This window comes from Columba livia, chromosome 25, assembly GCF_036013475.1.
Source record: "Columba livia isolate bColLiv1 breed racing homer chromosome 25, bColLiv1.pat.W.v2, whole genome shotgun sequence".
Classification (NCBI taxonomy): domain Eukaryota; kingdom Metazoa; phylum Chordata; class Aves; order Columbiformes; family Columbidae; genus Columba; species Columba livia.
In genome coordinates this window covers 5542093-5681089 of record NC_088626.1, presented here as the reverse complement: position 1 = coordinate 5681089, position 138997 = coordinate 5542093, and the positions used below count along the sequence as shown (strand labels likewise).

General features: G+C 51.7%; 7 protein-coding genes and 1 long non-coding RNA gene across 23 annotated transcripts; 4 read left to right on the top strand and 4 right to left on the bottom strand.

Moving 5' to 3' along the window:
• Positions 1-18053: 18053 nt before the first annotated feature.
• LOC102096226 (olfactory receptor 14J1) lies at positions 18054-35745 on the top strand. 3 transcript variants are annotated; one of them, XM_065040708.1, is made up of 3 exons: positions 18479-18558; positions 31031-31155; positions 32075-35745. In XM_065040708.1, exon 3 carries the CDS (start codon positions 32099-32101, stop codon positions 33029-33031), a length of 933 nt encoding a protein of 310 aa, XP_064896780.1. In that variant the 5' UTR covers positions 18479-18558; positions 31031-31155; positions 32075-32098; the 3' UTR covers positions 33032-35745. The 3 variants fall into 3 exon arrangements, 2 of the variants coding, with proteins under 2 accessions (XP_064896779.1, XP_064896780.1); XR_010467970.1 differs by lacking the exons at positions 31031-31155; positions 32075-35745 and adding an exon at positions 19701-25829 and having other exon boundaries at positions 18054-18558; XM_065040707.1 differs by lacking the exon at positions 31031-31155 and having other exon boundaries at positions 18054-18558.
• Positions 35746-37945: 2200 nt separating this feature from the next.
• Positions 37946-42504, bottom strand: PRF1 (perforin 1). The gene is made up of 3 exons (XM_065041204.1): positions 42412-42504; positions 40599-41122; positions 37946-39617 (listed from the first exon to the last, which is right to left on the bottom strand). The coding sequence occupies exons 2-3, from the start codon at positions 41117-41119 to the stop codon at positions 38312-38314; spliced, it is 1827 nt and encodes a 608-aa protein (XP_064897276.1). The 5' UTR covers positions 41120-41122; positions 42412-42504; the 3' UTR covers positions 37946-38311.
• Positions 42505-48594: 6090 nt separating this feature from the next.
• LOC135576316 (uncharacterized) lies at positions 48595-54573 on the top strand. Of its 13 annotated transcripts, XR_010467977.1 has the most exons (7): positions 48632-48853; positions 50964-51092; positions 51757-51829; positions 52581-53376; positions 53480-53535; positions 53884-53982; positions 54313-54573. XR_010467977.1 is itself a non-coding variant. In XM_065040719.1 (5 exons), the coding sequence occupies exons 1-5, from the start codon at positions 48788-48790 to the stop codon at positions 52589-52591; spliced, it is 378 nt and encodes a 125-aa protein (XP_064896791.1). In that variant the 5' UTR covers positions 48595-48787; the 3' UTR covers positions 52592-54573. The 13 variants fall into 13 exon arrangements, 3 of the variants coding, with proteins under 3 accessions (XP_064896791.1, XP_064896789.1, XP_064896792.1); XR_010467971.1 differs by adding exons at positions 51170-51379; positions 51566-51667 and having other exon boundaries at positions 48596-48853; positions 52581-54573; XR_010467973.1 differs by having other exon boundaries at positions 48628-48853; positions 52581-53535.
• Positions 54574-56658: 2085 nt separating this feature from the next.
• Positions 56659-57363, bottom strand: LOC135576317 (uncharacterized). The gene is made up of 3 exons (XR_010467981.1): positions 57255-57363; positions 56937-56999; positions 56659-56848 (listed from the first exon to the last, which is right to left on the bottom strand). It is a non-coding gene; the product is annotated as an uncharacterized LOC135576317 (long non-coding RNA).
• Positions 57364-57411: 48 nt separating this feature from the next.
• On the bottom strand, positions 57412-59224 carry LOC135576390 (uncharacterized). The gene is made up of 5 exons (XM_065041231.1): positions 59003-59224; positions 58626-58802; positions 58002-58157; positions 57725-57826; positions 57412-57495 (listed from the first exon to the last, which is right to left on the bottom strand). Exons 1-5 carry the CDS (start codon positions 59138-59140, stop codon positions 57412-57414), a joined length of 657 nt encoding a protein of 218 aa, XP_064897303.1. The 5' UTR covers positions 59141-59224.
• Positions 59225-73289: 14065 nt separating this feature from the next.
• LOC135575277 (cytochrome P450 2G1-like) lies at positions 73290-78361 on the bottom strand. Of its 2 annotated transcripts, none has more exons than XM_065041202.1 (9): positions 77717-78361; positions 77006-77168; positions 76631-76780; positions 76123-76283; positions 75338-75514; positions 74812-74953; positions 74538-74725; positions 73719-73860; positions 73290-73649 (listed from the first exon to the last, which is right to left on the bottom strand). In XM_065041202.1, the coding sequence occupies exons 1-9, from the start codon at positions 77894-77896 to the stop codon at positions 73468-73470; spliced, it is 1485 nt and encodes a 494-aa protein (XP_064897274.1). In that variant the 5' UTR covers positions 77897-78361; the 3' UTR covers positions 73290-73467. The 2 variants fall into 2 exon arrangements, with proteins under 2 accessions (XP_064897274.1, XP_064897275.1); XM_065041203.1 differs by lacking the exon at positions 77717-78361 and adding an exon at positions 77403-77448.
• A 2448-nt stretch (positions 78362-80809) lies between these two features.
• Positions 80810-102029, top strand: LOC102092433 (cytochrome P450 2C15). The gene is made up of 10 exons (XM_065041230.1): positions 80810-81064; positions 95405-95567; positions 95661-95921; positions 96269-96429; positions 96933-97173; positions 100313-100365; positions 100750-100891; positions 100978-101168; positions 101466-101607; positions 101677-102029. The coding sequence occupies exons 1-10, from the start codon at positions 80810-80812 to the stop codon at positions 101856-101858; spliced, it is 1791 nt and encodes a 596-aa protein (XP_064897302.1). The 3' UTR covers positions 101859-102029.
• Positions 102030-117492: 15463 nt separating this feature from the next.
• On the top strand, positions 117493-118662 carry LOC110366241 (olfactory receptor 14J1-like). The gene has a single exon (XM_065040738.1). The coding sequence runs from the start codon at positions 117493-117495 to the stop codon at positions 118465-118467; it is 975 nt and encodes a 324-aa protein (XP_064896810.1). The 3' UTR covers positions 118468-118662.
• Positions 118663-138997: the final 20335 nt, after the last annotated feature.

Sequence of the window (138997 nt, the reverse complement as noted above, 5' to 3'; positions counted from 1 at the left end):
ATTCAGACACTGGCCTTTCCCCTTATGAAATGTTGTATGGCATGCTGTTTACTCAGTGGATGCCAACACCCCCTCCTGAAATTGAAGATTTGTCTTTCCAACACTATGTGATCACGGTAAACAAAAATCAAAATGAACTAAGAGAGAAAGGGATTTTAAATCAGACTCCGCCTTCAGGGTTTCCGATTCATAAAATACAACCTGGGGAAAAAGTACTAATTAAAACCTGGAAAGAAGATAGTCTAACTCCACGATGGGAGGGGCCTTTTCTTGCTTTGTTAACTACAGAAACAGCAGTTCGGACTGCAGAGAAAGGATGGACACACGCCTCTCGAGTTAAAGGACCCCTGACGGAAGAAAGAACTTGGAAAGTAACTCAAGGACCGGGGGAATTGAAATTGAAATTAACACGGGATCGGTGATGTAACTACTATCAGTATTGTTCATATGAATGTCCAGCATAAATGAAAATGAGAATGTTTTAATAGTTAAGCATGTTGAACTAAGTTGTATATGTAATCCTCTTATCTGTATTGGACGTTTAGGTTGTAATGAACTGTGGTATAAGCATATCCACAAAGGGAAATTACCAACAGGATTGTGTAATAAGCATTTAAGAATAGAAGATAAGGAAACCAAAGCTAGGTTGAGAATTCTAACAGTCACTGGAAGAATACAAAAAGAATAGTGAAAAATGATGGAAGGCATTTACTAAAGGGGTGTATGGGAATTTAAAGAGTCCACCAGTGATAGGAAGAATAGAGTGTAAAAAGAGAAATCAAATTTCGTGTCGCCCTGTTGCTCCTGGGAAGTGAAGGCCGAGAGTTTGCAATACGATAAAAAGTCATCACCTAACGGCAAAAATAGGAAAGGCGGGGACACTACCCTTGCTGCCGAGAAGATGATGAACTTGGCTGCCAGCTGCAACCTGGTAGGCCAGAGAGGCAGAGGGTGTAGAAACCTGGACCTGATCCTCTTGCTAGGGGTGGTGACTTACTGTTCCCAACTTAGCCTGGCCAATCCCTGTACCAAGTGCTATGAGCGCGTGAGAATAGGACGACTGACACAATATGTTCTCAATTATCACACTCATGTTAATTCTGGTTGTTATGATAGAACAAAATTGGAAAAATGTGAAATCCAAGGGCAGAAGTTATGGGTAGCAATTAATCTAGGGAAAGGTGGACTCGGTGTAGGCTCTGTCTCCTGCCCCAGGGGAGAACAGAGTATCTGTTTTTCACAAACTGGTATGTGGGGCTATTCAGATGGAGGGGGGGTGCAGGATCAGTATAAGGAGGAGTTAGTTAAGAGTGCTACTCAGGAATTGAAAAGAAGGCAAGAGAAACAGAAAGTGGTACAGAAAAGCAGTGATTGGTATGAAGAAATAAGGCAAAAAGACAAGGGATTACAATTACCAACAGTAGGGAAAAACCTGTTTATAGACGTTATGGAAAAGATAGCCCGGGAATTAAATGTCACATCATGCTGGATATGTGGGGGGTCTCAAATGGCAGAACATTAAGAAGGGTGATTGTAATAGGAAATTCCCTTCTGAAAGGAACAGAGGGCCCAATATGCAGAGTTGACCCTCATCTTAGGGAAGTTTGTAGTCTACCTGGAGCCCGGATCAAGGATATTGCTAGAGAGCTCCCCAAACTGGTGCACCCGACAGACTACTACCCGCTGCTGGTCTTCCAGACAGATGGGGAGGAAGCTGCTTCCCGTAGTCTGAGGGGAATGAAGAACGATTTCAAGGTCTTGGGAAGGATGGTGAAAGACTCAGGGGCTCAAGTGATCTTCTCTTCACTCCTTCCGTCTTCTAGTGACGATTTGGGATGGAATAGGAAAATTCAGTCTCTAAATGGTTGGCTCCAAGACTGGTGCTACAGGCAGGGCTTTGGATTTTTTGATAATGATCGGTTTTATAAGACACCAGTCCGGACAGTGTCACGCGGGAAAGGTTTATCTCACAGGGGCAAAAGGATGCTGGGGCAGGAATTAGCTGGGCTCATCTGGAGAGCTTTAAACTAGGCTCGAAGGGGGATGGGGTTGTAGCTGGGCTTGTCCCGGTAGGGCAGCATTCTAAAACTGATGAGGACCGGGTGGCCTCCTATGCCCCTAGGGAGAAATTGGTCTGCTCTGCTCGCTCCCTGAAATGCCTGCACACCAATGCGCGCAGCATGGGGAATAAGCAGGAGGAGTTAGAATCCTGTGTTCGATCGGGAGATTATGATCTGGTGGCAATTACGGAAACATGGTGGGACAGTTCATATGACTGGAATGTGGTCATGGATGGCTATGCCCTTTTCAGGAAAGACAGGCCAGCCAGGCGTGGTGGTGGAGTTGCTCTCTATGTGAGAGAGCAACTACCATGTACTAAACTCTGCCCAGGAGCGGATGAGGAGCGAGTTGAGAGTGTATGGGTCAGGATCAAGGGGCAGGCTGGCAGGGGTGACACTGTTGTGGGTGTCTGTTACAGGCCACCAGATCAGGCTGAGGAAGTTGATGAGTCCTTCTATGGGCAGCTGAGAGCAGCCTCACAATCACAGGCCCTGGTTGTTGTGGGTGATTTTCACTTCCCTGATGTTTGCTGGAAGGACCATTCAGCCAGCCAGCCACAGTCCAGGAGGTTCCTCCAGTGCATTGATGAGAACTGCCTCATGCAGATGGTGGAGGAGCCGACTAGGAGAGGTGCACTGCTGGATCTCATCCTCACTAGCAAGGAGGGTCTGGTCGAAGCAGTAAAGGTTGAGGGCTGCCTGGGCTGCAGTGACCACGAGATGGTGGAGTTCAGCGTCTTGTGTGGCAGGAACAGAAGAGCAAGTACAATTGCAACCCTGGACTTTAGCAGGGCTAACTTTGGCCTTTTCAAGCAATTGCTGGGGGAAATCCCATGGGCAAGACTGCTTGAAGGAAAAGGGGCCCAAGATAGCTGGATTGCATTCAGAGATTGCTTCTTCCACGCTCAGGATCAGAGCATCCCCACACGAAGGAAGTCAAGGAAGGGAGCCAGGAGGCCTGCGTGGTTGAATAGGGATCTGTTGGGTATGCTCAAGCAGAAGAGGAGAGTTTACAGGTTGTGGAAGCAGGGGCTGGCCACTTGGGAACAATATAAGGCTGCTGTTAGAGGATGTAGGAAGGCAGCTAGGATAGCCAAGGCCTCCTTAGAATTACAGCTGGTGAGAGGGGTCAAGGACAGCAAAAAGAACTTTTACAAATACATAGCAGATAAAACTAATACCAGAGGCAATGTAGGCCCACTAATGAACGGGGTGGGTGCCCTGGTGGCAGAAGATACAGAGAAGGCAGAATCACTGAATGCTTCTTTGTCTCTGTCTACTCTGCCGGAGGCTGTCCTGGGGAGCCCTGTACCCCTGAGACCCCAGATGAAGCCAGGTCAATGGAGCAGTTTGCTTTAGTCGATGAGGACTGGGTTAGGGAGCAATTAAATAGTCTGGACATCCATAAATCCATGGGTCCGGATGGGATGCACCCGCGGGTGCTGAGGGAGCTGGCTGAAGTCATTGCTGGACCGCTCTCCATCATCTTTGCCAAGTCTTGGGAAACGGGAGAGGTGCCAGAGGATTGGAGGAAAGCAAATGTCACTCCAGTCTTCAAAAAGGTCAAGAAGGAGGACCCGGGTAATTATAGACCGGTCAGCCTCACCTCTGTCCCTGGGAAAGTAATGGAACAGCTAATCCTTGGTGCCATCTCAAGGCATATCAAGGATGAGAGGGTTATTAGGGGCAGTCAGCATGGCTTTACCAAGGGTAGGTCATGCTTGACCAACCTCACAGCCTTTTATGAGAATGTAACAAGGTGGATGGATGATGGCAGAGCGGTGGATGTGGTCTACCTTGACTTCAGTAAAGCCTTTGACACAGTCTCCCACAGCATCCTCACAGCTAAGTTGACGAGGTGTGGTCTAGACAATAGAGTAGTGAGGTGGGTTGCAAACTGGCTTAAGGAGAGAAGCCAGAGAGTAGTAGTCAATGGTGCGGAGTCTAGTTGGAGGCCAGTATCTAGTGGAGTGCCTCAGGGGGCAGTGCTGGGGCCAATATTATTCAATATATTCATTAACAATTTAGACGAGGGAATAGAGTGTACTATCAGCAAGTTTGCTGATGACACTAAGCTGGGAGGAGTGGCTGACACACCAGAAGGCTGTGCTGCCATCCAGCGGGACCTGGACAGGCTGGAGAGTTGGGCGGGGAATAACCTGATGAAATTTGACAAGGGAAAGTGTAGAGTCCTGCATCTGGGCAGGAACAACACCAGGTTCCAGTATAGGGTGGGAAATTACATATTAGAGAGCAGTGTAGGGGAAAGGGACCTGAGGGTCCTGGTGGACAACAGGATGACCATGAGCCAGCACTGGGCCCTTGTGGCCAGGAAGGCCAATGGCATCCTGGGGTGTATTAGAAGGGGGTGGTCAGTAGGTCAGAGAGGTTCTCCTTCCCCTCTACTCCGCCCTGGTGAGACCACATCTGGAATATTGTGTCCAGCTGTGGCCCCTCAGTTCCAGCAGGACAGGGAACTGCTGGAGAGGGTCCAGCGTAGGGCAACGAAGATGATTAAGGGAGTGGAGCACCTCCCTTATGAAGAAAGGCTGAGGGAGCTGGGTCTCTTTAGTCTGGAGAAGAGGAGACTAAGGGGGGACCTTATCAATGTTTATAAATATATAAAGGGTGAGTGCCATGAGGATGGAGCCAGGCTCTTCTCGGTGGCAAACAATGATAGGACAAGGGGTAATGGGATCAAGCTGGAACACAAGAGGTTCCACTTAAATATGAGAAGAAACTTCTTCATGGTGAGGGTGGCAGAGCCTGGCCCAGGCTGCCCAGGGAGGTTGTGGAGTCTCCTTCTCTGCAGACATTCAAAACCCGCCTGGACATGTTCCTGTGCGACCTCACCTGGGCGTTCCTGCTCCAGCAGGGGGATTGGACTGGATGAGCTTTTGAGGTCCCTTCCAATCCCAAACATACTGTGATACTGTGAACAGTGGCCTTGGAGAGGAGAGAGTGTAAGCCCAGAAGGATTACTGGTATGGAACAGAACTCATGTAACTCGAGAAAAAAGACCAGAAGGATGGGTATTAAGTCACTTAATAATAGGGCAGATACGCATATCAAGGGATGATGGTAAACGAGATTTTACTGAATACGTTGGACAAACCCCTTGTAAGTTAGTGTTGCGGGCAAATTCATCAAATACTTCTATTCCTCCCACTTGGTGGCCAGGTCCACCTAATGGATATTGGTCTCGAAATTGTAGCCTGGGAAATGAAACAATATGCTGGAAGAATCAAAGCAAAGCAAACCCCTTTGAGGAAATTGGGGATTTAAGGAGATATTGGCAGAATCCTGGCTCTACCGATATAAACGAAACATGGAAAGCCCCTGATGGGTTATTTTGGATATGTGGGAATAGAGCTTATAATGAGTTAATGCCTAGGTGGAGAGGGTCCTGTACAATAGGGATAATTCAACCAGCATTTTTCCTTCTACCAAAGGAAAAATGGAGTCATCTGGGGAAACCTCTGTACGAAACTTTAAATAGAGAGAAGAGGGGTTTAAAAAATGCTCCCATAGGAGAAACGCAAACTTGGAAAGATGATGAATGGCCTGCGAAAAGGATAATTGAATACTATGATCCAGCCACTTGGGCCCAAGATGGAAGTTGGGGATACCGTACCCCAATATATATGCTAAACCGAATTATCCGGTTGCAAGCAGTGGTTGAAATAATAAGCAACCGGACAGCTGAGGCACTGAATCTTATAGCAAGACAATTGTCTCAGACCAGGGCTGCAGTGTACCAAAATCGGGTAGCCTTAGATTATCTTTTAGCTGAAGAGGGGGGCGTCTGTGGGAAATGGAATACTTCTGAGTGTTGTTTGGAAATAGATGACAATGGGGAAGCTATAATGAAAATAGCAGAGGAGATAAAACGAGTTGCGCATGTACCAGTACAGAAATGGAATTCTATACTTACTAGCCATTGGTGCGATGACTTATTTGGGGGAGCCTGGTGGAAGAAAATAGGGTTCATGATAGTATGTGCATTTCTGGGTTTACTGTTTGTACCATGTATGATCCCGTGCTTTATTCGGTTAATACGTTCAGTAGTCCAAGGCATGCAAATCTCAGCTATGCCTATAGATCCTGAAACGGCAACAAAAGGAAAGGGGCATAAACTGATGATTTTAAAAGATAACACCAAACTGGACCTAGCCGCCGCTAGGCAGGTGCTGGCTAACTTTGAGGCCAAAGCACGAATCAATGGGATAAAAAGAAAAAGGGGGAATTGTGAAAAATGCAGTTGTGATTCATGCTAAGATGTTTAATGTTTAAAGGTATAACCAAATGAGGCACGGACCCTGAACTTGGAAAAGGAAAAGGTGGTTAAGTTCTATGTAAAAAGTCATGAAACTTGTTTAGGAAGTTATATTGATAGAGCGAACTAAAATTCTAAGGGTTAAGCAACTATATAATAAGGGCCTACTAACAAGCTAACATTTTAAACCACACAATTAATGTCTAGTTTAGAGCTGTATGTAACTAATTGTGCTAAAAAAAAAAAAAAAAGAAAAAAGTAGGACTTCATTAAATGCCGAGATCAGAAGTTTTACAGCACCAGCTGCAACCTTGAGGAGACAAGACAGCCAAGATTTACAGCAAAAAGGAGGCACCAGTCTGGTTCCAGTCGGTTTGGCAGCTTGGATTCCAGCCAGTTCCTCCTAATGAGCCAAAGGTAAAAAGGCCACTGTGACGAAGCTGAAGGAGCCTTCATGCAAAGAGCCCTAAAGACCCTTCCTCAAATTCACCAAGTGACACTGCGCAGGCGCAACAGGGGAGGGTCAAGGAGGGGAATATGTTAAAGGTTATCTGTGACTCATTTTAATAAAAATCGGGAAAGGTTATGAATATGTACAGGCGTTCCTGGGGTCATTATGAATATGTAACACTGTACTGTATTTAAGCACACTTCTTATTGTTAAAGGTGTGCGTGTTGGGCGGAGTGAATCCCCCGCGCACCCAGCGCTGTTTTGCTTATGCTCTAATGAACACGTGTTTAAAGAACACAATTAGGGAATTGGATTAAACGTTGTTTATCCATAGAAAAAGCGTAAGTTATTTATTTCAATTGGTGACCCCGACGTGATAACCTTGGATAGCTCTGTTACCTCAGGTTCAAGGGAGGCGCCCCACTTCAATAGTGGCCCTTGGACTCGGGTGTGCGGAGAGCTACCAACATTATTCAAAATCAAAGCATAAGCAAAAGAATTGAGCTCCCGGAGAATTACTGCAGTACACCCGTAATTCAACGTGCACGAAGACCCCAGCAGGAACAGCGGACTGTGAGTACTGCCGGGTCGGGTGGTGTTATTGGTGCTTGTGTGCTGAATGTGTGAGACGTAACGTAGTTACGAAGCGAGTGCGGAGTCCTTCTAAGTGCGTTTCCAATTTCCCGCGAGGGACTTGGACACTGAAGGGACGAAGCGAAAGCACAAAAGAGTGAAAGAAGCACCATTTGGGATGGGCCAGGGAAAAAGTAAGTCCCTAGGTTCTCGGGATCCCAGGGGAGGGAGGCCCAAGAGGTTGAAAGGGAGCAACCTACCAGAAATACCCCCAGACAGTCCCTTGGGGGTTATGCTAGAATTTTGGGATGAGGAGAAGTTTACTCAATGTAAGAGTAAAGAGAAAATGATTCAGTATTGCATGGTAGAATGGACTAAGGAGGAAATTAGACCTGATGACATATACTGGCCTATTTTTGGAACTTTTGATGATTGGATGTGTCAGGTTCTAAATTTATATGTAAATGGTAAAGAACCTTTTTGTCAGGAGGAAATGGATTATGCTGCCTGCTGGAGAGGTAGTTCAAAAATGATAGGATTGTATGCTCTCAAGAAAAAAGAGGATGAGAAAAGTTCCTGGGATCCGTTAGAGGCTTTACCTCCACCGTATCACGGGCAACCCCCATCTCCTGCTGAAAATATCTTTACCGCTCCTACAGCTCCAGCCCCTCCTACCTCCCCCCCTTCAAGCAGGACAAGGAGTAAAACTATGAGTCAGGAGGAGCTAGAGGGTGAGAGTGAAGCAAAATTATACCCTCTTAGAGAAGTGCCTATGGGGGGTAATGTAGGGGGCATAGGGTTTGTAACGGCACCCTTAAACACTGGAGATGTCAGGAATCTCAAAAAGGATATGGGGAAATTATTAGATGATCCAACAGGTGTGTCAGAAGGGCTGGACCAATTTTTAGGCCCCAATATATATACCTGGGAGGAACTTCAGTCTGTTATGAGTATTTTATTTACTGCAGAAGAAAGGGAAATGATTCGAGTGGCAGGTATGAGAGATTGGGAAAGAAGACACCAACAAGGACCCCAGGGGGACCTAAAATGGCCAACCCAGAGACCTAATTGGAATTCCCAGGACCCACAGGGGAGACAAAATATGATAGATTTAAGGGAAATGGTTATACAAGGTATCCGAGAGGCAGTCCCTCAAGGACAAAATATTAATAAAGCCTTTAACGAGTACCAAAGGCAGGATGAATCCCCCACAGATTGGCTGGAACGACTTAGAAAGAGTATACAGATGTACTCGGGATTAGATCCCGAATCCCCTGTGGGTGCCACATTATTGAAAACTCAGTTTGTAGCTAAATCTTGGGGGGACATAAGAAAGAAATTAGAAAAGATAGATGATTGGCAAGACAGGGGATTACAGGAGCTTCTGAGGGAAGCACAGAAGGTGTATGTGAGAAGGGATGAGGAAAAGCAGAGGGCAAAAGCAAAAGTCTTAGTAGCTGCAGTGAGGGAGTGCCAGAAAAAGGAAGATAACCTGCCACTTAGGGAAGAACAGAATTCACAGAGAGGGAGAGCAGCCCCAATAAACTGGATGCCTAGGAACAGACCACCGGGAAGGTCAGCTCCAGTAAACAGCGTATCAGTTAACACAGGTCAACAGGAAAGCATTCCTACTTGTTATTATTGTGGGAAAAAGGGGCATATACAGTGGGTGTGTCTAAAAAGGGAGAAAGATGAGAAAATGTTTAAAGAAGATGAATAGGGGTGTCAGGGGCTCTATTTGTTAGGGGCCAAAGTGACTAACGAGCCCTTGATAAAACTTAAAATAGGTCCCTATCATGAAGAAATAACATTTTTAGTAGATACGGGAGCAGAAAGATCCACGGTACAGCAGCTTCCTAAAGGATGCTCATTAAGTAGAAAAACCGCTTTTGTAGTTGGGGCAAAGGGAGAACCCTTCAAGGTCCCTGTTTTATGTGATGTAGAAATAGAATCAGAAAATCAAATTTGCCTTAATGATTTGTTGTTAGTTTCTGAAGCTGAGAATAATTTGCTGGGGAGGGACTTGATTGTAGCTTTAGGGCTGACCATAGGGGTCGAGCATGGGGAGTTGAAAGTAAAGATTTATACCTTAACCTCGAATGATGAAACAGAGATCAATCCTGCTGTGTGGTCAGCTCCTGAAACCATGGGAAAATTAGAAATAGAACCTATAAGGATAGAAGTAATAGACCCGGACACTCCAATTCGAGTGCGCCAATATCCTATTCCCCTGGAAGGAAGAAAGGGATTAAAACCTGTAATAGAAAGGTTGCTAAAACATGGCACCTTAGAGCCGTGTATGTCTTCTCATAATACCCCAATCCTGCCAATCCAAAAGGCAGACGGGACATACAGACTTGTTCAAGATTTAAGAGCAGTAAACCAGCGAACTAAAACCCGATTTCCCATAATGGCGAACCCGTATATGTTATTAAATCAAATATCTCCCAAAAATATTTGGTATAGTGTAGTGGACCTAAAGGTGCGTTCTGGGCTTGTCCTCTAGATGAAAATAGTAGAAATCATTTTGCATTTGAGTGGGAGGACCCTGACACGGGGAGAAAGCAACAGTTAGGGTGGACTGTGCTGCCCCAGGGATTCACTGAATCTCCCAACCTGTTTGGACAAGCACTGGAAAAATCATTGTTATAATTTGAATCAACTTTGGGGGTGAAACTCATACAATATGTAGACCATTTATTAGTTGCTGGAAAGGAAGAAGAAGCAGTGCAAACAGGGACTATTAGATTACTCAATTTTTGGGGGTAAAAAGGACTGAGGGTTTCAAAAAGCAAGTTGCAGTTTGTGGAGCCAGAAGTAAAGTATTTAGGACACTGGCTAGTAAAAGGGCAGAAGAAGTTAGACCCAGACTGAGTGTCAGGGATTATAGCCTTGCCTGCACCAAAAAGTAAGCGAGAAGTCAGGCAATTGCTGGGATTATTAGGATATTGTAGACAGTGGATAGAAGGCTATAGCGAGAAAGTAAAATTTTTATATGAGAAACTAGTAATGAACTCACTCAAATGGAGTGACAAAGATGAAGAACGTTTGAGAATATTAAAAAACTCTCTGATGACAGCCCCTGTTTTAAGTTTACCTGATGTAGGGAGACCACTTCAGCTTTTTGTAGAAACAACTAACCAAACTGCATATGGAGTACTGACCCAAGATTGGGCAGGGAGCAAGAAACCTATAGGGTATTACTCGAAATTATTAGATCCTGTAAGCCGAGGATGGCCCACATGCTTACAAGCTTTAGTGGCAGCAGCTTTGTTGGTGGAGGAAGCTAAGAAAGTAACATTTGGGGGGGAATTAACTGTTTATACCCCACATGATGTAAGAGGGATCTTACAACAGGAAGCAGAGAAATGGTTAACAGCAGGATGCTGAAATATGAAACCATTCTCCTGAGCCCCCCTCGCTTAGAGCTGAAAACAACGGGAGCTAGGAATCCAGCACAATTCCTATTTGGAAATGTAGCTGAATCTTCTAAACATGATTGTGTGCAAGTGATAGAATTACAAACTAAAATCAGACCCGATTTAGAAGAAGAGGAATTAACAAAAGGAGAAAAGTATTTTATTGATGGGTCTTCAAGAGTGGTAGACGGGAAACGAAAATCGGGATACGCGATAGTAAATGGAAAAACTATGAGCGTTCTCGAGTCAGGATCTTTAAGCCCTGCATGGTCGGCGCAGGCTTGTGAACTTTTTGCTCTATATCAAGCATTAAAACTTTTAAGAGGGAAAGAAGGTACCATATATACAGATTCCAAATATGCTTACGGAGTGGTGCACACATTTGGAAAGCTTTGGGAAGAGAGAGGGCTTGTTAACACTCAAGGAAAGGGGCTAGTACACCAAGTGTTAATAATCAGAGTGTTGCAAGCCCTGAGGGAGCCCTCAGCTATAGCAGTGGTTCATGTAAGGGGGCATCAGAGAGGAACAGGGTTAAGAATTAGAGGGAATAATTTGGCTGACCAAGAAGCCAGGAAAGCAGCAGTGTTACCTTTAAAACCAGTTGTTTTACAGCCTCTGAAAGAAGGATCAGAAAGTACGGGAGGGAAGTCATTCACTCCAAAAGAAATGCAAGAATTAGAAAAGATAGGAGCACAACTTAAAAATAATAAGTGGATATTACCAGATAATAGAGAAATGGTTCCAAAAAGTTATGCTAGGGTAATTTTACACCAGTTGCATCAGAGAACTCATTGGGGAACCCGAGCATTGGGTGATCAATTTCTTAAGTATTTTGGGTGTTTTGGGATATATGAACTAGCGAAACAAATCACCCACGGGTGCATGACTTGTCAAAAGATAAATAAAGGAAACATGAGGAGGGCCCAAGCAGGGGGAAGAAAAACTGCATATAGACCTTTTGAAAAGATCCAAGTAGATTATACAGAACTTCCAAAAGTGGGACGGCACAAATATCTGCTAGTTATAGTGGATCAACTAACACACTGGATTGAAGCCTTTCCAGCAGCGAGAGCTAATGCTCTGTTTGTGGCCAAGATATTGTTAGAACAAATCATCCCCTGGTTTGGGATGATTTTGGCCATTGATTCAGATCAGGGAACGCATTTTACATCTAAAATACTAAAGGTTGTAGTATGTGCTTTAGGCATAGCCTGGGAATATCATACTCCACGGCATCCCCAGAGTTCCGGAAGGGTAAAAAGAATGAATCAGACTCTGAAACAACAACTATCTAAGCTGATGATTGAAACTCGATTATCTTGGATAAAGTGCTTGCCTTTAGCTTTACTGAACATAAGGACAATGCCCAATTCAGACACTGGCCTTTCCCCTTATGAAATGTTGTATGGCATGCCGTTTACTCAGTGGATGCCAACACCCCCTCCTGAAATTGAAGATTTATCTTTCCAACACTATGTGATCACGGTAAACAAAAATCAAAATGAACTAAGAGAGAAAGGGATTTTAAATCAGACTCCGCCTTTAGGGTTTCCGATTCATAAAATACAACCTGGGGATAAAGTACTAATTAAAACCTGGAAAGAAGATAGTCTAACTCCACGATGGGAGGGGCCTTTTCTTGCTTTGTTAACTACAGAAACAGCAGTTCGGACTGCAGAGAAAGGATGGACACACGCCTCTCGAGTTAAAGGACCCCTGACGGAAGAAAGAACTTGGAAAGTAACTCAAGGACCGGGAGAATTGAAATTGAAATTAACACGGGATCGGTGATGTAACTACTATCAGTATTGTTCATATGAATGTCCAGCATAAATGAAAATGAGAATGTTTTAATAGTTAAGCATGTTGAACTAAGTTGTATATGTAATCCTCTTATCTGTATTGGACGTTTAGGTTGTAATGAACTGTGGTATAAGCATATCCACAAAGGGAAATTACCAACAGGATTGTGTAATAAGCATTTAAGAATAGAAGATAAGGAAACCAAAGCTAGTTTGAGAATTCTAACAGTCACTGGAAGAATACAAAAAGAATAGTGAAAAATGATGGAAGGCATTTACTAAAGGGGTGTATGGGAATTTAAAGAGTCCACCAGTGATAGGAAGAATAGAGTGTAAAAAGAGAAATCAAATTTCGTGTCGCCCTCTTGCTCCTGGGAAGTGAAGGCCAAGAGTTTGCAATATGATAAAAAGTCATCACCTAACGGCAAAAATAGGAAAGGCGGGGACACTACCCTTGCTGCTGAGAAGATGATGAACTCGGCTGCCAGCTGCAACCTGGTCGGCCAGAGAGGCAGAGGGTGTAGAAACCTGGACCTGATCCTCTTGCTAGGGGTGGTGACTTACTGTTCCCAACTTAGCCTGGCCAATCCCTGTACCAAGTGCTATGAGCGCGTGAGAATAGGACGACTGACACAATATGTTCTCAATTATCACACTCATGTTAATTCTGGATGTTATGATAGAACAAAATTGGAAAAATGTGAAATCCAAGGGCAGAAGTTATGGGTAGCAATTAATCTAGGGAAAGGTGGACTCGGTGTAGGCTCTGTCTCCTGCCCCAGGGGAGAACAGAGTATCTGTTTTTCACAAACTGTTATGTGGGGCTATTCAGATGGAGGGGGGGTGCAGGATCAGTATAAGGAGGAGTTAGTTAAGAGTGCTACTCAGGAATTGAAAAGAAGGCAAGAGAAACAGAAAGTGGTACAGAAAAGCAGTGATTGGTATGAAGAAATAAGGCAAAAAGACAAGGGATTACAATTACCAACAGTAGGGAAAAACCTGTTTATAGACGTTATGGAAAAGATAGCCCGGGAATTAAATGTCACATCATGCTGGATATGTGGGGGGTCTCAAATGGCAGAACATTAAGAAGGGTGATTGTAATAGGAAATTCCCTTCTGAAAGGAACAGAGGGCCCAATATGCAGAGTTGACCCTCATCTTAGGGAAGTTTGTAGTCTACCTGGAGCCCGGATCAAGGATATTGCTAGAGAGCTCCCCAGACTGGTGCACCCAACAGACTACTACCCACTGCTGGTCTTCCAGACAGATGGGGAGGAAGCTGCTTCCCGTAGTCTGAGGGGAATGAAGAACGATTTCAAGGTCTTGGGAAGGATGGTGAAAGACTCAGGGGCTCAAGTGATCTTCTCTTCACTCCTTCCGTCTTCTAGTGACGATTTGAGATGGAATAGGAAAATTCAGTCTCTAAATGGTTGGCTCCAAGACTGGTGCTACAGGCAGGGCTTTGGATTTTTTGATAATGGTTGGTTTTATAAGACACCAGTCCAGACAGTGTCACGCAGGAAAGGTTTATCTCACAAGGGCAAAAGGATGCTGGGGCAGGAATTAGCTGGGCTCATCTGGAGAGCTTTAAACTAGGCTCGAAGGGGGATGGGGTTGTAGCTGGGCTTGTCCCAGTGGGGCAGTGTTCTAAAACTGATGAGGACCGGGTGGCCTCCTATGCCCCCAGGGATAAATTGGTCTGCTCTGCTCGCTCCCTGAAATGCCTGCACACCAATGCGCGCAGCATGGGGAATAAGCAGGAGGAGTTAGAATCCTGTGTTCGGTCGCGAGATTATGATCTGGTGGCAATTACAGAAACATGGTGGGACAGTTCACATGACTGGAACGTGGTCATGGATGGCTATGCCCTTTTCAGGAAAGACAGGCCAGCCAGGCGTGGTGGTGGAGTTGCTCTCTATGTGAGAGAGCAACTACCATGTACTAAACTCTGCCCAGGAGCGGATGAGGAGCGAGTTGAGAGTGTATGGGTCAGGATCAAGGGGCAGGCTGGCAGGGGTGACACTGTTGTGGGTGTCTGTTACAGGCCACCAGATCAGGCTGAGGAAGTTGATGAGGCCTTCTATGGGCAGCTGAGAGTGGCCTCACAATCACAGGCCCTGGTTGTTGTGGGGGATTTTAACTTCCCTGGTGTTTGCTGGAAGGACCATTCAGCCAGCCAGCTACAGTCCAGGAGGTTCCTCCAGTGCATTGATGAGAACTGCCTCATGCAGATGGTGGAGGAGCCGACTAGGAGAAGTGCACTGCTGGATCTCATCCTCACTAACAAGGAGGGTCTGGTCGAAGCAGTAAAGGTTGAGGGCTGCCTGGGTTGCAGTGACCACGAGATGGTGGAGTTCAGCGTCTTGTGTGGCAGGAACAGAAGAGCAAGTACAATTGCAACCCTGGACTTTAGCAGGGCTAACTTTGGCCTTTTCAAGCAATTGCTGGGGGAAATCCCATGGGCAAGACTGCTTGAAGGAAAAGGGGCCCAAGATAGCTGGATTGCATTCAGAGATTGCTTCTTCCACGCTCAGGATCAGAGCATCCCCACACGAAGGAAGTCAAGGAAGGGAGCCAGGAGGCCTGCGTGGTTGAATAGGGATCTGTTGGGTATGCTCAAGCAGAAAAGGAGAGTTTACAGGTTGTGGAAGCAGGGGCTGGCCACTTGGGAGGAATATAAGGCTGCTGTTAGAGGATGTAGGAAGGCAGCTAGGATAGCCAAGGCCTCCTTAGAATTACAGCTGGCGAGAGGGGTCAAGGACAGCAAAAAGAACTTTTACAAATACATAGCTGATAAAATTAATACCAGAGGCAATGTAGGCCCACTAATGAACGGGGTGGGTGCTCTGGTGGCAGAAGATACAGAGAAGGCAGAATCACTGAATGCTTCTTTGTCTCTGTCTACTCTGCCGGAGGCTGTCCTGGGGAGCCCTGTACCCCTGAGACCCCAGATGAAGCCAGGTCAATGGAGGAGTTTGCTTTAGTCGATGAGGACTGGGTTAGGGAGCAATTAAATAGTCTGGACATCCATAAATCCATGGGTCCGGATGGGATGCATCCGCGGGTGATGAGGGAGCTGGCTGAAGTCATTGCTGGACCGCTCTCCATCATCTTTGCCAAGTCTTGGGAAACGGGAGAGGTGCCAGAGGATTGGAGGAAAGCAAATGTCACTGCAGTCTTCAAAAAGGGCAAGAAGGAGGACCCGGGTAATTATAGACCGGTCAGCCTCACCTCTGTCCCTGGGAAAGTAATGGAACAGCTAATCCTTGGTGCCATCTCAAGGCATATCAAGGATAAGAGGGCTATTAGGGGCAGTCAGCATGGCTTTACCAAGGGTAGGTCATGCTTGACCAACCTCACAGCCTTTTATGAGAATGTAACAAGGTGGATGGATGATGGCAGAGCGGTGGATGTGGTCTACCTTGACTTCAGTAAAGCCTTTGACACAGTCTCCCACAGCATCCTCACAGCTAAGTTGAGGAGGTGCGGTCTAGACAATAGAGTAGTGAGGTGGGTTGCAAACTGGCTTAAGGAGAGAAGCCAGAGAGTAGTAGTCAATGGTGCGGAGTCTAGTTGGAGGCCAGTATCTAGTGCAGTGCCTCAGGGGTCAGTACTGGGGCCAATATTATTCAATATATTCATTAACGATTTAGACGAGGGAATTGAGTGTACTATCAGCAAGTTTGCTGATGACACCAAGCTGTGAGGAGTGGCTGACACACCAGAAGGCTGTGCTGCCATCCAGCGGGACCTGGACAGGCTGGAGAGTTGGGCGGGGAATAACCTGATGAAATTTGACAAGGGAAAGTGTAGAGTCCTGCATCTGGGCAGGAACAAGCCCAGGTTCCAGTATAGGTTGGGAAATTACATATTAGAGAGCAGTGTAGGGGAAAGGGACCTGGGGGTCCTGGTGGACAACAGGATGACCATGAGCCGGCACTGTGCCCTTGTGGCCAGGAAGGCCAATGGCATCCTGGGGTGTATTAGAAGGGGGTGGTTAGTAGATCGAGAGAGGTTCTCCTTTCCCTCTACTCCGCCCTGGTGAGACCACATCTGGAATATTGTGTCCAGTTGTGGCCCCTCAGTTCCAGCAGGACAGGGAACTGCTGGAGAGAGTCCAGCGCAGCCACCAAGATGCTGAAGGGAGTGGAGCATCTCCCGGGTGAGGAAAGGCTGAGGGAGCTGGGGCTCCCTGAACTTGGAAAAGGAAAAGGTGGTTAAGTTCTATGTAAAAAGTCATGAAACTTGTTTAGGAAGTTATATTGATAGAGCGAACTAAAATTCTAAGGGTTAAGCAACTATATAATAAGGGCCTACTAACAAGCTAACATTTTAAACCACACAATTAATATCTAGTTTAGAGCTGTATGTAACTAATTGTGCTAAAAAAAAAAAGAAAAAAGTAGGACTTCATTAAATGCCGAGATAAGAAGTTTTACAGCACCAGCTGCAACCTTGAGGAGACAAGACAGCCAAGATTTACAGCAAAAAGGAGGCACCAGTCTGGTTCCAGTCGGTTTGGCAGCTTGGATTCCAGCCAGTTCCTCCTAATGAGCCAAAGGTAAAAAGGCCACTGTGACGAAGCTGAAGGAGCCTTCATGCAAAGAGCCCTAAAGACCCTTCCTCAAATTCACCAAGTGACACTGCGCAGGCGCAACAGGGGAGGGTCAAGGAGGGGAATATGGAAATGGTTCTCTGAGACTCATTTTAATAAAAATCGGGAAAGGTTATGAATATGTACAGGCGTTCCTGGGGTCATTATGAATATGTAACACCTTACTGTATTTAAGCACACTTCTTATTGTTAAAGGTGTGCGTGTTGGGCGGAGTGAATCCCCTGCGCACCCAGCGCTGTTTTGCTTATGCTCTAATGAACACGTGTTTAAAGAATACAATTAGGGAATTGGATTAAACGTTGTTTATCCATAGAAAAAGCCTAAGTTGTTTATTTCAAAGCCCAAGTCTCTTTTGCCTTGTGTTCCCCTGAGCGGCCCCCAGCCTGGACTTTGCTGTACCTTTTAAGCTGTTTTTTATATTATAATTAAAGTATCTTTTTAAAGCACAAACGTCCGAGACTCTGAGACAGGGAACCTGGGGTCAAGAACATTTCTGTGACAGTTGTGCCCATGAATCCGCGTGTGGCGCTGCTTTGCTGATGGAGCTGGGAGGGAAATACTCGTCCTTCTGGAGCCGAAAAGCCACACGCGGTGGCTGGAGAAACGGCCAGTTTGACCTGGAAGGATGAAGCCAGAACTGAGGGCAGAAATGAGTTGCCCCAGGTCCTTGGGTCTGGAGGTTGTTCCGGGATGTTCTTCTGGTTTTCAAAGGCCATGTTCAGCACACAACGGTCCCCAGGGCGGTGTCCAGGCTGGTTCCTCCCCGTGCGTGCCCTGGGTGATCTGCCCTGTGACCCTGCGGGAGCAGGGGCTGCACTGGGGCTCTGCAGAGGTCCCTTCAGCCCCACCAGGCTGGGATGCTGTGACTCTGTGACCCTGCACTGCGGGTCCCAGCACCCCCAGGATGTTCCACAGGAACTGCAGCTTGTCCTTTTCGGGCCGATTTCTGAAAAACCCCTGGCTCTTGTGCCGGGCTGCACCTCCCGTCCGGGTACCCCGGGCTGACAGCGGGGCCGCTCCGGTCCCTCCCGCGGGCTCTGCCCGCTCGGAGCAGCAAGGCCGGCGATGGGGAGGGGTTCCCGGGGGGCAGAGCCCGTCCCGCGGGGCTGCGGGGGCGTTTCTAGGCAGGCTCCGCGCTCAACAGCCCCGTCGCTGGGGCAGCGGGCATTCCCAGCCCGGCGCTGCGGCAGACAGCCCTGTTGCTACGGCTGCGGGGCCTTCCAGGCCGGACCCCGCGCGGCGCGGCCCCTGTCGCCATGGTAACGGGCCCTTCCGGTGCGGGCGGCGCGCAGCATGGCGGTGCCGCTGCCGAGCGCGGCGCTGTGCGGCGTCCGGAGCGGGCGGCGATCGGCACGGCCGGTGAGTCCCGGGCCGGGAGCCCCGGTTCCCCGGGCGGGCAGCGGGAGCCGCTTGGGGCGTGCGGGGAGAGCGCTCGGGCGGCGGAATTGCTGGCGTGGCCGGCTCGGGGGGGCGGGGGCGGCTCCGGCTCTTCGCGGGCTCTCTCGGCCCCGTCTCTTGCGCTCTGGAGAAAGCGGGAACTCTCTGGAAACGGGGAGATGGACTGAGCAGCAGAGGCAATGCTGCTGTTGGGCGGCATTCTTTATTTCATCAGCGCTGGGCAGCACTGGTAGAGTCTTGCACCTGGGCAGGAACAAGCCCAGGTTCCAGTCTAAGGTGGGGAAGGACCTGTTGGAGAGCAGCATAGGGGAAAGGGACCTGGGGGTCCTGGGGACAGCAGGGTGACCATGAGCCAGCACTGGCCCTTGTGGCCAGGAAGCCAATGGTACCTGGGGTGGGTTAGAAGGGGGTGGTCAGTAGGTCAGAGAGGTTCTCCTGCCCCTCTGCTCTGCCCTGGGGAGACCACACCTGGAATATTGTGTCCAGCTGTGGCCCCTCAGTTCCAGCAGGACAGGGAACTGCTGGAGAGAGTCCAGCGCAGCCACCAAGATGCTGAAGGGAGTGGAGCATCTCCCGTGTGAGGAAAGGCTGAGGGAGCTGGGGCTCTGGAGCTGGACAAGAGGAGACTGAGGGGTGACTCATTCATGTTTACAGATATCTAAAGGGGGAGTGTCAGGAGGATGGAGCCAGGCTCTTCTGGGTGACAACCGGTGACAGGACAAGGGGTAATGGGTTCAAATTGGAACACAAAAGGTTCAACTTAAATTTGAGAAGAAATTTGTTCCTGGTGAGGGTGGCAGAGCCTGGCCCAGGCTGCCCAGGGGGGTTGTGGAGTCTCCTTCTGTGCAGACATTCCAACCCGCCTGGACACCTTCCTGTGTAACCTCATCTGGGTGTTCCTGCTCCATGGGGGATTGCACTGGGTGAGATTTTGAGGTCCCTCACGATCCCTGACATTCTGTGATTCTGTGAATCATCCTCCCCTCGTTTTGCAGGTGCTCAGAAAGCATTTACCATGTCCTTGGTTAACGATGGGTGCGTCTGTTGTAAGTGAATCACAGTGTACATGAATTGAGCAGCTTCTCTCCACTCTCCATTCCCAGCTGTGCTCTCTCAGGGCAGCCCCGCTGGGGCCGATGCCCAATGAGGATCTTGATGTCGGCAACTTAGAAGCGCTGGAAAAACCCCGCAGTCGCAGTCGGTGCTTGAGGCTGGCGGAGAAGGAGCAGGGAGCCGGCTGGGGCAGACGGCCCGGCAGCACAGCAGCCCCAGCCGGGTCCTCGCCCAGGGGGCTGCGCTGTGCGGGGTTTGGAGGTCAAGAAAGCTGTTGCTGGAGCTGCATTTTGCCCCAATCTGCGCCCTGGAAAGAGCTGATGAGGGGCTTTGGCACAAGGTTGGCCCTTTTCTGATGTGGAAGCTTGCAGAGTGCAAATGTTTCAGGGAAGCTGATGGCAGTTTTCTGGGAGGAGGGAGGCAGGCCAGGACCCGCCAAGAGACATGGGATTTAGGGATAGGAATTAGGATTAGGGTAAGGGTTGGATTAGTTTTAAGTTTAGGGGCTAGGCAGTAGTGTTAGAAGAGGTGGTTAGGTTTAGGTTTCATAATTCTGTTGGAGATGGGGATTCGGGTTGATGGTTAGGGAGTAATGTTGTTGTAAATCGTTAAGATTAGCATAAGAGATTAGGTTTAGGGGTGAGGCTAGAGTTAGGGTTAGGATTCTGTTTAGAGGTTGGGTTAGGGTTAGATTTCAGGTTAGAGTTAGGGTTGGGGTTGGGTTAGGTTGGTTTAAAGCTTATGGTTAGAGTTAGGTTAGTGATAGGGTTCTGGTTAGGTTAAGGTTAGGGTTTAGGTTTAGTGTTAGGATTAGGGTTCAAGTTAGGGTTAGAGTTAGTATTAGGGTTTAGGCTTACCATGAAGGTTATAGTTAGTGTTAGTGGTCAGCATTAGGGTTACCATAAGTGCTGGGTTTGTGTTAGGGAGTAGTGTTAAGGTTACTGGAACTAGGGGTTAGTTTCAGGGTTTAGGGGTTATTGCTAGAGTTAGGGCGAGGTTTAGAATGATGATTACTGGCTAGGGTTAGGGTTAAGGTTTAGGGCTGAGCTTTAGAGTCAGCTTTAGGGGGTTGGTGTTAGGGTTGGGTATTAGGGAGAAGAATTAGGGTTAGATGTAAGGATAAGATTATGGCTAGGATAAGTGGTTAGGATTTAGGGTTAGGGTTATAGTTCCTTTTAGGGTTAGATTAGAGTTAGTGATCGGGTAGCGTTACCAGTTGGAGGAAAGGTTAGATTTTGGGTTTGATGTTAGAGTTAGATTTTGGGTTGGGGGTATTGTTAGTTTAGGGTTTGGATTTCTACTTATGTTATGTTACTCTTACGGTTAGAGTTAGGGGTTTGTCTTAAATTTTAGGATTAGATTTAGGATTAGTATTTGGGTTTACATTTAGGCTTAAGTTTTAGGATTTGGTTTAGGGTAATGGTTGGATTAGGGTTAGTGTTAGAGGTTCTGGAGTTTTGTTAAGGGTAGAGTTAAGTTTTGGGGTTAGATTTATGGTTAGATCAGGGTTAGGGCATTGAATTAGTTTAGAGTTAGGGTTAGAGGTTGGTCTTAGATTTAGCCTTTGCTTTAGGATTACAGTAAGTGATTGGACTAACATTAGAGAGTTAGGTTTAGGGATAGTTGTTAGGGGTAGGGTTAGGGTTATTATTAGAGTTTGATTAGGATTGGGTTTCGGGTTTATGGGTAGGGATGTGGTTAGTGGTAAGGGTTAGTATTAGGGTTAGTGTTAGAGGTAAGGATTAAGGTTAGGGGTTAGGGAATAGTGTTAGTATAAGCAGTTAGACTTCAGGTTTAGGGGGAAAGGGTAGGATATGGTTAAGGTTAGCACTATTTGTAGGTATTACAGTTAGGGTTAGGTTTAGGTTAGGGGTTAGTGTTAGGGGTCAGAGTAAGAATTAGGGTTAGGGGTTAGGGTTAGAGGTCAGGTTAGGGTTACCATTACATTTTTTATTAAATTTAGGGTTAGAATTAGGCTTAGAATTTAGATTTAGAGTTAAGATTTGAGTTAAGGATAGGGATTAGGATTAGGGTTAGGGTAAGGCTTGGATTGGAGTTAGATGTGGGGGTTAGGGATTTGTGTTATTTGAATGGTTAGGTTTAGGTTTTAGATTTATATTGAAGGGTTAGGGACAGGACACTGGGTTAGGCTTAGAGGTAGTGTTAATGTTATTTTCGGGATAGGGCTTTAGACTTAAAGTTAGTCTTAGAATTATGGGTTAGGATTTAGCATTAGATTAGAGATAGGTTTAGGTTAGGGTTTAGGGTTAGGCTTAGAGGTTGAGTTAATGGTTTGGGTTAGATATTAGGGTTGGGTTAGTGTTAATTTTAGTATAAGTGCTCAGGGTTGGTGTCTGGGTTCATGGGCTAGGGATAGAAATGAGGCTAGGATTAGATTAGAGTTAGGTTTAGGTTTAAGGTTTGTTTTAGAGGTGAATTTAGGGGTTAGGCATAGATTTCAGGTTAGAGTTAGGATTAGTGTTGGGTCTGGGTTAGGGTTAGGTTAGTTTAGGGTTACCATTGAGGTTAGGTTAGTGATAGGATTAGTGTTAGGTTAGGGTTAGAGTTTAGGATTGGGGTTAGAGTTTAAGGTTACTGTTAGGGTTAGAGTCAGGGTTAGGGCTCAGTTTTTGATTTATGGTTATGGTTAGTGGTAGGGGTTAGGATTAAGGTTGAGGTAAGGGTTGGAATAGTGTTAGGTTTTGGGGTTAGGGTCAGTGGAAGTGGTTAGGCTTAGAGGTTAGATTTATGGGTCAGGGACAGGGATAGGGTTAGGGTTATGTTTAGATTTAGGTTTATGGTTTAAGTCAGAGGTAGGGTTAGGGTTTGAGTTTGGACTTAGACTCAGGCTTTAATTTAAGATTAGAGTGAGGGTATGGGTTAAGCATTATGGTTAGTTTTTTTTAGGGATAGATGTTAGGCTTACAGTTAGAGTTAGGTTTTGAATAGGGTTAGGGTTTGCGGGTGGGAGTAGAGATTAGGTTAGGGTTAGAGTTACTGTTAGGGGTTAGGATCAGGGTTGAGGTTTAGCAAGTAGCATTAATGTAAGTAGTTAGGGTTTAGTTGTAGGGGTTAGGGGTAGTGATTAGAGAGAAGAGTTAGGATTATAGTTAAGGATAGGGTTAGGGTTAGCAGTTATGACTTAGGGTTAGGGTTTCAGCTAGGGTTAGATGATGGTTAGGGTTAGAGTTGGCTTTACCAGTTGGGGGAAGGGTTAGAGTTAGGGTCTGGTGTTGCGGTCTTGGTTAGGGCTAGAGTTAGCGTTAGATTTTAGGGTTAGACTTGGAGTTAGGGCTAGGAATTACAGTTAAGGTTAGTGTTAGGGTTAAAGTTAGGGCTTAGTTTAAGGGTTAAGTTAGGTTTAAGAGTTAGGATTGCATTTAGAGTTAGGGTTAGCATTAGGGTTATGATTTGGATAAGGGTTAGTGTTAGATAAGGTTTGGGGTTAGGTTTAGATTAGGGTTAGGGAATAGAGTTAGAGTCAGGGCAGGATTAGAGTTCAGGTTAGGTTTAGGGGTAAGGGCGTATGGTTAGTATTTGAGGTTAGGCATTTGAGTTAGGGTTAGGGGTTAGTTTTCAGGTTAGGGTTAGGCTTACTGTCAGGGTTAGGTTTAGGATTAGGAGTTTCGGTTAGGCTTAGGGTTAGAATTGGGGTAAGGGCTTGGGGTTATGATTAGATTAGTTTTAGGTTAGTGTTAGGGTTGGTGGTAGGGGTTTAGTTAGGGTTAGGAGTTAGGGAGTAGTGTTATTGTAAGTGGTTAGGATTAGTGTAAGGGGGTAGGGTTAGGGGTGGGGATAGGGTTAAGGTTAGAATGATGGGTTAGGGTTGCAGTTAGGATTTGGGATTAGGGGTTAGAGTTAGGTTTTGGGACAGGGGTTTGGGGTTCAGGTTAGAGTAAGGGTTAGGATTGAGGATAAGGGTTAGGCTTTGGGTAAGTGTTGGGTTAGTGTTAAGGGTTGGGGTTAGGGAGTAGTGGAAGTGGTTAGGAGTAGGTTTAGGTATTAGGGTTAGATTTCAGGTTAGGGTTTGGATTTACATTTAGGGTTAGGTTAGTGTTCAGGTTAAAATTAGGGTTAGTGGTTAGTTTTGGATTTACAGGTAGGGTTAGGTTTAGGGGTCAGGGTGTTGTGTCAGTGGAAGTGGTTAAGGTTAGGGGTAGTTTTAGGATTTAGGGTTTGAGTTAGGGTTAAGTTTTAGGTTAGATTAGAGTTAGGGGATGGTGTTTACAGTTAGACTTATGGTTAGGGGTTTGGACGAGGTTTACAGTTAGGATTAGATTTTGGTTTTACACTTGGTCTTTTTTTAGGATTACAGTAAGTGTCTGGACTAAGTGTTAGGGTGAGTGTTAGGGGTCGGTGTTAGGGGGTAGGGTTAGGGTAGTATTAGGGTTTGATTAGGGTTACAGTTGGGTATTAGTAGGTAGAGATATGGATAGGGGTTAGTGGCACAGGATAGAGTAAGAGTTAGTGTTAAGGGCTAGGATTAGGGTTTATGGAGTAGTGTTGAGGTTAGTGTTAGGGCTAAGGATTAGTCTTTGGAGTTAGGGAATAGTATTAGTATAAGCAGTTAGGGTTAGGTTTTAATATTATGGGTAAAAAGGGTAGGACTAGGGTTAGGGTTAGAGTTAGGATTATGGCTAAGTATTAGAGTTAGATTAGGTTTAGAAAAAGGTTAGAGTTTAGGGTTGGAGTTAGCATTAGGGGTTAGTTTTACGGTTTGGGTTAGAGTTAGGATTATGTTTTAGCTTTAGATTTAGGTTAGAGTTAGGGATGGGGTTAGGATTAGGGTTAGGGTTAGTGTTAGGCAGTAGTGTTAGTGGAATGGTCAGAGTTAGGTTAGGGGTTAGGATTAGGGTCAGAGTTAGGGTTAGAATTGGGGTAAGGGCTTGGGGTTACAGTTAGATTAGTTTTAGGTTAGTGTTAGGGTTGGGGGTAGGGGTTTAGTTAGGGTTAGAGGTTAGGGAGTAGTGTTATTGTAAGTGGTTAGGATTAGTGTAAGGGGGTAGGGTTAGGGGTGGGGATAGGGTTAAGGTTAGAATGATGGGTTAGGGTTGCAGTTAGGGTTTGTGACTAGGGCGTAGAGTTAGGTTTTGGGACAGGGGTTTAGCTCAGGGTCCCAGGGGGATTTTGAGGTACCAAGGCCTGGATGAAGAGCTCCCTTCTTGGTCGCACACATCCCAAAAGACAGGGACACGTCTGTGCCTGATCTGCCTGGCGCTGTCCCACCAGCAGTGGCAGATGCGTCCTGGAGAGGAGTGGAGCTGCCAGGCACTGTCAGAGGATCTCCCTGAGGTGCCACTCGCTGCCCACCCAGACTCACACCCTGTCCCTGGCTGTGACAGATACAGCAGCTACGAGCTCTGGACACAGGACACAACAGTCCAACAGCAAAGACCATCTCTCCTGTCCTGAAAGACTCTTATGACCCCTGGAGCCCAAAGCCACGGACCACATGAACTCATTGGACATTTCAGAGGCGTGGCCTATAGACTGAGGAATGAGATCTGTGTGTATATCCAGAGATAGGAAAAGTGCTGTTGATTAACTGGAATGTATTGGAGAGTGTGGGACCCGGGCACAACACAGATGGTACAGAATAAGGGGGGGCACTGTCCTGGTTTCAGCTGGGAGAGAGTTAATTTTCTTCCTAGTAGCTGGTAGAGTGCGGTGTGTTGGATTTAATCTGAGAAGAATGTTGATAGCACAGGGATGTTTTGGTTGTTGCTAAGCCATGTTTATCCCAAACCAAGGACTTTTCAGCAAGGAGGCTGGAGATGCACAAGAAGCTGGGAGGGGCACAGGCAGGACAGCTGGCCCAAGTGGCCAAAGGGATGTTCCACACCATATGATGTCATGCTTGGTGTGTAAACTAGAGAAGAGTTATCTGGGGGACCGCTGTTTGGGATCTGGCTGCGTGTCGCTCGATGGGTTGTGAGCAATTGCATTGTGCGTGACTTGGTTTATATCTCCTCTTATTATTACCATTTTTGCAATTACTACTATTACTACTGCCATTGTTATTATTATAATTACTATTACTATAATTATTTTATTTATTATCACTATTATATTTATTGTAGCTATTGTAGCTGTTGTAGCAATGTAGCTATTGTAGCTATTGTTACTATTGTTATTGTTTTCCCTTTCTGTCTCATTAAACTGTCTTCATTTTAACCCAAGATGTTTCTTTCTTCCCTGATTCCCTCTCCCATCCCACGGGGCTGGAGGGAGTAAGAGAAGGGCTGTGTGTGATGTTCAGCTGCCTGCTGGGTTCAACAAAACAGTCCTGGTAAAAGGAGTGATCATGCAAGGTGTCCCAGAGGAAGAGGTGAACCTGAGGAGGGCACAGGGTAACAAGGGCCCTTCAATGCCAGGACAGGCTGTGAGGAGCCAGGATGCCAAAAGATGTCAGACTGGAGGATGTTTCAGGACACCATCTTGGTTCAGCCCTCCCCTGCCCTTGGTGCCGTGAGAGACACCCCATGGTCCTGCCCAGCCTTGTCCTGGGCTCCTGAGCCAGCTGGGAGGATGGCAAGGGCTCAGCAGCAGTGATCCTCATCCAGCTGGCTCTGTTTCCCAGCCCAACCAGCGTGGCCAGAGCAGAGTCAGCCCATGGCCCCAGGGCACCGCAGCCCCTCGCTCTGCAGAGCAGCATCGCCAGCTCAGGGCCCTGTGGGGAGCACAGGGAGGGAACCAGGACCAGCCGGCCAGGCCAGGCTGGACACCCTCCCCTGGGGAAAGGGATGTCCCTGGAGAAGAGCAAGGGAGCATTTCTGTGCCTGCAGGGAGGAATCCAGGAGGAAGAGAAACCTCTTTCTGCAGACACTCCTTTGGGTCAGGCTGCTCTTGCTGGAGCAGGACTCTTGTTCTGGTCTGAGGAGAGGGGCTGGCACTGATGGACACAGCTCATCTGCGCTGGGGATCTGCTGGAGTTGAATCTGCTTTTCCTGTCTGTCCACACCTCCTCAGGAGACACTCTGCATCGGTATCCATGGGGGAATTCTTCTATCATATTTTCAAAGTGCTCACTGCCGAAACAGTGTCATCCTCACCAACTTCTCTGTCATCCTCACACAAGATAAATCAACCCATGTCATTGAGCAGCTCCATATATCTGAGCTAATCGTTCACACAGGGGGATCCCTCTGTCCTACCCTCCCTGAGACTCTCTCCAGCAGACCCTGTATCCTTCAGCTGAAACACCACAGCTCAGCAAGCTGTCCCACCTCACCTCATATCATCCAAAAATGTCACAGTGCTTTGACAAGACATGGGGCACCTCCTGGCAGTGGATGTTCGGAAGCTTGTTCAGTGCTACACCACCTGGGTTTCCACCATCCAGAGGGACACAGATTGCCTCTGTGATAGCCCTCTTGTAGAGCCAGACCTAATGAACAGCATTTTAAACAATACCTCAGAGTCTGAGTGCATTTCTTTCTGGGTTCATACCAGACCAGCATCAACTGGGAAAAACACTCTCCCAGCACTCTTGGATGCAAACCCTCTGGTCCCAAGGGCTGGTAAGGCTGCAGTTTGCTCATGAAACCCTTGGACTGATCCCCATCCACCACAGTTGTTGCCCTCCAGAGTCCTGCCTGAAAGCACAAAGGCCTGGAAGACTTTGCTGGTGACATCTGATGCAAAGACACAGAGACATCTCAGGTCTACCTACACCTTGTCTTACTAAATTCAGTAGTAGTCTCACAGTATTTAGGATTCTCCTTTAGTTGTTTTTGAAGTAGCAACAGCTTATCTTGATGACCTTCAATTCCTTTCAGAGTTTTAATTGTGTTTTGATATGAACCGTTGCTGTGCCTGGAGGACGCTGTCCTTGAAAACAAGATGTATCCAGGCATATTGTGAAAGTATTTGGTCTTTTTGTTGATTGTATCATCAAGAGACTGAGTGAAGATCCCTGTGTGATGTGCTGCTCTTCCATGCAATGCCTGCCGCTGTTGGGTAGAGAAGAGACCAACCTTGCTTTTCTGATGACATCTGATGACTGATACCTTGGACTGATTGTATCAGTCAACGGTACACAGGCAACAAATCACATTCTGCAATGCTGTCTGGGGCAGCTGTGATGCACCTGCCCTGAATGGGAATGGATTTCCTGTAGGTCCTGTGTGCTCCATGTCAGCCTTGGCATCTCACGTGGGCCTGGATTGGAACATGAAATGGAACACCTACCCTGTGTTCTGTCAGGCAATGTGGGGATGACCATGGGACAACTGCCAGTGTAGTCACTGGAGAGCTTGTAAATTCAGCTGATGGACACGAGAGAGAACGAGCTGTCCCTATGGTGCAGGACTGCAACCATTCCTATGAATACCAATATAAACTGCCATAACAATAGTGAGTAGGAAAAGGGTCTTTTGGCCTTTATTTGGACATGAGCTGTCATTTCACTTGGCCAAGGGACTTTCCCACCAGGCTCACGTATGATCCCCCAGATGTCACCCTGTCTCTATGAACTTGTCCGTTAGACCTTGCAGTTACCTGCAATGTATCTGGTACCACCTCTGGAAACACAAATGTCACCAGTTATTTGCAGCTGAACATCTCATTCCTGCCTCTGTCTCCTTTAATTAGCACAGGAGTTGAGAAAAGAGGCTGACACGCTTATTTTATGTGTCTGTTTTGAGAGCTCATAACCAAAGGCAAGAGGAATCCCACCTCCTGTAGGTGTGTGGAAGGGATGGCGGAGAGCTGAGTGTCCTTCAAGTGCTGGGAATAGAAATGCAGGAGGAAAAGCCTCCACCGACCCAGCTGAATCCCTTCCTTCCGCACGGGGAAAGAAGATCCCTCCCTCTCACTCTATGGGTGTCCTGTTGCCGCGATTGAGAGGCGGGATGCATCTTGATGCAAGCAAAATGTTGACTTCATTGTTGTACTTCACATACATTTATACTTATCAACGTGTTTTGAGCTAATTGGTGTTTCTGATATCGTGCTACAGGCTGATTGGTCTACACCGTACACTAGACATTCACAGATTGGCTAATGCTAAGGCATTTTCTTAACCAGCTACTACCTTAACTCAAGCAATCTTGTGGGGGACTACGGTGGGTCCGTGGATTCCCTGACGGAGGGCACGGGAACAGAAATCACCCTTGAAGATACCAAGGCCTACCTGTGAGAAAGATGGGAGTAAAGGAGTGTCTGGAGGTGTTAAGGATGTACCCGTGAGAGAGAAGGGAGTAGAAGAGTAACACTGATGAGAGCAAAAATAGCCAATGAGATGTTAGTGCTGTAACTTGTAACCAATAGTGAAGAGACACATGAATTGGTAAAACTGTATAAAAATGCATTTGTGGCAATAAATGGCATCTACTACTTTCATCCTGGAAGAACTTGGTCTATGTCATTTGTCCGTCTCAACCACGGCACAATCTTCCTTGTGCAAGAACAATAGTTCCTTTTTAACAGGACGATTGTTTTACAACCTTACGAACTCGTGATCCTCGTCTAAACGTAGGGTCAGCACTCTCTATACCTTCTAGGTAAGGTTCTTGCCTTTGTCCTTCCCATGACCTGTGACCAACAAGTTCCAGCACATCTCTTTTTACCAATTGACAAGTGCTGGGAGTTTTGCTGAGGCCAGCAAATCCTGTCCCACATCCTGTCTAATAATAAGACAAAAAAAGAAAAGAGAGAGACGATAATTAGATATAACTTTGCCTCTGAGAGGGAAAATACACTGCTGGGCTACTTAGGGCTCTATGGGGCTCCTTGGGGCTCCATGGGCCCCTACGGGTCCCTATGGGTCCCTGTAGGGCTCTATGGATCTCTATGGAACCCCCAGGGTCCTAAAACCCTCCCGGGTAACCCCCAGGGTCCTGAAACCCTCCCGGGGAACGCCCAGGGTCCTAGAACCCGCCCACTCCATGCAGACCCCTTGGCTGGGACCTGGCAGCTTCCAAACTACTGTGTCCAGGCCACATGCAACACCCCTCAAGGACCAGATGGACAAACATGAGGCCTCTCAGGGCCTTCTGACCAGGACACCTCTCACACACACAAAAGAAAACCCACACTAAGGTGGGAGTATGGAGCACCAGGGCAAAAAATGATCATCCATACAGGCAGAGAGAGGTTAAAGACAACGCGGGGTGGGAGGATGCTGAGAGCTCACTGAGGGACAAATCTTCACAGCCCTTACAAGAGTAAGCCTCTGGCTATCGCCAGTTCAACTACAGTTCCTGGAGAGTTGCTAAAGCTGGGACATTCCACAACCTGTGGCATCTGTCAGGAGGGACGTTGCAGTTCCTTTAGTGTAGAGAAAACACGAGGTGAGTTTCTCTGCTGCACCTTCAGAGGGACATTTCTAATGGGCTTTTTCCAAGGAGAAGGTAAAGGCAGGGATTACAGTAAAGCTAAGGAGCTTTCACAAGTCCTTATTTTCAATTTGTTTCTCTTGGGGAATTTGAGAGGAGAAATGGAAAAGGAGCTCTCATGCTTGAACAAGTCACTGAGAACACTCAGCTGTAACTTCAAGCAGTCAGTAGGTCTGATAGAAGCTTCCTGACTTTTCTTCAGTCACTCCTCTGCCCATGGAAAGATGCAGCATCGCCTTTGCTGGACACCTTACACTTAGTCTGACCTGTCCTGTTTTCCAGCCTGCAAACAGGAAGATGCCCCCAGGCAGTGCCTTGTGAACAGGCAGGATCTGTAGGGCCAGGGGGAGGGCACAGAGGGTGGGATGGTCTGTGAGCACTGACAGGGAAGAGACATGGACAGGGAAACACCTCCCAGGGGGAGAATCTCCAGGCAGCAGGGAAATGATCAGAAATGAGAGGAAACCAAACCCGGAATTGTTATGGGAGGGAGAACAGAGAAAAGTCCCTGTGATCCCCTGCAGGTCAGATCCCTCCTGTGAGCAGCCCCCTGGCCTCCTGTCCCACCCAGCAAAGCCTCTGCCCTCAGGGCCAGGGGCTCCAAGGCATGAAGCAGCTCCTGTGCAGCCAGAGCTCCAGTTCCTCTGCAGAGCACAGGGGCTGAGAGCAGCTGCCCGGCAGTGTTGGAGTCTGGGAGGTGGCTGCACAGCTGGGGAAGGGTGACGCTGTCTGAGTGCCCGGCTGCCTCTGCCCTGGCCTCTCTCACACCCACCCTCACCGCATTTTCCTTCTTGCTCCCCTGCTCTGGGTCACTGCTGCTGGGATCTTGTTCTTGCTGTCAGGCTCTCTGGGGATGGCAGGTTCAGCTGCAGAGTCACAGCCTGATCTTGTGGCTCCTTTCCTGCAGGTGTGTCCATGGGCACACGTGTCCCAGCTTTGCTCTGACCTGTGGGCTGTGGGCAATGCAGTCTGTGGGGCTGGGGAATGAGCTGAGTGTCCCTGAATCAAATGCCATCATTAGAACTCTTGTCTGTCTCCTTGAGGTTTCCTTCCAAGCTGTGAGCTTCCCTCCAGGATGCAAACCTGTCCTAGAGCATCCTCCTCTATCTGAAAGACCCACGGAGAAGTGCAGAGATGCTGCAACTGAGAAAATGCTTTTTTGGAAAGGGTGAGACATGTTGTGGTTCCATCTGACAAAGCTGAGCCCCAGGACTGTCCCTTGAGCACATCCCATCTTCAGCAGCCCTGGCTCTGCTCTGCCTGTCCTGCTGGGCTCACGAGCTGCCCCCAGAAAGGCCCAGCTCTGCTGTAGGATCCCAGGGGTGCTGAGCCTTTCCTTGGGGTCCTCACTCCCCTCTCCTTGCTTCTCTTGGTGAGGGGTTGTGTCCTGCTCTCCCCATCACATCTCCACCTCTGGGCTGGGGCAGAGAAGAGTTTGCAGATCTGCCCTGTCTAAAAGGGCTCTCCTGCTCCAGTGTGGATCCAGTTGTTTGGATTAATTTGATTAATTTGTGTCTGAAGTAATTTTCAAGGCAGCAAAAGCTGAAGCACAGGACAGATGAGTAAAGTCCTGATGGACACTTCTGCTGTCTGATTCTGCACTGAGCCAGCGAAAGCTGAGCCTTTTGGCCTCTCCCGTCTCAAGACTCTTCACATTTTCAGTCACAGAAATGAGGATTTCTACCCCTAAAAAAACCTGCTCACCTGATGTGGTGGTGGAAAATGAAAAAAAAGAAACAACAAGATAAAATATTTAAAAAGACAGGGTAATTGTCTCCTCTGCAGCCCAAACCCTTGACAGTCATGAGCACAGATATTAAACTTTTTCAGTGAAGCTGGGTTACATCTGCCGTTCCATGTGAACATCGGAGCGGTCACAAACCAGCTCCCGTGTCCCCACTGCAGCAGAGCAGAACTGGCTGCTTGGCAGCACACGGGCAGGGGTCGTGCTGGTCACAGCACCCTCAGCCAGCACACAGCAGAGGAAGGAAATGCATTTCAATTGGGGTGATGTCTATGAAAAAAGGTGTGGCTTTGCTAAGAGGAGTCTGTCCTAATTTTAAGATGCTTTTTCTGTTTTTGAACAGAGCCCATATGCCAACAAACAGCAGATGTCCAACAGCAGCTCCATCACCCAGTTTCTCCTCCTGCCGTTCACAGACACACGGGAGCTGCGGCTCTTGCACTTCTGGCTCTTCCTGGGCATCTACCTGGCTGCCCTCCTGGGCAACGGCCTCATCATCACCACCATAGCCTGGGACCAGCACCTCCACACCCCCATGTACTTCTTCCTGCTCAACCTCGCCCTCCTCGACCTGGGCTCCATCTCCACCATTGTCCCCAAATCCATGGCCAATTCCTTCTGGGGCACCAGGGCCATCTCCTATGCAGGATGTGCTGCACAGCTCTTTTGGTTTTTGTTCTTTGTAAGAGCAGAATATTCTCTTCTCACCATCATGTCGTACGACCGCTACGTTGCCATCTGCAAACCCCTGCACTACGGGACCCTCCTGGGCAGCAGAGCTTGTGTCCACATGGCAGCAGCTGCCTGGGCCACTGGGTTTCTCAATGCTCTGCTGCACACGGCCAATACATTTTCAGTGCCCCTGTGCAAGAGCAATGCCCTGGACCAGTTCTTCTGTGAAATCCCCCAGATCCTCAAGCTTTCCTGTTCACTATCCTACCTCAGGGAAATTTGGCTTCTTGCTTTCAGTGTTTTTCTGGTTTGGGGATGTTTTGTGTTCATTGTACTGTCCTATGTGCAGATCTTCAGGGCCGTGCTGAGGATCCCCTCTGAGCAGGGACGGCACAAAGCCTTTTCCACATGCCTCCCTCACCTGGTAGTTGTCTCCTTGTTTACCAGCAAAGGTGCATTTGCCTACCTGAAGCCCCCCTCTGTCTCCTCCCCATTCCTGGACCTACTGGTGTCTGTTCTGTACTCGCTGGTCCCTCCGACACTGAACCCCCTCATTTGCAGCATGAGGAACCAGGAGCTCAAGAGTGCTCTGAGGAAGCTGATTACTGGATGTTTTCAGCATCCATAGGCTGCCTACTTTGCTCTGCGAAGGGCTCCAATCTACATAATGACAGGCCAAGTTTGTTTTTCTTACTCTACTTTTTTTTTTCCCTTTTCCCCATGTGATGTCATCTTCAAAGTCATGTCACTATTCATCCCATTAAGTATCCTCACAGTTTGTGTGACTGAGACACTTTGTGTAAATGGGGAGTTTCTCATTGTATTTAAGTGAAATAAATGAACCTACAACAGCTTTTTTTCTTGTTTTCAGTCTGAGATCCATCCTCAGCATAGTTAGAATGAATGGGAAATGAAAACAGCTCCCTGGCAGCACCAGCTTTGGGAAGGCTGCTCTGTGCCTGGAGCAGTAAGAGCTCTTGAGGACCTCAAGGGCCAGGGTTTTTGTGCTGGCCTGGGTTGACGGGATGGCATGGAGGGGCTGCAGACCTCCAAGGATCTGCTGGAGAGGAGAGCAAAGGACACACAGGTGCCTCCTATTCCTATTGCTGTGCATGTTCACCCACCTCTGGGGTGACCCCTCTCTTAGCCCCAGGAGCTGCTGTGCCCTTCAGAGGGGCAGAGGCTGTGGGGTGACTGCCCAGAGCACCTGCAATGGGCACTGCTGTGGGACCAGCCCAAACCGGGCTTTGCTGGGGAGAGGGCATTAGGGGTAGAGAGAGGGCAGGGGAGGTGGGAGAGACTCGAGGAGCTGGGCTGGGCTGGAAAGGACCTGGGAGAGAAAAACATCAGCGTGTATCTTGTGCTGCATGGCCATGCAGGGTGAAGACTCACACCAGGGGTTGTGGTGCAGAGACAGGGCTTGTGTGAGGGATCAAAGACATGCAGGTGCAGGAGAGAGGAGGCTGCTCTGTGCCCTTGGTGGTTTGGACAGACCAGGGAGGTGGCCCAGGGTCTTTGTCACTCCCCAACCACTCACCATCTCTCATGGGCCATGTCCAGCACTGGCCGCTCAGCCCAGGTTTACAGGTGAGGTTCCCTGTGAGGCCATCTCCATCCTCCTGCTGGGCTCAGGGCCTGTCTCAGGGAACGGCCAGCCCTGCCCAGCCTCTCTCCTGGCGCAGACCCTGGCAGAGCCTGGAGCAGGGCTGTCTGTGACCCCACAGCTGACACGGCCTTGCCAGGAGCTTGGAGAGGCTGCACAACAGGAAGGCCGTGGGGTGATAAGGCACCTTGGACTGATGTGGGCATCACATCAGGAGACCGTTCCCCATCCCGAATGCACCCTGTCCTGTGCTGAGTTTGCATCGTGGGGCTGTGGGAACATCTGTGGGGCAGCAGGGCTGGGCTGTCACAGCACAAGGTGCAGACAGGGGCCACAAAGCATCTGCCTGGGGTGACAGCAAGGACAGGTGCAGACAAGGAGTTCATGTGCATCACCTTTGCTGTGCAGGGATGGCTTTGGTAAGGGCAAAGCTCACCTGGAGTTGGTGGCTGCAGGAAAAATCCAGAGCGAAATGAAGAGTTTCAACGTCTGCATCAGAAACAAAAGTTGAACAAGGAAAATGCGGGGCTGGTCACACTCTTCCTCATGCACCCAGGTGCCATTGGTCTTCTTGCCCACAAGGGCACATTGTTGACTTATGGTCAACTTGTTGTTGACCAGAACTCCCAGGTGCTTCTCTGCAGAGCTACTTTCCAGCAGGTCCGCCCCAACCTGTAGTGGTGCCTGGGGTTATTTCTCCCCAGGTGCAGGACCCTGCACTTGCCCTTGTTAAACTTCATCAGGTTCTTCTCTGCCCAGTCCAGCCTGTCCAGGTCTCACTGAATGGCAGCGCAGCCTCTGGTGTCTCAGCCCTTCCTCCTGGTTTGGTGTCATCAGCAAACTTGCTGAGGGCGCACTCAGTCTCTTCATCCAGGTCATCGATGAAGGGGGTTGAACAAGACTGGACCCAACACTGACCCCTGGGGAACCCCACTAACTACAGACCTCCAAACAGACTCTGCACCGTTGATCACAACCCTCTGAGCTCTGCCATCCAGCCAGTTCACAACCCATCTCACCGTGCACTCATCCAGCCCACACATCCTGAGCTTGCCTATATGGAGGTTGTGAGAGACGGTGTCAAAGGCCTTGCTGAAGTCAAGGTAGACAATGTCCACTGCTCTTCCCTCGTCTACCCAGCCATTCATATCATCATAGAAGGCTGTTAGGTTGGTCAAACATGATTTTCCTTTGGTGAACCCGTGCTGACTACTCCTGATAACCTTCTTTTCCTCCACATGCAGGGAGATGGCGTCCAGAACGAGATGGAGGGAAGGGATTGTCTGGAATGCTACATCCAGATCTCAGGTCCCAATTCAGGAAGGATATTGGCAAGCTGGAGTGGGTTGAGCAAAGGACCCTCAGGACAGCCAGGGACTGGAGCACGTGGCCTGTGGGGAGAGGCTGAGGGAGCTGGGCTTGTCCAGCCCAGAGAAGGGGAGGCTGACAGGGACCTCATCACAGCCTGTCAGTATCAGCAAGGAGGTGATGGAGAACACACAGACAGGCTCTTCACCATGGCGTGTGGAAGAAGGACAAAAGAGAATGGGTGGAAGGTGAGAGAGGTTCAGTTAGGACATAAGGAAAAGCTTTTTCCCCAGGAGCTCAGCCAAGTGCTGTCTCAGGTCACCCAGAGAGGCTGCACAGTCTCTGTCCTTGCAGGTTTCCAATCTCTGATTGAATCCAGGCTTGAACACCTTGGTGTGACCCAGCTTGTGACAGGCTGGACTGCAGAATCCTGAGGTCCCTTCAACCTCAGTTCTCTTATGATCTATCCTGGTTTTGTTAAAAACCAGTTTCTCTTTTAGTGAATTTGCCTGTCAGCTAAAGCTTCATATGAGTTGTGTTTTCCTGGAGAACCAGATACATGTTTTGGTAAACACAGCAATGGAATGTGAAGGTATTGATAAGCATGGATGGACATCTCACAAGAGGACAAAAGAGAAATGGGTGACCAAGAAACTGACCAACTGTGTATAACATCCCACTCACGGGAATACTTCATAGAAAAGTGGGAGATCACGAGGATCTCAGCCCTTTTCCCTATGGCGACATTAGGAGAGGACCTTGCTAGTTGTCCCTGCGAGCTGAGGCCAGTGACAGCCTGAATCCAGCTCCGGTTGGCTGCAGAGTCCAGTCCAGGACTTTGGTTGCCGGCTCTGCAGTTGCTGAGACTTTCAAGATTGGTTTTGTATATTTTGTATTATTTTCTCTATTCTTATTAGCAGCATTAGTAAAACATTGTTAATTTTTCCAGCTCTCTTCTCTCTGTCCTTCTTTCCCTCCCGATCGCCTGTCCTGAGTGGGAAGAGGGGAGAGGGAGGGGCACAAAGGGGGAAGTGGGGGGGGAGAGGGGGTTAACAATACATCTGCCAGGGTTTTATTGTCACCCTGCAATTTAAACCTCAACAGCCCCCCAAGTCCCCCCAGCACCCTTGGGTGCCCCATAACCCCCATGGGACCCCCCCATGTCCCTCTTGGGCCCCCCAGCACCCTTGGGTAACTGTCCTGGTTTTGTTAAAAACAAGTTTCTCTTTTAGTGAATTTGCCTGTCAGCTAAAGCCTTCATATTAACTGCATTTTCCTGGAGAACCAGACACATGTTTTGGTAAACCTAGCAATGGAATGCAAACTTATTGATAAGCACGGATGGACATCTCGCGAGAGGGGCGACGAGAAACAAGTGACCAAGAAACTGACCAACTGTGTATAACATCCCATTCACGTGAATACTTCATATAAAAGTGGGAGATCACGAGGATCTCATCCCTTTTTGCCCTTTTGCCTTCGCTTTTTCCCTTCTGCTTATGGCCGACATTAGGAGAGGACCTTGCTAGTCATCCCTGCGAACTGAGGCCTAGTGACAGACTGAATCCAGCTCCGATTGGCTGCAGAGTCCAGTCCAGGACTTTGGGTGTTGGCTTGTGAACTGAGGCCAGTGACAGACTGAATCCAGCTCCGATTGGCTGCAGAGTCCAGTCCAGGACTTTGGTTGCCAGCTCTGCAGTTGCTGAGACTTTCAAGATTGGTTTTGTATATTTTGTATTATTTTCTCTATTCTTATTAGCAGCATTAGTAAAACATTGTTAATTTTTCCAACTCTCTTCTCTCTGTCCTTCTTTCCCTCCCGATCGCCTGTCCTGAGTGGGAAGGGGGGAGAGGGAGGGGCACAAAGGGGGAAGTGGGGGGGGAGAGGGGGTTAGCAATATATCTGCCAGGGTTTTATTGTCACCCCGCAATCTAAACCCTGGACAGTGCCCCATAACGCCCATGAGAGCCCCAAGTCTCTCTTGGGCCCCACAGCACCTATGGGACCCCCAAGTCCCCCTTGATCCCCCCAGGTCCTTCCTGAGATCCCCAAGTCCCCCCAGCACCCTTGGGTGCCCCATAACCCCCATGGCTGCCCCACAGCAACCATTGGACCCACAGCACCCACAGGACCCCCAAGTCCTTCCTGAGCCCCCCAAGTCCCCATAACCCCCATGGCTGCCCCACAACACCCATGGCTGCCCCATAACCCCCTATGCGTCCCCCTGGTACCTGTGGGACCACGGCCATTCGCGCGGGAACCAGGACAGGAAGTGGTGAGTGGGGCAGGAAACTCCGCCCAGGGCAGGACCCGCCCCCCCCCCGCCTTCCCCCGCCCCCCCCCACCCCACATCCGGGACCCGAATTGGGGACAAAACGGTGGTTTCAAGGAGCCCCATAGATTTTGGGAGACCCCATTGGTTTCAAGGAGCCCCATAGATTTGGGCAGAAAACAGCGGTTTCCAGGGACCCACAGACCCTCGGTCCTGATTGGTGGTTCCAGGGGCTCCTGAGGCTCCTGATTGGCCCTTTCAGGACTCAGTCCTCATTGGTCGCTTCAGGGCAGCCCAGAGTTCCTGATTGGCTGGTTCCTCCCCACCCAGTGCCCCCAGTGTCCCCCAGACCCACAAGTGCAGCGAGAAGCTCTTTATTCCCATCATCCCTTGCGACACCAGTGGTGCCACCTGGAGGCCGGGAGGGGTTGGATACAACTTATGGGTCTGGGTACAATTTATGGGTCTGGGTACAGCTCATGGGTCTGGGTGCAACTTATGGGACTGGATACAACCTATGGGTCCACATAAAACTTATGGGTCCAGGTACAACTTACAGGTCTGGATATACCTTATGGGTCCAGGTACAACTTATGGGTCTGGGAACAACTTATGGATCTGGATACACCTTATGGGTCCAGGTACAACTTATGGGTCTGGGAACAACTTATGGATCTGGATACAACTTATGGGTCTGGGTACAACTTATGGATCTGGATACAACTTATGGGTCTGGATGCCTCTCCCAGGGCCCCATAAATGTCTCCGGGAGCTCCCCGAATGCATCCGTGGGGTCTCCCATGTCCCCATCGTCCCTGGGGACTTGAGGGTCGCCCCCTGATTCATTAACCCCTGGCGGCCACCAGGGGGCGCTGGGGAGGGGATTCCCGGAGCCATCTTGGTCATTATGGGGGTCATTATGGGGGTCGTTACGGGGGTCGTTGGACCAATAGGAGGTGCCCTGGACCCCCCCGATGTCTCCGGGGGGTTGTGGGACATAATCATGACAATATGGCCCCCCCAAAGCGGGTCCACACGTCACCCCATAACCAAACTCCAACCGCCCCCCACCGGGGAAACAGATGACGTCACGCTCGCCTCCCCCCTCGGCCGATAGTGGCTCCTTGCACACCCCCAACAAGTCATCATCCCATTGGTTGTCCTCATCCCAAACCTCCACCTTCAACATGGCGCCGGGTGCCAGTGTCACCGTCCCCAAATCCAAGATGGCCGCCCAGCGTGGGTGCTGGTTGTTCCATAGGGTGCGCGTCCGTGCTTCCCGCCCCCCATAATACACCCGGACGTAAGCGTCCGTCCCCGATAAATAGTCCCCGCGCCACCCCCCGCCCGCTTTCACTGTCACCCGCAACCGCGCCAACCCGCGGTGCTGCGAGCAGCACGTGGTGGCCATATCAGCTGAGCACGCGCAACAAGGCCCGGCGGCGCCAAGATGGCCCCCGCAGCTGCAGTTGACCCGCAATGCATTGCGGGCAATGTAGTCGATGACGGCGGCGCGTAGGGCAGCGCGATGTGGGTCCCGCGGCGCCAGGACGGTGTGCAGCGGCCGCACGTCGGCGCCCACCAGCCCCGGATGTGTGGGGAGGCCACGTAGCCATGTTGGGAAGGCGTTGGGGTCACCGTAGAGGAGGTCGCCATCTTGGCGGCCGCCGTCCACCTCCACCAGGCGCTCGGCGTAGAGCTCGTGGAAGGTGGCGTTGGCGTCGTTGGTGGCGCGAGCCCGGTGGCACGCGGTGACCATGGCAGCGGAGCGGCCCGCAGCCGAGACTTCGGCCCCCAGGCAATCGGCCACTTCTTGTAGGCTGGAGCCTGTCATGGCTGCCCGGCAGGTGCGGATGGAGGTGACGGCGTCCAGGCGGCCGCCCAGGCGAGCGCCGCGGATGCTGTGGGTCCCGTAGGCTGCGATGAGGGCGGCGTAGTCGGCAGCGGTGGCTGCGGTGAAGTTGGGAGGCAGGGAGCGGAGGGCATGGAGGAAGTGGGGGGAGGGGCGGGCGCGGGGGGAGACAGACGTCCTGGGGGGGAAAAATGGGGGTCAGTTATGGGGAGGATGAGGAAGGAGGATGAAGATTAAGATGATGAAGAGAAGATGAAGATGAAGATGAAGATGAAGATGAAGATGAAGATGAAGATGATAAGGTTGAAGAAGAAGAAGAAGAAAAAGATGAAGATGAAGATGAAGATGAAGATGAAGATGAAGATGAAGATGATAAGGTTGAAGAAGAAGAAGAAGAAAAAGATGAAGATGAAGATGAAGAAGATGAAGATGATAAGGATGAAGATGAAGAAGAGAAGATGAAGAAGATGAAGATGAAGATGAAGATGAAGATGAAGATGAAGATGAAGATGAAGATGAAGATGAAGATGAACATGAAGAGAAGATAAGATGAAGATGAGGATGAGAATGAGAATGAAGCAGCAGATGATGAAGATGAAGATGCAGATGAAGAAGCAGATGAAGAAGCAGATTCAGATTCAGATGAAGACGGAGATGAAAATGATGAAGATTCAGACAAGGATGAATATTCAGATTCAAACTCAGATTCAGATGAAGATTAAGATGAAGATGAGGATGAAGAATCTGATGAAGGTGAAGACAAAGATGAAGATGAGGATGAGGATGAAGAAGATGAAGAAGCAGATGAAGATGAAGATGAGGACGAGTACGAAGATGAAAACGAAGCAGCAGATGAAGAAGCAGATTCAGATTCAGATTCAGATAAAGATGCAGACAAAGATGAAGATGCAGATTCAGGTGAAGAGGAGGATGAAGATGAAGAAGCAGATGATGAAGTTGAAGATGCAGATTCAGATTCAGATGAAGATGAGGATGAGAATGAAGCAGCAGATGATGAAGATGAAGATGCAGATGAAGAAGTAGATGAAGAAGCAGATTCAGATTCAGATGAAGACGAAGATGAAGATGAGGATGAAGATGCAGGTTCAGAGGAAGAAGAGGATGAGGATGAAGATGCTGAAGATGCCGCCGCACTCACCAGTAGAGCGTGCACTGCGCCCGCATCCTGACGAACGCCACCGCGTCCTCGCGCCACCGGCCCAGGGCGAACTCGGCCGCCCGTGACCTGGACCCGGCCACGCCCACCGACCCTCTTGCCCCCTCCAGCCCCACGCGCCACCCCACGGCCACCCCCGCCCTGCCCCCCGCCACCCCCGCCAGCGCCCCCGCCCCCCGCAGCACCAGCGTTCCCTGCTGGCAGCGCCGCCCCGCGCGCCACCCCCCGACCCCCCGCGGCAGCCGGAAGCGCCGCCCCCCGACCAACGGGTTGGGGCACAGCACGCAAGTGACGTCATCGGTGATGTCATCATCGTCATCGACGTCGAGGACTCGGCCAGTGGCGGGGGCCAAGGTGGTGACGTCCAGGCCCCAGCCCAGGATGGAGGCGCCGGGGACGTGGGGGGCGGCACAGGCGGCGCCACGAGCGCGGTGACATCGGGGGGCGGCGGAGGGACAGAGGGACAGGACGGACGAGAGGAGGAGGAGGAGCGGGGGCGGCATGGCCTGGGGGGACAATGGGGGGTGATGGGGCTGTGGGGGGATGGGGGGATGGGATTGTGGGGTAATGGGGACAATGGGACAATGGGGATAATTAATGGGATAACGGGGACAATGGGACAATGGGGATAATGGGATAATGGAGACAATGGGGACAATGGGATAAGGGGATAATGGGGATAATGAAATAATGGGGACAATGGGATAATGGGACAATGGGAATAATTAATGGGATAATGAGGGTAACGGGATAATGGGGGTAATGGGATAATGGGCATAATGGAGATAATGGGGACAATGGAGACTATGGGGATAACGGGATAATGGGGCAATGGGGACAATGGGAGCAATGGGATAAGTGGATAATGGGGGTAATTCATGGGATAATGGGGATAATGGGATAATGGAGATAATTAATGGGATAATGGGGACAATGGGGACAATGGGGATAATGGGGATAATGGAGATAATGGGATTATGGGGACAATGGAGATGATGGAGACAATGGGGACAATGGGGATAATGGAGATAATGAGGGTAATGGGGATAATGGGACAACGGGGATAATGGGGATAATTAATGGGAGAATGGGGGTAATGGGGACAATGGAGACAATGGGGACAATGGTGGTAATGGGGATAATGGGATAAGGGGATAATGGGGACAATGGGGATAATGGGACAATGGGCACAATGGGGATAATGGGATAATGGGACAATGGGGATAACTGGGACAACGGGAACTATGGGGATAATGGAACAATGGGGTAATGGAGATAATGGGGATAATGGTCATAATGGGGACAAAGGGGTTAATATGGACATGGGGACATGAGGGGCAATGGCGGCACACGGGGACGTTGTGGGATGGAGGGACATGGGGACGCTGTGGGGCCATTGGGGATATGGGGACAGGAGGACATGGGGGGACATGGGGGCAATGTGGGGCCATTGGGGATATGGGGACAGGAGGACATGGGGGGACATGGGGACAATGTGGGGGTGGGGACATGAGGACTTTGTGGGGACATCATGAGGACACTGGGGGACATTGGAACATGAAGGGACAGGGGGACAGGGGGACAGGGGGACATTGGGGACATGGGGGACATGGGGACATGGGGAACATGGGGACATGGGGGTTATGGGGACATTGGGGGCATGGGGGATATTGGGACAAGAACACGTGGCTGGGGAGGGGACACACAGACACGGGAGGGGACACACGGACACAGAGGAAAGGGGACAAGGGGGGACCCCAAAACCCCCCGGACGCCTGGGTCCCTCCGTACTCACCAGCGGTAGCGACACGAATGGGGACACTGAGGCGAGGAACCGTCACATCCTCCCCCACCCTGCGGCTTCACACCCCCCACGCCCGGATGCCTGTGTCCCCGCCCCTCTCCCACCCAGAAGGGACCCGGGTGTCTGGGCCCTTCCCCCCAAAAAACCCCAGACACAGGATGTGGGGCAGCAATGTGGCTGGGAGGGTGGGGGTTTGGGTGAACCCAGGCGTCCGGGAAGCAAAATCCACTCAGGGACCCAAAATGCACCCACGGGACCCAAAATTCAAGACATGAAGTGCAAAATTCAGACGCTTTATTGCCCAAAAAAAAGGTGTTTTTTGGGGGGACACACAGAAGTTTTGGGGACCCAGGCGTTCGGGGGGGACCCAGGAATTCGGGATGGGAGACAGCAATGGGGGGAACCTGGGTAGACCTGGTGGCCCTGGGCGGGTCTTGGGTAGACCTGGTGGCTCTGAGGGGACCCCGAGGTTTTTGGGGGGTCCCGGGGCTTTTGGGGGGTCTCTCAGGTTTTGGGGGGACCCAGAAGTTCAGGAGGGAACCCAGAAATACGGAGGGACGCAGGAGTTCGGGGGGGGGGGGAAGCAAAGGAGGCGACACTGATGAGGGATTCTAGGTAGACCTGGTGGCCCTGAGGGGACTCGGAGGTTTTTAGGGGGTCCCCGGTCTTTTGGGGGATCCCCCAGGTTTTTGGGGGACCCAGAAGTTCATGAGGGGACCAGGAATCCGGAAGAACGCAGGAGTTGGGGGGGGGGGAAAGGAGGGGACACTGAAGCCTATGAGGAATTCCAAGATAGACCCGGTGGCCCTGGGGAGACCCCTAGCTATTTGAGGAGTCACGGGGTTTTGGGGAGTCCCCCAGCCTTTTAGGGGACCCAGAAGTTCATGAGGGGACCCAGGAAGCCGGAGGGACCCGGGAGTTGGAAAGGAGGGGGAAAGGGGGGGGAAAGGAGGGGACATTGAAACCAATAGGGCATTCAAGGTAGACCTCGTGGCCCTGGGGAGACCACCAGGTTTTTGGATACTCCCCGCAGTTTTGGGGGGTCACCCAGGTTTTTGGGGAACCCAGAAGTTCAGGAAGAGACCCAGGAATCCGGAGGGACCCAGGAATTCGGGGCGGGGGGGTGGCCAAAGGAGGGGACACTGAAACCAACGAGGGATTTCAGGTAGACCTGGTGGCCCTGGGGGGCTCCTAGGTACACAGGTCCCAGAGGAGCCCGACACAGCCTGCCAATGTCACACAGTCTTCCCCAGGCCTTGTCAGACCCTGTCATGCTCAGTCCACCTGTCAAGCTCTCCTGGATTCTGTAGGGCTTTGGAGGGCTCTGATCAACCCTGTCGGGCTCTGTCGACCTCTGCTGAGCCCTGTCGGGACCTCTCCGTCCTTCTTGGGCTCTCTTGGGCCTTGTCGAGCTTTTTCAGATTCTGTGGAGCTAAGTTGGCCTCAGTTACTTCCTATCAGATTCTATTTGGCTCTTTCTAGTACTGTCTGGCCCTCTCAAGCTCTGTGGAGATCTCTAAGGCTCTGCTAAGCCCTCTTAGGTCCTGGCAGGCTCTGAAATGCTATCTTGAGTTCTGTTTGCATACGGCGCACTTTGTCAAACTCTGTTAGGTCCTGCTGTGCTCTGTCAGGCTCTGTCTGGTTTTGTCATGCTCCATAAGTGCTCCAAAGACTGGACGCACTTGCCGTGCTTGTATTCACGGAATTATTGCATGTTCATTACAATTTGGGGGAACTTGTAACATACAACGCAGCTAGAGTAAGAAAGAATTGCATATACCTAGGGTTAGCCTGTTGTCAATTATTTCACGGTCTTTGCTGACAGCTAGCATCTTTTGAGAGCATGCACTAGAATACACATTTGGTGGGTACCGGCAGACGTGTGCCTGTTCCTGGATGGCCCTGTGAGTGAAAGCATTTGTGCCTAGAAATGCTTGTCTGTCCACATGTGTGTGCCTTCATGTGGGCTCCATTCATGCTTAAGTTTGATTGCGTGTACCGCTGTGCTCTTTGTTGGAAAAGTTTTGCATTTATCTAGTTGCACAGTCCTGCATTTCTCATGCGGACTGCGAGGGCGAAAACTCATGGACTCCACACAATCCAATATGAATTCAAGTGAAGCCGTTTATTACAGAAACAAGCCTCCTTATATATGCAGTTATTTCCTGATCACACGTCCATGCTCCAAGCATGCATTAGCTGATTGAGTATTGTCCATGTTCACGAGCTGTCCACGTGCCCAAGTGTCACTGCTGTTTTTCAGCCTTCGGGCTGGCCTTGAGATTCCTTTGGCTTGTTCAGAAATAAATCTCTATCTAATAGAAACCCATCCACACAACAATCTCAAGAAAATCCCTCAGATCTCCCACTTGGACAGATGCAAGGGATCTCTGCTACTACAGGAACAAAGACAGTCGTAGGCAGTACCGAATGCTGCTCCACGGTACTTGTCTGCCGTGGCAAATGCTTCACAGTGGCCCAAGGAAAGAGGCTTAGCAATTGCTCTACAAGAGAAAGGAATCAGACCATGCCATAACGTGAAAGAACAGCAGGGAATCTCTTCACAAGCTTGTCCCTGATATAGAAGCTGAGGACAAACGCTTGTGTGCTTGTGTGAGAGCAAGTGTCTTTCCTGTAAGTGCCTGATAGTTTGGCACAGTTACATGTGGTGGGGTCGACTCTCCACGTCTAGGATACCTGCAGACTGGACCCTGTTGGTGTCGGACACTGTGCCTGAAAGTCTGTGTTCGTTAGCGACTGTGGGATCTATCTGTCGCTCCACACACCTGTGAGCACGTCTTTCCCTCCACAAGCGCGTGTGTTGATTTTGTTGCACATGAGCATCTGCGCTGGCGTTGAGCTCAGCTGAGTGTGTCTGGTGACACGAGGTAATCGAAGCTAAACCTTTGTCTTCTGGGACTTCTGCCCGGACACCTGCACACACACGAGCTGTAGAATTTTCCAAAGAGAAGAAGATTAATATTTGGACAGTTTCCAAATATGCTTTGGGAGTGGTGCATGCCATGGAGCATTTGAAAAGGGCCACGTTTATTAACAGCACAAGGAGAACAGATTAAATGTGATACTCCAATTGTCAGAAGCTGTGCTGTTACTAGAAAAGTTGCCATCATGCATTTCAAGGAGCATCAAAAAGGAGACACTGATCAGGAAACTGGAAATAAATTGGCAGCTGATACTGCAAGACGAGCTGCTGAAAAGACAGAGAGAGAGATGAGAGTGATGTCTCCGAGCCCGGATGGCTGCCTCCTCGAACCAGCATCAGTAAACTCTACCTTGCAGTGTGTTAACAGAGACCTGCGAGGTTCTGGGCTCTGGAGGAGCACGGGGAGGGGTCCCCTTTGCGAGCGGCGGAGGAACAAGCTAGGCCAACCCAATGTGAGTGATAACGCATTGTTCAACTTTATTGCCGTTAGCGACACATATTTATACAGGTTACAGTAATTATGCATACTTGTCACCTGCTGATGGGCTTAGATCCAAAGGTTACTTTTGCCTTGCCCCTCCTACCTGCGGCTCGCCGGCCCCCTGAGTTTCGCGCCTTTTTAACTCCCCCCTCCCTGGAGTTGTTCACAAGACTTGTCAAGGTCACAGTGTCCTTGCTGTGCCCTCATGACCAGCAGTCCCTGCTGAGGCCTATTGAGGCACTGAGGCCTGGTTATGCTAAAACATGTCAAACCATTAACACAACTCTTATTAGAACAAACATTAGAACACAACTCTTATTAGAACAAACTCTGATCGTGCAACTGCTCCATAGATTCATGTCCTTTATCTTTAAGCCTCTCCCTAACACCCCTTCATGGGGACAGGGCACGAGGGAGGCTTTGGGATGCTTCTCTCGCTGGTGAGCAACACCTGGACTGTGACCCTGTTTCTGCGGCACTTTCTGGGATCATTCCCACGCATCCTTCCCCTCTTCTCAGGGGGATGATTACTTAGAAAAGGAGAAGATCTTCTTGGAGTCCCTGAAGAAAGCGCCATACAACACCTCACGTCTGTCAGCATCCCGTCCGTCCTTCTGCCCTTCTCTGGACTGTAATAAACAATTCTAAGAGTTAGAGATGTTTGTTCATTAAAGGTTCTTAAAAGGAAACGCTATGGGGTTATTGAGTTAGAGATGTTTGTTCATTAAAGGTTCTTAAAAGGAAACGCTATGGGGTTATTGAGTTAGAGATGTTTGTTCATTAACACTTCTCAAAAGGAAACGCTCAGGGGTTATTGAGTTAGAGATGTTTGTTCATTAACACTTCTCAAAAGGAAACGCTCGGGGGTTATTGTGCAACATGGGAAGCCCCTGCCCTTTGTTATGCAATTGCCTTAAATGTTCGGTCCTCTAAAGGTGGGAGGGGGGCAGGGGTGGGTGAGAAGAAGGAGATTAACTGCCTGACAACAGAGGACACGTCCGCAGAAAGAACGAGTGGCGTGGCGCTCTGAGCAACGAACCCGGGACCCTAGAAAAAGGCTGGAAGAAAAAGGCCATTGGAGAAGCCAATCTCATGGCCGCCCAGCGCTGTCTTTGCTTATTGCGTTGAAATCCATCGGGAATAAATTTGTGTTATTCAAGTTAATTTCGAGTCTAAATTTATTACATAATTTAAGTATCATTTAAATCGCAAATGTCTGAGTCTCCGATACAGGGAACCTGGGGTCAAGAACATTTCTGTGACAGTTGTGCCCATGAATCTGTGTGTGGCGCTGCTTTGCTGATGGAGCTGGGAGGGAAATACTCGTCCTTCTGGAGCCGAAAAGCCACACGCGGTGGCTGGAGAAACGGCCAGTTTGACCTGGAAGGATGAAGCCAGAACTGAGGGCAGAAATGAGTTGCCCCAGGTCCTTGGGTCTGGAGGTTGTGCTGGGATCACAGTATCACAGTATCACAGTATGTTTGGGATTGGAAGGGACCTCAAAAGCTCATCCAGTCCAATCCCCCTGCTGGAGCAGGAACGCCCAGGTGAGGTCACACAGGAACATGTCCAGGCGGGTTTTGAATGTCTGCAGAGAAGGAGACTCCACAACCTCCCTGGGCAGCCTGTTCAGTGCTCTGTCACCCTCACTGAGAGAAGGTTTTTCTCAAATTTAAGTGGAACCTCTTGTGTTCCAGCTTGATCCCATTACCCCTTGTCCTATCATTGTTTGCCACCGAGAAGAGCCTGGCTCCATCCTCATGGCACTCACCCTTTATATATTTATAAACATTGATAAGGTCCCCCCTTAGTCTCCTCTTCTCCAAACTAAAGAGCCCCAGCTCCCTCAGCCTTTCCTCACACGGGAGATGCTCCACTCCCTCCAGCATCTTTGTTGCCCTGTGCTGGACTCTCTCCAGCAGTTCCCTGTCCTGCTGGAACTGAGGGGCCACAACTGGACACAATATTCCAGGTGTGGTCTCCCCAGGGCAGAGCAGAGGGGCAGGAGAACCTCTCTGACCTACTGACCACCCCCTTCTAACCCACCCCAGGTACCATTGGCTTCCTGGCCACAAGGGCCCAGTGCTGGCTCATGGTCACCCTGCTGTCCCCAGGACCCCCAGGTCCCTTTCCCCTACACTGCTCTCTAATATGTAATTTCCCAACCTATACTGGAACCTGGGCTTGTTCCTGCCCAGATGCAGGACTCTACACTTTCCTTTGTTAAATTTCATCAGGTTATTCCCCGCCCAACTCTCCAGCCTGTCCAGGTCTCTGATGGCAGCACAGCCTCTGGCGTGTCAGACACTCCTCCCAGCTTGGTGTCATCAGCAAACTTGATGTTCTTCTGGTTTTCAAAGGCCATGTCCAGCACACAACGGTCCCCAGTGCGGTGTCCAGGCTGGTTCCTCCCCGTGCGTGCCCTGGGTGATCTGCCCTGTGACCCTGCGGGAGCAGGGGCTGCACTGGGGCTCTGCAGAGGTCCCTTCAGCCCCACCAGGCTGGGATTGGGTGACTCTGTGACCCTGCACTGCGGGTCCCAGCACCCCCAGGATGTTCCACAGGAACTGCAGCTTGTCCTTTTCGGGCCGATTTCTGAAAAACCCCTGGCTCTTGTGCCGGGCTGCACCTCCCGTCCGGGTACCCCGGGCTGACAGCGGGGCCGCTCCGGTCCCTCCCGCGGGCTCTGCCCGCTCGGAGCAGCAAGGCCGGCGATGGGGAGGGGTTCCCGGGGGGCAGAGCCCGTCCCGCGGGGCTGCGGGGGCGTTTCTAGGCAGGCTCCGCGCTCAACAGCCCCGTTGCTGGGGCAGCGGGCATTCCCAGCCCGGCGCTGCGGCAGACAGCCCCGTTGCTACGGCTGCGGGGCCTTCCAGGCCGGACCCCGCGCGGCGCGGCCCCTGTCGCCATGGTAACGGGCCCTTCCGGTGCGGGCGGCGCGCAGCATGGCGGTGCCGCTGCCGAGCGCGGCGCTGTGCGGCGTCCGGAGCGGGCGGCGATCGGCACGGCCGGTGAGTCCCGGGCCGGGAGCCCCGGTTCCCCGGGCGGGCAGCGGGAGCCGCTTGGGGCGTGCGGGGAGAGCGCTCGGGCGGCGGAATTGCTGGCGTGGCCGGCTCGGGGGGGCGGGGGCGGCTCCGGCTCTTCGCGGGCTCTCTCGGCCCCGTCTCTTGCGCTCTGGAGAAAGCGGGAACTCTCTGGAAGCGGAGAGATGGACTGAGCAGCAGAGGCAATGCTGCTGTTGGGCGGCATTCTTTATTTCATCAGCGCTGGGCGGCACTGGTAGAGTCTTGCACCTGGGCAGGAACAAGCCCAGGTTCCAGTCTAAGGTGGGGAAGGACCTGTTGGAGAGCAGCATAGGGGAAAGGGACCTGGGGGTCCTGGGGACAGCAGGGTGACCATGAGCCAGCACTGGGCCCTTGTGGCCAGGAAGCCAATGGTACCTGGGGTGGGTTAGAAGGGGGTGGTCAGTAGGTCAGAGAGGTTCTCCTGCCCCTCTGCTCTGCCCTGGGGAGACCACACCTGGAATATTGTGTCCAGCTGTGGCCCCTCAGTTCCAGCAGGACAGGGAACTGCTGGAGAGAGTCCAGCGCAGCCACCAAGATGCTGAAGGGAGTGGAGCATCTCCCGGGTGAGGAAAGGCTGAGGGAGCTGGGGCTCTGGAGCTGGACAAGAGGACACTGAGGGGGGACTCATTCATGTTTACAGATATCTAAAGGGGGAGTGTCAGGAGGATGGAGCCAGGCTCTTCTGGTGACAACCAGTGACAGGACAAGGGGCAATGGGTGCAAACTGGAACACAGGAGGTTCGGCTGAAATGTGAGAAGAAACTTGCTGGGGGTGAGGGTGGCAGAGCCTGGCCCAGGCTGCCCAGGGAGGTTGTGGAGTCTCCTTCTGTGCAGACATTCCAACCCGCCTGGACACCTTCCTGTGTAACCTCATCTGGGTGTTCCTGCTCCATGGGGGATTGCACTGGGTGAGATTTTGAGGTCCCTCACGATCCCTGACATTCTGTGATTCTGTGAATCATCCTCCCCTCGTTTTGCAGGTGCTCAGAAAGCATTTACCATGTCCTTGGTTAACGATGGGTGCGTCTTTTGTAAGTTAATCACAGTATACATGAATTGAGCAGCTTCTCTCCACTCTCCATTCCCAGCTGTGCTCTCTCAGGGCAGCCCCGCTGGGGCCGATGCCCAATGAGGATCTTGATGTCGGCAACTTAGAAGCGCTGGAAAAACCCCGCAGTCGCAGTGGGTGCTTGAGGCTGGCGGAGAAGGAGCAGGGAGCCGGCTGGGGCAGACGGCCCGGCAGCACAGCAGCCCCAGCCGGGTCCTCGCCCAAGGGGCTGCGCTGTGCGGGGTTTGGAGGTCAAGAAAGCTGTTGCTGGAGCTGCATTTTGCCCCAAACTGTGCTCTGCAGAGAGCTGATGAGGGGCTTTGGCACAAGGTTGGCCCTTTTCTGATGGGGAAGTTTGCAGAGTGCAAATGTTTCAGGGAAGCTGATGGCAGTTTTCTGGGAGGAGGGAGGCAGGCCAGGACCCGCCAAGAGACGTGGAACAGAGTAGAGGAGTGATTCCGTGGAATCACAGCATCATTTGGTTGGAAAAGACCCTCAAGACCATTGGGTCCAACCATAACCCACCCCCAGCACTGCCCCATGTCCTGAGAACCTCATGTCCGTCTGTCCAGCCCTCCAGGGCTGGTGACTCCAGCACTGCCCTGGGCAGCCTGTTCAATGCCCCACAGCCCTTTGGGGAAGAAATTGTTCCCAGATCCAACCTCAGTCTCCGCTGGTGCAACTTGAGGCCGTTTCATCTTGTCCTAAGCCCAGTAGTGTCAGAGGAACCAGAGCAGGAACCAGAGCTGTAGAGCACCTGCAGCAAATAACCCAGTTTGGCTGCAGAGAGCAGAGCTGCTCCTGGGCTGGGAAACCGCGATGAGCTGGGGAGGAGGCGGCAGACGCGTGCAGGTGCCGAGGGAGGCAGAGGTGGTAGATTCGAGTCTCTGCTGGCTTGGAGTTTGCGTCTCTTTCACAGCCTCCCTAACGCTCTGCAGGCGTTTTGCGTTTGGGTATTTTGGGTGTTGGAATTTATCATGTATGTGACTTTTTCACCCCTGTCTGAAGAGCCAAAGCCCGACATCAGCCTGCCGCGTGAGAAGCTGCTGCGGGCAAAGGAGATCAAGGCAAGAAAGAAGACCCCGAGGGAGACGCGCCAGAATGCCGAGCTGGAAAGGGCAGCGTGGCTCCGGACAGGTGTGTGCCCCGCCACCTCCTCCCTGCCCCGCGCTGGGTCCCCCGGTGTCACCTCCAGCGTTTCCCTCTCCTCGCAGCGCTGATCCCCCTCGACGAGGTCAGAGCTGAGCGGGAGAAGAGCAGCGGCCCGTTCCACAAGCAGCGCATGGCCGAGCACTGCGCGGTGTTTCGTGACTTGTTCCGAGGGGCCACGTTCCCCCTGGGTCACCTTGAGGGTGGCGTACAGCCAGGAAGACGAGCATGCCGTGCCGGTCTGCTATGGGAACATGGTGACTCCGTCAGAGGAGGTGGGGGGAGCGGGGCTCAGCCTTGGCCCCACGGGAAGCCTCTGTGGTTTCCTCAGACGCTCCCGATGGGCATTGTCTGCCCCGGGGGATTTTGTTTAGAAGGGTATTTGCTCTGTGATGATCCAAACTTGTTTCTTGGACGTGATAAAGACAGAGCGTTGCAACAGGATGGCTGTCTGTCAGCAGGCTGATGTTTCTGAAGGCTCTGGGGGCTCTCCGGTGGAGCTGGATGACTTGGTGTCGCAGCCATGCCTGGTCTGTGCTGGGTCCTGGCCGTGCCCGTGCCCGGTTCGTGTTCTTTGCCTTGGAAATCATGACCTGATCTTAATGGAACGTGTTGTTTCAGTGACAGACATTCTGTTTTGTGGCTCATTTAGGCTTCCAGTCCTCCGGCAGCGTCATCCAAGGCAGATAAAGGCTCCCTGCGGACTGTGCTGCTCACAAACCCAGGTGAGTAGTGGGTTCTTTACAAAGAACATGTTTAAACATGTTAAACTCTGCTCTTGTTTGCTGCTGTTTCCTTTGGCTGCACGTGCAGAGACGATGCCGTGTCATCTGAGTAGGGGTGTGTTACATACGCAGGAAAGATTGTAGCCTCCCCAAAGCTCTAGCAGTTGAGAGATGAGACAGGACCGGTGTCGCAGTGTAGTGGAAGCAATTCCCTGACTCCCATCTTCTGTTTCCCCCAACTCCTCTCCCTCAGCAGTCTGCCTGGCAGGTGCGTTAGCTGCCACTGCTCGCTCTGGGAAACTGAGGCACAGTGAAGCAGCTGACCGAGAAGTCCCTTTAATCTTGGAATGACCTCTGTCGAGTTCTCATTTGAAGCTCAGTCCTATGAGTTCCTCTTCTGCTAGGAAAGGATTGCTGGGCGGTCTTGAGCTGCCCCGTTGGTTCAAAGTGGGTCTGGGGGTTCTCACTTTGGGGTTGATGCAAACACCGGCCTCAATTGTGCCAGGGGAGGTTCAGATTGGATAGTAGGAAACATTTCTTCCTGGAAATGGCTGTAGAGTACTGGAACAGGCTGCGCAGGGCAGTGGTGGAGTCACCATCCTGGGAGGAGTTTAAAAGACGTGTAGATGAGGTTCTTGTGGACATGGGTTAGTGCCAGAGCTGGGTTATGGTTGGGCTCAATGATCTTGAGGGTCTCTTCCAACCCAAACGATTCTGTGATCCTGTCAGAAGTCGCCTTTCTCTGTTGCAGAAGGACGTTGAAGGGACGCGCACTCGGAGCACCCGCGCTGGCTGGAGTGAGTACCGCACGGCAGAGCCGCGCTGCTGGGCTCGGGGAAAGCCCCGGCGGAGCGCCAGAAACTCCTTCAACAGCGCCCGGGAATAAGGATTTGCTGAGACAGTTCTGTGGTTCTCTGGTGCTCCTGCCAGTGCTGCTTCAGGCCCATGTTCTGGGTCCTGCTGACGATGCAGGAGTTCAGGTGTTGCTGCTGTTTGGCTTTCAAAACGCTGAGTGTGATGTTTTTTCCCAGTGAAAGCAGCCTCTGCTGTCTGTTTGCTTGTCAAACAGGGCGTAGGTTACGTCACAACGGAGCCCAGAGTGATGTGTGATCCTGGGGGAATCTGCTGGCCCTAAGGGAGGGAAATGAACGGATATATAGTGCAGTAAACTTGTGTGTGTTCAGGACGAACATCCCAGGCAACGACATGCAGTCGGGTAAGGAGATCTGCCGTCACCTGCCCCCCTTCCCCGCCATGGGCGCTGGCTGCCATCGCTTCATCTTCTGCCCTTCAAGGCGGAACCGCCCATCGACTCCAGCGAGGATGTTGGCGCAGGCCCTGGTCACTGAGGCTGCTGCTGGGCGGTTCACGCTCTCTTGGCCAGGCTGTTCTTGCGTGTTCTGATGACAAGGTCGTGACTGCTGGAGGAGAGCAAGTTCCTTGGAGTCTGCAGGGTTGTTCAGGGCTGCTCTGAGTTTGTGTGTCGCCTGAAGGCGCAATCCCAGCCCTGCAAGCACTGTGCTGTCCTGTTGCTTTAAACCAGGCCGGTAAGAAAGTGGGTTTTTTCCTGCCTGGAGCAGGAATGTGCAGAGGGCTGGGGAAGCAGGGAGAAGTTTCAATGTGCCTTCCTTTTCCACCTCTGTTTCACAGACTCGGGGGTGCTGTGGGGAAGTAGTTGCCAGCCAGAGTGCTGCAAGAGGCAGAGGGTCAGTGAACGAGCTGTGCCCGTGGGCTCCTGCTTGGTCCCGGCACTGGTCTGGGAGCTGTTACAGCACAGACTGGGCACTTATGGAGCCGTCGTCCCCCAAAGTAACAGCAGTCTGAGGAAACAACCTCTTAAAAGCCCATTTTGAATGAGTATTTTAAAATAACACCGAGAGCCTTCACCAGGGCTGCTCGACCAGGCCTGGTCGGTGTGGGGGCCCTTGTTAGCGGCGGGGAGGGCCTGGGGTTCGGATCTGCGCCGTCTCGCTATCGCTCTGTGTCACCCCTTTACAGACAGGAGAGAGCTTGTGTTTGAATTTGTGCGCCCGCCCATTTACCATCCTCCCCAGGTGAAGTTCCCGCGACAGCAGCCCCTGAGGTACCCGACAGACAGCGAGACACCAAGGAGCCCACGTGCGGCATTTCCTAGGGCCGGGCCTGCCCTCGAGGTGCTCTGCTCTGCGCTGGCGGGAAGGGCTGGGCTGATCCTTCCCGCATTTTGACTCTGGGGACTGTGGCCCCCGCAGGGTGGCGGGACAGGGGGACCCCACTTGTCCCCTCAGCAATGGGACTGTGTCCCCCAACCTGTGTCCTCTCAGCCATGTCCCTGCTTCCCCTCACTGGTGCCCCTGTCCCCTCCCTCCATGTCTCTCATCGCTGGCCCTGTCCCCCCAGCCTGTCCCCACAACCTCCCACGGCCCCCCCTCCATGTCTCCCCTTCACCACATGCCCCTGCCCCCCCATGCCATCCCCCTCTCACTACATCCCTGTCCCCGCAGGTGACCCAAGGTGGGGAGGCCGCCAAACAGGTGACAGTGGCCACCGCAGCCACCAGCCATGTCCTCCCACTGCCTGACCTCCTGCTGCTGGCGTGGCCAGTGCCACTGTCACCCCCCGACCCCGTGCACCTCTGGCCCTGGGCGGGGAGGGCATCACAGGGAGTGCTGCGCCCCCAAAATGGAGCCCCCATAATTAATGCCCCCTAATAAAGCACCCCATAATTTAACACTCCCCAATAAAACACAGCACCTCCCATTGAATACAGCTCCCTAATTAAACCTACACCCCCCAATTGACCTCCCCAATTAAACACACATCTGCAGAATTAGACACCCCCAATATTAAACAAGCCCCAAATTAAACTCCCTCCAATATTAAGTCCACCCCCCAAATTAAACACACACCCCAAAGCTAGACATACAACCGCCCAAAAAGCACAGCCCCTAATTAAGCACACCCCAAACTACCCCACCAATTAAGCCCTCCAATTAACCCTTCCCAGAGCCCCCAAGGTCTCCAGAAATCGTGCCCCCCCTGCCCTGTCCTACTTCACTATCACCTTCCCTGGGGCACTGTGCAGGGAGAGGCACATGTTGAGGGGCTGCCACTGCCCCCCCCATATCCCAGGGATCCCCAAACCCCAGGGTGCCCCCCAAGATCTCAGGCACCTCCCTCAGGTATTGGGGACCCCCCTGCACCCCGGATCTCCAGCCAGCACTCAGTCAGCACCTCCCCAGCTCGGTGACTGCCCAGCAGCCGTAGGTGCCCCCGTCCCTGGTTTGCAGGTCTGGGGGGTCAGGACTCCCTGGCTGTGCCGGGCCAGGAGCCCAATGGTCCTCCCCGATGGCCACCTGGTTCTTCAGCCACACTCCCTGGGGCTGGGGGGGCAGAGAGTTGGGGCATCCCAAATTGACCACCTCGTGACAAGGGGTGTCCCTCTGGGGTCCGCAGGGGGGTCAGTACCGGTTAATACCTATATCAATGACACAGACAGTGGGATCGAGCTCACCCTCAGCCAGTCTGTGGATGACACCAAGCTGAGTGCCGCAGGTGACACATCTGAGGGACAGGGGCCATCTGGAGGAACCTGGACAAGCTTGAGAAGTGGTTCTGTGCAAACCTCACGAGGTTCTACAAGGCCAAGTGCGAGGTCCTGCACCTGGGTCGGGGCAGGCGCGGGTACCAGTCCAGGCTGGGGATGAAGGGGTTGAGAGCAGCCGCGTGGAGAAGGACTTTGGGGTGCTGGGGAATGAAAGACGGGCCATGAGCTGGCAATGCACACTTGCAGTCCAGAAGGCCAATCGTATCTTTGGCTACATCAAAAGGAGCGTGGCCAGCAGGTCTCCTCTCTGGTGAGACCCCACCTGGCATCCTGTGTCAAGCTCTGGAGCCCTAAGAACAGGACAGACATGGATCTGCCGGAGAGGGACCAGAGGAGCCACAGCAATGATCTGGGGCTGGACCAGCTCTGCTGGGAGGACAGGCTGAGGGAGTTGGGGTGTTCAGCCGAGGAAGAGAAGCTCTGGGGAGACCTTAGTGCAGCCTTTCCATACTTGAAAGGGGCCAGTAAGAAAGATGGGGAGAGAGTTTTTAGCAGTGCCCGTTGAGACAGGACAAGGGGTGATGATTTGAATTAAAAGAGGGGAAATGGAGGCCAGACAGGAGGAAGGAATTGTTGGCCCTGAGGGTGGTGAGAGCCTGGCCCAGGTTGCCCGGAGAGGTGGTGGATGAACCATCCCTGGAGACATCCCAGGCCAGGCTGGACGGGGCTCTGAGCAACCTGAGCTGGTGAAGATGTCCCTGCTCATGGCAGGGGTGGCACTGGATGAGCTTTGAAGGTGCCTTCAACACAAACCGTCCTGTGACTCTCAGATCCCGCACTGCCCCGGCTCAGCCCGGCAGTGCCGCTGGGAAAGCGGCTCCAGGACAGGGTGAAAGCGCCGGGCGGCAGCTGCTGGCGAGGAGGGGAGGGCAGCGTGAGAGACGAGGCCGGGCAGCCCGGAGCAGAGGGTCTCGCTGAAACGGCGCTGTGGAAACCCTCGGGGCATGGCGGGAGCTGAGGGCAAACCAGTGGGAAACAGCTCCTGAGGCGCTGGGACCAGCCCTGCGTATCTTTGCTGCCCCCGTGCCTGCCGTGCCCGCACGGCCTTCTGCCTCCCCCTGCAGGGCAGAGCCTGGGGGCCAGCGAGCGCCCGCCCGCCGGCACCGTAACTGCGCCTGGAACCAGGCTGTGCTGAGGGACAGACGTCCTGCGGCAGCGGAAGAGCCCAGGAACGACACCGTCTGCTCAGCACGCTCAGGGCGCTGCACATCTGAAGGACACCAGGGCTTTGGCATTCTCCTCCAGCTTTATTAAACTCCAGCCCTCCTCCCGAGAAGAGCTGCACCTCCGCCGGGCTTAGCGGGGCCAGCAGCACAGGGCTCGCAGGGTCCATCGCGATCTCGGCTGCTCCCTTGGGTTGCCCAGGATGTGGATGGTCTGAGCTGCCAGGGAGCAGATGGAGGGTTCACTATCCTGCTCCAAGGGCTGAAGGGCTGCAAGGGAAAGAAGCAGAACCCAGGTGAGCTCCCACGTCTGCAGAGACCCCCGGGGCATCCCCTCCCGACCACGCTCCCTACTCACCGCTGCAGATCTCAGCCAGCTCCTCCTCCTCCCTTCGGTCCCTCAGGGGCCGCGCAGCCAGCCCTGGGCACAGAGCTCCATCAGCCCCTGCTCCCTCCCCTCATCAGGGCTGAGCCCAGGGGAGAGCAGGAGCCGAGATGGTGGCACCGGGCAAGGCGGCCACCAAGGCCACCTGCGTGGGCAGGGCTGGGAGGGCAGGCCAAGGCCCTGCCCGGGGCAGCCGGGGCTCTGGCAGCCACAGGGCTGCTCCTTGTGCCAGGGCAGAGGCGGGGACTGGGGCCAGGCTGCTGAAAGAGGGACCCGGGGGCTGTGACTCACCGATGAACCTCACGGCCGCCTCTCGCAAGCTGGCCTGAGCATCCCTCAGGTACGGCAGGCTCTGACTCAAGAGCTCTTGAGCTCTGCTCCTGTCCCGCTCCAGCTGGAGAGAGCACAAGGGCATGGGCATATCACTGTCCCTCCCCACTTGGCTGGATCAGTCTCTCCTCCCATGAACCCACGCTCCCATGAACCCTTCCCCTCCGGCCATTCCCGTGTTCCAGCCAGGAGCCCCGTGGGGCTGAGAGAGCGACACAGGCCGAGGGGTCCCAGGGGTGCTGAGAGCCCTCCCTCCCGCTGGCTGCGGGGCAGAGGGAAGAGCCCTGGGGACTCTGTTCTTGAGCACAGGGAACAAGGATGCAGCTCGGGGCTGCAGCAGGACAGGGGAGGCACATCTGCAGAGCCCACAGCACAGACATGTGGGGCAGCCCCATCCAGCCTGGGCCCTGGGCCTTGGGGGTTGTCCTCACCAAGCTCTCTCCAATCCGCCATGTCTGCTGTGTCTGCACCAGGTGTTCAAGCTGTTTCCACCTGAGCAGCTCTGCGGCACCGAGGAGGGCTTCCCCAGCGGCCTGTGGAACAGGAGAAGCTGGGAGATGGCACCACGGTTGGGGCAGGAGACCTGGCGTCACCCTCCTCTGGGCTCCGTTCCTGGGGTGATTCTGCCCTTAGGGAGTGGTGACATGCCCTGGCCCAAACGCCCAGGGGTCTCTTCCCTGCATCGCTGCTCGGCTTTGAAATCTGTACCTTGGCCACGCTCTGCACTTGGTCACTCATGCGGAAGAAGAGAGGGAGCAGGCCACGTCGCACCGTGTTCTTCATCTCCCTCTTGTCGTTCCGCACCACCATCTTCATCAGGTCTCTGAAGAGGCTGATGGAGATCTCTCTCAGCTGGCTCAGCTCCTGGGAGGGAGCAGCACAGTAGGACCTGAGCACCAGCAGCTCTCTGCCCACGGGGAGCAGAAGCTCCTGCATGGCTGATGGGAGGGGAGACGCTCCAGGGCGGCATTGTGCACACTGCAGTTGTGGCCAGATCTGCGGCCCTGGGTCCATGAAAGGCCACTCGTGAGACTTGCTCAGGCAGTGCCTGTGCCTCAAAGTGCTCTCCCAGCCAGCCAGCACCCCCAGCAGCCTCAGCAGCCATGGTGGGGAGGAGCTGTGGGAGCAGCGGGCAGGGAGAAGCTGGGCTGGGCTGCAGAACACAGAAACCATCCCACAAGAGCCCCGGGGAGAAAGCAGAGGAGAAGCCCCTGCTTTGAGTGGCTGGGCTGAAGGGCTGCTGTCATTGTCCAGTGCCCACCCACGGGGCTCAGGCTTACACATCAGCCTTATACATCAGCCTTATACATCAGCCTTACACATCAGCCTTACGTCATCAAAGAGGGGCAGGAGAAATCCTGCCAGCGTCACGGCGATGGGGCTGGCCTCCTCCCTCTGCAGCTGAGCCATCACGGTTCTGAAGATGGCCAGAGCCTTGATCTTGATGGCCTTGTTGCCGCACTGCAGGACCCACATCAGGTCTGGCAGCATGACCTTCATTTTCCTTGCCTGTATGAAAAAGAGAGTTGCCCTTTTGGGACCAGGTCCATGTCTGGAGAGCTCCCCAGGCAGCCACCAGGCCCCACCATGGCAGGGAGGGCCTTTGGAGCAGTCACCCCAGCGCCTGACTGCCAGCCAAGGCCAAGCCTGAACCCACTGCCCCAGCTCTGGGCTGCCAACACGGCTCCCCTTGGTGACACCCTGCTTACCATCTCGTCTGTCTGTGACAGCGTCATGATGCCCCTGAGCACCAGGGAGAGCATGGCCGGCCTTTCTTCCTTCAGAAACCTGAAGGCCGTGTAGATCAGAGCAAACTCCTGATCTCCCAGATCACTGCTGGCCAGCATCTGAAAGCAAGCCAGCAGTGAGCGACCGGCAGAGCTGCTGGGGCTCCTGGCACCGTGCAGCTCCTGGTTCCCAGGGCAGCCCAGGCCAAGGGCACCAGGGCGTTTTTCCGGTCACTCACAGCCAAGCTAACGAGGCAGTGGTCCTCCAGGTACGTGCAGAAGGGCCTGTTCTTTGGGTCCTGGAGTTGGATGAGCAGCTCCTTCAAAACGCTCCGCAGGGTCTGGGGCACGGAGAACATCACCTCCCACAGTGCCAGGGCAGTGCTGCAAGAGAGCGCTCTGTCAGCAGGGCAGCCTGGCCCACAGCAGCGTGTCCGGCTCCGCGCTGCAGGACGCTTGGGATGCCCTGGGCAGCAGCAGAGGCTGAGCTGCTGCTCCCGTGGGGCTGGCAGGAGTGCAGTGGGGGGCTCTGGGCTGGCTTGCTCAGCTGTGGCTGCTGCGGGCCTGGCTGACCCCCAGCGCTGGAAAGCGTGGTGGGATGGAGGATCCTGCTCCTCGGGGGTGTCCTGCAGGATTCCTTGGCGCTGGCAGCCAGAGCATCTCTGGGCCCCTCTCCCCACAGGGAACAAGCCCTCATGGCTTTTGGAGCCAGTACCTGTCTCCTGGTGGTGCAATTGTCAGCAGCGTAGACACCACCTCCCCAGGGCACTTGTCAGCCATCCAGACAATTAGAGACTCCACGCTCTGTTGGGCTGGTGCCGTGTTGATGCACCGCAGGGCTTTGTGGATGCAGCTTGTGATCTTTGGCACCTGGAGGAGACACAGGTGAGGATGGTGCTGCCATTGGAGTGCAGCCCTTTCCTCAGATGTCCTTCCCATCCCTCTCTGCCGCCTTCAGGTGGCTTCAGGTGTCCGAGACACCAGGATTTGAGAGGAAGAGATTGTTGGAGGGAGGAACAAGGTCTGACAGGGCCGAAGGGCAGGACAATCCAGCCAAAGGCCACTTACATCCACCAGCCAGAAATCGCAGTTTCCCTTGACCATGCCCAGCATGTTTCTGGCTGCCTCCTTGTCAAAGGTGCTGGAGTCGCTCATCGCCTCGATGAACACCAGGACCATGTCTGTCCTCTCGGGAGGCTGGAGGTATTCTGCAAAGAGCTAAGGGAGGAACTGAGTCAGCGAAGCAAAGTCACACCGAGTGCCCCGGTGCTGCTGCGTAGCCGGGCAGTGCCAGCAGCCCTGCAGAGACGCCCGGCGGTGCTGCGGCAGTGCCCGCAGCAAAGCTGGCAGCAGGGGCGGCAGTGACTGCATGGGAAGATGAGAAGAGAGGTCCGGGGAGAGGGAGGAGGGTTGGGGTCCTGGGCACAGGCTGCTGGTCCTGCCGTGAACCAGGGCTTGCTGGTGGCCAGCAGGACTGGGGCTGCTGCTGGGACACTGGAGAGCAGCCCTCGCATCGTCCCTGCTCGGGGACAGCAGGAACCCTCTCAGCAGGGACGTGCCAGCCCCCTGATTGTGGAGGCCTTTGCTCACACAAGTCCCCTGCTGATGCCACCAACAAGAGTGCCAGCAGGAGCTCTTTACCATGATGTCGGGTTTTAGCCAGTCCTCAGAGGAGCTGTCGGGATCTTCCAAGTGGGGCTGTCGTGCTTGATTCCTCCTGTCTAAACAGCGGGGAAACATAGAGAACTCAGCAAAGCACAGCAGCTTTGTCAGCAAGCTTCCCAAAGCACCCCGAGATCTGCCCTCGTGATGGCAGGGCATAAGTGGTCAAGGAGGATTCTGGAGGGAATCAGGAACAGCTTCTTGCTACAAGCACTGGAAGCTCTAGCCAGGAGGACTCAGAGGTAGACCTGCTCTTCACTGGCAGGACAACCATGGCTTTGGGTCATGGCAATCAGCCGTATGTTTGGGTCTGGGAACCACAGAACAGCAGGCTTCAGGATCCCGAAAGGAGGGAGGAAGGAGAGCAGCAGAGAACAGATCCCAGACTTTGGGAGAGCGCTCAGCTGCTGCAGCAAAATGGCAGCTGGGATGCTACGGGAAGCAGCTGGGAAGGACAAAGGAGGTGAGGAACAGGAGCAGACCCATCGGGAGATGTCTGTGTGTAGAGGGATCAAGCCCAGCACAACTTCTCTTACTGTTTTGTCCAGCCAAGAAGACAGCGAGGTGCTGCACTGCATCTCGAGCCAGAGTTTTTGCCTCTTCCCAGGAATGTTGGAAAAGGAGGAGATGCCCCAGCAGCTGTCCCAGCTCTGGGATCTGGATGTCTCTATAGCTGACAGGACCGTGTATGTCTGTCCTAGAGCGGCACCAGGCCTGGGCGAGGGAGACAGAACAGCAGGAGGGTTGAGGGCAGGCGGCTGTGCCAAAGCCCTGAACCCAAGTGTGTGTCCAGGGCTCGGTGGGCAGGCAGGACTGTCCAGGGCCGTGCTGGTCACAGCTCCCAAAGCAGCTGGGTGGGCAACAGCCCCGCGTGGGGAGAGCTGCAGGCTGCTCTGGGGTGCAGGGATGGGCAGACGCTCTGGCCGGAGGAGGCCTGGCTCCTTACCTCCAGTGTGGGATTCTCAGCCAACATGAAGCTCAGCCCCTCAATCCTCCCCATGGCCCTCAGCCGCACATGTTCTCTATCGGAGCTGCTCAGAGTCAAGAGCATCTGGGGAGAGAGAAGCTGCTGGTGAGCCCTGGGAGCAGCCACCGCTACAGCAGAAGCAGCACCGCTCAACTCCTGGGCTGGACTGGCCCGCTCCATTAAGGGTTCCCCAGGACTCGACCAAAGCCTGTAGCGAGGCTCTTGCCCTGGGGTCCCTGGCAGGCTTGGGGCACATGCCCCAGGCCAGCCCCATGGCCAGGCAGGAAGGCAGATGCCACCCTCTGCGGCCACTGTGCTGCGGAAGAGCCTGGAGGGCAGCCCCTGGTTCCTCAGGGAGGTGGGCACCCTCCCGGCAGCGCTCTCTGCACGGCACGGGGTGGGACTGTCACCTCCAGAGTGGACACCCCGTCCCCAGGGTGAGGAACAGCCCTTGCGAAGCCCAAACTTCGCACACCCAGACCTGGAAGATATTCTGCAGCAGGTCGCTGACTCTGGAGGCACGAGAGTTGAGGAGCAACGCCTGCAGCATGTTGTCCATGGACCGCATGGTCTGCAAGAACACAACAGGTTGTGGTCGTGTTTCCTGCCACCCCTCTCACTCCCAGGGGACTGATGTGAACTCCCAGCACCGAGGGACGACTCCCGCGCTGCTGCGCTGTGCCTGGGAGAGACCCAGGGGCAAATAACCTGCTATGGGCAGAGCAGCCTGCGAAACTGGACGTGGCCGGGCTCACAGGCAGAGGGCGAAGGGATGAGGGTGGGACAGCAGAGCTGAGACCCTGCCCTGCCTTGGATCTCTGGTTATATCACGGCACGGGGTGGTTGGGGAGCAGACAGAGGGACTGGGGGCTCCTGTAGCTCACGCAGCACTTACTTCTAAGTAGAGGTAACGGTCCATGTCCTCCACTTCTGGTGGAAGCGAGAAGACACTGGAGAAGCAGGCTTGGAGCAGCCTTGTCTCCTTGCCCTCCAGCACCCTCTCCACTGCGCTGCAGAGAGAGAGAGAGCAGCCAGCCGCACGCTGGTACCTGGAGCAGCGCCTCGAGGCCGCGTGCAGGCGTCCCCGGGAGGGATGGGCAGGTACCTCAGTTCGGCAATGGCACGCATGGCGATCTGCCGCAGCGCCGTGCGCAGTTGGTCCCTGGGCTCCTCTTCCAGCAGCACCTGCAGAGCACAGCTGGGATGGGACCTGCAGCTGCCAGCACCCAGCGCCGCCAGCCCCCGGCCCTGCCCAGCGCTGTCCTCACATGGTGCCGGTGCCGGAGTCCTCGACCCCTTCCCCAGAGCCGCCGGGTATCCCCTCACCTTGATATTCTCCGCCAGCTCGTATCTCTGGCAGAAGACATCTAGGCCCATTGGGGAGCGCTGGCGCCTGCTGGTGTCGCACAGGTCACGGATGTCCATGAGAAACCCGATCTTGTGGCTCTCCTCCTGGCAGCCAGGGAGCAGAGAGGCCAACAGGGAGCGTGAGATGGGGACACGCGGCCAGCGGCACCGCAGCATGGGGGTGCAGTGCCCATTAGAGACCTGGGAGCAGCAGCTCTGCCCATCCAGCACCCTCCAGCACCCGCAGCAGAGCCCCTGTCAGCAGACGCCGGCACAGCCGCCTTTAAAGCGGCTGTGGTTACCTTTTCTGGGCTGCCGAGAAAGGACACGATGGAGTCCATGTATCCGCTTAGAAATGCGTTCACAGGTAACGCATCAGCATCTAATAAAGGGGGAGAGCAGGGAGGGCTGCAGAGAGGGTTTGCAGGCAGGACAGAGCAGAAGGAGCTCTGCCCCATGTCCATCCCAGTGCCCGCTGCCCCAGCACAGTCTCCCCGTGCGTGTCAGGGCTGCAGGGTGCCCGGCAGACGGGCTGCGATGCTGGAGCCAGGCAGGACGGGGAAAGCGCCCAGTGCAGCGGGTGAGGAACTCGCTTCAGACGGGCAGGAAGGTCCCCGTCCCACAGCACGGCTGCCACCTGCCCACTCAGCTGCCTCTCGCTGCCCGTGCCCTGCAGCAGGAGCTGGGTCCCCTCTGCCCGCAGAGGCTGTGCTGGGGCCGGCTCCCAGCTCGGAGCAGCCCTGGGCTTCAGGCAGCATAATCCCCACCCATGGAACCCCCTGCCAGCGTGTGGGGAACCGTGACCCTGGTGTCGAGCAGGGAGCGATCACTGGGCCCCACCCTGCCCAGACAATCAGGGCCCCTCACTCACCAATCTGCGGTGGCTGGGCCACATCCACCTGGTTGGGCTGCGGTGGAGATGTGAGCTCCTGGGGAGCCCCAACCTCCTCCTGCCAGGCCACCCTGGGGCAGCTGGGGGGTCTCTCCTGCCAGGCCAGCCTGCGTCGGATGGGGGGTCTCCCTGCCATTTTTCAGACAAAGGGAAGGACTAGGGATGGGGAAGGCGGGCGCTTCGGCAAAACGCCTCGGTGCTGCAGCTCTGCCAGAGGCAGCGGTGAAGGGTGTGGGATGCGCCCGTGTGCTCCTCGTCGGGGAAAGACGTGAGCTCAGGAGCTCCTTGCTCCAAGTCTGCCGGGGGCAGCTAGAGCTAGGCTGTGGTTGGACTCTGTGATCTTAAGGGTTGCTTCCAACCAAGAAGACTCTCTGATTCTCTGACAGACGTGGGCTACGCTCGGGGCTCTCGCCAGCTCCGTGCTCGCACCCTGTCTCGTCACCGTCCTGTCGGACAGTGTGGGCTGGGGCTGCAGCTGCACTGATCACATGCGGGGCAGTGGGTGTCACAGTGTGAGGTCACAAAGGGCCCCACTGTGACCCTGTGCCTGGGTGCGGAGGGTCAGGAGGTCCCCTTGGGAGGCTCAGGCCAGCTCAGCCCTGGGCACATGGCTGCTAAATTTCCATCCCAGTTTCTAAAAGTTCCAGCACCCATTGCTCTGAGCATAGTCCTGAACAGTCCATCGCACCGCTCCATTTTCCCAGCAGCTGGTGCATGGTGGGGATGTCACAGACCTACTCAATGCCACGCTCCTTGCTCCAGGCGTCTATGAGGATGTTGCGGAAAGGAGTCGCGTTGTCTGGCTCATTTCTCTCTGGGCTGCCGTGTGTGGCAGATGCACTCGATCCCCCAATCACCCCCGGCCAAACCCACAGCAGTTGGGTCCAGGCTCCAGAGGAGGGAAGGGCCTGAGCCATAACCAGGCCAAGAACTCCCGCCAGGAGACCCGCAGGGAAGCAGAACGGCAACTGAACACCGGTAACTCGTGGGTGCACAAGTCTCGTGCAGACTTTTCCTAGTTTATGCAATTTGACTACAAGTCAATCACTTCATTTCATAAATACGACAGCCTGGATGAGCCACTGTGAGCTCTCCCTGCTAAATAAGTGAGCTGTATGGCAATGGTTTTACTACTCACAGGTCAGTGGACGAGACCAATTTAAGTTTAATATTAATCATTTACCTTAAGTAGATGCACACTAAATACAATCAATTCTTTAGGGACATGGTTTTTAATATACTCTTTGCTTCATGTTACTTGGTAAGCTGTATTTGCTAAAATTTTAAGCTGTAAAGTTCTGCTCATATCTACCAAAAGCAACTACAAACTACACTGAACACTTACAAGGTAAGGCCTATATTGCACTTCACTGGGAAGAAAGGAATTTGCGTTCAGGCAAAACAGTTACTGCAAGGTTATGGACAATAAGCAATGTCTACAGCTGAACACAACAAAGCCCACGTGGAATCAGAGAAGTTTGCCACTGGAGATTTAAACACGGACTCCAGGGCCAATGGGTATCAGGAAGGGAATGCCTGAAAGTTCACTTTTGCAAACAGGTACAGGCCTGCCCTGAAAGTTTGCCTTCAGAGCTTGAAATACAGACTCTGGAGTGAAGGGTTATCAGGGAGAGAAGAATCCTGACCGTGTGCACCGTGACGGGTACGGCCTCACCTGAGAGCTTGTCCTCGGAGCTCCAGGACACAGACTCCAGAGCGAACGGTTATCAGGGAGGCAAGAATCCCGACAGTTTGCTTCGTGAACGAGTACAGGCACCTGGAGAGAAGGTCAGCAGCATTCGGCTTGCCATATTTCCCCCATGCAGTAAATAACAGAGTCAACCTGCCACTGAATTCTTGAAGTTGCGCTTGTCTTTAAGAAATCTAAACGCTGTTCTGCAGTGAGCAGAACCCTCAATTACTCCCCAGCGACACCATGTTGCCACAGGACTTGCTTTTCAAGGCCCAGGACAGTGTTGCGGGCAGTGCCGTGGGGCACGGTGCATGTTTCCAGCCATCTGGTGGTGGCTTCCACCATTGTAAGCACAGAGCTCTTGCCATGGCAGGTTTGTGGCACTGTCATATAGACACTTGTCACCATCCCTCACCTCATACCACACAGGCTTTGACCGCTTGTCTTGCTTGATCGTAGCACATGTTTCACAATGGTGGATAACCTGTTAGGTCCATGGTCAAGTCCACCCCTCAGTCACGAGCCCATCCATATGTTGCATCCCTTCCTTGATGACCTGAGGCATCGTGGGCCCAATGGGCCACGAATAATTCACCTTCATCTTGCCAGTGCAAATCTACCTCAGCCACTTTAACCTGGGCAGCTCGATCCCCCCGCTGGTTGTTCGATCGGGTTCTCCAGCGGACCGGCTCTCGGGCACATGGCTTCTCCGTGGCAAACTCTCACAGGCAGGTTCCCCAGCCAGGCAGCAATGTCTCCACGATTCAGCAGCCCAGATGGGTTGGGCTCTGCACGGCCAGCGGCTCCGCTCCCATTGCTGGGACCAGCACCACGGGGCATTTCCCACCATCCGTGAGAGAGCAGAGATAGAGCTTCTTAGACGCTGGGGCCTCTTCACCCCTGTCAGGATGGCGGGTGCTGGGTCTGGTGGGGCCTCTGCCCCACAGCGAGGGCTGTGGCCCACGGTACAGCAGTGGCCACAATGGCTGGACGCAGTCAGCAGTGGTGGCAAGAAGCTGGATGGCCCATGTCTGCGTTCCAGTGGCACGGCCTGGGATACGGACTGTGTGAGTGGGTGGTGCCACAGGAACATGGGGCTGGCCGGGGGGATGGGAGGGACGGGGAGGGTGGCAGAGAGGAAGGGGCCCCAGGCCTGGGTCGGGGCTGCTCGAGCTTGGGGCAGCCTGACGTGCACCATGTCAGAGCTCAGCCTGGCTGCCCACTGAGCCGCCTCCTGCTCACATCACTCTTCACCACCATTGGTCGGGAGGGCTGTCAGTCTCCCACCCTGAGTTGATGCTGTCTGGGGTTGGCTGCCTGGGCTGTCACTCTGCCCTGGTTTGGGGCCCACCCTGCCCTGAGGCACTATTTCCTCTGATTGGCTGTCTGGGATTTCCCCCAGCTCCTCCCATCAAACAATTGATCAGACCACTTGTCAATCATCCATGTGCTGAACTTCTGCCAGATGTGATTGGTGCAGCCAGCACAGCCCACCCCTCAACACTGCCCAGTTTGTTCAACTCTCGCCACCTTTCCTGCAGGCCTCGAAGCTTGATTGGCTGGTTACCTATCAGACACATGACTCACCCCACCTCCTCAAATGTGATTGGCTGTCCTGGGCCCTCTGACTCTCTATAGACTTCTGGTTGGTTGTTGCCAGGCAATGAGCTCCACCTAAAAATGAAACTGTGGGCCCTAAGCAAAGGTCATGAGTGATAAGACATGTTGGGACCTTAAACATAAGGATTTGGCCCCAAGAAGGAGGCTCTGGGCACTCAAAGGATGGGCAAATACTACAGATGGCGCTTTGGGACTGAACACGAGGGGACCCTCTTGGTTCCCACCCGAGCTGGGTTTGGTGCCCGTGACCCCACGGAACAGACACCCGTGCTGTCCGGAGTGGCTGCGGAACAGACGGAGCCCAAAGCCACGGGCTCCATGGGCTCAACGGGCTGTTGTGACATTTCATGGATGTTTCACATGGCAACTGCCTGTGTGTGACATCAAAGGGCGGGAAGGGGAGCGGTGGTTGGTGAGGACGTGTTGGGTCGTGTGGGACCTGAGCCCATGGGGTGGAACAAGGGGTGCAGAAAGGACCATCGTGTTGAACCCCAGCCAGTAACTGAGCCCCACGCAGCCGCTCGCTCCCTCCCCGCAGCGGGATGGGGGAGTGAACTGGAACAGTAACAGAACACTCATGGGTTGAGTTAAAAAAAGTTTAATAATTGGAATTTAAAAAAATAGATGAAAATTTTAAAAATTGAAATTAAAATAAGCAATAATAAAAATTATACCTATGATAATGAAAAGGAAAATACCAAAGAGAAAGGATCATAGAATTGTATAATGTCCTGAGTTGGGAGGGACCCACAGGATCATTAGTCCAACCCCTGTCCCTGCACAGGACACCCCACAGGTCCCCCCATGTGTCTGAGGACGTTGTCCAGTCTCTTCTTGAACACTGTCAGGTTGGGGCCGTGACACCTCCCTGGGGAGGCTGTTCCGTGTCCAGCACCTCTGGGTGAAGAACCTTTTCCTCATGTCCAACTGACCCTCCCCTGGCACATCTTCTGCCATTCCCTGGATTCTGTCACTGTCACAGAAAGAAGAGCTCAGCCCTGCCCCTCCTGCTCCTGCTGAGGAACCTGCAGCCCATGAGCTCTGCGCTCAGCCTCCTCCAGGCTAAACAAACCCAGGGACTTCAGCCGCTCCTCATAGGCTACCCTCCACACCTTTTGCCAACTTCATAGCCTCCTCTGGACACTCTCCAGTAGCTTTATCTCCTTTTTTTTTCTGCATCCCCAGCCCTGCACACAGTGAATGCCCCCGGTGAGGCCCCCCCAGCGCAGAGCAGAGCGGGACAATCTCATCCCTGCCTGGCTGGCCATCCTGTGTGGGATGCACCAGGACACAGGTCCCTCTTGGCTGCCAGAGACACTGTTGGCTCACGTTCAACTTGCTGTTGACCAGAACCCCTGATCCCTTTTCACAGAGCTGCTCTCCAGAACCTTGTCCCCCAGTCTGTCTGTACAGCCAGGGTTGCCGTGTCCCAATTGCAAAATCCAGCACTTGCTCTTTTTGAAATTTATGCAGTTGGTGATTGCCCAGTTCTCCGATTTGTCCAGATCCCTCTGCAGGTTCACTGTGCCCTCCAGAGTGTCAACAGCTCCTCCAATTTTGTGTCATCAGCAAACTTGCTAAGCAATCCCTCAAGTCCTGAGTCTAAGTCATTTACAAAGACGTTGAAGAGTGCTGGCCCTAAATGGATTGCTGTGGAACCTGTTAGTGACTGGTCACCACCCCGACATGACCCCATTTACTAGAACCCTTTGAGCCCAGCCCGTCAGCCAATTGCTCACCCACTGCACTGTGCATTTACCCAGCTGTGTGCAGGACACGTTGTCTATTGGGGGACTGTGTGAGACACTATCAAAGTTTTACTGAAATCCAAAACGACCACGTCAAGGCTTCCCTTGTCCAACTAGGTGGGTAACGTTGTCCTGGAACAAAATTAAGTTTGTTAAGCAGGACTTTCCCCTCACGAACCTGTGCTGGCTGGGATCAATGCCTGAGCAGTTCAACAAGGGCAAGTGCAGGGTCCTGCACCTGGGGAGGAATAACCTCCGGCACCACTGAGGGTTGGAGTGGACCTGCTGGAAGGCAGCTCTGCAGAGAAGGACTTGGGAGTTCTGGTGGACAACAGGTTGACCATGAATCAGCAATGTGCCGTGTGACCAAGAGGCCAATGGTACCTGGGGTGCATTAAGAGGAGTGTGACCAGCAGGTCAGGGAGGTGAATCTTTCCCTCCTGCTCTGCCCTGGTGAGGCCGCATCTGCAGTTCTGGGTCCAGTTCTGGGCTCCCCAGTTTAAGAAGGACAAGGGCTAGGCCTATGAAGATGATGAGGTGTCTGGAGCATTTTTCTGATGAGGAGAGACTGAGAGAGATGGGGCTGTTGAGCTGGAGAAGAGAAGCTGAGAGGGATGTGATCAATAGGATCAGTATCTCAGGGTGGGTGTCAGAGGATGGACCAGACTCTGTTCAGTGGTGCCCAATGCCAGGGTGAGGGGCAACGGGCACAGACTGAAACACAGGAGGCTCCATCTGAACAGGAGCAGAAACTTCTTTGCTGGGAGGTGCCAGAGCCTGGCCCAGGCTGCCCAGAGCGGGTGTGAAGTCTCCTCTGAGACATTCAAACCCACCTGGACCGACCTGTGTGGTCTGATCTGTGACCCTGCGTTAGCAGAGCTTGGGCTGGGGAATCTACAGAGGTCCTGCAACCCAACCAGGCTGGGGTTCTGTGATCCTGTGACATTGAGTCTGGTCCCACAGAGACAGGGTGTCCAGAACTTGGGGAAAGGGGGCAGAGCTGGGGGAGGGGTGAAGAGAGGAAGCAGGACCAGGGTCTGGGGCTGCTCAGCCCTGGCTCAGCCCCACGGGCACCATGTTGGAACTGGGACTGGCGAAGACAGAGCCACCTCCTGCTCCCATCAGCCTCCACCAGCACAAGGCAGGAGGGCAGCCAGTCTCCTCCCTGAGGTGACGCTGCCTCGGATTGGTCCCCTGGGATGTCATTCTGCCCTGTTTGGGACCCACCCTTCCCTGAGGGCAGCCTCTGATTGGCCCCCAGGTGCTCAGGCCGCTGTGCTGCAGTGCCCGCCCCTCACCTGAGGTGTGGCCTCTGATTGGCTCCCTGGGCTGTCACTCTGCCCAGCTATGTTGCCCATCCATGTCATGCCGTTAGCACAGGAGGATGCGATGGTGGGAGGCACCAAATTAATCTTCAGTATTCGAGTATTTTCTCCTGATCTTGTGCTGACCACTGACATTGGGACATGCGTGTTATGGTACTTGTGGCAGCTGCTTCTTCGTGGAAACGGCTTCAGGAACTGATGGAGTAAAAAGATTCTCAACCTCACGGCTAAAGTTGGAACTAACTTTCCTGGGCTCTCCCCAGACAAACAGAGCTTCCAGCACTGCCGTTCCCACAAGAATGTTGCTAAGGTCTAGGGGCACCGCACAAGAGAAAAACATGTTTTTCACTTGAAACACTCCATCTAGAAGATGAATGTCAGGAATAAAATGCCCTCAAGTAAATAACTGGTGGCTATGGGAAAGCCCTGAGACACGTTCCCTTTAGAAACTCAGCTCCCAGAGAAGGTGTGTGTTTGGTTTTTTTCCTTTTGATTCTGCAAGTATCGCATTAAAAGTCTGCACCAAACACATCTGTCTCCACGTGCTGTTCTGAATCACATCAATAGTCAAACCCGCTGTATTTGCTTCCTAGAACAAAGTAAACACCTGGATTTCAGTCTCTTTCCCAAAGAAGAGATTGTAGAAACTTACATTTACACATCCTAGGATAGAAAGAAGGGCAAGAGGAATAGGAGAAGCATTCCAGACAATGGGAAAAAAAAAAATTAAAAACATTCCATAAAGAAACAAACGTTGTCATCCACCTGTATTTAGTAACAGAATAATAAATGCTCAGTGTCAATGTTCGCAACACTAGATGCACAATGTGGCATTCTCTGTACTGATTGAAATCATTCTTCTAAATGGTATTACTAGAGAAGTAAAACTATGATGAACTTGTATGAAACCTTTTTTTTAATCAGAGTGTGCTCATTTTCCTGTATTTCCTCTGACAAGCTGTTCAACTGGCTGTATGCAAGAGATTCCAAGATTATTTCTTGAGGAACCAGTGAGAAAGCTATTGGCATCTACAATCAAAATGTAGAAATTAACAGGCAGAAACAATATTATCTTTAGTAGAAAACTACTAGATGTCAAACGAGCACTTTGAGTTCCATGCGCCACCACCCCACTTCCCCCCCAAATACGCTTTATGAAACGTAGGAAGCATTATTTCAGCTGAACTTCTCTCAAGTTGACATGATCTCACATGTCAGCTCAGCTTTGCACATTATAAGGGGATAACAGCACAAAGTGTTACGATGAAGTTTGTGCTCTGTGTTTTCTCAGTATTTCACGTGACTTAGGAATATTAGGATGCTCCTGAATAACAAATACATGATAGGTGAGAAATTCTAGATGGAACAAACATAACTCACTTTTCAAGCAACACATTTGTTTGGTCAACAGCAGCTGAACATGAGCCAGCGTGTGCCCAGGTGGCCAAGAGGCCACCAGCATCCTGGCTTGTATCAGCACTGGTGTGGCTAGCAGTTTCAGGGCAGTGACCGTCCCTGTGCTGGGACCTGGGGAGGCCAAACCTCAAATCCTGGGGGCAGTTTTGGGCCCCTTATGCCAAGAAAGCCCTCGAGGTGCTGGAGGGATGTGAGAGAAGGGAACAGAACTGGGGAAGTGGCTGGAGCACAAGTGTGATGGGAGCGGCTGAGGGACCTGGGGGTTCATCTGGAGAACAGGAGCTGAGGGGAGACCTTCTGATCTCTGAACTGCCTGAAAGGAGCTTGGAGCCAGGGGGGTCGGGCTCTGCTCCCCAGGAACAAGCGCCAGGAGCAGAGGAAACGGCCTCAAGTTGCGCCAGGGGAGGTTGAGGTTGGATCTGGGGAACAATTTCTTCCCCAAAGGGCTGTGGGGCATTGGAACAGGCTGCCCAGGGCAGTGCTGGAGTCACCATCACTGGAGGGCTGGACAGACGGACATGAGGTTCTCAGGACATGGGGCAGTGCCAGGGTTGGGTTAGTGGTTGGACTTGGTGATCCTGAGGGTCTCTTCCAACTGAAAGGATTCTGTGATCCTGTGGTCAGTCATTAACCCTGCCGCCCGTGATTAACTAGGGTAAACAATGGTTAACCAGAAATTGATACGCAAGGGCAAAGGACATTGTGCAATTAGCAGCACAATTGTCAATAATTAAACACAGTGCTGTCAATAATTGATGATTAAGCATGTCAGGTGATCGATTGCCACTAATTAAGCACTCCTTGCAATTAATCAGAACTGATGCAGGCAGTAATTAACAATGAAGCATGTTGGGTGATCCATAATCAATGATGTGTAGAAAATTAATGAGCACTAATGAAGAGCATCAGGCAATTAATAGTTGATAACAAAGCTCATAATGCAGTTATTGATTGTTAATTGAGAATGTTGTGGAATTAATGATTGATAATGATTAATCACTATGTGTGTTGGGTGATTAATAATCCAGGACATTGTGCAATCAAGCATCATTGGGGTTGATTAATGAGGACAGAGCTAATGAGTCGGATGAAGCCGAGGGGGAAGAGGGTGAGGACACACTAGGTTTCAGGGGTACGTTCTGCATACACTCAGGGCTTTGCACACTCACTTGGGGCTTTGCATACTCATTTGAGGATTTGCATGCTCTGTGCACGCTCACTCAGGGCTTTGCATGTATCTGCACACTCAGCTTGGGGATTTGCACAGCTCTGCAGAACTCTGCATGGCTTTGCACACTCACTTGGGGCTTTGCACAACTGCACACTCCCTGCACACTTGCTCAGGTATTTGCACAGTTCTGTATGCTTGGCTGGGGGCTTTGAATGGCTGTGCATGGCTCTGCATGGCTTTGCAGTTTCTTGCATGTTCTCTGCACACTTGCTTAGGGCCTTGCACATTCCTTCAAGGTTTTGCACAGCTCTGCACCCCACTGGGTTCTTGGGGAAGGCAGGTTCTGTGACCCCCACCCCATGTCCCCCTAGAATGATGATCAGGGACCCCTGTGTCCCCCCAGTGATGACACAGATGCTGATGACACAGAAGTTCGCCAGAGACTTTATGGGGGGCTCAACGCTTGGAGGGGGTCCTGGTGCCGGGGGGGTTCCCAATAACAGGGGGATTTCCCAGTCCAGGGGGGGTCTCAGTGTGTGTGTGGGGCAGTTTGGGTGCTGGAGGGGGGATGTTCCTGGCCTGGGGAGGTCTCGGTGTGGGAGGGGGTCAGCGCGGCACCATGCACAGCTGGTAGAAGGGGGGGATTTTGGTGAAGCCGAACACCAGTGGTTCCAGCGACAGCTGTTCCAGGGGCTGCAGTGGTTGCAGCCGCAGGTTCTGCAGGATGGTGCAGAGGAACAGGAACAGCTCCATCCTCGCCAGACCCTCACCCAGGCACAGCCGCTTCCCTGCAGGGACACAAGGGGGTCATGGGGAGCCAGGGGTGCAGGCACCCCCACCCGCGAAGCCGGGGCTACCTGAGGAGAAGGGGACAAACGCATCATTGCGCTTGAAGCGGCCACTCTCATCCAGGAAATTCGTGGGGTCGAAGGCGTTGGGGTGTTTGAAGACGGAGGGGTCATGCAGGACGGAGCTGAGCAGCGGGTACACGTCGGTGTCCTGGGGGAGTCAGAGGGGACATGCGGTGGGTGGGGGACACAGGGCAGTGTGCAGCAAGTGTGCACAGGGAAGTGTGTGTGCAGCAAACGTGCATAGAGAAGCACGCGTGCAGCAAGTGCGCATGGGGCAGCATGCAAAGGGAAACGTGCATACAGCAGGAATGCATGGAGCAGCATGCGTGCAGCAAATGTGCATGGAGCAGCGTAAATGCAGCAGCAGGCATGGAGCAGCACTCATGCACAGGTGTGCACAGGGCAGTGTGCACAGAGATGCACATGTGTGGCAAGTGCACATGGAGCAGGGTGCACGGGGACACGTGCATGCAGCAAGTGTGCATGGAGCATGCAGCACACTTGCATGGAACTGTGCAAATGGGGCAGCATGCACAGAACAGCACATGTGCAGCAAGTGTACATGAAGCCGTGTTAGCGGGGGGTGAGCACAGGACAGTGCAAACAAGGCAGAGTGTATGAAGAAGCAAGTGTGCACGGGGCACGCAGCAAGTGTGCAGGGAGCTGCGCAAACAAGGCAGGGTGCACAAGGAAGAATACATGCAGCAAGGGTGCATGGGGCAGTGCTAACATGGAAGCGTGCAGAGAGCACTTTGTAAAAGGCAGTATGCACAGAGAATGGTGCATCCAGAATCGTGCACACAGAATTGTGCACACCACCGGCACCTTGGGGATGAAGTAGCCACGGAAGACAATATCGCGGGTGACACGGTGGGGGACGTTGAGGGGGATGAGGTCGCTGCAGCGCTGGATCTCGTGGATCACGGCATCTGTGTATGGCATCCGGCCCCGGTCCTCCAGAGTGGGCGCCCGATCGCGGCCGATCACCTGATCGATCTCCTCGTGCACCTTTTCTGCAGTGCCGAGCAGGACAGGGGGATCAGGGAGTGACAGGGTCCCCATGGGTGAGTTGCGGCTGGGTGGGATGCGCCCCGCTCACCCTGCACGTGCGGGTGCTTCATGAGCATGAGGAAGCCATAGCGTAGGGTGGAGCTGACGGTCTCGGTGCCGGCAAAGAAAAGGTTGAGGGTGGTCAGCTCCAGGTTCTCCAGCGTGAACTCCGAGGAGGGGTTTGACTTTTCCTGGGGGGACACACATACATGGAATGTGGAGGTGCAGGGAGTGCCCCATAGTGCACAGGAGCACCCCATGTTTTGCACAAGTGAGCTGGGTACGCATGACCACCTCTGGGTGGAGGGCATCAGCCCAGAGTGCTCAGGGGATGTGGGTGAGCAGGAGCACTCTGTGTGCAAAGGAGCATCCCATGGTGCACGTGACCCCTCTGGGTTGCAGGTTCCTCCCCCGGTGTGCAGGAGATCACCCCAGGCACACAGGAGCACCCCAGGGTGGAGGGGATCTTCCCGTGTGCACAGGAGCATCTGAAGTTTTGCACAAGTAAACTGGGTGCAAAGTGGCCCCGCCGGGGTGCAGGTGACCCCCCCTCCCAGGGTGTCGGTGCCCCCCACCTTCTCCATGTGCTGCAGGAAGCAGTCAATGAAGTCGCGGGGGGTCCCAGGCTGCAGTGAGGCCGCATTGTCCCGCACCCTCCGGGCGATGAAGCTGCGCATCCGCCCCAGCATCACGGGGATGCGCCGGTGTGGGCCCGGCATATGCTGCATCAGCGTCTCTGCCATGTCGTACACCTGGTTGGGGGGAGATGGATGTCACTTGTCCCACAGACACCACCCTGCACCCCAGGAAGCCGCCAGGCCCCCCGAGCCACCCCTTGAATCCTGCCTGTCCCTCCTGCACCCATAGACTGGGATGTCCAGAAACACTTGATCATCATTGCACCCCCCAACCACCCCCATTACACCCCCCTGTAGTCTCCCCACTGCACCACCGTGACACAGACCCCCCCGCACTCCCTGGATACCCCCCATCCACCCGTTGCACCCCTTGGGTTCCCAGCTGCCCCCAGGGGTGCTGAGCTCCCAAAAAGTCATTGCACCCGCTGACACCTCCACCTATTGCACCCCCCCCAATGCACCCCTATGACACCTCCAGAACCCCCCCCCCCAGCCATGCTTTGCATCCCCCAGGTCTCACCTGCAACCAGGGTACTGAGCTCCCAAAACCTGTTGTTCATCATCAAACCTCCCCCAACCCCCACCACCCAGCTCATGCACCCCCTGACCCCACATGCACCCAGAAACTGGGTGCTCCTGGAAACTCTGGTTCATCATTGCATGCCCTGGCCTCCCAAATTCACTGCCCCCCTCCCCCCATTGCAGCCCCATCATCCCCCCACCTGCGCCCAGGGGGTGCTGATCTCCCGGAAACTCTCGTTCATGAGCCGCAGCAGCTCCAGGAACTCGCTGTCACGATAGTCGAAGCGATTCCCGAACACGATGGAGCAGATGATGTTGGACACAGCGCAGCTCAGCAGGTACGTGGGGTCAAACGGCTTTTCTGGGAGAATGGGTATTTTGGGGAGGCGGTCAGCACCCAAGGTTGACCCCCCACCCACCCAGACCTCCCCAAACCCCCTCAGCCCCACTCCATAACCTGAGTGCAGCTCAGCAGGTACAGGGGAGTTGAAGGGGGGGCAGGAGGATTTTTTGGGGGTGTCAGCACCCAGGGGTGTGCTCCAGCCTCGTCACCCCACCGACCTCCCTCCAATCCCCCTGAGCCCCCCTACCCCAGGTGAAGCCCAGCGGGTACGTGGGGGTCAAAGCACTTCTCAGGTGCAGCAGGGGCTGTTCCTGGGGGGTGTCAGCACCCAGGGGTGTGTGTCCCCCACCCTGACCCCCCCGTACCCCGGGTGTCTCGCAGCTCCTTCAGCAGCGCTTGCGCCTCCTCCTGGATGCGGCTCTCGATGCTTTTCCGGCCCATCCCGAAGTCCCTCAGCACCGAGAGCGAGAAGCGGCGCAGCTGCCGCCAGCGCTCCCCATTGGCGAAAACCACCCCTGGGGGGGACACGGGGGGGTCAGCACCCTTGGGGAAACAGCATCCTGGGGAGGGGACATGGGGGGGGGCCGGCACCCATGGGGAAGGGACAGGGGAGTCAGCACCCATAGGGGGTGGGTAGCACCCTTGGGTGGGTCAGCACCCTGCACAGGGAGACTATCACAGGGGTCCAACCACTGTCACTGTGCCACCATTGAGGTCCCACCCCCAGTGTCCCCGCGCACCGTGGCCGTGGAAGGTGCTCTCCAGGGTGGGCAGGCGCCCACGCCCAGCGAAGGCCTCGGCGTTGTCCACCAGTGCCTCGCGCACTGCAGCGTGTCCACAGAGCACCAGCACCCGCCGGGTCCCCAGCCACACCATGAACACAGGGCCATACTTCTCACTGAGCTGGGGACACCACGGACACTCGTGTCACCCACCGTGTCACCCACCCACCCGCTGCGTCCCCTGCCACACCGTGAACATCGGCCCGTAGTTCTCACGGAGCTGGGGGGACACCAGGGGACACCTGTGTCACTCACCCACCTGCTGTGTCCTCAGCCATACCAGCAACATGGGGCTGTACGTCTGGCTGAGCTGAGGGGACACTGGGTGACACCCAAACCCCCCTGCTCCCCTCACCTTGAGCAGCCCCTCCAGGGTCCTGGTTGGGGACAGCTGCAGCAGGTTCCCATGTCCCCCCATGTCCCCCCATGTCCCCCCATGTCCCCCCATGTCCCATCATGTCCCTCCATGTCCTCATCTCGAGCAGCCCCAGCAGGGTCCTGGCTGGGACAGCTGCAGCAGGTCCCCATGTCCCTGCCATGTCCCCCCATGTTCCCATGATGTCCCCACCTTGAGCAGCCCCTCCAGGGTCTAGGTTGGGGACAGCTGCAGCAGGTTCCCATGTCCCCCCATGTCCCCCCATGTCCCATCATGTCCCCCCATGTCCTCACCTTGAGCAGCCCCTCCAGGGTCCTGGTTGGGGACAGCTGCAGCAGGTTTCCCAGCAGTGGCAGCGCAGGGGGCCCGGGGGGCAGTGGGTGCCCCCCCTGCCGCCCCTTCCCCAGCAGCAGCAGCAGCATTAGGAGGAAGAGGAAGAACAGGAGGAAGCTGAGGGACCCGGCCAGCTCCATGGTGACACCTCTGTCACCGTGTCACCTGCTGACATTGCTATTTATGCACTGATTGCAGAAGAGGGGACAGGCCCAGCGGGGCCGCCACCCCATGGTGACTGGTGCTGTCCCTGTGGGTGGCACCAGGGGTGGACCCGTAGGTGTCCCCATGGGTGTCCCTGTGCCTGGCCCTGTGCATGTCCCCAAGCTCTGGTGTGTGTCCCTGTGGCCCTGTGCATGTCCCTGTGCCCTCGTCTGTCTCCCCATGCATGTCTCCAAGCTGTGGTGTGTGTCATATGCATGTCCCTGTGCTCCTTGTGCATGTCTCCAAGCCCCGGTGGGTGTCCCCATGTTCTCGTCCATGTCCCCAAGCCCTGGTGGGTGTCCCCATGCACATCCCCAAGCCCTGCTGTATGTCCCTGTGCCCTCTTCCATGTCTCCAGGCTCTGGTGTGTGTGTCCCTGCATATCCTCATCCATGTCCCTAGGCCCTGGTGTGTGTCCCCACACATGTCCCCATGCTCTGTGCATGTCCCTGTGCCCTGGTTTTTGTCCCCATGTATGTCCCAAGCCCTGGTGTGTGTACCTGTGCCCTCATCCATGTCCCAAAGCCCATGGGACATCAGGAATGTGTCACAGTGGGGTGTGGGGACACAGCTCTCACCTGCACCCTCTGCCCAGTAGCGGGGTCCCCCCCAGTGACACCGGGAAGCTGCGGTGATGCATGGCCTGGCCTGGCCACAGCAGGGCTGGTGGGTGCTGATGGCCCAATGCCAAGCCAAGGCTGCCATCATCATCACCGTCACAGCACCATGACCATCCAACTGCTGCTGGACCCGCTCGGGGACCCCCAGAACTCATAGCACCCCATAGCACCCCATGGGGACCCTATGGACACCCCACAGCACCCACAGCACCCCATGGACACCCCATGTCCCCCATGGCACCCCATGGTACCCATGGCACCCCATGGTACCCACAGCACCCCATGGACACCCCACAGTCCCACAGCACCCACAGCTGTGGATACTCCAGGGCTGGGAGCAAGGGGTGCCCAGGGGAAGGTGTGGGACGGGGGATTGGAAGTGGTGGCCAGGGGGAACAGAACCTCTGTCCCTGTCCCCTTCCCTGTCCTGGTGCTGGCAGGGGGAGCTGACACGATCACTGTCCCTGTGCTAGGGAGAGGCAGCAGGGAAACAATCACTGTCCCCATCGCAGAGGTGGCAGTGGCCACGGTGGGGATGACACGGTCACTGTCCCCAGATCCAACCCCCTGGCCTGGAGCCTGTGGTGTCACTGACAGCGTGGCCAGTTCCCATCAGGGAGGGGACAGTGATGTGACACCTGGGGCAGGGACACCCCCTGGCCCCGAAGTGGCCTCCACAGCAGCTGGGGGGGGCCTGTCACAACCCTGTCCCGTGTCCCCACCTCATGTCTGCACCCTCTGTTCCCACCCCCTGTGTCCCTGCCCTGTGTCCTTCCCCGCCCCTGCCCATGTCCCCACCCTGTGTCGCCAGCATAGTTCCCTGTCCCAGCCCCAAGTGGCCAACCAGTGTCCCCACTGGGTGTTGAACTGGGTGCTGGGGGGGGGCACTGGGTGCTGAACTGGGTGCTGGGGGTGCAATCTGGGTGCACCAGCAATGTGCCAATGCTGGTGCACGCCCTGGTGCTGTGGCCTCGCATGAGGTCCATTGGTGGCAGATGGGGCCCGTCAGTGTTGCACGGGTGCGCTGGCACAGTGCAGGGTGTGTGAGCCTTGCAAAGGTGCATGAGCCTCGCACGAGGCATTTTAGCATTGCACAGAGCGTGTCAGTGTTGCATGGGCTGTGCAAAACTTGCACACAGCACGTTGGCAACACACAGGGCACACAGGACTTGCATGGGGTGTGTTGATGTTGCACAGGGTGTGCAGACCTTGCACAGGGCACACTGGCTTTGGACAGGCTCTGTGAGCTCCACACCAGGTATACAAGCCTTGGATGAGGTACATTGGTATTGCACGAGACACACAAGCCTTGCATGGGGTGCATGAGCCTTGCACAGGGTGTGTTGATGTCGCACAGAGTGTGCAGACCTTACACGGGGTACACTGGCCTTGCATGAGGCATTTTGGCCTTTTCAAGCAATTGCTAGAGAAAATCCTGTGGGCAAGGCTGCTTGAAGGTAAAGGGGCCTGAGATAGTTGGTTAATATTCAGGGATTTCTTCTACCAAGCTCAAGAGCAGAGCATCCCGACACGTAGGAAGTCAAGGAAGGGAGCCAGGAGACCTGTGTGGCTAAACAGGGAACTGCTGGGCAAGCCCAAGTGGAAGAGGAGAGTCTACAGATCATGGAAGGAGGGGCTGGCCACTTGGGGAGAATATAAGGCTGTTGTCAGGGGATGCAGGGAGGCAACTAGGAAAGCTAAGGCCTCGTTAGAGTTAAAGCTGGCACGAGGGGTCAAGGACAACAGAAAGAGCTTTTTCAAATACGTGGCAGATAAAATTAACACCAGAGGTAATGTAGGCCCACTGATGAATGAGGTGGGTGCCCTGGTGACAGAAGATACAGAGAAGGCAGAGTTACTGAACGCCTTCTTTGTCTCTGTCTACTCTGCCGGAGGCTGTCCTGAGTAGCCCCGTACCACTGAGGCCCCAGAGGAAGGCAGGACAGTGGAGGAGTTTGCCTCGGTTGATGAGGACTGGGTTAGGGAGCAGTTAGGCATCTGGACCTCCATAAATCACTGGGTCCAGATGGGGTGCACCCACGAGTGCTGAGGGAGCTGGCTGAGGTCATTGCTGGACCACTCTCCGTCATCTTTGCCAAGTCTTGGGAAACAGGAGAGGTGCCTGAGGACTGGAGGAAAGCAATTGTCACTCCAGTCTTCAAAAAGGGCAAGAAGGAAGACCCAGGTAATTATAGACCAGTCAGCCTCACCTCCATCCCTGTGAAAGTAATGGAACAGCTTGTCCTTGGTGCCATCTCAAGTCATATCAAGGGTAAGAGGGTCATTAGGGACAGTCAACATGGCTTCACCAAGGGGAAGTTGTGCTTGACCAACCTCATAGCCTTTTATGAAGAAATAACGAGGTGGATAGATAATGGCAGGACAGTGGATGTGGTCTACCTTGACTTGAGTAAGGCATTTGACACAGTCTCCCACAGCATCCTCACAGCTAAACTGAGGAAGTGTGGTCTGGACGATCGGGTGGTGAGGTGGACAGCGAACTGGCTGAAGGGAAGAAGCCAGAGAGTCATGGTCAATGGGGCAGGGTCCAGTTGGAGGCCTGTATCTAGTTCAGTGCCTCAAGGGTCAGTGCTGGGGCCAGTACTGTTCAATATATTCTTCAATGACTTGGATGAGGGACTAGAGTGTACTATCAGCAAGTTTGCTGATGACACCAAGCTGGGAAGAGTGGCAGACACTAGAAGCTGTGCTGGCATCCGGAGACCTGGACAGGCTGGAGAGCTGGGAGGGGAAAAATTGAATTAAATATAACAAGGACAAGTGTAGAGTCTTCAATCTGGACAGGAACAACCCCAGGTTCCAGTATAGGTTGGGGAATGATCCATTAAAGAGCAGTGTAGGGGAGAGGGACCTGAGGATACTGGTGGACAGCAGGATGACCATGAGCCAGCACTGTGCCCTTGTGGCCAGGAAGGCCAATGGCATCTTGGGGTGTATTAGAAGGGGGCGGTTAGTAGGAGGTCGAGAGAGGTTCTCCTTCCTCTCTGCTCTGCCCTTGTGAGACCACATCTGGAATATTGTGTCCAGTTCTGGCCCCTCAGTTCCAGCAGGACAGGGAACAGCTGGAGAGAGTTCAGCATAGGGCAACCAAGATGCTGAAGGGAGTGGAGCATCTCCCGGGTGAGGAAAGACTGAGGGAGCTGGGTGTCTTCAGTTTGGAGAAGAGGAGACTGAGGGGTGACCTTATTAATGTTTACAAATATACAAAGGGTGAGTGTCACAAGGATGTAGCCAGGCTCTTCTCGGTGACAAACAACGGTAGGACAAGGGGTAATGGGTTTAAGCTGGAACACAAGAGGTTCCACTTAAACTTGAGAAGAAACTTCTCCTCAGTGAGGGTGACAGAGCACTGGAACAGGCTGCCCAGGGAGGTTGTGGAGTCTCCTACTCTGGAGACATCCAAAACCCACCTGGACACATTCCTGTGTAGCTTCATCTGGGTGTTCCTGCTCTGGCAGGGGGATTGGACTGGATGATCTTTCGAGGTTCCTTCCAATCCTTAGCATTCTATGATTCTATGATTCTATGTCAGTGTTGCACAGGGCATGTTGGTGTCGCATGGAGCATGTTAGTCTTGCACGGGGCACAGTAGCTTTGCACAGGCCATGTGAGCCTTGCACAGGGTGCATTAGCCTTGCACAGGTCATGTTGGTGTGGTACGGGGTGTGTGGACCTTGCATAGGGCGTGTCAGTCTTGCACAGGGCACACTGGCCTTGCACAAGGTACATTAGCCTGTCATAGGGCATGTTGGCATTACATGTGCTGTGTGGACCTTGCACAGGGCACATGAGCCTTGCACAGGGAATGTTGGTGTTGCACAGGTGATAAGAGGAACAAAAATCTTTTAGAAAACCCTAGGCCTAATGTAACAGGAACTTAATAGAGAAACAACTGCTCGGTAGAGACTGGACATGAGGCAAAGTGGGATGTCCTGGGCTTGCAAGCTGGAAAAGCAGAATGTTCCACTAAATGCAGAAAGAGCTGCGTGACTGTTGCTGAGTAGCAGTATGAACCAACAACACACACACTCTAGAAATTAGGTCAAGGAGCCGACACTGGGAGGGCAGCAGCTACATGGACACCAGGGACACCAGTGACACTGATGAAGACTCTGGAATACCAAAGATGGACTGCCAGCAATGGGTGGGGTTATGTAAATAATTGATGTTTAATGCATGAAGGAAGTGGCAGAAACAAATGAACATGCAATAGGTATATGTAATAAATACTAAGAAGTGTGAGTCATGCCCATGCTTGTTTAGAGGAACAATCCTCTGAGCATCTGGTGCGCTGCAATAGAAGTGCTGCTTTTTAAAACTTCAACACAGTGTTAAAGAGGGTTTTTTTCCAACTTTTCAGTATCATTAGCAAACCCAATTTCTGCACACCAATTACCCCAGAAACAGACAAACACATACAGAAACACAAATGGGTCTTGAGATTGAAGAATATAGAATAATAGCACATCTAGAGCAAGAAGGGACCCATAAGGATCATTGAGTCAAACTCCCTGCTCCTTGCAGGGTGACCTAAAATTGACTATAAGACTGAGAGCATTGTCCAGCTGCTCCTTGAACTCTGGCAGGCTTGGAGTCATGACCACTTCTTGGTGGAACCTTTTCCAGTGACCAACTGTAAGAGCTGGCCTGAAGATGGAACAGTATTTGCCTGAAACATTTGCCACCAGGGACTAGGAGAACCGGGGCCCTGACAGAAAGAACAGATGGACAGTGACTTAGAGAGAAGCCTAAGGAGAACAATTGCGTTGCACAGGTCTCTCCAACCTGGGGGTACTGGTAACAATGGTTGCTGTGTGGAATCACCTGCTGCCTCAGCCAAACTTGCCCCTGCCTCCTAAAAGGGATTGTTACATGGGTCTCTCCGACCCAGGGACAACAGCTGCCATCCAGAAGATGTGTTCTCATCTGCTGCCTCAGTCACACCTGCCCCCACCTCCTCCCTCAAACAAAGGCCAATGAAGAAAAGCATGCCTAGAAGCTCGCCAAGGGTCCTGAGGTCACTCAATGGACCAGAAAGAGACCCTTGAATGTGAGGCCACACAGGCACAGATGGGTCCTGGCAAGCAGAGCGGGGACTTTTTGAGCCTGTGCTGTGCAGTTAAGCCTGGATTGCAAAACAAAGGCGAAGATTGGTCTCAAACAATGGGAGCGAGAGGGGGTGAAGAAGCGTAAAAGATTACTCCCAAAGGGACATGGTGAAGATCTTCCCACCAGAGGATCATGGATCATGATAGAGGACCAGCAGGACGCTGCTTGGGACCTTGGACCATAGGCATGCCTTTGGGCCCGTGGTGGTACCCAACCAACCAACCCTCTTTCCACCTTTTTTTTTTTTCCTTTCCCTTTCTCTCTACTCTATCATGTACCACTTTATGGGCAAAATAATAAAGTAACACTGTTCGATTGAATAATAACCCCTTAGCATTTTGGTTGCCTTAATTTTGCGCTTCGAGATCAAGGTAAATGAACCATCACGAGTCCATCACCGAATGGACCATGACATTAAATTGGCATCACAGACAGGATTCTGGGAAACAGAGGGGTGCAGGTGATGTCTGGTCTGTATCAGGGGAAGGACATTTCGCTCCAGCCGCATCTGGCCCTACACCGTGATCAGTGAGAAGTGTCCAGAACGCAAGTGGGATGATTCAGAATTCCTGCACACCACACACACCTCGGCACAGAGCACCCCAAAATTGAGTTGAGGGTTCTGTCTCCTGGAATTAAACCAGAAAGTTCTCAAAGTGCAAAAGAGTTGTTGCTCTCATGTTGATGAGAATTTTCTGCTAGGGAGAGTGAAGGGGTAATCTTGTGTGTTAGTTTAACTACGTTGAGCCTCCCCATAGCAGATTTTGGCCCCTTCAACAACTCGAGAAAGAGAAGGGTGACACAGCTGTTGCTGTGGCTTTGTAACTGAGTTGTGCCTTCCCAGAGTGAGTTATGCCCCTTTGTAGTAAGAATGACTGAAAAGGCTGATAATCAAGATGTTTGGTTAGTGAAAGATCGAGACTCGTTCTACACACTTTTAGCAAAGTATGAGGCTCAACCCTTCATACTTTTAGAAGAATGGGCTCGTGATAACTGGGCTAATTTACAGAGTGTAGTTGACTGACTGATTTCTTTACAGAGTAAGTCTAAGTTTAGATCAAATAAAGATAAAGCTGTAACCTGTGCTGTCCTAGGAGCCAACCTAGTAGCAACAACTGAAGATCGCCTCATGCAACATAGTAATGAAAGGAAAATTTTAATATCCCTCGAAAATCTAGTGCATGTTTTGCAAAAAACTACCTTCAGTTTAGAACAACAATTAGAAAATTGTTTTCAGCAATTAGAAAAAGAGATGGAAGAAAACAGCTCATTAAAAGCTAGTCTAAAGGAATGTTTAAAAAACACAGAAGTGCTGAGGGAGTGGGAGCTGGAGGAGAAAAGTATCCAACAAATCAAACTAATGAAGAGGATGCTGACTCTCACATTACAACTAAGCAAACACCTTACACTGCCACTGTGCTGGCCAAGCTAAAGAAAGAGTATGGTCGCCTCCCTAAAGAATCTGAAGTGGAATGCGTGTGGCACATACCCCTAAGTGGGGGAGAGTCCCTGGCAATCACTTGCACACCTGATCAAATGCTAGAAAGTGTACACAAAGCAGCCTGCTTGCAAATAATACATGAAAGAAAATTGATTCCTGAATATGAATCCCCAGTGATGCTGCCAGTGAATCCTGACATAATAACTCCCTTCATAAGGGGACTTCCAGAGTCTCTCCCAGAAACAGGGAAATTAGAACTTCCATTCCCTAATAGTGAGAGGAGGAATGGAGGATGGATTTATATCTGACAGCTCACACACACAAAAGGGGGAGATTTATTGATCACAGCTATAGTGAGTTCAAACGAGAGTTACATTCTCGTGTAACCTTTTTAATCGATACCGGTGCACAGATTTCTGCCCTGAGTGAAGAAGATGCTACAAGGTTTGGGGTCTCTCACTTGAGAGGACATTTTTGTGTACTCAGTGCCTTAGAGTTAACAGAAGTTATGCAAAAAATACTTCAAATTGCACCATACAACCAAGTTACGAATGCCAAACAATACCCCCTTCCCCTGCGTGCCAAGGGAGGTATCAAACTGGTTATACAAGAAATGTGAGAACAAAGAGTGGTAACAGATGCCCATTCTCTCTTTAACTCCCAGTGTCTTGGGAGAAAGGTGTGTTTGTTGTTAGCCTGGCTCCGGTAGACACAGAGAAGATTGCACAAAAGCAACTGATTGTATTAAGAGGCCCATTTAAAGTCATAAAAACATTCACTTCTGGAACCCCTCCTCCTGATGGGGTGGCCCAAAAGGCCTCAGTATGGAAGTGGTATGCTCAGATTGAACACTATTGTAGCATTTTCTCAGTATCTGAAGGAGCTTTAAAAAATCTAGCTATACAAGAAATGGAGAGCTTAAATGATGACCAAGATAAACTTGCCTCAGTAACCCAAGTCGCACCTCCCTTTTCTCATGATCAGTGAGTTCGTGCTTGGTTTACTGGCGCTTCTGCTTAAAGAGAAGGAAAGGTGTGGAAATACAGGGCAGCAGCACTCCATACCTCTTCTGATGAACAGATTATAACAGAGGAAGAGGGTAGTGCACAACTAGGTGAATTAATCGCAGTATGGAGTGTTTTCCAACATGAAGCACAAACTCCTTCTCCTGTCCACATTTATACTGACTCTTAGGCTGTGTTTAAGGGCTGTACCAAGTGGCTTCCTTTCTGGGAACAGAACGGATGGGAAGTTAATAGGATTCCAGTGTGGCAAAAGGAAAAATGGCAAGAAATCTTAAGTATTGCTGGAAAGGAAAACTTTGCTGTGGGCTGGGTGGCTTCTCATCAGGTAGATGGGGGATCCACAGGAGAATGGAATAACCAAGCTGGTGAATTAGCAAGACTGTCCCCTGTACAAAAGGACCAAGTTTCGGAAGACTGGGAATGCTTATTAGAATGGTTACATGTGAAACGCAAGCACACCAGAGCTAAGGACCTGTATGGTGAAGCTCTGGCCCGAGGCTGGCCCATCAACAGAGAAGTGTGTAAAACCTGCATGTCGACCTGCAAACAATGTTGGAGACAGCTAGAAAGGCCCTTTAGAAGACAACCCTCTGCATTTGAGGGAGGGTGAAGGTTAGTGGGATGCCTGGCAGGTGGATTACACTGGCCCCTTTAAGCAATCAGGAGGCAAACATTTTGTACTGGTGAGAGTGGAAATAACATCAGGATCAGTACAAGCTGAAGCTTTTGGCAAAGCTACAGGTGAAAACACTGTGAAACCATTGTGAGAATGGCTTGGAACTTTTCCAAAGCCACAAGAAATGCAGTCTGACAACGGTTCCCATTTCACTGCCAAAGTTGTACAAGATTGGGCACAAAGTGAAGGGATTAAATGGATTTTTCACACCCCATTTTACCCACAAGGTAATGGAATTGTAGAAAGAACAAACGGCCTCATAAAACGGCTTTCGAAACCTCATGAGGGTAATTGGGATACTTGTCTGTGGCAAGTTGTCACAGGTGTAAATGACAGGTGGGGTGTAAATGGACGCCCCAAAATCACCGCTTTCTGCCCAAAAGCCCCTTCATTTGGTCCCTTTAGAAAAGGAATCAAGGATTCCAAGGATCCAGCCCATTACACAGGACAGCCAGTCCTGGTGGAACCTCCCACTGTGGTAAGTGTACCACTGGTATTGAAAACCCCTTTAAATGCAAATTCATAGGTAGCTTCCAATTCCCTGGGCAAGAAACATCAGATATATATCCATTGGATAATTCCATCATTTTAATTATTTTTGCCTCAAAGAGGCGAGCCCTGTTTGTTTTCCTTTTTGCAGGGGAACTCCAAGGGACACAGAGAATAACGTGAATCATCCAATAATTGAATCTGAAGGTCTAATTTGTCAAGATGACCAAAAGTATAATTGGGTTACTAATACTTTTCTGCATCCTCTCACCTACTCATAACCAAAAATATGCTAAATGGCCTTGTGTGGAGGGGTTTCTGTTAGATGGAGATTTGTTATAGAACTAGCCAGGCCCAAAGGAATTTCAAGGCCAACTCAGAAAGCTGAAAACAGGACCTGCCGTGGGAGAGAAGCAGTTCTACAATAACAAGGCCTCAACATGACGTAAATCAATGGACCTATCAGCAGTGAGACTTCAGCACGTGGACAGCTCGTGAACATAGATGATATCCAATTAGTGAATCCATGCTTGGAGCGTGGATGCGTGATGAAAGAATAGTTGCATATATAAGGAGGCTTGTTTCTGTAATAAATGGCTCTAGCGTGATTCACGTTGAATCCGAGTACAGGGTCCTTTATTTGCTCTAACAGCCTTGGTCTGAAGCCACTGTCAGATACACTATTTCTCTAGGACCATATCCCAAAGACTGCTTTCCAAGTTTAGCTACTGTAGTAAGTGCATTGCCCAAATGAATGGAAGTGGGATAGGAAGGATTGGGTTAGAGTCCTGAATGGTACAATTGGAGAAAAAATTAAAGAGGGATGCAGAAAGGTAGAAGGATCTAACCATAAGAAAGTCTCTTCAATTACAGTTAATGAAGCCTTTTAGATCTAAATTCGACAACTCAAATTCACCCTGACATCTCAGCAAAACTGTCCCACTGCAGAGTGGAAATGTAACAAACAAAATCCTCTCATTTTGTGTTGTCGCTAAAAGAATCTCAGCAATTACAACAATACCACCTTGGACCCAAGTACCTACAATGGGGAGATTACTAAATCCTGCAAGAATGAAGAAACTGATTGTTGGCACAACTTCACTTTAACAAGGACCATCCAGGGGTGTGTAATTAGCAAAACAATAATGTGAACCGGTCAGAACTACTAGGCCTGAACTACAAATTTAAAATAAATGCTGTCCTTGAACCCCTAGGTGACTATTGCTACAAGTGTCACTATCACAACAAAGCGTTTTCACGCTAGATGTCAAAAATAAAACTTCACCCTCTTTTATGGTGGTCCAGGGTGATGACCTCTTTGTGCAATGCAGACTGATTACTGAGTCCCTCACATAAACAGCTATGGAATTGGACTACATGGCTCTACTAGATCACGCAAAAAACAAAATCAAAATTGTTGGCTATGTTTGACTGCAATACAATATACACATAAAGTAATGTGTGGTAAAAATAATACCAAACATTGGGGGAACTCAGGATAGAGGTCGTGATGCCTACCACCCAACCAATAGAAGTACCTAGTCTGGAAATTTTTCAAATTGGACCATATGTGATCAAAAATATAGGCCAACAACAAATGCTGTTGAATCCAGAATGGTCTCTCAAGCCTGTTGAGTTGTTAATGCAAAGTAATGTTTCTGAGATTCGGCCAGCCTGCTCTCCTTTCTTAAGGACCTCCTTCAAGGGGTGGACAACCTGGCTGAAGAAACAAATTCCTAATAGGACACCAAGAGACCTGACTGGTGTGTTGGGGACAGGACTGGGAGTTCTAAATGGTATTGATTCAGAGATATTAATGAATTAATTGGCTGCTACAACTAGTGATTTAGCAAAATTGCAAATGCCCTTGCAGTCTTCCCTATTGGCTTTGGGAACTAACCAGTGGCTGTTATTCACAGTATTACCAAAACAGGAAAAGGTAAATATAAAAGATCACAAACTGATAATAGACACACTTGGTGTGGCCCAAAATAACCTTTCTTTGGCTCTCAGTTGTATTCAGGCACAACTGCGGATGCAATCAATGGCTGCCTCGATCATAAGGGAAGGTGAGGAAGGTGCTTTTCCTACCGAAATTCAGAAAATTGTTTGGGACAGCACCACTGAATTTAAGAGAGAACTCCAATCCTGGTGGACTTCAGTAAACTTCACTTATAAACCCCATCACAAACACAGCCACGACTTCTGTGTAAACCATACACAATGCTTCCATATACATAATCTACCCCATCATTGCATTAGGGTTGAACCACAAGGGAACTATACTCTATCCTTTCGAGCATAGAGTACAGGCCTGAAAAGTGGATGAAAAATGGCCAACTGTTAATTTAGAATCTTGTATTGTGCGAGAACAGCAAGGATTCATCTGTGAAAGTAATACAGTCAGTGCTCAAGACATATGTCTGGACACTGAGCAGAATGTTTGCCACTTTGAGGTTCGTCCTGACAATCGAGAAATGGTATTAGTGTACATTGGCAAAGGTTGTGTGTGCTTGAAGACTGCTTGCAGCTCCATATTAGTAGATATAGTGATAGTAAATGTTAGAAATCATTCAAATTTTTGTGTTTGTAATTTTGTTAAAAATTAATGGATGTGATTTTTCTTATTTAGCACCAGTTATATCTCATCAACTTATACAATCTCATTACACACTGATTCATTAATTACTGCCTACACCTATTGAGATGAATCTCATATTGGTAAAGCAATTGTTACAATGCTAAGACTTGATCAAGATCTTGGAAGAGGCTCGAGTAAATGGACAGAAAACCTTGATAACCATTCACCATGATGCTGAAAAAATACACCATGTGTTAAGAAGAACAGAAAAAGATGCAGAACATAAGCGGTGGAACACGCTTTTCGGGTGGTCACCTACTGCTACAGGCACCCTGAACAAGTTGTGTCACCCAATTGTTGCTCTCTCAGTACTAGTTTTGGTAGGTTTTGTTCTGTCTGTGATATTGTATGTTTTAAATCAGAAAATGGTAAACCATTTGACACACTTGTCATCTGTACTTAATGCACACAATTTGTTTAGTGTGCCCTTCAATGCAGACATTCTTAAAACCATTGATACAAAGCAGATCACGGGGATATAAACCACTTGACGTTTCCTTTCCCTTTTTCTTTCTCTTTCTGTCTCCAAGGATGGTGTTACTGCCCCAAGCTCCTGATAACAATGTTCAGCCATGGTGTGGTGTAAGAGTCAGTCTGAAGAACAGTATTTGCCTGAACACCACCATCAAGAACAGATGCCCTGACAGAAAGAACTGGACAATGACTTGGAGAAAGGCCTGAGAAGAAGAATAGTGTTGCACAGGTCTCTCTGACCCAGGGGTACCAGTAACAATGACTGCTGTGTGGACTCACCTGCTGCATCAGCCAAACTCGCCCCTGCCTCCTAAAGCAATTGTTACAAGTCTCTTCAACCTGGGGCAACAGCTACCGTCCAGAAGATGTGTTCTCACCTGCTGCCTCAGTCACACCTGCCCTCACCTCCTCCCTCAAAGGCCAACAAAGAGCATGCCCAAAAGCTCACCAAGGGTCCTGAGGTCACCAAACACACCAGAAGGAGACCCCTGAACATGAGGCCACGCAGGCGCAGATGTGTCCTAGCAAGCGAAGCAGGGACTTTGAGCCTGTGCAGTTAAACCTGGGTTGCCAAACAAAGGAGGAGATTGGCCTCAACCCATGGAAGTGAGGGCCAGTGAAGAAGCATAAAAGATGGTTCCTGACTGGACATCATTGAGATCTCCCACCAAAGGATCGTGACAGAGGACCGGCAGGATGCTGTTCAGGACCTGTGACCATAGGGACACCTTTGGATCCATGGTGGTAACCAGGCTTCTTTCCCCCTTTTCTTTTTCTTTCCCTTTTTCTCTACTTTATCACGTGATGCTTTACAGACAAAATAATAAAGTAACGCTGTTTGATTGAACCCCTTGGCATTCTGGTTGCCTTAATTTTGCACTTTGAGATCAAGGTAAACAAACCATCAGCTCACCACAAATGCTCCTCTGAGTCCAAAGGGGCCACAAAGCACCTGCAAAACAAGAAGGAAACACTGAACCAAGTCAACAGGCAATACTGTGCTCCTCAACACCCACCACCACCACCACCTCTCCTTTTTGGCTGCTGGCCGGTGTGCAGCTTCGCCCCTCTGAGCTTGCCTGTGGCACCTGCAGAAACAAAGGCACATGCTCAGACACTGCCTGAAAGCACAGCCTGCCCACAGACAGTCCCATCTCCAGCTCCTTTACCTTGGCCACTCACCCACCTGGCCACCGTTGCTTTTGACTGCCACGCTGTTGACCACATAGAGGTTCAGCTACCACCTGTAAAACACAACCAAAGGACACTCATACCCGCACCAGCAACACAAGACCTAAAATGAGATGCTTCTTCAGCCCAGAACTCATTGCTCACCTTGCCCGAGGAGCTGCGGTGCTGACACCCAGCTTTCCTCATTGCTTTAGACCTATAAAATAGAAAAACAACCAAACTTACATAGAGGCACATGGCACACCTTCCCTCTGACACCACACACCAACCTCCCTTCTTACGGTGCTCTGCTGACCTCCTCCATTGCTCTTTTGTGTCATGTTGTGCTTCCACAGCTGAAAATAAGTTATTCAATATGTCAGCGAGACGCTGATCAACAGATTTTACTTTCCACAGGTCTCATTTCTATTTAGCAGTCCGACCAGAAGATCTAATCCAGTCCCTAAAACACTCGTCAAGGGACTGTCCACTCCCCTTCCCACAACTACTCCTCTCTAGATGACAGTACAAACTTTGCCTACACAATTTAACATGTCAACAGACTAACCATGGTCTCCTGGAGCTCAGTCCACCCACCACCGGCTCTACACCTCTGGGCAGAGCAGCTCAAAGTCAAATGTACATATGCGCAGACTGATGCTTCATAGAACGCTACAAACATCACCACTCCAACGGCACCAAAACTGTTCAACAACAAGAATGACTCCAAGACCAGAGACAGCATCAATCAAGAGAACCTACAAGGAGGCAGCGGTGACACGAGGAGCCTCTACTGCAACCCCAAAACAAAAAGAAGCTGAATGTCACTGCACCTTATGAGATGGTGGCACTGGTACAACAAACTGAGATGGCGCAAGCAGCTCCTGCAAGACCCAAGAACTTCTTCCCAGCATCTTGAAGTCCCAGTCCCTTAGACTGGATGGGTGGAGAGCAGAGCTGCAAATACAGCCTGAAAAAAAACACCATAAAACACAACTGACCAGAAATGTCCAAGGCACAAGAACCATACACACTTTCAGTCATTGATACAAGACAACCAGCACCCAACTGGCACTACGCTAATCAGCACCAGCATTCCAGGCCCTGGAAGGGCACCTGAGATGCCAGTCATGCCCGTCGAGCACAACGAGACTGCAGGATCATCTGACAGGCGCAAGGCAGGCTTCCTAAACTACACAACAATGCAGACAGAGGCTGGAGCTGCCCTGTCCATGCTGGCATTGCACTGTAAAGTTTCCTGTACCCTCTACCTGCCCAAAGGGGACTGTTTCTGGATGGCCCTTTCCCCTATGAGAACTTTAATCCCTCCCTGCAATTCTCAGCCCCTATCCCTCCACTTAGCTTTCAGAGGGCCAAGGGACTGAATCCATTCTCAACATAGGAAAACACCACATGGGCTCAAGGGGACCTTCCTGCAGTTGCCACTTTCCCCTTCATCACCTGCCATAAGAAAAGAAGACACACACACTAATGAGCACCCAGATAATATTTATCAGTAGTAGTCCACTAGTCATTGCTCACCTTGGCTGAGTTCTGGGAAGTACATTTGAATGACCTACCAGGGGCCACCGCATGCTGTGAAAGCTCTAGGGACAACATACTATTCTGTGGGTGATCAAGGAGGCGATGAACCACCCCATAGCATGAAAGACACTCTGCCTAATGGCCCTGCTGCTTCCTTCAGAAATGCTAAAACTCTATCTACAGATACGAGATGCTCATCCTAACCCCCGCTAAATACCCTGAGCACCAGCCCTAGGAAGAGAGATTATAAAAGCAGCTTGTTATACAGCAGTACCAACCAAAAAACAATGTTCCATTTTCATCGCAGTCAGGAATTCCAGGAAAATGCAAAGCACCTGGAATTGGATCAATAAATTAAACATAGTTACCAGACATACTTTCTGCTACAGCTGCTATTGAACCTTTGCTGCTCCTGAAGCTCTTACCGCAAACAGACACCTCCACTTCTCCAAACACATCTGCCCATTTGGATTAAGCAGCTCAAAAAGCTGCCAACTGCTGAAAGAGCAACAGAGAACCAAGACCAAAGCAGCCCCAAAACAGAATAAGCTCCCTTCCCAGGGGCTGGGGCTCAGATATCCCAGACCCTGCCCACCCCCTTCCCACAATCCCCTGGGAAAGAGGAGGGGCAAATCACCCCAGGACCCACCCACCACTCTTACCAAATCACCTGGACCCTCACTGGAAATGACAGCACCTGCACTTTTCTACCTCTATTGCATCTGCAATGGGACTGAATACAGTTTTTAATTTAGTTTTTCTAGGGTGTAGATGGAAAATTAAATACAATAACTATATTATTATTAAAATTGTGTATTGAAATTTTGTATAAAAAATTAAGATGTTATTGCATTTCACTAAAATTCTAGCAAGACCACAGATACTACCTGACTTCTGCCAGAAGTAAATTCTAGTTAAGATTGAATGACAAAGCAAAATTAGATTCCATAAGAATCTCTTCTAAAAAATAACCCAGGGCTTGCTTTGCCTTCCCAGGACTCCTCTCATCTTCCAGGACTCCCTGGACCCTCCCCAGCTATCACCTCATCTCCCTGGGGCTCCCCTGAGATCCACTGTCTTCCCCAGGGCTCACCTCGATTCCCCAAGGCTGCCAAGTTCTCTCCAGGGCTTGCCTCGGTTCCTCAGGGCTTCTAATACCACCCCAAGCCACCCCAAAATGTGTCTTGGCTCCCCAGAGCTCTCCATTCCTCTCCAGGGCTCCCCTACAGGCCTCTGTCAGATTCCATCAGGCTCTGTCGGGCTCTATCAAGCTTTTTTGGGCTCTGTCAGGCTCTGTCGGGCCCTGCCAACTTCTGTAAGGCTTTGTCAGGCTCTGCCAGGCTTTTTCAAGCTCTATCAGGCTCTGTCAGGCTTTCTTGGGCTTTGTCAGGTTCTGTCAGGCTCCATTGGGTCCTGTCAAGCTCTGTCAGGTTTTGTCAAGATCTGTCAGGCTCTGTTGGGACCTCTTGAGCTCTGTTGTGATCTGTTGGGCTCTGATGGGCTCTGTCAGGCTGTGTCGGACTCTGCCAGGCTTTGTTGGCCCCTTTCGAGCTCTACTGTGCGGTGTCCATGGGGTGCTGTGGAGTATCTATGGGGTGCTGTGGAGTGTCTATGGGGTGCCATGGAGTGTCTCTGCGGTGCTGTGGGGTGCTGTGGGGGCTGTGGGGTGTCCATGTGGTACTGTGGGTGCTGTAGGGTGTCTGTGGGTGCTGTGGGGTGTCCATATGGTCCCCATGGGGTGCTATAGGGTACTGTGAGTGCTGGGAGTCCCTGAGTGGGTCCGGCAGCAGTTGGATGGGAATGGTGCCATGACGGTGATGATGATGACAGCCTTGGCTCAACATTGGGCCATCAGCACCCGCCAGCCCCGCTGTGGCCAGGCCAGGCCATGTGTCATCACAGCCTCTTGATGTCACTGGGAGGCACCCTGCTGGTGGGCAGTGAGGCGCAGGGGAAAGCTGTGTCCCCACACCCCTCTGTGACACATTCCTCATGCCTCAGGGGCTTGGGACATGGATGAGGGCCTGGGGACACATGTTAGGGGTGGGGACATGGGGACACAGGTGGACACAGGAGGTTCCTGCAGGTGCTGCTCAAGGTGAGGGGAGCAGGGTGGTTTGGGTGTCACCTGCTGTCCCATCAGCTCAGCCAGACATATAGCCCCATGTTCGTGGTATGGTTGGGGACATGGCAGGTGGGTAGGTGACACAGGTGTCCCCTGGTGTGCCCCCAGACCCATGAGAAGTACGACCCTGTGTTCATGGTGTGGCTGGGGACCTGGTGGGTGCTGGTGCTCTGTGGACACGCCGTGGTGCACGAGGGGCTGGTGGACAACGCCGCGGCCTTCGCCAGGTGCAGACACCTGCCCACCCTGGAGAGCACCTTCCACAGCCACGGTGCGAGGGGACACCGGGGGGGACACCGGGGGTGGGACTCCAATGGTGGCACACTGACAGTGGTTGGACCCCTGTGATATTCCCCCCATGCAGGTGCTGACCCACCCAAGGGTGCTACCCACCCCCTATGGGTGCTGCCCCCCCATGTCCCCTCCCTAGTATGCTGTTTCCCCAAGGGTGCTGACCCCCCCGTTTCCCCCCCAGGGGTGGTTTTCGCCAATGGGGAGCGCTGGCGGCAGCTGCGCCGCTTCTCGCTCTCGGTGCTGAGGGACTTCGGGATGGGCCGGAAAAGCATCGAGAGCCGCATCCAGGAGGAGGCGCAAGCGCTGCTGAAGGAGCTGCGAGACACCCGGGGTACGGGGGGGTCAGGGTGGGGGACACACACCCCTGGATGCTGACACCCCCCAGGAACAGCCCCTGCTGCCCCTGAGAAGTGTTTTGACCCCCACGTACCCGCTGGGCTTCACCTGGGGTAGGGGGGCTCAGGGGGATTGGAGGGAGGTCGGTGGGGTGACGAGGCTGGAGCAGACCCCTGAGTGCTGACACCCCCAAAAAATCCTCCTGCCCCCCCTTCAACTCCCCTGTACCTGCTGAGCTGCACTCAGGTTATGGAGTGGGGCTGAGGGGGTTTGGGGAGGTCTGGGTGGGTGGGGGGTCAACCTTGGGTGCTGACCGCCTCCCCAAAATACCCATTCCCCCAGAAAAGCCGTTTGACCCCACATACCTGCTGAGCTGCGCTGTGTCCAACATCATCTGCTCCATCGTGTTCGGGAATCGCTTCGACTATCGTGACAGCGAGTTCCTGGAGCTGCTGCGGCTCATGCACGAGAGCTTCTGGGAGGTCAGCACCCCATGGGCGCAGGTGGGGGGATGATGGGGCTGCAATGGGGGGAGGGGGGCAGTGAATTTGGGAGGCCAGGGCGTGCAATGATGAACCAGAGTTTCCAGGAGCACCCAGTTTCTGGGTGCATGTGGGGTCAGGGGGTGCATGAGCTGGGTGGTGGGGGTTGGGGGAGGTTTGATGATGAACAACAGGTTTTGGGAGCTCAGTACCCTGGGTGCAGGTGCGACCTGGGGGGTGCAAGGGGTGGCTGGGGGGGTTCTGGGGGTGTCATAGGGGTGAAGTGTGTGGGGGGGTGTAAAAGGTGGGGGTGTCAGGGGGTGCAATGATGATCAAAAGACTTTTTGGGAGCTCAGCACCCCTGGGGGCAGGTGGGACCCCGGGGGGTGCAAGGGGTGGCTGGGGGGTGTCCAGGGAGTGCTGGGGGGTCTGTGTCACGGTGGTGAAGTGGGGGGGCTACAGGGGGGTGCAGTGGGGGATGGCTGGGGGGTGCAATGGTGATCAAGAGTGTCTGGACATCCCAGTCTATGGGTGCAGGTGGGACAGGCAGGATTCAAGGGGTGCTGGGAGACCACCCTGTCCTGCTCGGCACTGCAGAGAAGGTGCACGAGGAGATCGACCAGGTGATCGGCCACGATCGGGCGCCCACTTTGGAGGACCAGGGCTGGATACCATACACGGATGCCGTGATCCATGAGATCCAGCGCTGCAGTGACCTCATCCCCCTCAACGTCCCCCACCGTGTCACCCCTGACATCGTCTTCCGTGGCTACTTGTCCTAGTTTTGCTAAAAACAAGTTTCTCTTTTAGTGAATTTGCCTGTCAGCTAAAGCCTTCATATTAACTGCATTTTCCTGGAGAACCAGACACATGTTTTGGTAAACCTAGCAATGGAATGCAAACTTATTGATAAGCACGGATGGACATCTCGCGAGAGGGGCGACGAGAAGCAAGTGACCAAGAAACTGACCAACTGTGTATAACATTCCATTCACGTGAATACTTCATATAAAAGTGGGAGATCACGAGGATCTCGGCCCTTTGCCCTTTTCCCTTTTTCCTTATGGCCGACATTAGGAGAGGACCTTGCTAGTCGTCCCTGCAAACTGAGGCCCAGTGAGAGACTGAATCCAGCTCCGGTTGGCTGCAGAGTCCAGTCCAGGACTTTGGTTGCCGGCTCTGCAGTTGCTGAGACTTTCAAGATTGGTTTTGTATATTTTGTATTATTTTCTCTATTCTTATTAGTAGCATTAGTAAAACATTGTTAATTTTTCCAACTCTCTTCTCTCTGTCCTTCTTTCCCTCCCAATCGCCTCTCCTTAGTGGAAAGGGGGGAGAGGGAGGGGCAAAAAGGGGGAAGTGGGGGGAAGAGGGGGTTAACAATACATCTGCCAGGGTTTTATTGTCACCCCGCAATCTTAACCCTCGACACTACTTCATCCCCAAGGTGCCGGTGGTGTGCACAATTCTGTGTGCACGATTCTGGATGCACCATTCTCTGTGCATACTGCCTTTTACAAAGTGCTCTCGGCACGCTTCCATGTTAGCACTGCCCCATGCACCCTTGCTGCATGTATTCTTCCTTGTGTACCCTGCCTTGTTTGCGCAGTTCCCTGCACACTTGCTGCGTGCCCCGTGCACACTTCCTTCTTCATACACTCTGCCTTGTTTGCACTGTCCTGTGCTCACCCCCCGCTAACACGGCTTCATGTACACTTGCTGCACATGTGCTGTTCTGTGCATGCTGCCCCATTTGCACAGTTCCATGCAAGTGTGCTGCATGCTCCGTGCACACTTGCTGCATGCACGTGTCCCCGTGCACCCTGCTCCATGCGCACTTGCCACACATGTGCATCTCTGTGCACACTGCCCTGTGCACACCTGTGCATGAGTGCTGCTCCATGCCTGCTGCTGCATTTACGCTGCTTCATGCACACTTGCTGCATGCATGCTGCTCCATGCATTCCTGCTGTATGCACGTTTCCCTTTGCATGCTGCCCCATGCGCACTTGCTGCACACATGCTTCTCTATACACGTTTGCTGCACACACACTTCCCTGTGCACACTTGCTGCACACTGCCCTGTGTCCCACACCCACCACATGTCCTCTCTGACTCCCCCAGGACACCGACGTGTACCCGCTGCTCAGCTCCATCCTGCATGACCCCTCCGTCTTCAAACACCCCAACTATCCTGCAGAACCTGCGACTGCAGCCACTGCAGCCCCTGGAACAGCTGTCGCTGGAACCACTGGTGTTCAGCTTCACCAAAATCCCCCCTTCTACCAGCTGTGCATGGTGCCGCGCTGACCCCCTCCGACACCGAGACCTCCCCAGACCAGGAACATCCGCCCCCCCAGCACCCAAACTGCCCCCACACACACTGAGACCTCCGCAGGACTGGGAAATCCCCCTGTTATTGGGAACCCCCCCGGCACCAGGACCCCCTGGTACAGGCAGCCCCGCAGTACTGGGAACCCTTCCTGGTACTGGGACCGCCCCAGCATTGAGAACTCCTGCATCAGGACTCCCCCAGCACCAAGACCTCCCCGAGCATTGGGACACCACCCAGGTACCAGGATTCCCCCAGCACCATGAACCCCTTGCAGCACTAGGACCCCCCCAGCATTAGGAACTCCCCTGGGCACCAGGACCCCCCTTGCACCAGGAACCTCCTCCTAGCACTAGGACCCCTACAGCATTGAAATCCCCCATCAGCATTCAGACCACCCCAGCACCAGGACCTCCTAATATAGGGACCCCTCAGCACTGGGAACCACCCCCTGGGGACTTGACCTCCCCCGGAACCAGGACATCCCCCGAGCATTGCAAACACCCCCAGCACTGGGACCCCACTGGCACCCAGGTCCCCTGGCACAGGGACCTCCCAAGCACCAGGAATCCCTCTTGCACCAGGACCCTCCCCCAGCACTGAGAACACCCCTGGCACCGGGATCCCCCAGCATCGGGACCCTCCAGCAGCAGGACCCCCTGACATTTGGAACTCCATCCCAGCACTGAAAACCCCTCTCCACAATTGGGACACCACCCCCCCCCCCCCACAGCAGGAACCCCTCCTGGCACCAGGACCCCCAGTACTGGGAACCCTCTCTGATACTAGGACCCACCCCCCAGCATTGGGAACACCTCCAGCACCAGGAACTGCCCCCCCCCACCCCAGCATTGGGAACCCCCCCGGCACCAGGACCCCCTCCAAGCATTGAACCCCCCATAAAGTCTCTGGTGAACTCAGCATCTGTGTCATCACCTGGGGGACACAGGGGACCCTGATCATCATTCTGGGGAGACATGGGGTGGGGGGCACAGAACCTGCCTTCCCCAAGAACCCAGTGGGGTGCAGAGCTGTGCAAAACCCTGAAGGAATGTGCAAGGCCCTAAGCAAGTGTGCAGGGAGCGTGCAGCAAGAGTGCAAAGCCATGCACAGCCATGCACAGCCATGCAAAGCCCCCAGCCAAGCATACAGAGCTGTGCAAATACCTGAGCAAGCATGCAGGGAGTGTGCACATCTGTGCAAATCCCCAAGTGAGTGTGCAAAGACAAGCAATGTGCAGAGCTGTGCAGTTGTGCAAAGCCCCAAGTGAGTGTGCAAAGTCATGCAGAGTTGTGCAGAGCTGTGCAAATCCTCAAGCTGAGCATGCAGAGCCATGCAAAGCCCTGAGTATGCAGATCCGTGCAAAGCCCAAAGTGAGTGTGCAAAGCCATGCATATCCATGCAAAGCCCCGAGTGAGCGTGCAAGCTGTGCAAAGCCCTGAGAGGGTGTACGTAGAACGTATCCCTGAAACCCAGAGTGTCCCCACCCTCTTCCCCCTAGACTTCATCCCACTTGTTAGCTCTGTCCTCATTAATCAACCCCAATTAATCCCTGATGCTTGATTGCACAATGTCCTGGGATGCCCCGCGACTTCATCGACTGCTTCCTGCAGCACATGGAGAAGGTGGGGGGCACTGACTCCCTGGGAGGGGGGGTCACCTGCAACCCGGCGGGGCCACTTTGCACCCAGTTTACTTGTGAAAAACTTCAGATGCTCCTGTGCACACGGGAAGATCCCCTCCACCCTGGGGTGCTCCTGTGTGCCTGGGGTGATCTCCTGCACACCGGGGGAGGAACCTGCAACCCAGAGGGGTCACGTGCACCATGGGATGCTCCTTTGCACACAGAGTGCTCCTGCTCACCCACATCCCCTGAGCACCCTGGGCTGATGCCCTCCACCCAGAGGTGGTCATGCGTACCCAGCTCACTTGTGCAAAACATGGGGTGCTCCTGTGCACTATGGGGCACTCCCTGCACCTCCACATTCCATGTATGTGTGTCCCCCCAGGAAAAGTCAAACCCCTCCTCGGAGTTCACGCTGGAGAACCTGGAGCTCACCACCCTCAACCTTTTCTTTGCCGGCACCGAGACCGTCAGCTCCACCCTACGCTACGGCTTCCTCATGCTCATGAAGCACCCGCACGTGCAGGGTGAGTGGGGCGCATCCCACCCAGCCGCAACTCACCCATGGGGACCCTGTCACTCCCTGATCCCCCTGTCCTGCTCGGCACTGCAGAGAAGGTGCACGAGGAGATCGACCAGGTGATCGGCCGCGATCGGGCGCCCACTCTGGAGGACCGGGGCCGGATGCCATACACAGATGCCGTGATCCACGAGATCCAGCGCTGCAGCGACCTCATCCCCATCAACGTCCCCCACCGTGTCACCCGCGATATCGTCTTCCGTGGCATCTCTGTGGCATCATCCGTGGCATCTCTGTGATCTCTGTGTGCATCTCTGTGCACACTGCCCTGTGCACACCTGTGCATGAGTGCTGCTCCATGCCTGCTGCTGCATTTACGCTGCTCCATGCACATTTGCTGCACGCATGCTGCTCCATGCATTCCTGCTGTATGCACGTTTCCCTTTGCATGCTGCCCCATGCGCACTTGCTGCACGCGTGCTTCTCTATGCACGTTTGCTGCACACACACTTCCCTGTGCACACTTGCTGCACACTGCCCTGTGTCCCCCACCCACCGCATGTCCCCTCTGACTCCCCCAGGACACCGACGTGTACCCGCTGCTCAGCTCCGTCCTGCATGACCCCTCCGTCTTCAAACACCCCAACGCCTTCGACCCCACGAATTTCCTGGATGAGAGTGGCCGCTTCAAGCGCAATGATGCGTTTGTCCCCTTCTCCTCAGGTAGCCCCGGCTTCACGGGTGGGGGTGCCTGCACCCCTGGCTCCCCATGACCCCCTTGTGTCCCTGCAGGGAAGCGGCTGTGCCTGGGTGAGGGTCTGGCGAGGATGGAGCTGTTCCTGTTCCTCTGCACCATCCTGCAGAACCTGCGGCTGCAGCCACTGCAGCCCCTGGAACAGCTGTCGCTGGAACCACTGGTGTTCGGCTTCACCAAAATCCCCCCCTTCTACCAGCTGTGCATGGTGCCGCGCTGACCCCCTCCCACACCGAGACCTCCCCAGGCCAGGAACATCCCCCCTCCAGCACCCAAACTGCCCCACACACACACTGAGACCCCCCCTGGACTGGGAAATCCCCCTGTTATTGGGAACCCCCCCGGCACCAGGACCCCCTCCAAGCGTTGAGCCCCCCCATAAAGTCTCTGGCGAACTCAGCATCTGTGTCATCACTGGGGGGACACAGGGGTCCCTGATCATCATTCTAGGGGGACATGGTGTGGGGGGCACAGAACCTGCCTTCCCCAAGAACCCAGTGGGGTGCAGAGCTGTGCAAAACCTTGAAGGAATGTGCAAGGCCCTAAGCAAGTGTGCAGGGAGCGTGCAGCAAGAGTGCAAAGCCATGCAGAGCCATGCACAGCCATGCAAAGCCCCCAGCCAAGCATACAGAGCTGTGCAAATACCTGAGCAAGTGTGCAGGGAGTGTGCAGTTGTGCAAAGCCCCAAGTGAGTGTGCAAAGCCATGCAGAGTTCTGCAGAGCTGTGCAAATCCCCAAGCTGAGTGTGCAGATACATGCAAAGCCCTGAGTGAGCGTGCACAGAGCATGCAAATCCTCAAATGAGTATGCAAAGCCCCAAGTGAGTGTGCAAAGCCCTGAGTGTATGCAGAACGTACCCCTGAAACCTAGTGTGTCCTCACCCTCTTCCCCCTCGGCTTCATCCGACTCATTAGCTCTGTCCTCATTAATCAACCCCAATTAATCCCTGATGCTTGATTGCACAATGTCCTGGATTATTAATCACCCAACACACATAGTGATTAATCATTATTAATCATTAATTCCACAACATTCTCAATTAACAATCAATAACTGCATTATGAGCTTTGTTATCAACTATTAATTGCCTGATGCTCTTCATTAGTGCTCATTAATTTTCTACACATCATTGATTATGGATCACCCAACATGCTTCATCGTTAATTACTGCCTGCATCAGTTCTGATTAATTGCAAGGAGTGCTTAATTAGTGGCAATCGATCACCTGACATGCTTAATCATCAATTATTGACAGCACTGTGTTTAATTATTGACAATTGTGCTGCTAATTGCACAATGTCCTTTGCCCTTGCGTATCAATTTCTGGTTAACCATTGTTTACCCCAGTTAATCACGGGCGGCAGGGTTAATGACTGACCACAGGATCACAGAATCCTTTCAGTTGGAAGAGACCCTCAGGATCACCAAGTCCAACCACTAACCCAACCCTGGCACTGCCCCATGTCCTGAGAACATCATGTCCGTCTGTCCAACCCTCCAGGGATGGTGACTCCAGCACTGTCCTGGGCAGCCTGTTCCAATGCCCCACAGCCCTTTGGGGAAGAAATTGTTCCCACATCCAACCTCAACCTCCCCTGGCGCAACTTGAGGCCGTTTCCTCTGCTCCTGGCGCTTGTTCCTGGGGAGCAGAGCCCGACCCCCCTGGCTCCAAGCTCCTTTCAGGCAGTTCAGAGATCAGAAGGTCTCCCCTCAGCTCCTGTTCTCCAGATGAACCCCCCAGGTCCCTCAGCCACTCCCATCACACTTGTGCTCCAGCCACTTCCCCAGTTCTGTTCCCTTCTCTCAACTCGCTCCAGCACCTCAAGGGCTTTCTTGGCGTAAGGGGCTCAAAACTGCCCCTGGGATTCGAGGTCTGACCTCCCCGGTGCCCAGCACAGGGACAGTCACTGCCCTGGGACTGCTGGCCACACTGCGGCTGACACAAGCCAGGATGCTGGTATCCACCTTGGCCACACACTGACTCATGTTTAATCGCTGCCACCAACACGCCCAGCTCCTTTTCCAGCCTCTCTTATCCGAACCTGCAGTGTTCATGGGCTTGTTGTGATGCAAGTGCAGGACCCAGCACTTGGCCTTGTTGGACCTCATATGGCCTCAGCCCATTGATTCAGCCAGGCCAGATCCCTCTGTATGGCCTTCCCACCCTCCAGCAGATCAACACTCTCACCCAACTTGGTGTCATCTGCAAACTTACTCAGGGTGCAGAAAGAGAAAATAAAATAAAAGTTACTCAACGCAATTCCTCATGAACTCCACCTGCACTGAGCAGCCAGTCCCAGGAAGCAGCACCTGGTCCCAAACAGCCCATCCAAGAGAGAGAAGAGAGAAAAAGCCAGAAAGGCCCAGAGGCCTCTGCAAACAGCAGGATGGTAAAAGGCCAAACTAGAGAGAACCACCAAACAGAACTCCACTGAAACAGAGCAGAAATTAGAATGACTCTCTGTCTTCATGTCTGTCCTCCCAGCCAGAAAATCCCAAGTCTCCTTAAATAGGAAGCCTAATGATAGTGGGACAGAATAGTCCCCTAGATTGGTCTGAATGTCAGTCAAGGTCTGCCCCCTTCCCAGCAGCAGGAGTCACATGAAAAAGATGAGGGGCAATGGATACAAGTTATTCTTGGGGAGCTAGCAATTGCACACAAGGGAGATTTTTTCATTATAAGAACAATCAGCCCTTGGAATAATGGTGCAAGACTGGCAGGACTCTATGGGACCAGAGCGACGCCTTTGGAACTTGTCTGGTGGTAACCAAATCCTCATTTCCACCTTTTTCTTTTCTTTCCCTTTTTGTTTTTCCTTTCCCTTTTTCTCTATTCCCTCTCTCTGTCACGTGCCACTTTATGGGCAAAATAATAAAGTAACAGTGCTTGATTGAATTATAACTCATTGGCATTTTGGTTGCCTTAATTTTGCACTTTGAGATCAAGGTAAATGAACCATCACAAATCCATCACTGAACGGACTGTGACATTAAGTTGACATCACAGACAGGATTCTGGGAAACAGAGGGGTGCAGGTGATGTCTGGTCTGTATCAGGGGAAGGACATTTCGCTCCAGCCACATCTGGCCCTACACCGTGATCAGTGAGAAGTGTCCAGAACGCAAGTGGGATGATTCAGAATTCCTGCACACCACACACACCTTGGCGTAGAGCACCCCAAAATCGAGTTGAGGGTTCTGTCTCCTGGAATCAAACCAGAAAGTTCTCAAAGTGCAAAAGAGTTGTTGCTCTCATGTTGATGAGAATTTTCTGCTAGGGAGAGTGAAGGGGTAATCTTGTCTGTTTATGTAACTACATTGAGCCTCCCCATAGCAGATTTTGGCCCCTTCAACAACTCGAGAAAGAGAAGGGTAACACAGCTGTTGCTGTGGCTTTGTAACTGAGTTGTGCCTTCCCAGAGTGAGTTATGCCCCTTCGTAATAAGAATGACTGAAAAGGCTGATAATCAAGATATTTGGTTAGTGAAAGATCGAGACTCATTCTACACACTTTTAGCAAAGTATGAGGCTCAACCCTTCATACTTTTAGAAGAATGGGCTCGTGATAACTGGGCTAATTTACCGAGTGTAGTCGACTGAGTGATTTCTTTACAGATTAAGTCTAAGTTTAGATCAAATAAAGATAAAGTTGTAACCTGTGCTGTCCTAGGAGCCAGCCTAGTAGCAGCAACTGAAGATCGCCTCAGGCAACATAGTAATGAAAGCAAAATTATAGAATCTCTTGAAAATCCAGTGCAGATTTTGCAAAAAACTACCTTAAGTTTAGAACAATTAGAAAATAGTTTTCAACAATTAGAAAAGGAGAGGGAAGAAAACTGCTCATTAAAAGCTAGTCTAAAGGAAGAATGTTTAAAAACCACAGGAGTGCTGAGGGAGCGGAAGTTAGAGGAGAAAAGTATCTGACAAATAAATCAGATTTATCCTCAGAAAGTATTAAAGGACACAGGAAAACGTTATGACGAATACCCACACATAAGACCCTTAGTGAAAACAATATTTTTATGCAAATGAGGAGGATACTGACCCTCACATTACAACTAAGCAAACACCTTACACTGCCATGGAACTGGCTAAACAAAAAAAAGAGTATGGTCACCTCCCTAAAGAATCTGAAACTGAATATGTGTGGCGCATACCCCAAACTGGGGGAGACCAAATTCACTTAAGTGAACAAGAAGCAAATGGTTACTAGGGGCACTGAGTTTTCTTAACAACTGGTGACAGATGTGACCCATGGTCTCTAACCCAGCCAGCTGCTTATTGGGCTGGAGGGTTAAACCCTTTAGACAGGGGAGAGCCCTTGGCAATCACTGGCACACCTGATCAGTTGTTAGAATGAGTACACAAAGCAGCCTGCTTGCAAATGATACATGAAGGGAAATTAACTCCTGATTGTGAACCCCCAGTGATGTTGCCGGTAAATCCAGACATGATGACTCCCTTGATAAGGGGACTTCCAGAGTCACTTAAACCTACTGGGATTAACCTTCAAAGCACAATCACATTAATGAGCCCAGTAGAAAGGTTGGAATGTGTGATTAGGAGCCAGGGTAACACAAGTGGAAGCCAGAGAGTTGGAGCTAATAACAGCATGGATTCCCCCTTCACCCCTGCCCCAACTTCCCCCAACCAAGCCAATACTCAAAAGGTGTGGACGTGGGGGAAAGTAGCACAAGAACTGACAGATTATAATAGGAAATATGGCCCAGTAAAAATCCCAGAAGAAAGGTCGAGAGGAATTCATCATATTGAAGTCAAGAATCTGCCCCTCTATACCAGTACTGCTGCTGCTATCGGTGCCCCAAGAAAGGAGCATCCATACATTAAAACAGGAAAGGGAGAACAGCCTACGGTCCTACAACAATGATGGGTTTTGGGAATTAAAAAGGGAGTTTCCAGAGATATAATGGAAGGCTTACCCCTTGATAAACGTAGTAAACTAGTAACAAGGTGGCCAAATCCAAAGGAAGCCTCACAGAGCATGAAAGAAGTCCTACCTGTTATAGCTTCAGCTCCCTCCCCTACCGAGGTTGAAAGTCTCTCCCAGAAACAGGAAAACTAGAACCTCTATTCCCTAGTAGTGGGCGGGGGAATGGAGGATGGATTTGTATCTGACAGCTCACATATACCAGAGGTGGAGATTTATTAATCATGGCTATAGTGGGTCCTAAGCATGCACATGTAACCTTTTTGATCGACACCGGTGCACAGATTTCTGCTCTAAGCGAAGTAGATGCTGAAAGGTGTGGTGTTTTTCCCTTGAGGTGACGTTGTTGCATCCTTAATGCTTTAGGGTCAACAGAAGTTATGGAAGTTGCTCTGGTAAAATTGGTGTTGCCAGGGAATGAGAACACAGTCACTATCAAGATGGTGATTGGAGACATTCCAAACAGTTTGCTAGGTATGGACACCCTCAAAGGGAGACAGGGGAAGGATTCAAAAGGATTGTTGTGGACTTTTGGAATGTCACAGCTACATCTCAGACTATTTCAAACTGCACTGGCACTCCCATATAGCCAGGACACAAACGTGAAACAAAATCCTCTTCCCCTGGGTGCCAAAGAAGGTATTAAACTGGTTATACAAGAAATGTGAGAACAAGGAGTGGTAATAAATACCCATTCTCCTTTTAACTCTCCAATGTGGCCGTTTAGAAAATGCAATGGGACATGGTGACTTACAATAGATTTTTGGCGGCTCAATGCCAACACTGATCCTTTAACTGCTGCGGTCCCCAATCTGTCTAGTAACCATGATACAGGAAGAAGAAGCTCATCCAGTCATGGCAACAACAGATGTTAAAGACATGGGTTCTATGATACCATCGCGACCAGAAGACAGAGATCGTTTTGCTTTCACCTGGGAAGGATGACAATTCACTTTCACCCGACTTCCCTGGGGGTACAAACATTCTCCCACATTAGCTCATCAGACTTTAGCCCAAGAGCTACAAAAAACACCCAGACCCGAAAGCATAGCTGTTTATCAGTACATTGCTTATATTCTTGTGGGAGGAAATAACAGAAGTGGGGCAACCCAACAGGACATAATTTCACATTTAAAAGATCTGGGTTTGCAAATTCCCCTCAAAAAGGTCCAAAAGCCCTCACAAGAAGTAAAATTCCTGGGAATCTGGTGGAAAGGAGGGATGACTCGCATCCCGCCAAACACCCTTGCTTCCTTGGACCAGATCAAAATGCCTGAGTCAAAAAAGGATTGGCAGCATGTTTTAGGGTTGTTGGTTTTTTGGAGGAAACACATCCCAGACTTTTCCATCATTGCTAGACCTCTTTATGACTTGCTAAAGAGGGGGTCAAATGGGAATGGACATCTTCTCAGGAAGAAGCAATGCAGCTACTAATTTTTGAAGCAACAGCTCACCAAGCCCTTGGTCCTATTCACCCTACAGACGCTTTTCAGGTTGAATGGGGGTTTGCTTTATCAGGCTTGTCAGTTCACATATGGCAGAGAGGTCCTGAGGGTCCAACCCGGCCTGTGGGATTTTTCTCCCGGGCTTTTAGGGATGCTGAGTAGAGATACACTACTTGGGAGAAAGGTGTGTTTGTTGTTAGCCTGGCTCTGGTAGAAGCAGAGAAGATTGCACAACAGCAGCCGATCGTATTAAGAGGCCCATTTAAAGTCATAAAAACAGTCATTTCTGGGACCCCTCCTCCTGATGGGGTGGTATGCTCAGAGGCCTCAGTATGGAAGTGGTATGCTCAGATTGAACACTATTGTAGCATTTTCTCAGTATCTGAAGGAGCTTTAAAAAATCTAGCTATACAACAAATGGAGAGCTTAAATGATGACCAAGATAAACCTGCCTCAGTAACCCAAGTCGCACCTCCGTTTTCTCATGATCAGTGAGTTAGTGCTTGGTTTACTGGCACTTCTGCTAAAAGAGAAGGAAAGGTGTGGAAATACAGGGCAGCAGCACTCCATACCTCTTCCGATGAACAGATTATAACAGAGGGAGAGGGTAGTGCACAACTAGGTGAATTAATTGCAGTATGGAGCAACAGCTAAAAGACAATTCAGCTTTTCCTGCCTGAAGCTCAAAGCAGAGTGAGAGGTGAGAGGCTCTGAATGAACAAAGTGTGAGAGGAGGAAGAACCTCTGGGGAGCAATGGAAAGTGCAGATGTCCAGACAGGCTTCTGAAGAGATGATTGCAGACATGGTGGGTTGAATAAAGACAGGTAGAAACACCTGGATGTTTAGGGGGATTAAATACACAGCATCATAGACAGAGTCCTGGAAATACAAGCACAGGGTAACTACAACATTTCTTCTCCCGCAATTCACACATATTGTGAAAATCCATATTTGGGCGGGATAGAAATTACTGGATATTTTATTTAAAATATTGAATCATTTCAGCTGATGAGTAAGTTGTGGTTTTGTTTGTTGATTCATTCTTTGAAGAACTGAGAGCAGTTCTCATGTTTTCAGGCAGAGCTCCATGGCCTGACCACAAGCCCCCAGTGCAAAGCTCCAGAGGCCCCTGTGTAACCAAGGTATCTGCCTGGGACTGGCAGGTATCAGAGAAGATTCTCAGACCCATGTTGCTTCCATCATGTACATCTGGTCTTCAACACTTGTACATATATTTAGATAAGTTTCAAGGGTGTAGTGAAAGAGGAAGGTACAGAAAGAGCACTTAGAATAAGTGACAGGAGAATTCTCCCACTGATGCTGATGCAGAATGTCCCCTAAGGAGGTGTGGACAGGAGGGAGAAGCAGTCTGCCTGAGGTCCGTCACTGTATGGAGAACCTGCTCCTCTCCTCCCCAAACCCACCAAGTCTCTCTGTCCACTTGGTGTGTTAGTGAAAAATATGCATATGGATATGACACATATAAGGTTTAGATCCTTCCCAGAGATCTCCTCATCTCCCCAGTTAGCCCAGAAAGAGACAAACACACACACAAATGTGTCTGGGATGGAATATTTTTGAGCTTCAAGATCACAGAACCATACAACATCTCACCTTAGCAGATCCCCAGAAAGACCAATGAGTCCAGCTCCCTGCTGCTCCTGTGACTATGTAACACTAAACCATAAGACAAAGAGCATCATTCAGACACTCCTTGAACTCTGACAGGCTGGGAACTGTGACCACTTCCGCGGGCAGCCTGTCCCAGTGACCGACCACCCTCCAGTGAAGAACCTTTTCCTAATGTCCAGTCTGAACTTCCCCTGGCACAGCCTCATTCCATTTCCACCTGTCCTGACCTCACTGGTCACCAGAGATAGGACATGGGCCCCTCACCTCTGCTGCCTCTCTGAGGAAGGTGCAGGCTGTGATGAGGTCAGTCCTGCTTTTGGTTAGAACAAGACTAATTCTCTTTTAGTGAATTTTCCTTTCAGCTTAAGTCACTTCATTTTTCTGAAGTTGGCTGCATGTTTTTCAAACACTGTCTGCTCCAGAGCCCCTCATTCTAAGAAGGACGTTGAGGTACTAGAGAGAGTGCAGAGGAGGTTTAGATTATATATTAGGAAAAAAATTCTTCACAGGTTGTCAGGCATTGGAACAGGCTGCCCAGGGAAGTGGTGGAGTCACCATCCCTGAAGGTGTTTAAAAGCCATTTAGATGAGGTTCTTAGGGACACGGGTTAGTGCTGGAGTTAGGTTAGGTTATGGTTGGACTTGATGATTCTGAGGGTCTCTGCCAACAAAAATGATTCTATGATTCTAAGTGAGGGGGGTGGTCAGCAGAACCACTACTTTGGCCTTCCGAAGGGCAGAGTGGGACGTATTCAGAAGGCTGGTTGGCAGAGTCCCCTGGGAGACAGTCCTGAAGGACAAAGCAGTCCAGGAAAGCCGGTCTCTGTTCAAAAAGGTGATCTCGGGAGCAGCTGTATCGGGAGGCAAATCAGTGGGGAAGAAGGCCGGCCTGGCTGAATAGAGACCTGCAGCTAGAACTCAGGAGTAAAAATAGAATTTACAATGTTTGGAAGGAAGGGCAGGCTACTCTAGAGGAATACAGGAATTCTGTGAGGTTATGCAGGGAGAAAATGAGAAGGGCCGAAGACCAACTAGAGTTGATCCTGGCCATGGCTGTGAAAGGCCACAAGAAATATTTCTGTAAATACATTAGTAACAAGAGGAGAGCCAAAGAGAATCTCCACACCCTGATGGATGCAGGGGGAAACATAGTGACAGAAGATGAGGCAAAGGCTGTGTTTTTGCCTCAGTCTTTAATAATCAGACCAGTTGTGCTCCAGATACCCAGCCCCTGAGCCAGAAGACGGGGTGGGGAGCAGAATGAAACCCAAATAATCCAAGGGGAAATGGTTGGTGACCTGCTACACCACTTGGGCACCCACGAGTCTATGGGGCCAGATGGAATCCACCCAAGGGTGCTGAGGGAGCTGGCAGAGGTTATCACTGAACCACTTTCCTTTATCTATCAGCAATCTTTGCTAACTGGGGAGGTCCCAGTTGACTGGAAGTTGGCTAACATGACACCCATCTACAAGACGGGTTGGAAGGAGGATCTGGGGAACTACAGACCTGTCAGTCTATCCTTGGTGCTGGGCAAGGTCATGGAGCAGGTGATCTTGATCACATGGCACTTACCAGAGAACCAAATGACCAGGCCCAGTCAGAATGGGTTTATGAAAGGCAGGTCCTGCTTGACCAACCTGATCTCTGTCTATGACGCAGTGATCCACCCAGTAGATGAGTGAAAGGCTGTGAATGTTGTGTACTTAGACTTCAGTAAAGCCTTTGGCACCATATCCCACAGCATCTCCTGGAAAAGCTGCAGCTCATGGTCTGGGTGGTGTATCTGCGATGGGTAAAGACCTGGCTGGAGGGCCAGGCCCAAAGAGTTGTGGTGAACGGAGCCAAAACATTTAGGCACTGGTCATGACTAGTGGTCCCCAGGGCTCAGTATTGGGGTCAGTTCTGTTTAATCTCTTTATGAATTCTCTGGGTGAGGGGACTGAGTACAGCCTCAGTAAATTTGCAGATGACATGAAATTGGGTGGGAGTGTTGATCTGCTGGAGGGTGGGAAGGCCATACAGAGGGATCTGGACCAGTTGGATCATTTGGCTGAGGCCAGCTGTATTTGGTTTAACAAGGCCAAGTGCCGGGTCCTGCACTTGGGTCACAAAAATCCCATGCATGCTCCAGGCTCAGGGAAGAGCGGCTGGAAAGCTGCCTGGTGGAAAAGGACCTGGGGTTGTTGGTAAACAGCAACTCAGTATGAGTCAGCATGTGCTCAGGTGACCAAAAAGGCCAACAGCATCCTGGCTTGTATCAGAAAGAGTGTGGCCAGCAGGCCCATGGCAGTGACCATTCCCTGTGCTGGGCACTGGTGAGGCTGCATCTTGAATCCAGGGGTTAGTTCTGGCACCTCACATCAAGACAGGTCCTGCTTGACCAACCTGATCTCTGTCTATGACATGGTGACCCCCCCAGTAGATGAGGGAAAGGCTGTGAATGTTGTGTCCTTAGACTTCAGTAAAGCCTCTGACACTGTATCTCACAGCATCTCCTGGAGAAGCTGCAGCTCATGGCCTGAATGGTGTATCTGCAATGGGTAAAGAACTGGCTGGGGGCCAGGCCCAAAGAGTTGTGGTGAACGGAGCCAAATGCAGTTGGTGGCCAGTCACAAGTTGGTGTTGCCAGGGCTCAGTACTGAGACCTGTTCTGTTTAATATCTTTAGAATGATATGGATGAAGGGACTGAGTGCAGCCTCAGTAAGTTTCCAGATGACACGAAGTTGGGTGGGAGCGTTGATCTGCTGGAGGGTGGGAAGGCCATAGAGAGGGATCTGGACCAGCTGGATCATTGGGCTGAGGCCAGTTGTATTTGGTTTATCAAAGGCCAAGTGCCAGGTCACATACTTGGATCACAACAACCCCATGAATGCTCCAGGCTCAGGGAAAAGTGGCTGGAAAGCTGCCTGGTATAAAAAGACCTGGGGTTGTTGGTAATCAGCAGCTCAATACAAGCCAGTGTGTGCCCAGATAGCCAAAAAGGCCACCAGCATACTGATGAGACTGCATCTTGAATCCTGGTGTCAGTTTTGGGCCCCTCATGCCATGAAAGCCCTTTAGGTGCTGGAGCAAGTTCAGAGAAAGGAACAGAGCTGGGGAAGGGGCTGGAGCACAAGTGTGATGGGAGCGGCTGAGGGACCTGGGGGGTTCAGCCTGGAGAACAGGAGCTGAGGGGAGACCTTCTGATCTCTGAACTGCCTGAAAGGAGGTTGGAGCATGGGGGGAGTTGGTCTCTTCTCCTAAGTAGCAAGTGACAGGAAAAGAGGAAACAGCCTCGACTTTCTCAAGGAAAGGTACAGGTTGGATATTAAGAGACATTTCTCCAAGGAAAAGGTTGTGAAGCAGTGGAACAGGCTGCCCAAGGCAGTGGTGGAGTCACCATCCCTGGAGAGGTTGAAAGGCATTAGACAAAGTTCTTAAGGACATGGTTTAGTGCTAGAGTTAGGTTATGGTTGGACTCGATGATCCTGAGGGTCTCTTCCAGCCAAAATGATTCTATGATTCTATTGCCGAATCAAATTCAGGGCAGTTTTTCCCTTTAATGCCAGTTACAGGCCTGCAGTGTTACGTGAGGTGCCAAGGCTCTCACACACAGATAATGCATTTGGCAGGCACAGCCAGGACAAGCTGCAGCCTGTGCTGTTTGACATCCATGCAGTAGCTGCCAAGGCGTGGTGGGACAAGTCACACAGCTTGGGGTGCTGCAGTGGCTGTGTACAGGCTTTTCAGGAGTGACAGGCTGGAAGGATGAGTAGTGGGATTCCCTCAAAGTGAAGAGGTTGCTTGGGTGTATGGAGCTCCTTTATGTGGAAGTGACAAGCTGGGTTTGCCCTTGGGAGTGAGGGCACCAATGACACCGCCCTGGGGCTGTGGGGGTACATGGCGATGCCCCGCAACAGTCCCGTGCCACAACCAGTGGGGCATGGCCGTCAGGGAGACGCACCAGGATAAGGAGGAGAAAGCAGCACTGCAAGAATGTGCCAGGGAAATTGGAAATTATTTCCTTTTTCTTGAATAAACTCTTGATGGAACCTGCTACTGCTGACATTGCAGTGACCTCTTGAAGGGCTGATCAGAGTCCTGGAGGCCAGGGCCCCTTTTCTTCGCGGGGGCACTGGGGGCTCCCCGGGCAAGCAGTCCCTGCCCTGGGCAGAAGAGGAGGGACTGTGGCTGCAGCAGTTCAGGAGGAGTCCAGACCCTGAGGAACTTGGGGTTCCACCATCAGGAATCTCTTAACTTTTACAAGGAACCGTGGCCAGTTTTGCATTGGGGCAGGAGAATAACCCCGTCCATCAGGACCTGACACGCTGAGCAGTGACCCTGAGGAGAAGGGCCTGGGCACTACAAGGTCCCCACACCAGCCCGTGGTGCACGTTCACCATGAACAAGGCAGCTGCACACGGGGCTGCATGAGGAGGAGCGTGGGGACCCAGACACCTGGAGTCCTTATCCCATTTGATTCAGCACTGGTGTGACCCCACACACACGGGTGTGTGCCAGTGTGTGGCTTCCCAGTTTGGAGCAGCAGGGAGGAACTGGAGAGTACAGGGATCTGCTAAGGCAGGTTCAGGACCTTGTGCAGATGGTGTGGGATGCTGAGGGACCTGGGCTGCTTTGGCCCAGCAGCAGTGTAGGAGTAGCCTGAGAGTGCCTGAAGGGTGTTTTCAGAGACGGTGGAGATTTCTTCATACTGGGAAACAGTATGAGAAAGAAATAATGGCCCAAAGTGCAGCTGGGGAGGTCCAGGCTGGACATGAGCAAAAAGGAATGTGAGTGGAAGGGCAGTGCTGTGGTGGAGCAGGTCACCCAGAGGGAGTCTGCGTCATCCCAAGGCTTTGTGCTTCAAGGAACAGCTGGGGTGGATGGAGAGATCTCAGCAAAGGAAGGAAGATCCTCAGACGAGCAAGGTGGGGCAGCAGGGGGGATGTCTCCAGCCTGCAGGGACAGAGGTGCAGGGGATGCCACAGCACAGGACAGGCTGTTGTGGAGATCATCAAGGGATGTAAAGAGGCTGAAAGCCCCCACCAGACATGAGCTTCTTCTCCCCTTGGCTATGGCTCTGTTTTCCACCTCCAATGCCTGTGAGGAGACACCTTGTCCTTGCAGCACAGGGGCCTCATGGCCTCCTTGTCCCCAGCCAGGAACCTGGGAGGTGTGGGACCATAGTCCTGCCCTTGGCCTTGCACAGCCCCACATCACACTGTCCCAGAAAGAGCCCTGGGCAACGTGGGAGGGACAGGATCTGCCTTCCCAGGGCTGAGGGTCAGGGCTTGGCCTTTTGATTAATGAAATACATCCAGGATTACTGATCATCAGAGAGACCTTCACCTTGGTTTTCCTAAGCCTGTCATCTCTGACCAGACCCTGGGGTCAGTTCCCCCAAAGTGTTCCTCAGCAGGACCCATTAATATTACAAGAAACTTTGCAGTTTGAATCTGACTTGGACTTCTTGAGACATTTCTTCAACTTCCTCCAGGGTTTGAGGTCCATGGACTCAGCACCAAACCCACAGAGGGGTCATTAAAGTGCATTGTGCTGCTCCTGTGCTGCTGAGCTGGGCTGGGCTCCTGGGACAGAAGGAGATCATGGCAAACAGCAGCGCTGCAGAGAGACAGCTCTGCCCAGGAGCAGCTCCTCTGCAAAGTGCAGCAGGGCTGAGGGCTCTGCCTGGGGATCTCAGGAGACGAGCAAGGCAGAGAGAGACTAAAGGTGGTCAGGATTGGGAGGATGACTGAGAGCTCACTGGAGGAGAAACCTTTGCAGCCCTTGCCATGGTAAGTCTCTGGTTCAGGGCAGTGCATCTGTAGCTCCTGGAGGCATCTCCTGAAACTGGCACAGGCACAGCTTGAGGGATCTGTAAGGAGGGGCTCTTGTCAGGCCATGCTGAACAGCTGTGAAGCCGGGTGAGCACCCAGGGGTGCCCAGGGCTGTCCTGCAGAGCATGGTCCCTGCACCCCAGGGCTGTGACAGGGCAGGTACTCTGCAGCCTTCCAGGGTCAGCACTCAGCCTGCAGGGGAGATCCCCATGGTGCTGTGGGGAGAAGCAGTTGGGGAAGGAGCGACCTCTATGAGGGCAGGAAAGATGTTTCTGCTGTGGAGAGGGTGCTGTATAAGTCAGGGTTGCTCACAGCTCCAGATCACTCCCAGGATTTTTCCAAGTGGATGCCTCAAGGACAAGATCAATGCAAGGATTAGCAGACAGATAAGGAGCTTTCCTGAGCCTGTCTTTTCAGTTTCCAATCCCATGGTGTGGGGGGTGCAGGAAAGAATAGAATGAAAATGAGCTCTCATGCTTAAATAAGTCACTGATACTCCTGAACTGCAACTTGGAGTGATCAGTACGTCTGCCAGAAGCCTCATAACATCCCTTCCCCACACCTCTGCCTGTGGACAGCACCTGCATCACCTTTGCTGGACCTGTCAGCCTTAGTCTGACCTGTCCTGTTTTCCAACCTGCAAACAGGAAGGTGCCCCCAGGCAGTGCCCTGTGAACAGGCAGGATCTGTAGGGCCAGGGGGAGGGCACAGAGGGTGGGATGGTCTGTGATCACTGACAGGGAAGAGACATGGACAGGGAAACACCTCCCAGGGGGAAAATCTCCAACAGAAGGGATGTGATATTGGAAAGAGAGGAAAATAAACCCAGAAATGTTGTGAAAGGGAGAACACAGAAATCTCTGTATGATACCCTGCAGTGCAGATCCCTCCTGTGAGCAGCCCCCTGGCCTCCTGTCCCACCCAGCAAAGCCTCTGCCCTCAGGGCCGGGGGCTCCAAGGCATGAAGCAGCTCCTGTGCAGCCAGAGCTCCAGTTCCTCTGCAGAGCACAGGGGCTGAGAGCAGCTGCCCGGCAGTGTTGGTGTCTGGGAGGTGGCTGCACAGCTGGGGAAGGGTGACGCTGTCTGCGTGCCCGGCTGCCTCTGCCCTGGCCTCTCTCACACCCACCCTCACCGCATTTTCCTTCTTGCTGCCCTGCTCTGGGTCACTGCTGTTGGGATCTTGTTCTTGCTGTCAGGCTCTCTGGGGATGGGAGTGCTGAGACCTTGGACAGAGAAAATGCTGTTGGGTTTGTGAAACAAACTGTGTGTGGTTTGGGGCTAAACATGGGGTGCTGAGACTTTAGGAAAGAGTGAGACATGTCATGGTCTGAGGTGGGTCCGTCTGCTCTCAGCAGTGCCTGGTGGCTTCTCGGTTTAACATGGGAGTGTGGTCACCTTCCGTCTCAGAAAGGTGCCAGCCCAGGGAAGCTGTCCTCACTCTGCACTGACCCACAGGCATCCTCTTGTCTCACAGGACTCCCTCTGTTCTCCCTGAATGCAGCAGAAATGCTGAGGTTTTCTGACACCAAACAACACTCCCCAGGTGAGTTGCAGGATTGGATTGGATGATCTTTCGAGGTCCCATCCAATTCCTAACTTTCTGTGATTCTGTGAAGCTGTAAGAAAAGCAAACATTTCAAACTTCATTTTACCATCCTGTTTCCTTCTGGTGATAGTGCAGATGCTGACAGGCCCTTCTCCACCAGCAGCAGTTTCAGACTATAACTTTGAACCCCAGGACTGGCCCCTACCCCCTGTTCCGATGCCCCCTGTTGCAGAGCAGGGCTGACTCCTCAGCAGCCAGCGGGCACAGGCCCTGCTCCTCACTGCACCTCCAGCCAGCACCACCCAGGGCTCAGCCTCAGAGCTGAAGGAAGGTCTTCTAAAAAACAGCAAGGTCATGTGGAGCAGTAGTAGTGTATATAATGGCTTTGGTTTTGCTCAGAGAATCTCCCCATTCTTTTCGCTTTTTTTCTTACTATCACAGAACCCACATCCCAAGACAGCAAATGTCCAACAGCAGCTCCATCACCCAGTTTCTCCTCCTGGCGTTCACAGACACACGGGAGCTGCAGCTCTTGCACTTCTGGCTCTTCCTGGGCATCTACCTGGCTGCTCTCCTGGGCAATGGCCTCATCATCACCACCATAGCCTGGGACCAGCACCTCCACACCCCCATGTACTTCTTCCTGCTCAACCTCTCCCTCCTCGACCTGGGCTGCATCTCCACCACTGTCCCCAAGTCCATGGCAAATTCATTCTGGAACACCAGGGCCATCTCCTATGCAGGTTGTGCTGCTCAAGTCACTCTGTTTGTCTTCTTCATTTCAGCAGAGTATTTTGTTCTCACCATCATGTCCTACGACCGCTACGTTGCCATCTGCAAACCGCTGCACTACGGGACCCTCCTGGGCAGCAGAGCTTGTGTCCACATGGCAGCAGCTGCCTGGGCCACTGGGTTTCTCAGTGCTCTGCTGCACACAGCCAATACCTTTTCAGTGCCCCTGTGCAAGGGCAATGCCCTGGACCAGTTCTTCTGTGAAATCCCCCAGATCCTCAAGCTCTCCTGCCCAAACGTCTACCTCAGGGAAGCTGGGCTTATTGTTGTTGGTGTCTGTTTGTTCTTTTTGTGTTTTGTGTTCATCATGGTGTCCTATGTGCAGATCTTCAAGGTGGTGCTGAGGATCCCCTCTGAGCAGGGACGACACAAAGCCTTTTCCACGTGTCTCCCACACCTGACCGTGGTCACCGTGTTTTTGATCACTGCTATTTTTTCCCACTTGAAGCCCTCCTCCATCTCCTCCCCATCCCTTGACCTGCTGGTGTCTGTTCTGTACTCAGTGGTGCCCCCGACATTGAACCCCCTCATCTACAGCATGAGGAACCAGGACCTCAAGAATACCCTAAGGAAACAAATGTCTGGATATTTTTCAAAGGCAATAAACTTCCTATCTTCTGCATATCACTCAGGGCATAACTCATGATGGGCCTATCCTCTCTTTAGCGTATTTTTTTAATTTGTATGTTATTTTTTGCAGTTGGGGAGAGGCTTGTTTGGTTTTGCTTTTTTAAAACGTGATAAGGTTGCTTACAAAAGAATTCATTATCCATCTAACTTCTAATTTACCATCTACATTTATAGTTTGAGTCACAGCCTGATACTGTAAATTGGCTAATAAAAAAAAACTTCTAAAACCAAATCAATTTACTATTTTAGAAGCAAGAACCCTTTATTGATTTATTGGCTCCCATGGGAATTGTTTTTGCCTAATGGGGGTCCTGAACAATTCACAGACACAGGTTATATTCACACAGATCATACATATTCATTACATTTCCAATAAATCCTTTGCATATGCATTACATCTCTTTGTTATTCTACTTGAAACCTCCTTGCACTGGTGTCACAACCTTTTCCTCTGAGAGCAAGGGCATTGTCTCCTAACCTTCTCCTGCTGAAAAAATACTATTTTTTTCACTTAATGCCCAACAAGTGCCTGACAAACGACATCTGTGAACCTTATTACTATTAACTTATAAGTGCCTAAAATCTATGACCCTTAGTTATATAGAATTATTTTATTACTAATTGCTGATTTTAAGTATCACCTGGAATCATCACAGTGACAATGGGGAGCGCACTGCCTGTCTGGGATGTAGGAGATGGGGTCTGGAATGAGAGTCCTGGAGCAGTTTCTCCTGGTTGTTCATGAAGCAACAAGAAGGGCTGGATATTTGGACTGAGAGACTCTCCTTAAGGACTCCCAAAGGGCATGGATATGGTGTACAGTTTCCTAAGTTCTCCTCTCAGTGCTGCCTTTTCTGGTGAGGACCACAGAGGCTGCCAGCCTTGTAGAGGACCAGGAAAGGCCTTGTCCTTCCTGCAGTCACAGTGAGAACCCAGGTCTCTGTCTTAACCCAGCTAAGGAGCCTTGTCTAGGGGTGACTTTTGGGGTAAACGTGACATGTGGGGTTTGTCTTAGGATGTGCTGAGCACCAGAAGTACCAGAACAAAACGATGTGTCTTCTGGGTGAATACTTTTTTTCAGTGCAAGCCCTGACACAGGTCCCAGATTTGTTTTCCATGTCTCCCTTCACAAGGAATGATGCCTTGAGAGATGGGCACCAATCATTCTCCAGCTACTTCCCAGGCCTGGTGAAGCACCAGGACAGCAAGGACTTCTGGCCCTGCACCCTAAACTCTGGGTGTTATCTTGGGGCAGCTGAACAACAGCATTTTTCTCTCCAAGGCAATTTCCAGCCCAGGTCAATTCCTGTCTGATCTCTCCCCATCCCTCCTCTGATCTGATCTGGTGCTCCTGGCCCCTCCCCTGTGCTCCCCACAGGGCCCTAACCTGGCACTGATGCTCTACAGAGCAGGTTGGCTGCAGGACTATGGAGTGACTGCAGACTGGTTGTGCTGCTCAGTGAGGGCGAATTATCATGGACTCCACACAATCCAATATGAATTCAAGTGAAGCCTATTTATTACAGAAACAAGCCTCCTTATATATGCAGTTATTTCCGGATCATGCATCAACGCTCCAAGCATGCATTAACTGATTGGATATTGTCTATGTTCACGAGATGTCTACGCACCCGAGTCTCACTGCTAATAGGTCTGTTGATTTATATTGTGTTGCTGCCCTGCAGCTGCTGAACTGTCCCACTCCCACAGCATATCCTATTTTCAGCTTGACAAGGTGCCCTTGAAATTCTTTTGGGCCTGGCTAGTTCAGTAACAAATCTCCATCTAATATAAACCCATCCACACATTAACTTCAAGAAAATCCCTCAAATCTCCCACACTGCTCAGTGATGGACACAAATGCAACTGGATGGGCTGCACTGACACTGATCTCTTTCCCAGGGGTCTAAAGTTGTGAAAAGGGCTCAGAGCATTTTTCGTTACTTGAGCTGTTCTCCAGTGCACATATTGAACCATCCATGGGCTTTCACTGAGGGAGATGTTAATCATCCTTCAGTCTCTTTTTCATGATCTTGCTGGGTCCCCATGGCCTCTCCTGGGATAGCAGAGACCTTGGTTATTTATGGATACTGTCCTTGTTTTAGCTGAGATAAGTTTCTTTCTAGTAGTTGTGTTTTGAATTTAGTATGAGAAGAATGTTGATAATACACTGAAGTTTTGATTTTTGCCAGATATTAAAAAACTTCTCATCTTCCCATACTCCGCCAGATGCAGAAGAATTTGGGAGGGAGCAAAGCTGACCCAAGCTATATATAAATGAAGTTGTACAGGGGTCAAATACCACTGCTTGGAAATTATTGATGTTGTGGGCAGTAAGTGATTTCATTGTGCATCACTTTTTTGTATATTCTATTATTATTATTGTTATTATTATTATTACTATTACTATTATTATCATTGTTTTATCTTCCTGTGCTGTTCTAATAAACTGTTCTTATCTCAATCCATGAGGTTTTGTTTCTTTCCCCCATCTCTTCCCCATCTCACTTGGGGAGGTGGAGTGAGTGAGCGATTGCGTGGTCCCAGTTGCTGGCTGGGATTAAACCACAACAGTCCTCTTTGGTGCACAACACGGTGCAAGAAAAATGTGAGATAATAACAGATTAAGCAGAGCATATTAAAGGATTTGTATCTAAGGGTTGTGGGTCACAATATTGATTAAGCTGTTGCTGATATTTGTTTATTTGATCTGATCTCTGCTCCTGTTTTTGTGGTACAAGTTAAAGATGGTTGCTGGAGCTCACACATTTCTGTGCTCTGCAAGGATTAGTGGTGTTTTGCCTGGGAAATTCATTATTAGAACACTGACTCTGAGCTTAATCTGGTATTTGAGCTTTGTAATGAAGATATTAGTGTTCTTTGGCCACCATCATGTGGAGACAATTATAATTAAACCTCTTTTATCAATAATTTTTTTTTGGAGGAGATACAGAATGGCACCTTTTCTACCTTTTTCTATGATGTTTCCTCCTTCATTACAATAACATATCATTACTGCGAACAGCCTTTGGTAGTTAAAATACTTCTATTAGTATCTCTTGAGAGTATTGTTTCTGTTTTGTCAAAGATTAGCAAGTAATTTAAGAATATCATCCAGATATCTGCCCCAAGGCTGAGTGGTAGAGTGTGTGGAATAGCATCAGCAAATGCCTAGGACCATGTGTGCCTCTAGCGTTTTGGAACTTCACCCTTGAACAGTGGCAGAATCCTGAAAAACAGTAGGATATTTGGAAGATGTGTGGTGTCGCCCTGGCAATTCCAGGGAGACACAGTTCACTGCAGTGTGCTGGGGCCTGGCCCATGCCTTCCGAGCCCTGTTCAATACTGTTCATTACCCCCTAGGGGAAGACAAGGTCTCTGGATCTGACAACAACGCGACAATCACCGTGGCTACTCCTATGCCTGCAATGGGCACTGCTGCCACTCAGTCCCCAGCAACAAGCACAGCAGCTACTCAAAGCCCGGTGACAGGCACTGCAGATGGCCCACAGGACAAGCCCATGCCAGTATCAGCCTCACCTATACAAAGGAAGGAAGTTTGGAAGCGGAAGTCAGCTCATCTACTAAGAGATGATCAAAAAGCAGGGTCATCACGAGAAGGAAAGGAGGAAGAAGATGAGATGGCAGCCTCCTGATCCCTATCCCTGAATGAGCTGTGAGAAAAGCAAAAATATTTTGGGCATTGTCCAGACTCGCTTGGTGGCTCCAGTGCTGGGATAATGGGGCCAATAACCTGGAATTGGTGGGTAGGGAAGCCGAGGAACTGGGATCCCTTTCTAGGGAAGGAGGTATTGACAAAGCAATTGGAAAAGGGGCACAAGCCCTCAGCATCTGGAGGTGACTCCTGTCAGGCATAAAGATGTCCCTTCAAGGAAGATTTTACATGTAACCCAGGCAAGTGGACTAGAGTGGAGAGAGGTATCCAGTACCTGAGGGAACTGGCTGTGCTAGAGGTGATTTATAGTGACCTGAACAACACACAGTTACCAGAAGTTCCATATAAAGTCCAGCACACATGACCCATGTGGTGTAAGGTTGTACGGGGCAAAGCATTGTCATATTCCAAGTCACTGGCAGTACTGAACTGGAAAGATTAAGAGTGACCAACAGTGGAAGAATTCACTAGCCAACTCCAGCAAGTCAAACAAAATATCTTCTGCTCATTCATCTCGGCAGTGGAAAAACTACTGGACATGGCAGGTGAGGAACTGTTCCAGGAGTTCCAGCAATTCAAAGAGGATATGTCCTGCTCCACACCTGTACCAACGAGTATCTCAGGTAGAATCATAGAATCATTTCAGTTGGAAGAGACCCTCAGTATCATTGAGTCCAACCATAACCTAACTCTAGAACTAAACCATGTCCCTAAGAAGCTCATCTAATCACCTTTTAAACACCTCTGGGATGGTGACTCCACCACTGCCCTGGGCAGCCTGTTCCAATGCCTGACAACCCATTCCAGGAAGATGTTTTTTCCTAATATCCAGTTTAAACCTGCCCTGGTACAACATGAAGCCATTTCCTCTTCTTCTATCACTTGCTTCTTCAGAGAAGAGACCAATCCCGTCCATGTTCTAACCTCCTTTCAGGTAGCTGTAGACAGTGATAAGACGGTAGCCTCCTGTTCTCCAGGCTGAACAGCCCCAGCTCCCTCAACCGCTTCTCATCACACTTGTGCTCCAGCACCTCAGCAGCTTTGTTGCCACCTCTGCACTCTCTCTAGCACGTCAATGTCCTTCTTATGATGAGGGGCCCAAAACTGAACACAGGATTCAAGGTGTGGCCTCACCAGCACCAAGAACAGTGGCACAATCACTTCTTTAGTCCTGCTGGCCACACTATTCCTGATACAAGCCAATATGCTGGTGGCCTTTTCAGCCACCTGGGAACATGCTGGCTCATGTTCATTTGCCATCAATCAACACCCCAGAGCCCTTTCTGCCAGGCAGCTTTCCAGCTACTCTTCCCCAAGCCTGTAGGGCTGCCTGGGGTTGCTGTGACCCAAGTGCAGGACCCGGTACTTGGTCTTGTTAAACCTCAGACAATCAACCTCTGCCCAACGATCCAACCAGTCCAGATCCCTCTGTATGGCCTTCTCACCCTCCAGCAGATCAACACACACACCCAATTTGGTGTCATCTGCAAATTTACTGAGGGTGCAGTTGATCCCCTCATCCAGACCATTGATAAAGGAGATGCTGTGGGATAAGAGCGGTGTTGGAGACCCTGGGTGCAATTGCCCAGGTTTTCTTGTCTAGTGAAGAGAGGGAAATCACTTGTCTTACCCAGGATGCCGTGGTTTCTTCTGCCCGGCCACCAGCTCCTGCCTCAGAAAGGCTCCTGTAGTTCCTGGGTCACATTTCCCTGTCCCACATAAGGGCTTCAGCTCCCTCTGTGTATCTCAGAGACAGTGGCCATCTCTGAGTGGGTGACGGCATCAGCCTCTGAATGAAAATGTGATGTTAAGATTGAAACATATACAGAAAAGATCTCTGTGTAATAGCTGGGTAAGAAGTCTTCATTTCAAAACTTAGACATTGATTTATAAATTCTCATTATTTTTGTCAGAGGACATAGATGCGGACAAGCAAGATGACGCCACTTTCTCTCACTCTATGTAAATAGAGATTTATACAGTCCCATTCCAAAAATACATTCTTCCCAACATTGTGAATGGATAAATGTTTCTGCAGAGCTGTAACCCAGCCAGGACGTCCCAAAGCTGTAATACTTCAAGGGGCTCATCCACCCCAGGACAGGACTTTGGATTTCCTCTGCTTGGATACCATAAGGGTTCCATTGACCCAGCCCTCCAGTCTGTTTGTCCTTGAAAAGAGAATATTTTGGGGGTTGGTGCAAAAAGCCTTGCTGTTGTCCCAGTTGATAACACCCACTGCTCTTCCGTCAGCCACACATGTGGTCCTTTTATCACAGGAAGCAGTGAGGATGGTCGTGCATAATCCCACCTGGGCTCACCCAGTCCCCTGCTCGTTCACACACCCAGGAATGCAATCCAACAGGACATGCTTTGGTACATATCTCTCATCCAAAGTGAAGCTAAGCAGCCTTTAGCTCCCCAGGTTGTGCCTCAAGCCTTGTTGAAAGGTACATGCAACATTTGCTTTCTGCCAGTTGTCAGGGAGCTCCCGCAGTCTCCATGACTTCTCATAATGGTGCAGACTGGCCTCACTGTGACATCATCCTGCCCCCTCAGCACCCTTGGATGCAGCTGCTCTGCTCCTGTGGACAGGTAAGGGTTGAGTTTGCTGAAGTCACCTGAGACCTGATTCTTGTCGACCTCTGGCTGTTCTCCAGAGTCCTGCCTGGAGGCAAAGGCTTGAGAGACTTTGCTGGTGAACTCTGAGGCACAGACCACATGAACATTATCACCTCTCTGTCTTGCCTCCTCTATCTACACCCGCTTTTACTGAATGTTGGGGAAGGCTGTTGAACTAAGTTGAAGGTGCCACAGAGGATAAGTTGATCTGCACGCTCATAAAAACTGCTGATGTAAAGAAAAAAGTAGGTCATTGTCATAGGAGAGTCCCTTCTGAAGGGAACAGAAGGCTCAATGTGCTGATGAGACCCACTTAGGGAAGTTGCTGCTCCGTGGAGCCCAGGTTAGAAATGTGAAACCTTCCTTCCTGGTAAGGCCCTCAGATAATTATCCATGACTAATTTTGATGAGTGATGAGACTGCAATGGGAAATACAAAGGCAATCAAGAGGGATTTCAGGGCCTTGGGACAAGTGGCTAAGGGATCAGGAACAAAAGTTTTCCTCTGTCCCCCCAGTTGCAGGGTGTGCTGAGGAATGATACAGGAAGAGCGAGCAGATACAGTCAGACCTGGCTGTGGGATTGGAGTCACCAGCAGAATTTGGGGTTTTTTGATCATGGGTTGGTTTACATGACACCTGGCCTGCTGGTGACAAATGGGACTCACTTGTCTCAAAGCAGGAAAAGAATCCAGGGGCAGGAGTTCGCAGAGCTCATGGAAAGAGCATTGAACTAGATTTGAAGGGGAAGGAGAGAAAAACAGGAGTGGCATGATGAGGGTAACGATAGGGTTGAATGTTTATGGGTACGAATGAGGGGGAAGGCATCCTGGTGGGAGTCCGTTACAGATCACCCAACCACCCCACCAGGATAAAGAGGCAGCTGAAATATTCTGCAGGCAGATGGGAGAAGCCTCCTGGTCACCAGCCCTTGTTCTTACTGGAGACTTCAACCTACCAGATGTCTTTTGAAAATGCAGCACAGCAGAGAGGAAGCAGACTAGGAGGCTCCTGCAGTGCATGGAAGACAGTTTCTGACACAGCTGGCCAGTGAGCCAACTAGCGAAAGCATCCAGTGCAACTGTGGATTGTGAACAGAGAAGGACCTGTTGGCAGCATGTCAACTGGAGGTCGCCTTGGACATAGTGACCATGAAATGAGCAAATTTTCCATCCTTGGAAAAGTTAGAAGGGTGGTCAGATGAACTGCTACCTTGGCCTTCCGAAGGGCAGACTTGGACTTGTTCAGAAGGCTGGTTGGCAGAGTCCCCTGAAGACAGTCCTGAGGGAAAAAGTAGGCCAGGAGGGCTGGTTTCTCTTCAAAAAGGTGATCTCAGAGGCACAGGAGCAGCTGTATTGGAAGGACATTCGGCAGGGAAGAAGGCTGGCCTGGCTGAATAGAGAGCTGGGGCTGGAACTTGGGAGTAAAAATAGAATTTATAATGTTGGGAAGGAGGGTCAGGCTACTCTAGAAGGATACAGGAATTCTGTGAGGTTATGCAGGGAGAAAATGAGAAGGGCCGAAGACCAACTAGAGTTGATCCTGGCCATGGCTGTGAAAGGCCACAAGAAATGTTTCTGTGAATACATTAGCAACAAGAGGAGGGCTAAGGAGAATTTACATCCCCTAATGGATGCAGAGGGAAACATAGTGACAGAAGATGAGGGAAAGGCTGAGGTACTAAATGCCTTTTTGCCTCAGTCTTTAATAGTCAGACCAGTTGTGCTCCAGGTACCCAGCTCGTGAGCCAGAAGACAGGGATGCGGAGCAGAATGAAGTCCCAATAATCCAAGTGGAAATGTTTGGTGACCTGCTACACCACTTGGACAGCCACGAGTCTATAGGGCCAGATGGGATTCACCCAAGGGTGCTGAGGGAGCTGGCAGAGGTGATCACTGAGCCACTTTCCATTATCTGCCAGCAATCTTGGCTAACTGGGGAGGTCCCAGTTGACTGGAAGCTGGCTAACATCACACCCATCTACAAGAAGGGCTGGAAGGAGGATCTGGGGAACTACAGAACTGTCAGTCTATCCTTGGTGCTGGAAAAGCTCATGGAGCAGATGATCTTGAGTGGATACAGCACTTACAACACAACCAAGCGATCAGGCCCAGTCAACATGGGATTATGAAAGGCAGGTCCTGTTTGACCAACCTGGTCTCTGTCTATGATAAGGTGACAACCCAGTAGATGAGGGAAAGGCTGTGGATGTTGTGTACTTAGACTTCAGTAAAGCCTTTGGCACTGTATCCCACAGCATCTCCTGGAGAAGCTGCAGCTCATGGCCTGGATGGTGTATCTGCAATGGGTAAAGAACTGGCTGGAGGGCCAGGCCCAAAGAGTTGTGGTGAACGGAGCCAAATCCATTTAGGCACCGGTCACGAGTGGTGTCCCCAGGGCTCAGTATTGGGGCCAGTTCTGTTTAATCTCTTTATCAATGATCCGGATGAAGGGACTGAGTATAGCCTCAGTAAGTTTGCAGATGACAATAATTTGGGTGGGAGTGTTGATCTGCTGGAGGGTGGGAAGGCCATACAGAGGGATCTGGACTGGCTGGATCATTGGGCTGAGGTCAGTTGCATGAGGTTTAACAAGGCCAAGTGCCAGCTCCTGAACCTGAGTCACAACAACCCCATGAACTCTCCAGGATCAGGGAAGGGCACCTTGAAAGTTCCCTGGGGGAAAAGGACCTGGGAGTGTTGGTAAACAGCAGCTGAATATGAGCCAGTATGTACCCAGTTGGCCAAAAAGGCCAACAGCATCCTGGCTTGTGTCAGAAATAGTGTGGCCAGCAGGCCCAGGGCAGTGATTGTCCCCTGTACTGGGCACTGGTGTGGGCACTGGGCACTGGGCACTGGTCGCACCTTGAATGCTGGGGGCTGTTTTGGGCCCCTCATGCGAAGAAATCACTTGAGATGCTGGAGATAAGAGATAAGAGAACAGAGCTGCTGAGGGGCTGGAACACAAGTGTGATGGGACATGGGGTTTCAGCCTGGAGAACAGGAGCTGAGGGGAGACCTGATCTCTGAACTGCCTGAAAGGAGGTTGGAGCATGGGGGGAGTTGGTCTCTTCTCCCAAGTAGCAACTGACAGGAAAAGAGGAAACAGCCTCGAGTTTCTCAAGGAAAGGTACAGGTTGGATATTAAGAGACATTTCTCCAAGGAAAAGGTTGTGAAGCAGTGGAACAGGCTGCCCAAGGCAGTGGTGGAGTCACCATGCCTGGAGGTGTTAAAAGGCATTTAGACGAGGTTTGTAAGGACACGGTTTAGTGCTAGAGTTAGGTTATGGTTGGACTCGATGATCCTGAGGGTCTCTTCCAGCCAAAATGATTCTATGATTCTGTTGCCGAATCAAATTCAAGGCAGTTATTCCCTTTAATGCCAGTTACAGGCCTGCAATGTTACGTGAGGTGCCAAGGCTCTCACACACAGATAATGCATTTGGCAGGCACAGCCAGGACAAGCTGCAGCCTGTGCTGTTTGACATCCATGCAGTAACTGCCAAGGCGTGGTGGGACAAGTCACACAGCTTGGGGTGCTGCAGTGGCTGTGTACAGGCTTTTCAGGAGTGACAGGCTGGAAGGATGAGTAGTGGGATTCCCTCAAAGTGAAGAGGTTGCTTGGATGTATGGAGCTCCTTTATGTGGAAGTGACAAGCTGGGTTTGCCCTTGGGAGTGAGGGCACCAATGACACAGCCCTGGGGCTGTGGGGGTACATGGCGATGCCCCGCAACAGTCCCGTGCCACAACCAGTGGGGCATGGCCATCAGGGAGACGCACCAGGATAAGGAGGAGAAAGCAGCACTGCAAGAATGTGCCAGGGAAATTGGAAATTATTTCCTTTTTCTTGAATAAACTCTTGATGGAACCTGCTACTGCTGACATTGCAGTGACCTCTTGAAGGGCTGATCAGAGTCCTGGAGGCCAGGGCCCCTTTTCTTTGCGGGGGCACTGGGGGCTCCCCGGGCAAGCAGTCCCTGCCCTGGGCAGAAGAGGAGGGACTGTGGCTGCAGCAGTTCAGGAGGAGTCAAGACCTTGAGGAACTTGGGGTTCCACCATCAGGAATCTCTTAACTTTTACAAGGAACCGTGGCCAGTTTTGCATTGGGGCAGGAGAATAACCCCGTCCATCAGGACCTGACACGCTGAGCAGTGACCCTGAGGAGAAGGGCCTGGGCACTACAAGGTCCCCACACCAGCCCATGGTGCACGTTCCCCATGAACAAGGCAGCTGCACACGGGGCTGCATGAGGAGGAGCGTGGGGACCCAGACACCTGGAGTCCTTATCCCATTTGATTCAGCACTTGTGTGACCCCACACACACGGGTGTGTGCCAGTGTGTGGCTTCCCAGTTTGGAGAAGCAGGGAGGAACTGGAGAGTACAGGGATCTGCTAAGGCAGGTTCAGGACCTTGTGCAGATGGTGTGGGATGCTGAGGGACCTGGGCTGCTTTGGCCCAGCAGCAGTGTAGGAGTAGCCTGAGAGTGCTTGAAGGGTGTTTTCAGAGACGGCGGAGATTTCTTCATACTGGGAAACAGTATGAGAAAGAAATAATGGCCCAAAGTGCAGCTGGGGAGGTCCAGGCTGGACATGAGCAGAAAGGAATGTGACTTGAAGGGCAGTGCTGTGGTGGAGCAGGTCACCCAGAGGGAGTCTGCATCATCCCAAGGCTTTGGGCTTCAAGGAACAGCTGGGGAGGATGGAGAGATCTCAGCAAAGGAAGGAAAATGCTCAGACAAGCAAGGTGGGGCAGCAGGGGGGATGTCTCCAGCCTGCAGGGACAGAGGTGCAGGGGATGCCACAGCACAGGACAGGCTGTCGTGCAGATCATCAAGGGATGTAAAGAGGCTGAAAGCCCCCACCAGACATGAGCTCCTTCTCCCCTTGGCTATGGCTCTGTTTTCCACCTCCAATGCCTGTGAGGAGACACCTTGTCCTTGCAGCACAGGGGCCTCATGGCCTCCTTGTCCCCAGCCAGGAACCTGGGAGGTGTGGGACCATAGTCCTGCCCTTGGCCTTGCACAGCCCCACATCACACTGTCCCAGAAAGAGCCCTGGGCAACGTGGGAGGGACAGGATCTGCCTTCCCAGGGCTGAGGGTCAGGGCCTGGCCCTTTGCTTAATGAAATACATACAGGTTTACTGATCATCAGAGAGACCTTCACCTTGGTTTTCCTAAGCCTGTCATCTCTGACCAGACCCTGGGGTCAGTTCCCCCAAAGTGTTCCTCAGCAGGACCCATTAATATTACAAGAAACTTTGCAGTTTGAATCTGACTTTGACTTCTTGAGACGTTTCTTCAACTTCCTCCAGGGTTTGAGGTCCATAGACTCAGCACCAAACGTACCAGAGGGGTCATTAAAGTGCATTGTGCTGCTCCTGTGCTGCTGAGCTGGACTGGGCTCCTGGGACAGAAGGAGACCATGGCAAACAGCAGCGCTGCAGAGAGACAGCTCTGCCCAGGAGCAGCTCCTCTGCAAAGTGCAGCAGGGCTGAGGGCTCTGCCTGGGGATCTCAGGAGACGAGCAAGGCAGAGAGAGATTAAAGGTGGTCAGGATTGGGAGGATGACTGAGAGCTCCCTGGAGGAGAAACCTTTGCAGCCCTTGCCATGGTAAGTCTCTGGTTCAGGGCAGTGCAGCTGTAGCTCCTGGAGGCATCTCCTAAAACTGGCACAGGCACAGCTTGAGGGATCTGTAAGGAGGGGCTCTTGTCAGGCCATGTTGAACAGCTGTGAAGCCAGGTGAGCACTCAGGGGTGCCCAGGGCTGTCCTGCAGAGCAGGGTCCCTGCACCCCAGGGCTGTGCCAGACCAGGGACTCTGCAGCCTTCCAGGGTCAGCGCTCAGCCTACCCAGGGAGATCCCCATGGTGCTGTGGGGAGAAGCAGTTGGGGAAGGAGTGACCTCTATGAGGGCAGGAAAGATGTTTCTGCTGTGGAGAGGGTGCTGTATAAGTCAGGGTTGCTCACAGCTCCAGATCACTCCCAGGACTTTTCCAAGTGGATGCCTCAAGGACAAGATCAATGCAAGGATTAGCAGACAGATAAGGAGCTTTTCTGAGCCTGTCTTTTCAGTTTCCAATCCCAAGGCGTGGGGGGTGCAGGAAAGAATAGAATGAAAATGAGCTCTCATGCTTAAATAAGTCACTGATACTCCTGAACTGCAACTTGGAGTGATCAGTACGTCTGCCAGAAGCCTCATAACATCCCTTCACCACCCCTCTGCCTGTGCACAGCACCTGCATCACCTTTTGCTGGACCTGTCAGCCTTAGTCTGACCTGTCCTGTTTTCCAACCTGCAAACAGGAAGATGCCCCCAGGCAGTGCCCTGTGAACAGGCAGGATCTGTAGGGCCAGGGGGAGGGCACAGAGGGTGGGATGGTCTGTGATCACTGACAGGGAAGAGACATGGACAGGGAAACACCTCCCAGGGGGAAAATCTCCAACAGAAGGGATGTGATATTGGAAAGAGAGGAAAATAAACCCAGAAATGTTGTGAAAGGGAGAACACAGAAATCTCTGTATGATACCCTGCAGTGCAGATCCCTCCTGTGAGCAGCCCCCTGGCCTCCTGTCCCACCCAGCAAAGCCTCTGCCCTCAGGGCCGGGGGCTCCAAGGCATGAAGCAGCTCCTGTGCAGCCAGAGCTCCAGTTCCTCTGCAGAGCACAGGGGCTGAGAGCAGCTGCCCGGCAGTGTTGGTGTCTGGGAGGTGGCTGCACAGCTGGGGAAGGGTGACGCTGTCTGCGTGCCCGGCTGCCTCTGCCCTGGCCTCTCTCACACCCACCCTCACCGCATTTTCCTTCTTGCTCCCCTGCTCTGGGTCACTGCTGTTGGGATCTTGTTCTTGCTGTCAGGCTCTCTGGGGATGGCAGGTTCAGCTGCAGAGTCACAGCCTGATCTTGTGGCTCCTTTCCTGCAGGTGTGTTCATGGGAACACATGTCCTAGCTTTCCACTGACCTATTGGGCTGTGGGCAATGCAGTCTGTGGGGCTGTGGGCAATGAGCTGAATCTCCCTCAATCAAATGCCATCATTAGGACTTTTGGCTGTCTCACTGAGGTTTCCTTCTAAGCTTTGATCTTGTCTCTAGGATGCAAACCTGTCCTACAGCATCTGTGTGTTTTCTGAAAGCCCCGTGGAGAAGCACAGAGCTGCTGTGACAGAGAAAATGCTGTTGGGTTTGTGAAACAAACTGTGTGTGGTTTGGGGCTAAACATGGGGTGCTGAGACTTTAGGAAAGAGTGAGACATGTCATAGTCTGAGGTGGGTCCCTCTGCTCTCAGCAGTGCCTGGTGGCTTTTCAGTTTAACATGGGAGAGTGATCACCCTCCATCTTAGAAAGGTGCCAACCCAGGGCAGCTGGAGCAAGACAGAGGGACAGAGCAGCTGCCCTCACTCTGCACTGACCCACAGGCATCCTCTGGTCTCGCAGGACTCCCTCTGTTCTCCCTGAATGCAGCAGAAATGCTGAGGGTTTCTGACACCAAACAACATTCCCCAGGGGAGCTGCAGGATTGGATTGGATGATCTTTCAAGGTCCTTTCCAGTCCCTAACAGTCTGTGATTCCGTGAAGTTGTAAAAAAACCCGAACATTTCAAACTTCATTTTACCATCCTGTTTCCTTCTGGTGATAGTGCAGATGCTGACAGGCCCTTCTCCACCAGCAGCAGTTTCAGACTATAACTTTGAACCCCAGGACTGGCCCCTACCCCCTGTTCCGATGCCCCCTGCTGCAGAGCAGGGCTGACTCCTCAGCAGCCAGCGGGCACAGGCCCTGCTCCTCACGGCACCTCCAGCCAGCACCACCCAGGGCTCAGCCTCAGAGCTGAAGGAAGGTCTGGAAAAGGACAAGGGGGTGTGGAGCAGGGGAGGGTGTGAGAGAAATGGCTTTGATTTTGCTCAGAGTAATCTCCCCTGGTTTGTCATTGTCTTTTCTTCTTTTGTCAGAGTTGTATGTCCAGAGGCTGCAGGTGTCCAACAGGTGGGGTGATAGGTTTGGTGATCTGCACTTAGAAACTGGATTCCTCTGTCTCAGAGGTGTTCAGCTTCTGCTCAGAGGAAGATCTGGGGGTGACAGTCCTCCAGCTCAGAGAGGTGCTGGCAGTAGACCAGGACTGATGAACAGAGCAGCTGTCCTCACTCGGCTCTGAAGGATGGTAACTTTGCCTCTTGGAACCCTCAAGATTTCACTCAGAATGCAGCAGAAATGCCAGACGTTTCTGCCTGAAAAACACTACTCAGATAGTGTGAGGCAAGTAAAATAGAAGAAATAAAACAAAATCCCCTCAGCTCTGCTGTGCCAGTGGATGAAATGAGAGTGAAAATGCTGAATAGTTCTTTGATATCATGAGTGGGTTTAATGTGAGATCACGTATTCCTGTTGCTTATTGCTGTAGGACAGGACAGACTCCTGCAGAGCCCACAGAGGAGCCCCTGCTCCCAGTGAAACCATCAGCCAACACCAGCCACAGCTCCTGGAAGGGACGAGCCAAAAGTCTTCCTGAAAGTGGTGAGGCTGTTTGGAGATTTCTGAGAGATATTAAATGTACTTTTATCAGAAAAATGTCACGTAACTTATTTATACCTCTTCCTCCTTCAACACTTCTCATACCCAGCAGCTGCAGATGTCCAACAGCAGCTCCATCACCCACTTTCTCCTCCTGGCATTCACAGACACACAGGAGCTGCAGCTCTTGCACTTCTGGCTCTTTCTGGGCATCTACCTGGCTGCCCTCCTGGGCAACGGCCTCATCACCACCATAGCCTGGGACCAGCACCTCCACACCCCCATGTACTTCTTCCTGCTCAAACTATTCCTCCTCGACTTGAGCTCCATCTCCATCATTGTCCCCAAGGCCATAGCCAATTCCCTCTGGAACACCAGGGTCATCTCCTATGCAGGATGTGCTACCCAAGTCTTTCTTTTTGTCTTTTTCATTTCAGCAGAGTATTGTCTCCTCACCATCATGTCCTATGACTGCTACGTTGCCATCTGCAAACCCCTGCACTACGGGACCGTCCTGGGCAGCAGAGCTTGTGTCCACATGGCAGCAGCTGCCTGGGCCACTGGGTTTCTCAATGCTCTGCTGCTCATGGCCAATACCTTTTCAGTGCCACAGTGCAAGGGCAATGCCCTGGACCATTTCTTCTGTGAAATCCCCCAGATCCTCAAGCTCTCCTGCTCACACTCCTATTCCAGGGGAGCTGGGCTTATTGTGGTTAGTGTCTGCTTAGGATTTAGGTGGTTTGTGTTCATTGTGATGTCCTATGTGCAGATCTTCAGGGCTGTGCTGAGGATCCCCTCTGAGCAGGGACAGCACAAAGCCTTTTCCACATGCATCCCTCACCTGGCCGTGTTCTCTCTGTTTCTCAGCACTGCCATGTTTGCCTACCTGAAACCTCCCTCCACCTCCTCCCCAAGCCTGGATCTGGTTGTATCTTTTATGTACTCAGTGGTGCCTGCAGCAGTGAAGCCCCTCATCTACAGCATGAGGAACCAGGAGCTGAAAGTGGCACTGAAGAAGCTCATTCAATCATTTTTCTGTCAGCAACAATTAGTTACCCATGTCTATTCAGAAGTGATTTCCAGTTCTTCTCAGGAACCTCCTGTCCATTGAGCATTTCATCTGTGATAATGATGTTTGTCAAGGAATTCCTTCACCCATGGCACGCTTCCCCCAAGCCATGACTCAGAGGCCTGTCTACCTGTTTCTGAGACCCTGGTACAGCTGGTGTCCTGTGTCACATCTCTGTAATACAGGGTGTTTCAAAAGGATGGACCCTTTTTGAAATTACTGTATCTCTGAAACTGAGGCCATATTTTTGAAACATCCTGTAAAAGAGGATTTATTCAGTTTCAGTATTTGGAGCTTGGTCTCTTCTTCCAAAGCTGTGGTCAGCCTGAATAAATTTCCCCCACAAGGCTATGCTGCTGTGCTTGGGTTTTTCATGGTCTCAGGGGAGGACATGGGGCAACATGTTACATCATGGTGCTGGTTTGAGTGTCCATCTGTGGGTGCCCATTGTTCCTGGAGATGGTGAAGGACCTTCAGTGCCCTGCCTTGGACAGTTTTGCTGTGGTTTTCAGGCACCACAGCCTGCTCCCAGTGCTCTGTGCCTCAACAGGGGAATAAATGACCCGCAGAAACCTGTGTCTGCGTTGCCCAGCTCAGGGTAGGCTGCTCTGTCACTACAGTAGCAGGAGCAGCATGAAGAACTCCTGTACCTGGAGTTGTGTGCTGGTGAGAGGGGCTGGCACAGGAGGGCGGCCAGCAATGGGTGTAAAGGATCTCTTGAAAACAAGAGCAGGGGACAAAGGGAATGGTCCTGTGTTCCCTCATGCCATGTCTGGCCCCAGCCCTTGGGCTGATAGGGAGGCTGATCCTCCTGTCTGTCCCAATTCATCTATCCATCTATCCATCCATCCATCCATCCATCCATCCCAGTACTCCATGTGGGTGAGCTGCCCCACCATGTTTCTCATCCCAGTGAGATAATAGAATCATTTAGGTTGGAAGAGATGCTCAAGATCACTGCGTCCAACCATCAACCCAACTCTGGCACTAAACCATGTCCCTAAGAACGTCATCTATATATCTTTTAAAAACCTCCAGGGATGCTGATTCCACCAATAATTGGGCAGCCTGTTGCAATGTCTCACAAACTCTTCCACAAATAAATTTTTCCTAATACCCAAACTGAATCTTCCCAGTTACAACTTGAGGCCGTTTCCTCTCCTTCTACCACTTGCCACATGGGAGAACAGACCAACACCCTCTATGTTACAACCTCCTTTCAGGTAGTTACGGACAGCAATAAGGTCTCCCTCAGCATTCATTCATCCAGGCTGAACAGCCCCAGTTCCCTCAACCGCTCTCCATCTGACTTGTTCTTCAGACCCCTCACCAGCTTTGTTGCCCTTCTCTGAACTCACTCCAGCACCTCAAGGTGTTTCTTGTAGTGAGGGGCCCAAAACTACCCACAGGATTTGAGGTGCATCCTCACCAGTGCCAAGAACAGAGGGATGATCACTTGCCTGGTCCTGCTGGCCACACGATTCTTGATGCTTCTTGGCCACCTGAGCACACGCTGGCTCGTATTCAGTCGCTGTCCATCAACACCCCCAGGTCCTTTTCCATTTGGCAGATTTCCAGCCACTCTTCTCTGAGCCTGTAGTGTTGCATGGGGTTGTTGTGACCTAGCTGAAGGAACTTGGCACTTGGCATGAAATTGAACAAGTCCAAGTGTTGGATTGTTCACCTGGGACAGAGTAACACTGAGTGCAAGTGTAGATTGGGAGAGAGTGGCTGGAGAGCAGCCCTGCAGAAAGGGATCTGGAGTGATGGTTGGCCACAGGGTCAATAGGAGCCAACACTGTCCCCCAGCAGTCAAGATGTTAAACCGCATCCTGGGGTGCATCAAACACAGCATGGCCATGTGGTCAAAAGAGGTGACTATGCTGCTGTATTCAGTGTTGGTGCAGCCTCACCTTGAGTGCTGTGTGCAGTTCTGGGCCTCACATATTATCACAACAAGGATGTAAAGGTCCTTGAATGCATCTAGACCATCTCCATGTCCATTGGACGCCCTTAGGAAGAGTTCTTGTCTCCAAATATCCAGCCCAGCTTGTTGCTGCATGAACAACCAGGAGAAACTGCCCCTGGATCCTCATTCCAGACCCCATCTCCTCCACCCCATACAGGCAGTGTTCTCCCTCTTGTCACTGAGGTGGTTCCAGGGACCCAAGAGACACCTGTGGGGAGGAGATGTTGGGTGGGGATATGGTGTACTTCAGTGTTCCTCATGGTGCCTCCTGCTGGGCTTTGTGCCACTGGTCACAACCCTCTGAGCCTGGATGTTCAGCCATTTCTCGGTGCTGCTAAACAGGAATATGCCCATGAGCACATTGGGCTGCACTAGGAGGAGCATGGCCACCCAGACAAGGGCACTTATTGTCCATCTAGACTCGGCTCTGGTGTGGTCACATCTGGACTGGTGTGGTCACATCTGGAGCGGTGTGTCCCAGTGTGAGGTTCCCCATTCTGGAGGAACGGGAGGAGCTGCCGTGTGGCCAGAGAAAGTCTGGGTCATGTGTGGAGATGTTGAGAGACCCAAACTTCTTTAGCCTGGTGAAGTGGAGCCTGAGGAAACACGCTGTTTTTACTGAAATTGAGTTAATTTTCTTCATGCATTTTGAATCTCTCTCCTTCACAGCCAGTACAGTCTTTTGTTTAGATTTACTATGAGAATAGTGAGATAACTCTGTTTCTTCCCTGGGATAAGTTTTGTTTGTTTGCTTGTTTGTTTGTTTTTAGCAGCTTTACAGTGTTTGCAATTTGCTATGAAAGGAATGTCAGAACTCACTGGCTGCTGTCAGGGAAACCAACAACTTTTTTGGCAATCCAGCTGCAGATGCAAATTGGCAGGAGGAGACACAGACAGGACAGCACCTGGATTGACATGTAGGCTGACCAATTAAATATTCCCTGTGTTTAGCATCATGCTCAGTCTAAATCTGGAGCCGGCTTTTAAGGCTTGTTACATCCATTAGTTTGAGTTTACCAGCTAGTTTGGTTATTTCCATTCAGAAGTTGCGTTCTGTCAGGAGTTAGATATCAGTTCAGCCTTTTGCCGTTCTGCCATTTTGCCGTTGGCCTTTGGGTCTTTCTGCCTGTTGCCCTTTTGCTCTCTCTTGCTGGGATGGGCTGTTCAGGACCAAGGTGCTCCCTTCTGCAGGACCAGTTGTTCTGTGTGACTGGAGTTACATGAGGCATTGCACTGAGTATATTTTCTTAATTTAATTTATCTATTTCTATTTAATTTAACTTGACTATTGTCAGTGAAACCAAGGACTTCTTTGGAGTCCAGCTGCAGGTGCAAATGGGTAGGCGAGGGCACAGACAGGACAGCACCTGGATTGCCATCCAGGTCAATCAACATGCTATTCTCTACCATTAGCGTCATGCTCGGTATAAAGCTGGAGTTGCCTTTTCCAGACAGTTTGTTTTGGTTTTCCGGCTACTTTGCTTAGCTCTGTTCAGAAGTTCCATTGTATTGGGAGCTCAGTGTTAGTTCAGTTTTATGATGCTTTGCTGTTTTTCAGTTGGCCCTTGGGCCTCTCTGCCCTTTGCACTTGTACTTTCTCTTGCTGGGATCAGCTGTTCAGGACCCGGGTGCTCTCTTCTTTTGGGCTGCCTGTTCAGCACAACTGGAGTTAGGTGGGGGATTGCACTGAGTATCATATATTTTACTTTATGTATAATTTAGTATAAGTATATTAGTAGCAGTAGTGTATTATTTTTGTTATTTTTATTACCTTACTATTTTTTTTCTATACCCACAGGTTTCTCTCTTCCCTTTGAGTTGTCTCCCTTATCCCACCTGGGGACTGGGAGCAGGATCTGAGTAGTTATCACAGTCTTAGTTGATGGCTGTGGTAAAACCATGACAAGAAAAGGTAGCAGTAGCTTCAGAAATCTTGAAAATCACTTTCCAAGAAAGCACTTCTTTTTTTTTTTTTTTTTTTTTTTTTTTTTTTTTTTTTTTCGGTGGAGGGAAACAGCATGAGAAAGGAAAATCATCAGAAACTGCAGCTCTGGAGGCCCAGAGCAGATCTCGGGATAAAGAAATGTCATTCTGAGTGCAGTGCTGTGATCATTCAGAAGGACTCTGGATCAGCCATGGTTTTGTGTTTCAAGGAACAGCTGGTGAGGATGGAGAGACAGCAGCACAGGTGGGGTGAAAACAGTGGGGTGAAAACAAGGTGGGGAAGCACATACAGTGTCTACAGCCTGTGGGGAAACAGCCACAGGTCTGGGACAGTGTAGAATGGATCGTGGTGGAGATGGCCAAGGGCGCTGGCAAGGCTGGATGCCCCTGAAAGAGCCAAGGTCTTTTTCCTCTTGGCTACGGCTGATGTCCCTGCCAGCGAGGCCTAAGAGGAGACACACCATTGTCATGGCCATGGCAGCCCATTGCCTCCTTGCACTCCCCAGGGAGTGTCACACAATTGTCCTGCACTGAGCATCACACTCCACAGATCCCCAGGAAGAGCCCTGAGCCACACGTGAGGGACAGGATCTCCCTTCCCAGGAGCAAGGGGTCAACTCTTGGCCATTGTCCTTCATCAAACAAATCAAGGGTTTTCTCAGCATCAGAGCTGCTGCACTTGCCTTTGCCTGATGCAATCACTGCCTCCAATTATCTGCTCTAATGAGTCCCTGGGGAGGCTTTGTCAGTAACAGCCCTCAGTG

Excerpts from the sequence above, each read along its gene's own strand:
- LOC102096226 (XM_065040707.1), top strand. The coding sequence starts at position 18,493 with ATGGCGGTGCCGCTGCCGAGCGCGGCGCTGTGCGGCGTCCGGAGCGGG. Across the intron at positions 18,559-32,074 it reads GGCGGCGATCGGCACGGCCG|AGCCCATATGCCAACAAACA; the intron begins GTGAGTCCCGGG and ends GTTTTTGAACAG.
- PRF1 (XM_065041204.1), bottom strand. The coding sequence starts at position 41,119 with ATGCCGCCCCCGCTCCTCCTCCTCCTCTCGTCCGTCCTGTCCCTCTGT. Across the intron at positions 39,618-40,598 it reads GCGCAGTGCACGCTCTACTG|GACGTCTGTCTCCCCCCGCG; the intron begins GTGAGTGCGGCG and ends TTTCCCCCCCAG.
- LOC135576316 (XM_065040717.1), top strand. The coding sequence starts at position 48,788 with ATGGCGGTGCCGCTGCCGAGCGCGGCGCTGTGCGGCGTCCGGAGCGGG. Across the intron at positions 48,854-50,963 it reads GGCGGCGATCGGCACGGCCG|AGCCAAAGCCCGACATCAGC; the intron begins GTGAGTCCCGGG and ends CCCTGTCTGAAG. Across the intron at positions 51,668-51,756 it reads CCTGGCCGTGCCCGTGCCCG|GCTTCCAGTCCTCCGGCAGC; the intron begins GTTCGTGTTCTT and ends TGGCTCATTTAG.
- LOC135576390 (XM_065041231.1), bottom strand. The coding sequence starts at position 59,140 with ATGCTGGCCAGCAGTGATCTGGGAGATCAGGAGTTTGCTCTGATCTAC. Across the intron at positions 58,803-59,002 it reads TGTCACAGACAGACGAGATG|GCAAGGAAAATGAAGGTCAT; the intron begins GTAAGCAGGGTG and ends TTTTTCATACAG. Across the intron at positions 57,496-57,724 it reads GGCGGATTGGAGAGAGCTTG|CCCCACGGGGCTCCTGGCTG; the intron begins GTGAGGACAACC and ends TCGCTCTCTCAG.
- LOC135575277 (XM_065041202.1), bottom strand. The coding sequence starts at position 77,896 with ATGGAGCTGGCCGGGTCCCTCAGCTTCCTCCTGTTCTTCCTCTTCCTC. Across the intron at positions 76,284-76,630 it reads GGAGCTGCGAGACACCCGGG|AAAAGCCGTTTGACCCCACG; the intron begins GTACGGGGGGGT and ends CCATTCTCCCAG. Across the intron at positions 74,726-74,811 it reads GAAGCACCCGCACGTGCAGG|AAAAGGTGCACGAGGAGATC; the intron begins GTGAGCGGGGCG and ends TCGGCACTGCAG.
- LOC102092433 (XM_065041230.1), top strand. The coding sequence starts at position 80,810 with ATGGAACAGCTTGTCCTTGGTGCCATCTCAAGTCATATCAAGGGTAAG. Across the intron at positions 96,430-96,932 it reads TCAGCACCCCATGGGCGCAG|TCTATGGGTGCAGGTGGGAC; the intron begins GTGGGGGGATGA and ends TGGACATCCCAG. Across the intron at positions 97,174-100,312 it reads CACCCCTGACATCGTCTTCC|GTCCTGGGATGCCCCGCGAC; the intron begins GTGGCTACTTGT and ends TGATTGCACAAT.
- LOC110366241 (XM_065040738.1), top strand. The coding sequence starts at position 117,493 with ATGTCCAACAGCAGCTCCATCACCCAGTTTCTCCTCCTGGCGTTCACA.